Source organism: Polypterus senegalus, chromosome 10 (assembly GCF_016835505.1).
Source record: "Polypterus senegalus isolate Bchr_013 chromosome 10, ASM1683550v1, whole genome shotgun sequence".
In the NCBI taxonomy this organism is placed as follows: domain Eukaryota; kingdom Metazoa; phylum Chordata; class Cladistia; order Polypteriformes; family Polypteridae; genus Polypterus; species Polypterus senegalus.
Genome location: NC_053163.1, coordinates 7,063,015 through 7,185,026, shown reverse-complemented (window position 1 = coordinate 7,185,026; position 122,012 = coordinate 7,063,015). Strand labels below are relative to the sequence as shown.

Sequence of the window (122,012 nt, the reverse complement as noted above, 5' to 3'; positions counted from 1 at the left end):
TAGGCAGGAGCGAGTCCATGTAAAGATTTAAAAACTAGCAACAAGATTTTAAAATCAATTCAAAAACTGCCAGTGCAGTCAGTGCCAGTGTAAAGAAGCTAATATTGGAGAAACAGAGTCAGACTTTCTTGCCCCAACCAGAAAGCGAGTGGCAGCATTCTGGACCAACTGTAACCTGTGAATCGGGGATCTGCTAATCCCAGAATACAGCGAGTTGCACTAATCAAGGCGAGAGAAGATAAAAGCAGGAGTAACTTTCTCAAGATCCCTAGAAGATAAAAAAAGGCTTGATCTTACCTAATAGACGAAGCTGGAAAAAGCAGCTCTGTCTACAGAATTAACTTGTTTCTCAAAAGAGAGGTTACTGTCAAAGATAACACCAAGACTGCAAACTTGAGGTTTGCAAAAGACAGAGAAAGAGCTGAGAAGTCCAAGACCAATTTGAGCTTTAGCTGATGGACCCACTATAAGCACCTCTGTTTTATTTTGATTCAGATCAAGAAAATTATTAGCCATCCAGGATCTTAGTTCAGAAAGACAGTCTGATTCATTGCAGAGTTGTAGACGGGAATATAAACCCGAGTATCATCAGCATAGCAGTGAAAAGAAATGTGAAATTTCCTAAAAATAGCTTGTTTTGTAGTGGGTCCACTGCTCACATCAAAAAGGCCACTTTAAAAATAAATAGTCGCCGCACTCACGGCTTAGCAAGGGGGCGCGGTGTGTAATTGGCCGAGCGGTTCCCGGGGAGTTTGTGATGTGGGCGGTTCTCACTTAAATGCACAGGTGAGGAGTCGTTCCACATCCGTAATTGTTCCTGGGAGCTGCTGATTGCCACAGCTGATCCATGTCCCCATAATAAATAGAAGCGTAAGGCGGCTAGCAAAGGAGATGAAAAAAAAGGAAAATAAAAACGAAGGGGAGGTTAAGGGTGAAGAAGACAGCAGGAAGCAGGAGGGAGAAAGCTGGTACAGGAGAGAAGGAGAATGAGCGAGCGCAGGCTCATGCTGATAACAAGCAGCTGGGAGAGGCGAGCCTGAGTGGGGTTTGGCCAGCACCCAAGGGCTGACAGTAGTAGACGCTCCTGCTGAGCACTTGTTGGGAGCAGGAGCGATCAGGAGAAGGTTGGCTCACCGCAGCAAAGCCAGCGGGAGTCAGAGATATGGAATAGAATGCCCAGCATGAGCGTCCTGGCTGTTGGGAGAAAGACAAGTCTTGGTCTGGTAGGGGCTAAACGAAGCCAGGGATCGGGAGGCCATCAGACCAGTCGAGTAGAGCAAAGAAGGTCAGCTGCAAGTAGGGTGCATAGCCTGGATGGGAGAAGCAGGGGAGTTACCAGTAAAAGAAGGCACCGTGCTTTGTGTTTTTAGAGAGACTGTTTCCTGCCATTGTTTTAACTTTGTTGTTTTTTTTAAAGGATGTGTTGTGATGTGAGATTTTGCATATAGCTTGATAAATGTTTTGTATGTTTTTATTTATAATTTAGGCAAACCAATGTAATTTAGTGTTACTTTGGTGAGAGGCATTTGTGTTTGCCTACCCCCCTTTACGACTGTCTCTGTAATTTTATGACAGGATTTGGAGGGATGTGTCTTAAGTCTTTCAACCCCCCTGCAAGGAAGCCAGGATGTTTAACATATGGTTTTGGGGCAGGAGATAAGATGTTCTATTTCACCCATTGGTCTGAGATATGGCTGTCTGGATTGGCTGGAGGGGTTGGACAGAAAACCTATACATTTGCTTGCTCAACCACATTCTCTCTCTCTTACTAACATCTGAAAAGAAGCATCTCTCTTGCTAACCTGTGATGATGTAGAAGTATCTTTCTCTTTCTAACAACTGAAGAAGACCATCACACCTTGAACTGAAGACAACACAATGAAGAGCACAGCTCGGCTTCAGACATATTGAACAGACATGTGGCTGAAAGCTGAGCACCAATGATGCCTTAACTAGAGACATTTGAAGTAACTACAAGTCTGAGTGCCACCTGAATTACACATCACCATTTTATCAGGTTGTATGGTTGCCAATATTCAAATGTACTTTGCATTTTGTTATTATTTATGAATATTATCAGTAATACATTACTTTATGTGTAACTTAACTCCTGCTTGTCTTTTTACTACATCTAATTGCCTGAGGTTATAGATATAGAAGGGAAGGTGGGGAGAAGTTATATACAGTGGTAAGTTTGTGAGATTAGGTATTCTAAGGCTACATATTAATAATACAATAGGGGAAAGTAGAGCAATACATATATTACTCTACCAAGATAAAACAGGATGTTTTTTTTTCTAATGGATTTTAACCTCCACCCTTTTCACTTGTTTTTATGGATTATTTATTTAAGAATATTTTGATACACTGCACTTATTTATTTGAACATTTGTTTTGTTGGTTGCTGTTTTCAATAAATGCACTTTTTCACTTTTTGCACCATCCCCTTGCTTTGTTGTGCCTCACTGCCAAGCTCATCAGTGACATTACTGATGGTGCCGGGTTCAAGGGCTCTCAGAAGGAAGATGGGAGTGTGGAGCAGAAACCGCATCGTCACATCGCTCCAATAGGGTGAAGGTATATAGAGAATAAAATAGGACCCAAAATGAATCCCAGAGGAACATCACATTTAAGAGGAGCAGTAAACAAAAAAGAGGAATTTAAAGTCACTGAAAAGTGTCTACCAGTTAGATATGACCTGAACCAGTTAAGAGCAGCCCCTTTAAGCCCAACAAGATGTTCAAGCCACAACAGCAATATCTCATAATCAATAGTGTCAAAGAAAGCAGACAGGTCAAGGAGGACAAGGACTGCAGCATCACCTGAGTCAGTAATAATAGAGATGTCGTTGAATACTTTCAGGAGGGCCATCTCAACACCATGATAATGCCTAAAGCCAGATTGGTAGATCTCAAATAAATTATTGGAGTTAAGGTGATCAACCAATTGATTACAAATAATTCTTTCTAATATTTTAGCCAGAAATGGCAATTTGGAAATCAGGCAAAAATTGCCTAAAACTCCAGGATCTAATTCTGCCTTTTTTGATTGGGACACAACACAGCATGTTAAAAAAATGAGGGCATAGCCCCATCACCAATAGAATCATTGATAATGGCTAGTAAAGATGGGCCCAAAACATCAAAGATTTCCACTAAGAGGTGTGGTGGTACAACATCAAGAGGACTGAAAGTGGGTTTAAGGGTGTCAATAATACTTTTTAACTGTGAAAGTGAGACAAGATCAAAAGATTCCAAGGCAATGCCATGATTAACAGCAGGAAGTTCATAGCCAATTGGAACAATACCACATCGGATTGTATCAATTTTACTGACAAAGAATGAAAGAAATTGCTCACATGAAAGAACAGTGCTATTCAATCCCATCACAGAATGAGGATGAATGGCCACATTAATTGAATTAAATAAGACCCTAGAATTCTTAGAATGACAGGATACTAAATCAGCGAAGAAATCATGCTTAGCTTTCTTAACTGCAACCTGGAAGTTGAATAGAGAAGTCCGAAAAATCTGTTTAGTAACAATCAGTCCATCTTTTTTCCAACGCCGTTCGACAGGCACGGGGCAGAGATCGCGTAGTTTCATTTAGCCAGGGAGCAGGTCTTCCCTTATTACAGCGTATCTTGAGCGAAGCAAAGGAGTCTAAAACCGTTTTACAAGAAGAATTAAATTCTAAAACAGAATCATTGATACAATCATATTAGACATGCACATCAAGACTAGAGAATATGGTTTTAAAATCGGATCTAATAGAAGAATTTAGAAAGCGAGAACAGTGTGGAGCACAACTAGTAGTAGGAACATCAACAGAAATATTCAAATCCATCATTACAGAAAAGTGGTCAGTAAAAGAAACATGGCATAAATCAATATTATTAACTGAAATATCACATGTAAAAACAAGATCAAGGGTGTGACCGAAAGAGTGAGTTGGCATATTAATATACTGGATAAAGTCAAATGAGTCCAATAGTGATAAAAAGACATTAACCAAAGGTTTCAATTGACAACAAATGTGAATGTTAAAATCACCAACAATAAATACTTTGTCATGGGAGAGGGTGATATCAGCCAGGTGATCAGAGAATTCAGAAATGAAGATATCATTAATTACAGGAGGTCTATAAACCACAGTAAACAACAAAGAAGGGGAGCTGTACAGTTCAAAAAGTTGCAGTTCAAAGATACTGAACAGACCCTTTGTAAGGCTCCGACACATACTGTACATCCTGGATAATAATCAGTTCATCTACCTGGTGACTCTCTATCTTATTATGTTGATGGGTTTCTGAGCTGATGTTGTCCGGCATGACCATTGGCCCAGCATGTCATCTGCATATGGCAGCACTTCAGGATGAAAAATGTCAGACACAGAGTTTTTATTAGCCTAAATGTAGGCTAGTCTGTCTTCCTTAATGTACTTCTGAGACCAATAGGATCTCGTAGTGCAGGGCTGACTCCCCTGGTTCATTCCTGCCTGTTCCAGCATCGCTCAGCCTCCGTTCCAGCCCATGCTTTCCTGCTTCAGGGGAAAAGGGTGTTTATGTCCATAAAAACCTACCCACTTCTAGAGGCTTACACATTTTACTTGTTCTTTCCATTGAAGGCTTTCTTCCTGGGGAGAGAGATCATAAGAATTTAAAGAGTTCCTGTCTGTCATACTGGAGTTCATAAAAGCTAACACAATGCTTCAGGCGGGTCTACTTAGGGATGTCACATAAACCATTTTTTCAGTACCAAGTCAATACCAAAGTTCTGAAAATGTAATGGTACTTGCTTTATACTTTCTTGTAAACAAAGTATAGGGAAAGTATTATAATCGTTCAAAAATTAGACCTCGAGATTTTGATGATTCTCAATGTTTTAGACCTCCCTGAGTCCAAAAATACCATTTTTGGAATAATGTCTGTGTGTCTGTCTGTGTGTGTGTGTGTGTTCAAACACGATAACTTGAGTACGCTTTCACTTAGCTTAACTAAATGTAGCAGACAAGTATTAGGTACAAAACGCAGCTTTCTATCAACTTTTGTGCTATTTCCGCTAACCAGAAATGGTATTTTTTTTATTCAAACAGCTGCAGAATCCGATTTATTCAACTTTATTTTTATAATAATTGTTGAATATAGTAATACTTTGATTTAATTTGTTGTTGATGGTTCTTTAAAGTACATAATATAAAAATATAATCTTGTCTTGTGGCTTACTCTTCAAACATCCATCCCCATATCTGAATATACGAAAAAGTCGAGGGCAGACGACTCCCAAATTTTTACAGTATCAATAGTAATGAGAAAGTCAGTACAAACACTCATGATAATTAAATGACTGCAAGTAGGCAAATTACTTTGGAAGACACAATAATAAATGAGAAAATCATGAGTAAATCTTCATATTGAAATCGCTCACAGTGGTGATGAGACAGCACTGCATCAAACAGAACAACAACAGAACTGAAATCTGGACTCAAGTTTCAGATCAAGTACTTGGCAGGAGAATATCAGCACGTGACTGCAAGAAATTGTATTTGTGACACACACACTCACGCTTGCATTATTTCCACTTTTCACCCATGTTAACTTTCAGATGAGGTATAATTGTTGAACTTATATTGTCATGCATTTGTAAGAGGAGATGAACAGATAATGAGATTAATCGCTTTTAAATATTGTCCTACACAGTCCCAATACGTGAATGGAGGCTTTGCATTTGTTCACTGTTTGTGTGGAGCAATTCCATTGATAACCATCAGCCCAAATATTCATCCTTTATCAAACTACAGAGTTACAGGGAAGACCTCACACACATCCACATATAGGACTACAGAATGTGAGAGGACTGGCAGCGCTAACAACATTTGTGGCAAAGAAATATCGAGGCCAGAGTCAACCAAAGTGGATTTTTCATTTGTCTACACTGGTGATGATGTGAGCAACTCCATGTGTTAATTCCAAAATAAAATGTATTTAGTGTTTCGGTGCTTCCAAAGACAAGGGATATCTCCATTGTAATGTGACATGAACTGTGTTAACAGAAATGAATAATCATCAAAACACGCAGTTGGCAGGACAAGCACAACAGTATACTGTACTCCATTACTAAACAAAAATCTGCAAACACTGAATTTGTGTCATTCGTTTGGTTTTTGAAGGCAAACTACAAGTATAACCCAAAGCGACAGTGCACATCATATATATAGATGGTACATTGGAGATTGTAATGCTGTTTCACAGTTACACATTTTTAAGTACAGGTAATGTGAGTAATTGTTCATATATCACACAGGTATACAAATAATAAAGTGTGATTACTCACATAAGAAACTTTGTAAACATCAAAACAAGGACCTTTTACATGTGTTCTGAAATAAAGGATTCATGTAAAACTGACATATTTGATTTCACATAAAATGATTTAATGTTGGAAGAAATGTTAAAAAAAAGAGGGGCAGATTTGAGAAATTAAAAACCTGAGAGTTTGTGACACCTTTAAGCTTGAAATAATTTGACTCATTTATTAAGTAATTCTTTTTAGTGATTTTTTTTAACCACTTAATGAAGCAAATATAAATCTTATAGTAGTAAATGTTACAAACTTAACAGAGCCATCCTTTGACAAACCATGTTGTTACAAGTGTAGCTTTGAGGAGTTTGTTTAAATGAAAATATCATGGATTATCTTGGAATTCATTAATTCAACAGTACAGATATAATGTTTAGATTTTTATATTTAGTATAAATTTTAAGGAGTTTCTTTCAGTAATTGGAGAGAAAATGTTACAGAATAAATTTAAAATATGGACATGCTAAGATAAATCAAGTAGTTCATGATATATTGTTCTTTATAAACCCTATGATGAAATTTTAAATTTATAATTTATAATTATAAACTCCCATTTGTTGTTTTACTGGATTGATCAGCATATCTGCCACACATTAAAATTTAAGCATTGAATTGTAGTTTGGTATTTATGAAAACCAATTCTAGTTAACTTAAATTATGCTTGATTGATATAGCAGTATTTTAAAGCTGTTGTTATTATTCATCTTTACATCTTTTATGTTGTATTACAGAAAAAGGCACAATATTGTTCACCTGAATAACTAGTACTTTAATAAAGAGCCATAGAATAGGTTTCTGTTTATGTCATGGTGTTGAAAGGTATCGAGTATCATAAAATGTCACTGGTATTGGCACTGAATACAAACATTTTGATATTGTGACATCCCGAGTGTCCATAAAGGGTTATGACAAAGCAACTTTGTAAAACTGGTTACAAGTCGTTTGACACAAAGCCTTCAGTCCCACAGTCCAGTTTCAGGCACAAACTTCTTCATATCATTTCATCTCGACTGCCTGTATTTCCTCAGGTCAGCAGCCTTGAACTTGTTTTTCCAAAAGGTTTTTCCTAAGACCTTCTTTCAAGTTTGTACTATTGATGAGTATAACAACTGGTTTCTAAAGTTGATTTTTACAGATATTTTTAATCGTAATATGAAACTGCACCATCCTCATAACACCTTTAATTAGGAGAGATGGAATTCACATGCTGGAAATGTATTTACCTGATAAACATAATTTCAAACATCAGTTGCCTTGTAATATGTTTCTCAATAATGAAAGATTTGATCCCTTCTGATTTTTAATGCTTCTTTCCATTGATGCCTAATAAGGTGTTTGCAAGTTAATTTTTAATGGTTGGTTGCTTTGTCAAAACATTAATGAAATACAATCTTTCCCTAAAAGCCTGTGTTGATTGTCCACTAACTCAGTCGAAGGCTTCTTTTCAAAAATAACTTTCATTAATTTATCTTTAGTTAACAGGCAGTGCACAATCATCTCTTTTAAAAAGAAGAACACTGCCATGGGAATATCACTAAATGAGATGATACTGTTGAGTAAATACTGTATGTGATGTTATCTTATTTTATGGTGTAATAGATTATAGTCAAGTTCCACAGAAATATTCTTATAGTAGGTGACATTTGCATCATGTGCATATAAGTGAAGTGTCCTACCCATTTACAACATCATATTTTACACAAACGTCTCAGAAAGAGAGGAAATACCATAAAAACAAATACAACATTACAATTTCCTGTGAAGAGAAATTCCCATTTTTAAAGATCTTTTATTTTCATATTGTTTCATCACTGGACTTCAGGTTTCCAATCAAAGACACTTTGCCTTTTCCACCTTCTTTGACTACAAATTCATTTTAATAGTAAGTGTTAAAGGTGAGGAAGGAATGAATTAGACCCTTCAGTGAAACTAAATAGTTAGTTAGGTGTGGAGTCATTAAGTTTTCTGAATTTGAGAAAGAGCTCGCTATCTGTTTTTATTCAAAAAAGTTTTTGTTGAGTCCCATAAGAGTAAAATCCATAAGGGCACATGAGGAAGTAAAACGTGACTGTCGGGTGGGAAAGTAAAGCAGAAACAAACTGGAATGCACCTGTTTATCAAAATGTATTTTTGTGAGGTCTTTGTTTTTATAGAGACAATAGAAAGATAAAGTCTCTGTATTTTGACAGTTTCTTCTCTTTGTGCCCTCATGCCTTTAGTACCTGCTTTGTTTAAATGTCGTGCATTGCAGTTGGCTTGTTGCTTTGTTCTACTAAATATCTGTAAAGTTACTGAGGGTGTTTTCGATGGAAGGCTGATAACATGTTTTCTGATGTATTTCGAAACTGAAACAATCTACAAGTTGTAATCAACAAGCATGGCTCTCCTGTAAGCTACTGAAGTTTTAAGGGTTACTTGGGGGTAATCACTGCGGTGGGCTGCTATTGCTATGACTCCTATTTTGGCTAAATATGTCCCCTTTTACATCAGTGACTCCCAGGTGACAAGACAGAGCAGCATCAAAACAAGCAGGAGAAATGATTTACATTTAATGCAAGATTCTGAATTGGGCCCAAAACAGAAACAGAGTAATATGAGTGTGACAAAATAATCCCAGTACAACCTAGAAGGATAGCAGCTCATCTTGCCAGGGGTCTAAACATCCACTATGCTGTGCTAGAGTACCAGGAGACTGTTTGTCTTAATGGACTGATTGGTTTTCTGATCTAATATGGTCTCTGAAAAATGGAATAAGAGACAGAGACTCCGGGGCCCTCATGTATAACGCTATGCGTAGAATTCAAACTAAAACATTGCGTATGGACAAAAGAGGAAATGTGTGTACGCACAAAAAAAAAAATCAAATGCACAAAACTGTTCATAAGCCAACTTCCACACACTTCTGCTCCATAAATCCTTGTCAGTGTGAAATGTAACACACGTGCATGTGACTGCCACCCCACACCAACTCCTTCCAGAATTATGCCCCTTTGAATATGCAAATCAATTTAAATAGCCTCTTACATTCTGTATTTTGTGAAAAGACGATGGCAAAAAAAACTACAGTGAATGCGAAATGGAGGTCCTGCTAAGTGAAGTGGAGGCAAGGAAAAATATACTATTTGGTGTCTTTAGCAGTGGAATTAGCAATAAAAGAAAACTGATGGAGTGGCATAGATGCACTGAAAAGTTCAGGGACAGAAGATCGCACTGTGCCTGAAATAAAAAAGAAGTAGTCAGATGTCAAAGTCGTCATGAAAATGTGAGTCGTAGCCCAGTGTCTGAGTGTCATGAGGAAGCATTTTAGGGCACAGAGAAAAGAAAAATAAATAGGGACACAGTGAAGTAAAAAAAGGTGGAAATGTTGACCTTAAAATTCAAATTTCCAGTTTAATCTCAGTTTTACTTTGCCATTAAAACAGAATATTGTAAACTTCATCTTAAAATCGATGTTTAATCTACTAGAGTTTCTTAAATTATATCATAACTAAAGTAGCATGTTAAACGCTTCATATTTTAGGTGGTCTATGTGTATGAATCACTATGTGCTTCTTAAACTGGCTTTCTCTTTCGCAGACAGGAACGCACAGGCACTGATCTCCACACAGAATACATTACGTTCATGATATTACAGCTCTCTGGACAATGCAGTTTCTCAGATCCCATTGTAACTAAAGTAGCACATTAAATGCTTTGTGTTTCTGTGTGTTCTTTGTTCTCTATTTGTGTGAATCACTACTTGCTTCTTAAACGGGTTTTCTCTTACGATGACAAGACACAGAATGCATTACGTTCATGATATTACAGCTCTCTGATCAATTTAAATACTAAGATGTATAAAACATCATGCATAAAGCGTGATTAAGGAACAATCCCTGGACAGGTCGCCAGCTCATCATTATCACTGAGCCACTGTACCGCCACATGTTTAATTATTAACAATATACATTATTTAAATGAAGTTGAATTCATTTCATCATAACAATTACATGAAGTATACATCCTAGTATTCTAACAGCACAGAGCTCTAAATCTAAATCAACTTAGAAGCCAGTCGTCATCACTTGTAAATACACACTCTCTTTATTGTTATTGTATGGTACAATGAGATTCAATATGTAACACCTCTATAAACTTCCATCCATCCATCCATCCATTATCCAACCTGCTATATCCTAACTACAGGGTTACTGGGGTCTGCTGGAGCCAATCCCAGCCAACACAGGGCGCAAGGCCGGAAATAAACCCCAGGCAGGGCACCAGACCACCAGAGGACACACACACACATACACACACAGCACACACACACCAAGCACACACTAGGGAAAATTTAGAATCACCAATGCACCTAACATGCATGTCTTTGGACTGTGGGAGGAAACCCATGCAAACTCCACGCAGGGAGGACCCGGAAACCGAACCTGGGTCTCCTAACTGCAAGGCAGTTGCGCTACCCACTGCACCACCATGCCACCCATTCATAAACTTATTTCCCTATAAAATGTTATATATGTACTGTTATATATATAAAAGCCTAAAAGTTCAATGGTGATGTTTTTATGTCACGTTTGATTGTCACGCTTTAAATCAGGCTTATTTTAAAACCTTGGTTTCATTCTTTTCAGAACTTTAATGTGATGTTGTTAGATTTTCAGATTCTTATTCCATCTTTAAATTATAATCTAAAAAATATCAAGAACTCACATCCCGCAAAACGGGACTTTGTGCCAAAAGATTTAACCATGCCTAGGACTGGAAATAAAAGACAAAGAGTAGGACAGCTGCTGTACAGGCTTTTAAATGTTAGAGGCACTGTGCGAAATGGCGATCATGCGGCACGGCAGCAGCAGCAGTAAGCCAGCAGCTGATCGAGTGAAGTGGAGGTAAAAAAAACTGTATTTGTTTCCCATTGTGTCACCCTTTAAGAGGGAGCTTCGGAGGAGTGACTGCATCTCCTTGGGGTGCGTTCAGCCCCCCCTCTTCACAACGTGAGCGGCAGAGACGCAAAGTGGGTGGCAAGCCAAGTAAGCAGAGGGAACACCCTAGTGATAAAATAAAAATAATAATATGATAAACTACGTGAAAACTATACATTATGAAAGCATAAGTATACATGTACATACTGTATAGTGCAGATGGTTCATAAAGTGGCTCAGGTTTTCCAGTGTTACAGTTGTAGTGCAAGTTTACAGTGAGATAATTGTAATTATAAGTAGAAGCAGTTCTACCAGGAGCACTTGATGGACTGACTGAGTGCGTGTGTAGCTCTTGGGATGAAACTGTTTCTGAACCGGGAGGTCCCTACAGGAAAAGTTCTGAAGCATTTGCCGTATGGATGAAGTCCAAATAGACTGTACATGGCTGAGTGGAATCCATGGAGATGCTGGTGGCTTTCCTGAGGCAGCATGTGCTATAAATGTCCTCCAGGGCTTTCTGATCAGCCGCTGTTTAGCTGTGATTCCACACACACATACAATGGGTTATAATATTCTGAGTGGGGCACTGAGAGTAACAACGCTAAAGCAGCTATGGTAGTTGTTATTGTCTGGCCATTCCGTGCACCATTATATTGTTACAGAGTCATTAAAATCAAGTGAATTAAATTTGTAAATGATATACAATTAATTTTAATATATTTGATAAATCCCACATCATCAATGCACATCTGAAAAAAGGGAGAACACACAGAAACAGTAGGACTGCTTTGATGTTGGGTGCTGCCAGTGTGCAAAAAAACTGCAGAAAAGTGTGTAAGCATTGGGGAGGCCACCATAAAAATGTACGTGGCTTTACACTAAGTTTAGTTTTTATACATCGCGATGTGAGCGTGGAAACAGGCATACTCAACATTTTTGTACATACACACCATTTATACATGAGGCCCCTGGTGTTCCAGACTTTCTCATAACAATATTTTTGCCCCCGTAGACATCCCCATAATCTTCTTCCCAATCCATCTTCTCATAACAACCACTTTGGCTCGAAGGACAGATTCGCCAGCAGGAGGCGAGCATCACTGAATTATCCCTCACGTTGTTTTCACGTCCTAATCCTGAACCATTAAAGAAAAATGGCCTTTTGGTTAATCAATTCTTACAATTAATTTGGGATCAGGAGGACCCACATATGAAAACTGGACTTCGTAATTGATAATTCAATTAATTGTTGCAATGTTTCTGATCCTCTCCAGGCTCCGTCTTCACATTTGGGATCATCTTGAATCCAACACCATCGGTTAGTGTTGGATTCAAGATGCTTATGATCGAATGAGCTAACAGATGGGGACAAATCACACATGGAGTAAAGAGATGGTGTAAAAATAGTTCTGTGCTTTTATTAAAAAGAATTAAAATCAAAACAGTGTCCACAGTGCAGTGCTTCAAAAACGTCCATAAATGAATAAGTTATAAAAACAAGTGGATAGTGGGGAATAAAAACACAATAAATAAATCCATTAAAAGCAGAGGTTAAAAGTGCAGACTCAGCATCCACGATCATCAATTCCCGACCCCCATCTTGGTTGCCTCTTCACAATGCAGCCATACCGTCTGAGGTCGGCTCTCCTTCCGTCATCTTTCACATACCCGCAGTCGTACCTTGGATCCCTAGGGAGGTCATCCACCATGCTCGCCCCACTCCACACCGTTGTCCAGTTGGGCAAACCAGCCCCTAGAGTGCAACAACCTACACTCCCCCGCCTGGCCCCTGTTCATGATTCCTTTCCCCTCTAAGTGGCCAAATCGTCCTCAACAAGACTGCTCTTCATTCTCTTTTTATAACCTCCTTCCATCATTTTTCTCTTATTTTTTCTCCATTTTTCACATTCGCAATTCTTTTCTATGTGGGGACGTGGCAGAGGTGAGTCAATTGACAGCTCCCGGCATCAGTTTACGGACACAAACGATTCCTCACCTGTGCACATAAGTGCAGAAATGCCAGCACCGCATCACGTCTGGGAACCACTCCAGCCACACTACCACACCCTCTCCTTGAGCCGTGATTGCGACGATTATTTATTTAAAAAAGGCAATCAGCTGCAGATCTCACCATACCACAATAGTTACTTGTTGCACTAACATCGAGGCTAAAATAATAGACAACTGTGCCAGTAAGCAGCAGCACGCAGCTTCACTGATAAGGGCCAAGCTGCAGACAGACCTGACACGGTGCATCATACTTGAAAGAAAGAAAAAAGACAAACCTTTAACAATTGACTCTTTTAGGTAACTAATGCATTCTGCTGTACCTTGATTTATTAACATTAGGATATACAAAGAAGCATTGGCATATAAACTTACAGTGGAATGCAAAAGTTTGGGCAACCTTGTTAATAGTCATTATTTTCCTGTGTAAATCGTTGGTTGTTACGATAAAAAATGTCAGTTAAATATATCATATAGGAGACACAGTGATATTTGAGAAGTGAAATGAAGTTTATTGGATTTACAGAAAGTGTGCAATAATTGTTCAAACAAAATCAGGCAGGTGTATAAATTTGGGCACCGTTGTCATTTTATTGATTCCAAAACTTTTAGAACTAATTATTGGAACTCAAATTGGCTTGGTAAGCTCAGTGACCCCTGACCTACATACACAGGTGAATCCGAGTATTTAAGGGGGTCAATTGTAAGTTTCCTCTTCTCCTTTAATTTTCTCTGTAGAGTAGCAATATGGGGGTCACAAAACAACTCTGAAATGACCTGAAGACAAAGATTGTTCACCATCATGGTTTAGGGGAAGGATACAGAAAGCTGTCCCAGAGATTGAAGCTGTCTGTTTCCACAGTTAGGAACATATTGAGGAAATGGAAGACCACAGGCTCAGTTCAAGTTAAGACTCGAAGTGGCAGACCAAGAAAGATTTTGGATAGACAGAAGCGACGAATGGTGAAAACAGTCAGAGTCAACCCACAGACCAGCACCAAAGACCTACAACATCATCTTGCAGCAGATGGAGTCACTGTGCATTGTTCAACCATTCAGCGCACTTTACACAAGGAGATGCTGTATGCGAGAGTGATGCAGAGGAAGCACAAACAGAGCCGCTTGAGGTCTGCTCAAGCACATTTGGACAAGCCAGCTTCATTTTGGAATAAGGTGTTGTGGACTGATGAAACTAAAATGGAGTTATTTGGGCATAACAAGGGGCGTTATGCATGGAGGAAAAAGAACACAGCATTCCAAGAAAAACACCTGCTACCTACAGTAAAATATGGTGGTGGTTCCATCATGCTGTGGGGCTGTGTGGCCAGTGCAGGGACTGGGAATCTTGTCAAAGTTGAGGGACGCATGGATTCCACTCAGTATCAGCAGATTCTGGAGACCAATGTCCAGGAATCAGTGACAAAGCTGAAGCTGCGCCCACCGGGGCTGGATCTTTCAACAAGACAACGACCCGAAACACTGCTCAAAATCCACTAAGGCATTCATGCAGAGGAACAAGTACAACGTTCTGGAATGGCCATCTCAGTCCCCAGACCTGAATATAATTGAAAGTCTGTGGTGTGAGTTAAAGAGAGCTGTCCATGCTCAGAAGCCTTCAAACCTGAATGAACTCGAGATGTTTTGTAAAGTGGAATGGTCCAAAATACCTTCAACCGCAATCCAGACTCTCATGGGAACCTACAGGAAGCGTTTAGAGGCTGGAATTTCTGCAAAAGGTGGATCTACTAAATATTGATTTCATTTCTTTTTTGTGGTGCCCAAATTTATGCACCTGCCTGATTTTGTTTGAACAATTATTGCACACTTTCTGTAAATCCATTAAACTTCATTTCACTTCTCAAATATCACTGTGTCTCCTATATGATATATTTAACTGACATTTTTTATCTTAACAACCAACGATTTATACAGGAAAATAATGACTATTAACAAGGTTGCCCAAACTTTTGCATCCCACTGTAAATGCAAATCTTAAACATATATATGTGTGCTAATATAAAAGCCCACGAACGCAGACAGTGGTGCTGATATGTCTGATAAGCTGATAAGCACTTTGAGCTACTTTTTGTATGAAAATGTGCTACAAATAAATGTTATTGTTGTTGTTTGTATGTCGTAACACGCAGCTACACACTTGTCCGAGAGGGCCAAGCTGCTGCTTACTTCACGAACATCTATATGCAAGGAAGGATCTCTAACCTTTAGTAATCAACTCTTAAGCTCCTATATAGCTCAGACTAGCTTGATATTGTAATGCATTTTATTGTAACTTTATTGCCTAAGGTATTGATGAGCCATAATACTTCTAAATGCCATTTGAGTGCTTTTATGTTTTATGCCATATCTAGACAGCTCGCCCTTTACTCACACGGGCAAAGGCCCTGAATGAAGTTTGTTTCGTCTTCTGTTAGTGAGAAGCTCAGCACTTGCGTTCACAACATAAAATCTGCCTGCTTGCTTCCTCAGAGAACACAGCGACCTTGACTCACAGAAGTTCAAAACAAAGCAAGTGAAAGGCAGGGAATCAATAAATGGTGTCTTTTTAAAGATCTTTCAGGCCTGGGCTTTTCATAGCTAAGATACTAAAACTAATAATGAAGCACATTGATCCTTGATCAAAATTCTCAACACCTTCTTTTAAAGCTGACACCTCTCCGGCGTATCCTATTCGGACCTCACAGCCCAGAGAGACATCGACCCTTCCATTTCTCAAATTCCATATTTCACCAAAGAAACACGATACTTGCTGTGACAGAACTGTGTCTGCTACATGTGAGGTGTCTTGTTAGTTTGGAAAGTTCAGTTGAATGTTTCTATGACAGAGGAAGTCTTTTTACTATTCAATGTCTGAGACACTTTCACTTACAACGATCTTCAAGTACACTCGTTTACTGCATTCAGTCATTCATGTAATGCATTTCCTGGTGGTAAAGGATTCAGTTTGATTTCACCTTTCTGCATTTTCAGATAAACTCTCTAAAATTAGTTACATCTGATCTAAGGAACTACCATAAATCACATACAGTAAATTCAGAGAGGCCTGCAACAAGTTCTGGCTTTGATTTCTATAATCACGTGCCTGAAGACTAAATCCATCTGTTGCACTTGTAATGAATGGCGAGGCCTTCAAAGACGTCTGTGTACTTTCTGTGGTTCTGTAAACTCGGCTCCTAAAGTGTCAAAGCCCAGGACAGATGGCAAAGATTGAAGTGGCTATCAAGTGGCTTTGTCTTGTTCTGGATTTACCTGCTATGCACACTAGGGTGGGCTATATATGGTACTAAACACCCCCACATACACACACCCATTCCTCATAATGAAAACTGGAGTCTGGCAGAGGAAGGAGGTGCACACTAAAGGGCAGAGCAGAGATCCACTCAGATGGGGGACCCCCCACTCTGAATACTTCAATTTAGATTAAAACACTGGAAAATGCAAGGGAGCAAACCCCTCATAATGATATGCATTGAGCAGGGAGGTGCAAGTTAGGCAGCAGAAGTGTGTGCAGGATGGGGGAACAAAGTGACTGGGAGCTGGGGGGATGGATTGGGGGGGGTGCTTGCCTGTTATTTGCTTTGGTATCATTTTAGCACTGCTGCTGGGGTATGAAAGCTAGTATCTGTACTGAAGGCAACATTTTAGTAAAGATTCATCACAAATGGACACAATCAACCTAGAATGATATTCATAAGTTTCTTATTGTTAGCAAAGAGGCAAAGAGGGTGGGGGAAAAAGAAATAAATAATTGCTAAACAAGACAAAAGGAATCAAGAAATATTAGTAAAAAAACTAGATAATCTCAGACAAATAAACATGAAAACTGAAAGAAAGAAAGAAACAAACAAACAAAAAAATACAAACCATAAATGACCTAATACTCAAAAAAATGCCAAAACCTAAACTCCAAAAGTCATTAAAAATACAAGAATGAAAACAATCTAAATTCTAAAATTACAAATAATCCAAAACACTAATTTAAAACAAAATTCAAAAGTAAATGGAAAAATCCAAAAAGCCAAAGGAACAAAATATTAAAGAAAAGTTAAATTTTAATAAGGAGTTTAGAGACGGGCCACTGCATGGTGACAACACAGAATCAGCAGGGGCTGCACACACACCACTATGTTTCAGTTTAGAAAATCCGGCTCTGTTTTCATCCTTAGGGCCACACTACCACAGCACTTTCAACCTGAGAAAATGGAGACTTCTGAAACCTTTCTCCAGAGTTACGTACTTCTGAAAATGCAGCCTCAGTTTTGCAGTATGGATGGGTGAGAACACAGTTTTTCAGAAATGTAGACTCTAATTGTGATGTGATTTGGACAGTATCTTTTGATGATGTTTATTGTGTTACTTATCTGCATGCATCTAAATTGCTTTTTGTACAGTTTCAAAGCTGCATACATGAGCAAAAGGACAATAATTTAGCAATCACTACAGTTTTGTGATAAATCCCATGGCTTTTGGCATTACCATCTCTTTGAGGATCACCGGCAATTCAGCAGGCCAGTGTAGGCAGATGACTATGTAACATGCATTTTCAGTTGTTACATTGTGGATGGAGATACTGCTATAAATGATGTGACAATGCCAGTGTAGATGGCGATCCTTCTTGTTTAAAGATGCAGTTTTTAAATTTAAACACAGTTGTGTGGACGTAGCTGGAGTCCTGCAATCTGACTCTGATCAGCCTCTTTTATCAGATATGAGCTGGATGTTATAATTCACAATCCCGTGTAGAATTTGCAGAAAGTAGAGGCCCCACTCCCACTTAGGCTTAATTCTTAACAAAAAAAATAATCAGCAAGAAAAGAAATTAAAGAAGAAGCATAGTGGGTGAATCAGGCCAAGCTTAATCTTACTTCCAGAAGTTTGCTTTTTATAGTGAGAACAGATTTAGATAGGCATTAGAAATTAAGATTGATAGATCAATGGTGGGCAACTAAATGTATTTATTTTCCATTGGCAAATATCCTCCATTTATTATCCAACCCACTATATCCTAACTATAGGGTCACAGGGGTTTGCTGGAGCCAATCCCAGCCAACACAGGGTGCAAGGCAGCAAACGAACCCCGGGCAGGGTGCCAGCCCACCACAGAGCGCGCACACACACACACACCAAGTACAATTTAGGATCACCAATGCATCTAACCATCATGTCTTTGGACTGTGAGAGGAAACCAGACTACCCAGAGGAAACCCACGCAGACACGGGGAGTACATGCAAACTCCACACAGAGAGGACCCTGGAAGCGAACCCGGGTCTCCTAACTGTGAGGCAGCAGCGCTACCCACTGCACCACCGTGCCACCTCATAGGCAAATAGATTAATCAAAATGAAGCAGCAGGTCAAAACTCAATCTGTTCAACTAAACAGAGCAAAAGTATACTAAATAAGGCAAAGATACCATATTAAATAGATCACTTAAAACTAAATATTATAGTAGTCAACTCAAACCCCAGTGATAACACACGATTAGTATGTGCATGGTGGTCACACTCTCAAACGTCAATATCCACTGCTGACTCATTAGCCTAAATTTCTTTTAGCAGTGAAGTTTGAACCCAGGAGTTAGTAAAGGCTGACATGAAGACATGGGACACTTGACGTTGGTCCTGGATGTTGTCATCTGAACAGCAGATGTTTCCTTGTAAGTTTTGACATACGGCCAGCATTGAGCCAGAACAGCATCTATAAAACTCTGGACCAGGAGCATTCATTCCAAAATGTGCAACATTACAGATAATAGAAGTTACATAAATAATAAAAAGAGGACTAGTGATGTGTTAAGAGTCAATGTTTTTATATGACTACACATTATTTTATTTTGTACTAAATGGCTTTCTCACATGTCTGAAGCTGAATTCCCAGATTTCCTTGCCTTTCTGAATGTAATATTTAGAGAATACGTAAACTGGTGGTATTTGGTGAATTGTTTCCTTTTATCATGTAAATGTACTTTGACTGATGTTACTACCTTGATCAATCTGCTCTGCATTTAGAACAATAATTCCATTCTGTTCTTCACACATTCCCTCAGATCTTCAAGACTGATTTTGTATTTGTTTTCTAGGTCACTCTTCACATCTTCCCAGTTTAGATTAAATGTTCCTATGAACCGAACAGGTGTGGTCTTGTAAAATGTTGCAAATTCCTCCTTACACTTATTGAGAACAAACTGCCAGTAAAGTGAGGTGTCATCTTTGTAAAGTTCACCCCAGTAGTTTATTTCTTTGGTTTGTCGTCTGGCCTGATAATTTTGGCAAACACAGTTCATTTTTCTTTGGTCAAAAACCCACAACAGCCTGTACAATATGTTTCTAATTACTGATTTAGATTTCAGCTGATTTGGTGAAGCATTGCTGACGCCGAATGCCCTGTGGTATCTCGAGTAGTGCTGGTGATTTTCCCCATCGAGCTCACAAGGAGTCCCACAATATGGACATTTCTCTCCACAGCCTTTTAGCAATTCAAACAGCTGCTCATGAGGTGGACTGGACAGATTGTTCAATTTACATTCAGCATCAGAACAAGTTATTTGATTTTTTAGCTCCTTTTCTAATTCATTAATTGCCTCTGACATCTCCAATTCAAACTGCTTAACATTTTTTAAATTAATCACATCCAAGTTTTCTTTAATAATCCATACCTGCCTCTTTTCAATTGCTTTTATAAAATGTGTTAGAAAATCTTCAGCTGTTTTGTTCTCACTTTCTTTTACATCTTTTAACGTTTCCTTCACTTTTCCCATCATGTTGCACATAATTTCCTCCTCCATTGAATGTAATCTCATTTTGCCGTCCACCTCAGTTTTACAATATTCCAGCACCTGTTTGAAGAGCCATCTCTGTGCATAGCCGTCATAATTTCTGATGTACTCCTTGTAGTCTTCAAAGCTCCTCGACTCGTGTAAACTGATGAGCAGAGCTAACTGGAAGTTGGGGATGTTTCTAAGCTTCACAGGGGCCCACGTCTCTCTCATGTCACTGACGATTCTCTGTGATAATTGGCTCTCAATTCCTCTAATGAGCGACATTTTTAAACACAAGTCACAAAACCTCTTTGCTGCCCTTTGGCTCTCATCTCTTTCGTGGTACAGGTCACTGAACATCTCCCAGTAAGTTTGCTTCATCTCCTCCAGTCTACTCAGTGGATCAATTTTACTGATAAATCTGTCATGCATTTCATGGAATGTTTGGACTGCTGAGCCGCAGATGTGAAGTTTGATGTCCACTTGCAGATGATCAATAAACTCCCTTTTCTCATCCCCCAGTGTCTTCATCTGTCTTTCTATTTCTTTGATAACTCTCATGCATAAGCTTGGATCATAATCTGCATCTCTGCTCACAAGTTTATTAATATACTTTACACATGTGCTTATTACCATATCTGCTGTCCTTTGAGTTTCGTTTTCATGAGCTCCTCTTTTAAATACTGATTTGGTGTACTCTATGAAGCCTCCAGCCATTCTTCTTATTCCTTTCATTGGCTTAAATAAATTCCATTGGCATTTAGAATCATTTTCATCTTTTGGAGGTTTATCATGAGCTATAAACTCTTTGTTTCCCCACTCATGAAGACCTCTGTGCCGCAGCTTTTCTTTGATGTCTTTGCTCCTGGTAGGGTCTGACTGCAGGAGGCTCTCTTCCATGTCATGTCTGATGTCCACTTCAATCACAAGTCTCTCCAATGAACCCAAAGTTTCCTTCCACATCTTCTCAAATTCTTTATGAAGTTCTGCCTCCAAAATGTTGCTTTTCCCTTCTTTGCATTCCTTCACGAGATTGTTAACTCTTTCCTTGATCTGTTCTTTATATCTTCTCATTATCATATTGACACTCCTGCAGGTTTTCATTAAAGTTTTGCACCCCATAAGTGCAGTGTTCCTATACTGCTGACAGAGACCCTTGATATTTAACTCAAAGTATTGTTTGTCTCTTTCTATGTATTGTTTGTTTTCCACATCACGTTTATAATAATAAGTCAGTTTTTGAAGGTACAGTTCCTCCTTCGCCTTGGCCAGGTCTCCAGCCTCTTTTGATAATTGTGGCTCTAGAGAGTCTGGCTCTTCACAGCTTTTAATTCTCATCTCTGCTCCTTCTCTCCACTCCATGAAGCTCTTCTGGATTTCCCATTTCCAGTCGTTGCACTGGTTAGCGAGTTTAGCAAATGCTTCCGCTGCCAGGCTGTTCTGAAAACTGAATATGAAGTCTTCTGACTTGACAGCATTGGACAGGTCTTCCATGGACTTGATGTAGTTTGTTATACTCAGTGGACTGTAGGCTACCTTCTTCTCCTTCATACACTGTAGAAGTTCAGCTTTCAACTCATAGAGTTTCTCACTGTAGCCATTACTGACAGCTGCCATCGGTGGGACGCCACGCCATAGTCCAGGTATGTATATACTTATTTTACTCGGATCGTACTGAATCACGTCACTAAATCTTGAGTAGGTTTTTTCTTTATTTTCCTGTTTTGCGGCGGCACATGTGACAATGTCAAGTTGCTCCAGAAGCTTTCTATTGCCAAACATGTTCTGGACACCTGCAGAGACATCAGAGACATTGTTGTGAATAAAATAAATGTTGGGCTTCTTTCCAGTTTCCTTCATTCTTATCTGTGCATGGATGACTATCTGCAGAATGTCCTGCATCTCTGCAATGTTCTCAGAGCTCAGTGTCACCAGTGTGATGTCACTTAATCCAGTGATGAGTGTCGCCATCTCGTTGTCATGCTCATAGATGTCTCTTGAGTTTAGTAACTCTGGGGCCTTCAGCCCCTCTGTGTCAATCACCAAAATGTAATCACATCCCAGTTCTTCTTTAACGTTGTCATCCAAGTGGATGAGCTGCATGAAGGCCCCCCGTGTGCACCTTCCAGCGCCGACTGCGAACTGAAGCCCAAACAGGGTGTTGAGGAGGGTGGATTTCCCTGAGCTTTGCAGCCCCAGTACTGACAGCACATATAAGCGAGTGTCTGGGTGTGTTTTGTTCTGAACTTCCTCTAAAATGTCTGACACCCACCTCAGTGGAATATTGGAGACATTGCCATCAATGAGCTCAATTGGGACACCATCCAGCAGAATCTCAGCAGCCACTCTGGGTAAACTGGACAAGTCTGCTTTCAAGGTGGAGTCACACATGATTACAGCCTCATACATCTGGCCAATTTCACGCAGAAAGTGCTCCAGCCCCACTGAGCTGTTGGAGAACTTGTCTAGCAGTGCCTTCTTTTTGTTTTCATCTTTACATTTCACCAGCTGTGTTTGAATCTCAGGTAACACATCTGCAGAAAGAGAATCCAAATACAGCTTCATCCAATGCAAGAAGAAGAGCCTTTCTTCACTGGTGCTCATCATAAGCGTCTCAATAAATTTCTCAACAGGAACTGAAATGTCCTTTTCCATTTGCTTCTGCCGTATTTTCATCTTTTTCTGATTTAACTCCTTTGTGTATTCGTAGGCCGTTTTCTGACCAATGTTCTTTAACCGCCAACTCTCTTTGTCTATTTCAGAATACTCATGCCAGGATTCACCTTGGAATGGAAATGTTTTCTTTTTAAATTTAGGAATTCCTTCTTGGTTAAATTCACAAGTGTTATCTTCTGCTTTGTCACCTTCAGTTGGGCTCTTTTTCTGTTGGGATTCATCACAGGTTTTCTGTTTTAGGTTTCTAAGAACAACATTTGCTTTTTCCTTCCCAGTCTGGCATGGTGCATAGTCTTCATCGATGTTAAATCCACACCTTTTAGCATCCTCTGCCATTTTTTCCAAAGACATTGTATGCGGTTCTGAAGTCAGGACATTAGATATTGCTGAGCGGACCACTGATATGAATTCACTATCATTTTTCTTGGTACGAATCAAAACCTGATCCTTTGTAATATTCAGGGTGGATTTCAAGTGGCTCAGTCTTCTGCTATTTTCCTGCAGATTGCTGTTTGTTGGATTTACCAGTAGGAACACTTTTCCTTTTGATTTTTGAAGAGCACAGATCAGTTTCTCCTCTTCATCACCGATGTTGTCTACAAAAAGACAAATTACTGAAGAAACGTCAGTAAGAAAAGCAACATGTTTGGAGAATAACTTTGCATCTCCCCGCAGATTTAATATACAACATGGTGTACTGAAAACATCAAGAGTTTCCTTTTCATGTGGCAAGTGCCAAGTGAGCTCAATGAGGCCATTGGAAATTTTCCGTCGAACATCTCCACACTCCATGTCTGAGTGGATGAAAACATTGCTCTGGAACTCAGATGCACCAAGAAGACCATTAAGGAAGGCCGATTTTGAACGCTGAAGATCTCCCAGTCGGATAAATGTGACATGGGCCATTGGATATGTAGCAAGCCTCTTGTCAGTAACACAACTTTCATTCTCTGTGGACTTTCTTTTCCATTTCTTCTTTACAGCACTCAATGCCCAAAGGAGGAAGGTACTAGTTTTATTTGTGGTTGGCAACAGTAATGGGATTGCAAACTGGCACAGAGACATTTTCACCACAAGTTCTTGTTGAACAAAGAGATCTGAGCACATAAACACGGCCACGACTACGTCAAGAGGATTTATGTTGAGCTTGTTGTCATTTGTGTCACCAAACCAGTCTTCATTCTCATTTCCTGTCACCGATTCCTTTTTAGTTACCTCAGGATGTGTTTGTGGTTTTAAACACTTCAGGTTCATGGTGTTTGAATGCAACATCATCAGCCTTCCAATGAAGTACCCGGGTATGTTGACAAGTTCTGGTGGACTGCTATAAAGTATTTCTAAATTGTGGACCTTCTTAATTTGTCTTACATTTTGTTTCACCTTGCAGAATTTATCCAGCCCAAGTAATTCAATAATTTCATTTGTTTTAAATGGCTGGCTCTCCAATTGTTGTAATTGCACTGTGGAGTTGGGACTATTGCATGCCAATTGTTTAATTTTATTAATATTTTTTTGCTGCATTTCTTTGTCTTTAACACATTTGTTTATGATTAAATTCAGTTTGTCTCTCATCTGCTGTAGGTTTAACTTTGGTTCTCCACCTTGTTTCAGAATTTCCTGAAGTGCTGGACATAAATCAGATCCCACTTCATCCTTAATAATGTCTATAAGCTCTGTGGCCTCTTGTTCTTTAGTATTTAGTAATCCTTCTACCTTTTTAAGAGCCATTAAGAACACAGAGGCCTCCCCTTCGTCTTTGTCCATGCTCTTCAGATTATTAATATGGCGCTCTAATTCATTAACTTTATCTATAATCGCTTCCCAGTCAGTTATTTTCAGCCAAACATCACCTTTTCTAATGTATTCGTAGAAGAGGAGAGTCACCAGGCTCTGATGGTATTGTTCTCCTGTTTTTGCTACAATGTCCTTAAGTTTCAGGAGTGAACAGCAAACTTTGTAATTAAATATCTCTTGTGCTGCGTCTGTTAGGGGGTCCTCACGTGTCGCATAAGTTTTCATCTGAGACAAGTGGTCTTTTACACTTTGAATACTTAATATCTCTTCATGTTTTTTAATGGTGGAAAGAAAGCCTTTAAGAGATTCAAGACCCTCCAATTCCCAAATTGCATATTCACCAAGGAAATCTGTTACTTGCTGCAGCAGAACTCTGACCACTGGGTGTGAGGAGTCTGGAGAATTTAGAAAGTTCACCATCTTCACCAGCCATGTCTGAATGTTTCTGTTGTTAAGGAAGAGTTTTTCCCATACAAATTCTGAGGCACTTTGACTTACAAGAATCTTAAAGTGCACTCTTGTACATTCTGTGACATATTTAATGCATGTCATCATCGTAAGGGATTCTGTTTCACTCCAAATTTCTACTTTTTCAGATAAACTCTGCAAGATTTCTTCAGCCTCCAGTAAATTTTGTAATTCATGGCTGGAATCCAGCAAACCACTTTCAGTTTCCCAGTATCTTTTGATCACATTTGCTACTGAGGCACAACTTTGAAAATCTGTTTTATGGTTTAATGTCATTATCTTCCACAATGGTACTAGCTGATGTAAAGCTCCTCGATCAATAACCTTCCATGTGTCTTTTGCCTCCAACAGCCCTCTTCTCCATTTTTCAAATGTGTAACAATCAGCTGGACCTCCAACTGTCTGAATGGAGATTGAGGTGTTTTCTAAGTGACTTTCTCCATACTCACTCTGAAGCAGACTTTTCATTTCTGATATGTCTGTGAATGGGTGAACATCATGTTGGACTTCAGTGATTTTTCTTATCAGCTGCTCTCTTGTTTCTTTGGACCCTTCAGTGAAGTCTGAACTTTCTACTCGAAGCCAGTAAATTCCTCCAAATGTGTTGCTTGTGCTGATATGAGAGCCGTACTTTTCCAGTATTGTCTTACAGTGTTTGTTCTTCTCCTCCTCCTCTGTACCAAGTGACTCCAACTTCTTTAATTCACATATCAGAGCACCTGAAAGATGAAGATCTCGCCATGTGAAGGTGCATGTTTCAAGTGCTACTTCAAATCTCTTCCACAAGCATAAGAAAGACTTGTTTTCTTCTCTTAGATCTCTTCCAGCTGAATAAGGTTCTACCTCTTCATCCACATATATACCACAGTCATCTAAAGTAGCCTTCATAGTCTCCACCATACTCTTGTATATGTGTTCCTTGCTACAGGATTCAAACATTTTCTTAATTTCCCATGTTTTGTTATTTTGATGTGTGAACATTCCATGATCACATATCATTTCTGATCGCTTCTTTTGTAGGTCTGATGTATTATTTGACAGGAGAATTCCATAAAGTGCAGGTCCACAATAACCTACATCTTGTACCTCAGAATCACTGTGACATGACATGGTAGGTTTTTCTTGAAGCCTGTGGACTAAAAAATAAATTACTTTTTAGTATCATTAACAAATGTATGCATTTATTTATTTAATTTAAAATTAAAATCTAAAAATTCCCTGAAATATATTAAAAATGAGATGTAATCTTCCAGCCACAGGGGATGCACAAACCACTGTGTTTCTTCCTGCCGGTCCCAAGCACGGATAAATGGGGAAGGTTATTTCAGGAAGGGCATCCGGTGTAAAATTTTGCCAAATCAAAATGCGGACAACAATACAAATTTCCAAATCAGATCGGTCGAGCCCCGGGATAACAATGACCGCCAACAGTACTGTTAACCAACAGGGTGCTGGCAGAAATTGGTCTACTGTTGGCTGAAGAAGAAGAAGGAGAAGAAGAGGAGGGAGACGTGTCCAGAAGCATGAGGAGAGGAGGAAGGTAAAGAGACTGGAACTGAGGGTAGGAACTTTGAATGTTGGCAATATGACTGGTAAGGGGAGAGAGTTAGCAGATATGATGGAAAGGAGGAAGTCTGATATATTGTGCGTGAAGAGACTAAATGGAAGGGGAGTAAGGCCAGGTGGATCAGAGGTGGATTCAAATTGTTGTATCATGGTGTTGATATAAGGAGAAATGGGGTAGGAGTTATTGTGAAGGAACAGCATGTCAAGAGTGTTTGGAGGTGAAAAGAGTGTCAGACAGAGTGATGATTATGAAGCTGGAAATTGGAGGTTTGATGATGAATGTTGTTAGTGCATATGCACAGTAAGTTGGGTGGGTGATGGATGAGAAAGAAGATTTTTGGAGTGAGTTGGATGAAGTGGTGAACAGTGTACCCAACAACAACAACATTTATTTATTTACCACATTTTCATATAAATGATGTAGCTCAAAGTGCTTTACATGACGAAGAAAGAGAAAAAAGTCAAAGTACGAATTACAATAAGACAAAACTCATTAACATAAAATAAAAGGGACAGAAAGGGGTGATTGGAGTAGATTTAAATGGACATGTTGGTGAAGAGTTACAAAACAGCTGGGAAACTACAGCACATGTAATAAGGGTGACAGCAAGAAGGGTGCTTGGTGTGACATCTGGACAGAGGAAGGAGGAAAAGGAAACCTGGTGATGGAATAAGGAAATACAGGAGAGTATACAGAGGATGGCTTAGAAGAAGTGGGATAGTCAGAGAGATGCAGAAAGTAGCCAAGAGTACAAGGAGATAAGGCGCAAGGTGAAGAGAGAGGTGGCGAAGGCTAAAGAAAAGGGGCCTGATGAATTGTATGAGAGGTTGGACACTAAGGAGGGAGAAAAGGACTGGTGGGCAAGACAGAGGAGCCGATCTGGGAAGGATGTGCTGCAGGTTAGGGTAAAAAAGGATAAAGATGGAAACGTACTCACAAGCGAGGAGAGTGTGTTAAGCAGATGGAAAAAGTACATTGAGAGGCTGATGAATGAAGAGAACGAGAGAGAAGAAGTTGGATGATGTGGAGATAGGGAATCAGGAAGTGAAACGGATTAGCAAGGAGGAAGTAAGGACAGCGATGATGAGGATGAAGAATGGAAAGGCCGTTGGTCCAGATGACATACAGTACCTGTGGAAGCATAGAGGTGTTTAGAAGAGATGGCAGTGGAGTTTTTAACCAGATTGTTTAAAGGGATGTTTGAAAATGAGAGGATGCCTGAGGAGTGGAGAAGAAGTGTACTGGTGCCGATATTCAAGAATAAGAGGGATGTGCAGGACTGCAGTAACTACAGGGGGATAAAATTGATGAGCCACAGCATGAATTTATGGGAAAGAGTAGTGGAAGCTCAGTTAAGAAGTTGTAACGGGTCTACATTGTAATAGTGCATTCGATGTGTGTGCTGAGTGTGTGTTGTTTCCACTGTCCCTTTTACTGTGCGTTATGTGTATGTCAGTGAATGTTGTCCCCGTAAGTGCAGAGGGGACAGATGGGGGACTGCAGCCCCAGGATGGAAAGCACCTGTTTACATTTCAGTTGCATTTGGTTCAGCACTATTTAAATGATCAGGAGGGAAAGAAAAAAGAAGGTGGAAGGAGAGAGACGGAGATTTCATTTAACAATAACAGAACATCATTTCCACCTATTTTTCACATCGAGACTTGTACCTAGTTTGTTTCTCATTCCACCGGATTCAAGACAGCTCAATCATCGCCAGAAACCCCGTGATTGGACATTATTGTCCACCATACACAGAGGAAGCACGGTGAGATTGTTTCATTTTTATTCAGGGATTCAAATGCATCCATTTTTTCTTTATCAGTCATCCGTATTCAGGAAAGTAATTTACTCGCACTCAAGTTCACGTTCATTGACATTCCAGTATTTATTCATTATTGTTATTTGTGTTTTGTGTTTGTTATACGTTGCAGGAGCAAGGGAGGGTTTGTTATTATATATATAGTGTGCACACTTTGATGATTTGGTGGAGGGATATACAGATATATTCTACAGTGGGGTATTTGTATTATTGTTGTCATTGTGTTTCATTTAATATCCATCCATCCATTATCCAACCCGCTATATCCTGACTATAGGGTCACAGGGGTCTGCTGGAGCCAATCCCAGGCACCACAGGGCGCAAGGCAGGAAAGAAACCCCGGGTAGCCATCCCACCACAGGGCGCTCGCACACACTCATACACCAAGCACACACTAGGGACAATTTGGAATTGCCAATGCACCTAACCTGCATGTCTTTGGACTGTGGGAGGAAACCCACGCAGACATGGGGAGAACATGCAAACTCCATGCAGGGAAGACCTGGGAAGCGAACCCGGGACTCCTAACTGCGAAGCAGCAGCGCTACCACTGCGCCACCGTATGTCTTTATTTATAATTTAGGCAAAGCAATGTAATTTAGTGTTACTTTGGTGAGAGACATTCATGGTTGCCCCCCGTTTACGACTGAGTCTCTTTGTAATTTTACGACAGGATTTGGGGATGTGTCTTAAACCAGTTTGGCGAGTATTTCTTTGCTAAAGTCTTTCTCTCATCCCCCACACAAAGACAGGCTAGTTTAACATATGGTCTTGGGGGTTTCAGGTGTTAAGATGTTCTATTTCCCCTCATTGGTCTGAAATATGGCTGTTTGGAATTGGCTTGTCTCAGAGGCCTTTAAGTACCATGATGTCCTATTGGCTGTAGAGGTTGGACAGAAAACCTATACATTTGCTTGCTCAACCACATTCTCTCTCTCTGACTGTGATGATGAAGAAGCATCTCTCTTGTTAACAACTGATGAAGACCATCACACCATGAACTGAAGAACACACAATGAAGAGCACAGCTCAGCAGCCATATTGAACAGACATGTGGCTGAAAGCTGAGCACCAATGATGCCTTAACTAGAGACATTTTAAGTAACTGCAAGTCTGTGTGCCACCTGAATTACACATCACCATTTTATCAGGTTGTATGGTTGCCAATATTCAAATGTACTTTGCATTTTGTTATTATTTATGAATATTATCAGTAATACATTATTTTATGTGTAACTTAACTCCTGCTTGTTTTTTTACTACATCTAATTGCCTGAGGTTATAGATATAGAAGGGAAGGTGGGGATAAGTTAGTATATATATACAGTGGTAAGTCTGTGAGATTAGGCATTCTAAGGCTACATATTAATAATACAATAGGGAAAGTAGAGCAATATATATTACTCTACCAAGATAAAACAATTGGCGTAGTCGGCAGGATTTTGGGGTAACCAAGTTTTGCACCCTGTTTGCAAATACTGTTTTGATGTATGTGTTTGTTTATGTATGTGAATTTTAGGGCACCCAGTGTACAAATGCGGTGGAAGTAAAACATTGTTTGGTTGCTGAATGGAATATAACCAACAAAGTGTAGAGACTTCATGTGTGTCACAAGGACACCCGCATGTTTGTTAGTGCTGGTGGTAATGAGTCCCTAATTAAAGTGCTAGGAGTGGTGAAAGATGCATGCGTCATTCATACGGCATTTAAGTGGTTAAAGTGCTAGGGAGTGATGGGACATGCATTCATTATTCATACGGTACTTATTCGTTTAGAATCTTTGTGTATGTATGTGTATGTTTGCTTACAGGGGCAAAAGTAGGCCAACCCATAACGAATTTGGCAAATTGTATTAGAGAAAATTGTAGACTTAGAAATGCCTAAGTTCATTTTAAAGTCAGCCATCTTCCAGTGGAGTGGCAGAGGCAAGCAGGCTAAAGCTAGGAAACCTGTAGTTCAGGTAGAGAAAGCAGAAGCTGAGCTGAGTGTGCCACAAAATGGAAGGGGGCTGGAAGGATTAAAAGCAAGAAAACAGAGATCAGGTTTAAAGAAGACAGCTGCTGTTATAAGAGGTTTACTAGCTTGTATTATTGGTAATAAGGAAGATCATGATAAGGAAGAAAATAGCAAAATGGATGAAAGTGAAAGTTGTGGAATGTTGAGTGAGAGTTTTGAAAGATGTAACAGTTGGTGTGATAATTGTGAAGTGTTAGCATGTAGAACACCCACTGCTAAAGTAGAAAGCAGTGAAAGAAGTGGAAAAAGAAATGTAAACCCCCATGGTGAAAGTTAGGGCAATAGTAACCAGATCGGACTGGAACCCTAAAACATGGGTGGGTGACTTACATGAGACAGATGTGTGCTCAGATAAAGAGTGGGAATGTGAGTGTGAGGAAAAGGAGAGAGATGAAAGGAAGGGAAAACAGCAAGGGTGTTTTCTTCCTTTATTCTCCACTGCACCACAATCTCCAAGTAATTCTGAGGTCTGTCCAGTATTTAAAGAGCATGCTACACTGATAGATATTTCACCACTGTTAGGAAAGGTAACCAGTGCTGCATTGAAATTTGATTTAGGACAAAGAGATCAGATAGAAGGCAGAGGAGCTGGTGAGTGTGAATGGCAATTGTTGACTAGAGGGCATGAACTGGATATTGGCTTAAGGATACTGAGTAAAGAAAGTGTGGAATTAAACAAAGAACAATGGAAATGAAAGGAATTCAAGTGCTTGTGTGTGAAAGGTCTGAATGTGCTAGTGCAAGAATGGCTGAGTTGGAAAGAAAGTGCACCAGTTTAGGAGTTGGTTTGAATGAGGAGGACAAGCCAAAGAACAAAGGATGGGGATGGTGCAGCAGGAAGTTCAGCTAGCAAGCAAGCCAGGAATGCACAGGGGTGTGAAGGTCCTAACAGCTGTGCTAGGGCCAGCAGTAATTAAAAGCACACACACTTAGGTTCAGTAATTCGAAACCTGACTGACCAGTTGTTCAAAAAGACAGCCTATGAATCTCCATGCAATAAAATGGAGAAAAGTGAGCTGGTCTTTAGTAAAGAACACAGGTCAGTTTTAGCAGAAATGCTGGATTTAGAACTTGGGTTTGGAGAGGTTCAGCCCACACTTTCAGGTAGCAGTTACCATACAATAAAAAGGACACACAGGCAATGAAAAAATAGAAGGGTAGCAGGAAGACAGGAAAGGGAAAATAGTTATTTCTGTTTCAATTTTCTGGCCTTTTGCAATAGTGCTACTTCTATTGTAAGGTTTTTATGGACTTTGGTTTGGTGCAGGTAATAAATAGTGAAGGCAATTAGCAGAGTAAAATCCATGCAGGAGATCGGGTTACCATTGGCACATTGGAGTGGCGTGGCACTAGTGCCAAGCTGTTCCAATGAATGCCTGGAAGCAAAGTTTGAGTTTTGGCACCAGGTCGACAGCCAAGAAAATGAGATGGACAGAAACTGCTTTGTCACCTTCCATTTTGCAGACCTGCCTACATAGCAGAATGAAAAAAAGAAAAGAAAAGACAAAGACAACAAGCAAAGACTAAAGACAAAGACATGAAGAAGAACTGAAGAGACAGCAAGAAAAAGACACTTACTGGGGTTTAAGTGAGTAACAAGTCCACAAGTCATGCAATAATAGGACTAGTCACAATAGCTATAGTTTAAAAGGAAAGGTTTGTTCATTACTGCAGCAAATTTATATTCCAAGGGGTGGAAACTGAACAAACCAGTTAGGAATGCCAAAATAAGGGGATTCATTTTGGGCTCATAAAGTATACATTCTGGGTATTAATTAATTAAGTGGGATAATTAATATAATTAATATATTAAAAAGGTATACTGAGCAAATTGGTGAACTTTTCAGGAAAGCAGGTGCAGCTGGTACATTTGCAAGACATATGGGCTCCGATGTTTAGGTATAGTCTAATTGGGAAAATATGGAAGCCCTGCTGAGATTGTCGGCTGTGGTACAGGCACAGGACCAGTGGGCCAATTCTGAACCGAGGTGTTTAGCACAATGAGTATGCATATGGTGAGCAAACAACTCTAGGGGTGGCCTACGGGGAATGATGAGAGTTGCATAGCTTTGATGTCTCATGGTGGTGATGCCAGCCTATACTGGTAAAGGCTGATGGCAGTCAAGAGTTGCACCATGGGTAGGAAAGCACAAGAGGCAACTAAGTCAACCCCAAATGTGTGTAGAGGGCCACAAATGTTGGTTTGTGAACAGTTTATGCAGTGGCACATGTGCTGTCACTTGGGCAGAAGTGGTTGTACTGGCACCTGTGGCATGTTACCTTTCAAATTTTGATGTTAATTGTACAGCTGCATATGCTTAAACAGATAGTTTGGGACAGGGGTCTAATTAGCAGTTAGACAGAGAACAAGTACAGATTAAAAATTCACACAATAGACTAAATTGTAGTGGGCTAGTTTAGTGGAAGGTGTGGACTTGTCTCATTTTGAACCACCAGATCTGATGACATATGAAGACTGCAGGAAGAGTTGACGCAAGCCGGAGCAGATCCACATTCTTCAGACTGTCTTTGAAATAAAGAAGATATGTAATGGACAAATGGTCACGGTCAACTTTTAACACTGGTGAGAGCAAATACTGCAAATCAATGCACAAGTTATGCATCAGACTCTTGAAACAATTTAAAGACATTGTTTATAAAGACATTGTACAAAACATGGGGTGGAGTGTTGTGATGTAGGATTTTGCATATAACTTGATAAATGTTTTGTATGTCTTTATTTATAATTTAGGCAAACCAATGTAATTTAGTGTACCTTGGTGAGAGGCATTCTGTTTGCCCCCTTTTACTGTCTCTTTGTAATTTTACACAGGATTTGGGGATGTGTCTTAAACCAGTTTGATGAGTTTTCTTTGCTAAAGTCTTTCTCTCATCCCCACAAAAGCCAGGTTAGTGTAATATATGGTCTTGGGGGTTTCAGGTGTTAAGATGTTCTATTTCACCCATTGGTCTGAGGTATGGCTGTTTGGAATTGGCTTGTCTCAGAGGCCTTTAAGTACCATGATGTCCTATTGGTTCTAGGAATTGGAGAGAACATCTATAAATTTACTTGCTCAACCACATTCTCTCTCTCTGACTAACTGTGATGATGAAGAAGCATCTCTCTGTTAACAACTGATGAAGACCTCTCACACCCTGAATGAAGACAACACAATGAAGAGCACAGCTCAGCAGCCATATTGAACAGACATGTGGCTGAAAGCTGAGCACCAATGATGCCTTAACTAGAGACATTTTAAGTAACTGCAAGTCTGTGTGCCACCTGAATTACACATCACCATTTTATCAGGTTGTATGGTTGCCAATATTCAAATGTACTTTGCATTTTGTTATTATTTATGAATATTATCAATAATACATTATTTTATGTGTAACTTAACTCCTGCTTGTCTTTTTACTACATCTAATTGCCTGAGGTTATAGATTTAGAAGGGAAGGTGGGGATAAGTTATATAGAATAATACCTTATAAACAATAGTAAGTCTGTGAGATTAGGCATTCTATGGCTACATATTAATAATACAATAGGGTAAAGTAGAGAAATATATATTATTCTACCAAGATAAAACAAATATATTTATACATTTATTTTACATATCTGCTTTTGTTTGCTTGTGTTTAACCATCGATTGAGGGGAAAATATTATTTGTTAGAGGTACGGCTTGGTATATGTAGGTTCAGTCTCAGTAATTCATCCAGGCCACAGGTCTTGGTAGTGTAGCTGCCGACTAGGTAATGGGTCGGTCGTTACAAAGTGAGGTGATGATTAGTGAGCAGCAGTGTGGTTTCATGCCAAGAAAGAGCACAACAGATGTGATATTTGCTCTGAGGGTGTTGATAGAGAAGTAGAGAGAAAGCCAGAAGGAGTTGCATTGCATCTTTGTGGACCTGGAGAAAGCTTATGACAGGGTGACTGAGAGGATCTGTGGTATTGTATGAGGAAGTCGGGAGTGGCAGAGAAGTACATAAGAGTTGTACAGGATATGAACGAGGGAAATGTGACAGTGGTGAGGTCTGCGGTAGGAGTGACAGAGGTGGGATTACATCAGGGATCGACTCTGAGCCCCTTTTAGTGGAATGGTGAGGATGAGGGGAGTAGAGTGGACAAAGGTAAATGAGTTTAAATACTTGGCATCAACAGTACAGAGTAATGGGGATTGTGGAAGAGAGGTGAAGAAGAGAGTGCAGGCAGGGTGGAGTGGGTGGAGAAGAGTCTCAGGAGTGATTTGTGACAGACAGGTATCAGCAAGAGTGAAAGGGAAGGTCTACAGGACGGTAGTGAGACCAGCTATGTTATATGTACTGGAGACGGTGGCACAGGAGACAGGGCTGGAGGTGGCAAAGTTAAAGATGTTAAGATTTGCATTGGGTGTGACGAGGATTAGAAATGAGGACATTAGAGGGTCAGCTCAGGTTGGACGGTTGGGAGCCAAAGTCAGAGAGGCGAGATTGCTTTGGTTTGGACATGTGCAGAGGAGAGATGCTGGGTATATTGGGAGAAGAATGTTAAGGATAGAGCTGACAGGTAAGAGGAGAAGAGGAAGGCCTAAGTGAAGGTTATGGATCTGGTGAGAGAGGACATGAAGATGATGGGTGTAACAGAACAAGATGCCGAGGACAGAAAGATATGGAAGAAGATGATCCGCTGTGGTAACCCCTAACAGGAGCAGCCGAAAGTAGAAGAAGAAGAACCTTCCAAGAAAAAAACATAAAAACTAGACCAGCATTTTGCAAAGGTCTGAATTCACTGAGTAGGCATCAAATACAAGCAGCCCAGATCCACACTCAAAAGGCATGCAGGCTCCAACATGGGGCAAAGAAATTTAAAGCTCAAAATGTAAAGATTTCCAGGAATGGAGGAGAGGAAAATATTAGGACAAACACTAGAAAGATTATTTGTATTTAAAAAAAATCAATGATTTCAGACAGGCACAGAAAAAAGTAAGGCAAAAACAAAAGGTGCAAAAAAAAAAAAAAAGGTTTTACATTAATTGTCCAGCTTTATCAAATCCAGTGTAGATGCCACATGGGCTGGACGGGCATCCCGGTCAAAAGAGGGTATGATTCCTTAACTGGACGGGAGGCTTCTAGTAGGCAGACAGGCATCCTTGTTGAGGAGGAGAAGTGGATGAAACCCAGAAAGAAGGACCAGAAAGCGTGCAGGAACAGCCCACTGAGAATGAAGATGTCACTGGGGGCTTTTTCCTCCCTTAGAACGCTAGATGGCAGCAGCTACGGATATCGGTCCCCAGTGGGAAGCCAGCAGGACTACATCTCCTGGCATAGTATAACTTGGTGCCACGAGGCAGCACTACAAGGAGACAAGCTCCTTATTGTATTGGGCTTCCATGTGACCCAGAAGTACTTCCATCGGGCAATTGCCCTGGCAACAGAAGAACTCCCGGGTCTGTAATAAAAGGAACCGCACTCCCTTATCCAGGCAAGTCGGAGCTGAGAGGTAGAGAGGCAACACTCCACTGGAGAAGGGCAGTGCAATGGTGAGATCTGTGCTTTGTGTTACTTTTGAGTATAGTGGTGTAATATACACACCTGTATTTGAACCCGTGATTCTGTGTGTGTTCGCGTTGGGATTTTGGGATTTCTGATGCCCCTGGTTACAATAGACCAGTTAAGTCTGGCAGAATGTTTCTGTTCTACTTGCTAGAACTTTGGACAAAATATTAACATTGCTGTTCCAAGAATAAATTTGCATGAGGGAAACACATTTTAGAAAAGGTTTTTATTTTTGAGAACATTAATTAACGCCTGGCATAGTATTTTAGGTACAAAGCTGGATTAGCTTCAATGAACACAGATAGCATTAATTAGTCAAGTTTTACAAGGAGCTTTTTATTTTATTTATATTTTTTTTCTAAATTTCTACTGATTTCATGTGCATTTTCCACTCTGTATCAATCTAACAGCACCCAGGACCTTTAGAACCATAGAGGTCTATCCAGCTTGTCTGTACTTATTATCAGAGGCTGTGGAACTTACGTTAAAACAAATCTCTAGTTATAGTCTCAATTTCTTTACTTTCTGGTGTGTAGAGTATCTTTAGTAGTCCTTATATACTGTATATTACTTGTTTCTATAAGTATAATAAAATAATTTAAGGTGTAATTCTTTGAAATTTTTTTTTATGTATTCGTTACGCTAGAATCTTATTAGCTTTTTTTCTGTGTTTCTAATAAGAAGAATGTGACTTAACTTTCTTGTGGTCTACAGATTGAGTTTAAAAATGTATGCATGGCATGACTTTCAGCTGTGCTTGGTGACTAAGGTTAACTAATGTGAAAGTTTTAACTGACTCATTGTTATAAACAATGATAATAAACATTTATAATATAAAAATTGTTACAAATTTATAGCTGACAAACAACACTGACTCAGCCTAACGGAGGCCAAGGCGATAGCACAAGATCTGACCAGCTGGAAACAAATCATGAAGGATGTCCAAAGCCCATCAGCACCTTCTGTAGCATACTGGCTCTGAGGGCAGCCTCGTCCAGATACACGCTAAAGGATTGACAGTCAGTTTTTATGTTTTTGTTTAGCAAATATTTTTGTCACAATGAGTCATAATTAAAAAGATACAGCAATGATAGAATACAGTTCCATGTGTTAGTACATAGCTTTAAATATGTCCTTTTAACAGCACTTTATAATGGCGTAAAGCAGAGCTCACTGAGACTTTTAGTGGCTCAATAGCATTCATGCACAGGTGCCTGCAATTCAAGAGGTGAAATGGCATTGACTGTTGTGTGTTACTGGTGGAGGGTCTTTGACTATCTTTTGTTCAATATGTTAAACATCATTATTGAAAGTATATATACTAATAAAAGGCAAAGCCCTCACTCACTCACTCACTCACTCACTGACTCACTCACTCACTGACTCATCACTAATTCTCCAACTTCCCGTGTGGGTGGAAGGCTGAAATTTGGCAGGTTCATTCCTTACAGCTTCCTTACAAAAGTTGGGCAGGTTTTATATCGAAATTCTACGCGTAATGGTCATAACTGGAAGCAGTTTTTCTCTATTTACTGTAATGGAGATGAGCTTGAAACCCGTGGGGGAGTTTCGTGTGACATCATCACGCCTTCCGTAATCACGCAGTACATAGAAAACCAGGAAGACCCAAAAGCGCTGAAGAAAACATGCATTATATAATTGAGAAGGCAGCGAAACAATAAGAAGCGGCGAAAGTGACATATACAACCATATTCATGAGTTCTGCTACTTCGGAAACAAAGCACGATGTAAACCTACACTTTAAATTAAGTTCATAGACAGGCTGCCGCTGGCGTTTGTAATTTAGTGCCTGCCCATATAAGGCCGTCCGTCAGCGGCAATCCAATAGCAAACTGCCACGGATAAATATTCACGGGTGAAGGACTGTGCTTATGGAGAGGAAGATGAGATGGTCAGGGTGGTGTTTGACACAAACTCAGCAAAACTGCGAGAGAAAGTTTTAAGTGCCAGGACTAAGGTAACATTAAATACAGCCATGGACATAGCACGAGATGGCACCAGCACAGCTGGGAACCTTCGATGCATGTACACCGAAGGCTCACGTGAACTGATGCAGTGCACAGATAAAAGCAACAGTTCCAAAGAGCTGAACAAAACCGAATTACACAATTGAAAAGGCAGCAAAAATATGAAGCGTCTGATACATACAAGCATATTCATAAATGCAGCAACTGTGGAAACAAAGCACACGGTGGAAAAAGTCAATGTCCCGCTAAAGGAAGACAGTGTAAAAAAACCCGTGCATGCAGTGTGTCAGGTCTCAGATAAAGAAGAAGACGAGCTGTTTATTGATGCAGTAAGAAACGAATCGATGAATGAAACCTGTCATCTTTACAACGATTGACAAACACGGAATGTAACTTGAACACAACACATCCTACAAATACGAACCTGATTGAAAGAAATAATGATAATCAAATCCTTGATGACAGCAACACTCAGTAACACTCACAAAACAAATACTGTATATTGACAGTCATGTTACGTTATTTTTAAAATGTTCCCTTTTCTTTTCTAGCTTTTTAACACACTACTTCTCTGCTGCGATACGCGGGTATATATATATGTATATATATACCCCGATCTACATACTCGAATAATGGATACTTTATTCGCCATCAATGATTGTTTTGGTAAAGCCATACTCAGTGTATTCATTAGATGAACGGTAAAAAAGTAAGAGCGAGGGGAGGATGACTTATTGAGGCATGCAGGCTGTAGTGCGCATCAACTCTATCTGAATTGCGCGATCACATTTGAAAAAATATATCTTTTCAAGTTCTATTTAGTCCATATGTGTCAAACTCAAGGGCCGCGGGCCACATCCGCCCGGCGTAATTATATCCGCCCCCGAGATCATTTTATATACTGTATTATTGTTATTAATGGCCGGTATATGAAGCGCTGGTAACACAATAAACTACAGATCCCATAATGCAGCGCTTCAGCTGCCTTGCCGAACACTTACCGCGTTAATCAAGTCTAGCTTATGATGCTGCAAGTTATTGCGAAGCTAGCTCACACGATGCTGAAGAGAAAAGTTGATTCTGAAAATAGAGCCTTTAAAAACCGATGGGAGGCTGAGTATATGTTTACTGAACCCGTGTGTCTCATTTGTGGAGCTAATGTGGCTGTAATTACAGAATTTAATCTAAGACGGCACTATGAGACAAAACATCAGGGTAACCTGAATGCAATGCAGAAGATACAGAAAGCAGAATAATTAAATAAGAATCTGACACTTCAGCGGACGTTTTAACCCGTGCACAATCACAAAGTGATTTCAAGTGAAGCTGCTTTTATGGGAGACACAAATGCACCAGTGCACCTTGCCCCACTTTCCCTGTTGCCAAGTAATGTTAAACCAAGTCGTCACTACGGTGTTCCCAAATACGCACTTTGCTGATAAACTGAGCGCACTGAGTTTGCACGGCGCTTTGGTGACTTTGAAGAACAAAAAAAGTCCGTCTACATGCGGCTCGAACCTTGTGCATGTTTGGTAGCACATATCTGTGTGAGAAGCTCTTCTCAGTGATAAAGACTAACAAAACAGCACACAGGAGTCGCCTCACTGATGAGCACCTGCAATCCATCCTGAGAATCTCCACAACACAGAACCTCACACCAAACAGAAACGAACCTGTGGCCAAAAAAAGATGCCAGGCGTCCAGCTCTAAAATGACATATGAGCAAAGACAACTGAATGATTTGATTTGTTATTGCTGAAAGGAACACATTTTATTTATATTTCCAGGTTTTGTTATGCAGCATGTTCATATTTGAATTTGTATAATTTTGACAGGATATATTTTTATGGAGAGCAAAATCTTTTGGGATATTTAAAATCTAAGTTTATTTTTTATATAAAATTACATAAGAGTAAAGAAATTTGAATGTTTGTTCTTTTAACGTTTACTTTATTTCTAACTTGTATAATTTAGACAGGATATATTTTTATGGAGAGCAAAATATTATAAGTTGTTTAAGGTTTGAGTTGATTTATTCACGAATAATATTCCTGTCTGTTTTTACCATTCCTACCAAAGATATTTCTGTCGACTAAATAAAAATTCCTTCTATTTAAAATTTAAATAGAACTTGAACAAATACGATAGTTCATAATATCCACGCAGACTTGCACGTAAGAGCGGGAGTCATCCGTTTTAACAAGCAGCGTATTGCACTGATACGAAATAGCTGTGTGTGTATATATGTAGATATGTATGTATATGTATATATATATGTTTATATATGTGTGTGTGTATGTATGTATGTGTGTATATGTAGTGTGAACGCTGGCCCGAACACACACAGACGGACAACATGTTTTCAACCCACACACTGTTTATTTACAATATATACAATATAAAAGTCCAGTGCACACTCACACGACCCCAGTGCCTCTGCACCGATTTCCCCAAAGTCCAGGGCCCACAGTCCTTGTGCCTTCCTGGCCGCCTCCCGTCCTCTCTCTCCAGCTCAGTCCTGCTGCCTCCCGACATCCACGCTGACTGGAGGGAGGCGGCCCCTTTTATGGGGAGCCGGATGGGCTCCAGCTGCTTCCCGGCACTTAACGGTGGCCACACCCCTGTGTGGCGGAAGTGCCGGCTGCGCACCCGGAAGCCGTCCGTGTCTCCCCGGTCGTCTTCCCCCCGGCACTTCCTGGTGTGGCGGAAGTGCCGGGCTCCCGGAATAAACAGGCACTGGGCGCCGCCTGGCAGTGGCCACGGGTCCCTACAGGGCTGGGCTTCCAAGCCCTGTACCGAGGCCCCTGTCTAACCAGGACGGACGCCCCACTCGGTCTGGAGGAGGCATACACCTCCTCCAGTCCTCTAAGCGCCCGCCGGGCTCCATCCCGGCCGAGGGCCACACGGGATGAACCGGCATCGGGGCGCCGCCTGGCGGTAACCACGGGCCCCTACAGGGTAGGGCTTCCATGCCCTCGACCCGTGGCTCCCAATAGAACCAGGACGGACGCCCCCTCGCAGTCTCGCATATGTATATATGTGTATATATATGTGTGTGTATATGTATAGATATGTATATAATATATGTTTATGTGTGTGTGAGTAAATATATATATATATATATATATATATATATATATGACAGCAACACTCATCACTCACAACAGTGACAAAACAATTACATTGACAATCATGTTACGTTATTTTCAAAATGTTTCTTTTTCTGTTTCATTGCTTCTTTAACACACTACTTCTCCGCTGCGAAGCGCGGGTATTTTGCTAGTACCTAATAGAGTAGTGCCCAATAATTAGCAACTGAAAATTTTCTATTAATAAAAAATTACTGCTACTAGTATAAAATCAGCATCAATATTAACATATGAAAGGATTAAAGGAACTGAAATAAATTCTTCTAGTTATTAATATTAATTAAAACAAATTTAATATGTTACAACTATACAAATAAGTAAGAACTTAGAAAGAAAGAATTTATTGTATGATGGAAAAACAAAAAGTGACAGTAATCTTTTTTTTTTTTTTTTACCGTGTCCTGTTCGGCTGTGAAGCAAACAGAATTGATGTCTGAATGCTGGCGACTAGCCTTACAGTTTTTCTCTCAGGTGGAGCGTTACAGCTTCTGCTGACGTCACGCCTGATACCAAAACTTTATTAAAAATATTTTCAGATGTTTTAAGATTCGAACCGGACACGGAGACAAAAGTGAAAGAAAAAGAAGAGAGAGAAGGAAGAGATGGAGGTAAAGGGGGAAGGGGGGGTTTTCGTATAGAAAAGTGACAGTAATCTTAAAGACTGCAATCTTCTGAATATACCAGCTCATGTTGTAATCAGCATTCAGAAAACTGTAATCCTAACCTGTCCTTGCTATTAGTGGAAGGCATAGCACTTGCTGCATTCTCACCTTGGGCCAGTCTGAGTTGTTTCATGCAGACAGATAGACATGAGATATTGCAATAAGAGTTTTGCGCATTATATGCATCTGCATTAAAAAAATGACAGCAATGCCAGTGTTTTTTGAACAGTTCAGTAGTAGCTGATAATCAAATGTTTCTCTCTATCATTTAGTATTTAAGTAATATCTCTAGTGTAAAAATAATAATAATAATAAATCCCTGGACTCATTCTGTGTCACAATATGAAATAGGAAAAGGCAGTTCCTATATAACAGCGAGGGGATGACTTCCTACATAATGAGACTTTTTTGTTGTATGCATAATACAATAATATGCATAATGATGCATTTCAGTGTTTATGGGGAAAACATGCAGTATGTCACAGCCCCCCAAACCCCACCCCTCCCCAAGAGGACATGAACTACCAGCATGAATATTGTTCATGCTATCCGTATGGTATTGAATACTTGCACTATGTAGCTACAATAAAGAATTAAAAAAAAACACCCTAAAACCTTTAAGATCCCCAAAAACCTCTTTTCATTGAACTTTCTTTTCACAATTATTATTATAACTCACCAGCAAAAGGAATTTTGGTGCCAGTCCCATTAAACTGCATATAAATGCAAACTGTGCTATTCCTGTTAAATTAATATTTTGGAGATATCACTGATTAATACTGTTACCCTTCTGATATTTTTGTGGATCATAAGAGATTATTTGTATCATCAAATATGCAGTGAAAGTGGGCTGTGTTTCTAAAATGTCTTATTGCACCCAGAATGGGACACTAATTGTAATTAATGTTACAAAGGATCCCTAGGGGCAAGGATGCACAATGTAATCGGTTGGTGGAAGGACAACAGAGAAAATGGTGAAATAGCTTCCAGCTTTCCCAAGCCAACAGGTATCAGCAGGGTGGTACATGATCTTAAGTCTAGCCACCCATTGCTTATATAGGTGAGGGTTTCAGGGAAGCCTTGGGCTTCCAGTGATGGGGGAAGGGGAGTTGAGAATCTACATAGGTACTGAAGGAAGTGAAATGAATTCTAAAAATATTTTTTGTTAACATGTTTTATTGATTTTAAATAAAAATGGAAATATGCAAATGATGATTGTCACAAAATTTACAAAGACAAAAAAGAGTCCCCAACCCTTATACCAAACTACACCACTACATCAGATATCGAAAAAAGAACCGTCTTCTGATGCAGAAAAAAAAAACAAACTGCTAACATGAAATCACCCAACACATCTCAGATAAAGCCAAACAAATAGGTTTTGTAAGGGCAACTATTTGTTCATGAGCTGACATAAAGAATGAGAGCAGAATAGTAATGTGAGCAGCTGAAAGATTGAACTGCATTCAAAATTATAAGATAAACTAGCAGAATACCCGCGCTTGGCAGCGGAGAAGTAGTGTGTTAAAGAAGGAAAGAGAAAGAAAAGGAAACATTTTGAAAATAACATAACATGATTGTCAAAGTAATTGTTTTGTGTATTTGGTGGCAGCGTCACAAAGTTTTTTTCGTCAGCTGCATCAGAAAATGTACCACGACGTCTGACATGCCTCCTTTTTACTGTTTTCTCACAGCTTGGATTGCTGCTGTCATATATATACAGACACACACACACACACACAAACACACATACATACATACATACATACATATATATATATATATATATATATATACACATATATATACACATACATATCTTCATATCTACATATCTATATACATATCTACATATACATATATATATATATATATATATATATACCTATCTACATCATATATACACACATATATATATACACACACAAATTATATATATGTGTGTATGTATGTATGTATGTATGTGTGTGTGTGTGTGTGTGTGTGTGTGTGTGTGTGTGTGTGTGTGTGTATAGCTTTGGTCACTGAGTGCAAGGGAAAAATAATAAAATATAGTCTATAAGTTATTAAACAGTAAAACATTAACGTTTCAAGAAGTACAGGTACACTGATCACTACTGGAGTGGTTCGGGTAAACTACATTTTAAAGACTGTGTAACACAACAGGTAAGTAACTAACAGCAGCTAAAATATATATGGATCATCTCTCGGTAGTAGATCCCTTTTGAAAGGCGCTACACGACGGCTGTGGTATAGAAATTACATTTTCTATGTGAACGTTCAAATTTGTGCCTCTGGTAATGTGCCTTACCGGCATTTAAAGAAAATCAGTTTTGTGTCCTCTGCAGTGTTAAGAGAGAAAGGCTTTGGTTTGGGATAAAAGGAAATAAGGTGTAAAGAAAGGAAAGTTGCCTTTTTCTTTTATATAGTATAGAGAGATGTGTTCGCTGACGTTATGATCGCCTTTTGGGGACAGTCGCGGTGGGTCTTGTGTAGACTGGTGAGACGTCCCTGCCATTAATCAGCTGTGATGGCACTGTCAGTCCTCCACTCGTGTGCGTGTTTTCATAATCCGAGGTGAGGACCTCATAATCATATACGTGCAAAAGAAAGTGTGAATCGCCTTAATATTATTTTGCCGTGGTGTAGAAAAGGGGTCCGTGTTTGCACTTGTCTGGGCTATAGCGCAGGGGGAGGATGAAAAAAATTAAAAGTGCTCACTTTGACTTAAGGCAGAAGCGCAGTCAGCGTCTCAAAGGCGGCACAGCTATCTTGCGCTGGCTGCTCGACTTTGCTGGGCAGGAGACCCCAGTTTTGCAGACACGTTCATGATATCAAAAGTCTCAGCGCTCTTTGGAGGTCATTCATATATTATATATATAGCAAAATACCCGCGCCTTGCAGCGGAGAAGTAGTGTTAAAGAAGTAATGAAAAGAAAAGGAAACATTTTAATAATAACGTAACATGATTGACATTGTCATGAGTGTTGCTGTCATATATATGCCTGCCTAAATAAGTCACCCTCGCCGCTCTTGTTTTTTACCGTTCATTTAATCATGGCTAGTGGCAGAAAAATTATAAAATGGAAGGAGGATGGCTTTACCAAAACAATTATTGATGGCGAATCGATTATTCATAAAGCTTGAATTGGTGATCTGTTTTTCTGTGTTAACCTCATATTTTTCAGACTTCTTCTCAAACTAAGGTGGTGCGAGGGTAAAATGAATCGGGATGCTGATCAATGTAATCCGTGTACCAGGAAATCATGCATTGACAAAAGCTCCCCTTTGCTTGTAATGCAAAGTGTGATTAAATGCATTATTTTTTAACGCGTTATGGAGCACATACATCGAAGCTTCTCAGCTGTGCTTGTGCTAAGAAAAGGAAGGATTTTAAAAATAACGTAACACGATTGTCAATGTAACCTTTTGTAAGTCGTGCCTGGAGGATTCAGTGTGGAGAAACTCTAGAGGCAGCATGTGTATTAACTTGTGGATTTTTCTGTGAGTATTTGGTGGCAGTGTGACGAAGTTGCTTCGGAAGACGGCGTTAGCAGAGCTCAGCTCAGAGCGAAATGAGAGAATGGGAGGGAGATGATGACGTGACTCCCCCACCCGCCTTAACCGTCAATCCCCCACAAACACAGTCTCGGAATTTGCATAAGCACACCCTTTCACCTACAATTTTAACTTAGTTACAAAGTGATCAAAACTCTCGTTTATATCCTGCGTCCTCTCATTAAACTTGTATCCTGCATTACCTGTGGGCATCTGAAACGCCAGCGGTAGCCTGTCTATGAACTTAATTTAAAGTTTAGGTTTACACCTTGCTTTCTTTCCGAGGTAGCAGCACTCATGAATATGGTAGTATATGTCACTCGCTCGCTTCTTATTGTTTCGCTGCCTTCTCAATTATATAATGCATGTTTTCTTAAGCGCTTTTTGGAGGTCTTCCTGGTTTTCTACGTACTGCGTTGACAGTCAGTTCACGTGATTACGTGGGAGGCGTGATGATGTCACACGAAACTCCGCCCCCCACGTCTTTCCAGCTCAACTCCATTACAGTTAATGGGGAAAAATACCTTCCAGTTATGACCATTAGGCGTAGAATTTCGAAATGAAACCTGCCCAGCTTTTGTAAGTAAGCTGTAAGGAATGAGCCTGCCAAATTTCAGCCTTCTACCTACACGGGAAGTTGGAGAATTAGTGATGAGTGAGTGAGTGAGTGAGTGAGTGAGTGAGTGAGTGAGTGAGTGAGTGAGTGAGTGAGTGAGTGAGTGAGTGAGTGAGTGAGTGAATGAGTGAGTGAGTGAGGGCTTTGCCTTTTATTAGTATAGATTCCTCTAGGTGTGTATTAAATACTGCTATTGATTTTCCCAGCTATGCGTATAAGAAACTCCTCAAACAAATAAGACTGTTTAATTATATTATAAAGACATTGTACAAAACATTTATCAGGGGTGGAGTGTTGTGGTGTGAACTTTTGTGTATAAGTTGATAAATGTTTTATATGCCTTTATTTGTAACTTAGACATCAGTGTTATATCACTGATAAGAAAAGCAATGGTTTGATAGTTAACAACCCTTTTTAGAAGTGAGTCTTTGTGATTTTGTGAAATGGTTGGTGGTAATGCCTAAAGCCAGTATGGCAAGTGATTTTTTGCAGGACTCTCTCAATCAACCACCGCATGGAGGCCAACTACCTGGATGGCAAGCTTAACCTTAACAAATGGTATTGGTGGCAGGTGTGAAACCATTGTGTTGCACCAGACTTCTATTGGACTTAAGTTGCCTGTTTGCTTTAAAATCAGAAGCCATTAAGTACCGTGCCACCCTATTTGCTGTAGGGTTTGGACAGAAAGTCTATAAATTAACTTGCTTTACCCCTCCCTCACCCTCTTACACTATCTGATGAAGGAGCATCTCACACACCATGAACTGAAAAGGCCAACACAGTGAAGAGCACAACTTGGCAGCCATATTGAGACAGGAATGAGGCCTGTTCTGAAGAATGCTGATCATAAATGATACCTTAACTGGAGACATTTAAAGTGATTACAAGTGTGTGTGTGCCGCCTGAAACTACACATCGGCATTCATCAGGTTTTATAGTTGCCAATATTCAAATGCACTTTGCTTATTGTTATTATTTGTGATTATTATCAATAATACATCATTTAAAGTGTAACTTAACTCCTGATTGTCTTTTACTACACCTAATTGCCTGAGGGTATAAATGTAGAAGGGAAGGTAGGGAGAAGTTATATACTACAGTACCTTATAAACAGTGGTACGTGTAAGGGATTTGAGACAAAGGCTACACATTAATAATACAAAAGGGAAAAATGAGGGGGAAAGGAGAGGAATAGAGAACTGTACCAAGACAAAACAGTGTTCTCAAACATTGCTGAAACTTGTCCTTGGAGTTCAGCTTGTATTCCTTTGGATTTTGCTTTTGGTTTGTGTACCATTCTCACCTTCCTTCTGCCTATTCTGGGGTTGATTTTCCTGGTGGGAGGTTGGCTACAGTCCCATGGACCTTAAACTTCTTCATAATATTTGCAGCTGTTGTCACAGGAACATCAGGATGCTTGCAGATGGTCTTCTACATGCTGGTGTATCATTTTCTTTCTAATCTTCTCAGACAACTCTCTCCCTTCCTTTCTCTGGTCCATGTTCTGTATGGAACACACAAAGACAACAAACAGCAGAGTGGCAACATTTTGCCATTTAAATCCTCTGGATGACTGGTTGCATGATTGGTAATACAAATTCAAGAAACAGACACTTTCAAAAATTCCTCAAATGTAATTCTTTTGGATCTCTGCTAGGGACACCAAGATTTAAGTAGATCTTTATAGAAGAAGCAATACTTGATCTCTTGTCACACTCACTCGTGGGTTTATTCGTTATCTGACCTTGAGAAAAGCCCACATTCACTTTCCTTTTTTTTCATAGAGGTGTGTGGAGAGGAGACCGTCCCTCAGAAGTCTGTGGTGATTAGGCCAATACATAACACCTGCTCAGTGGCATAGCACTCTACAGGCTCAGCTCGCACTTTCATCTACTTTGAGAACATTCGAGTGCCATCAGGCTGGTACTGGCGCCAACTCCTCCACCACAATGCTTTTAAAACTCTGTGAAGCGCAGATAACCAGGCACTTCGACCAGTAGCTACTGTAAGTTAATCCAGTAAGCAGTGTACAAGTGAGTTCTTTTGAATGTTTCGCTTTATGGTAGTTTTTGTCATCTGATTAATTACTTTATTTGTGTGTTATCCAATATGGTTTAATTCTTGTAAACTGGCACAGTAAAAAGGCTGAAACACAATGTGGAAAGTAATCAATCACCAGGATACCTCTCAGGTCATACCTAACACACTTTGGTGTAAGATAGTAAAAAAATAGTGTTCAGTTTTACATATTATTAAAAATAAAAAATACTCTGATAAATTCATTTAGTGTGGGTTTTCATTAATAGACGATAAAGAAAATTCTAAACTCAAGGGTGTAGTCAGTCGGGAAGCATTACCCAATGGTAGCATGAAACCTCCATACTATTGATGTATTTACAAACAGAACACACCATCTATAAAAGGGACATTTGGGGACAAAGTTCAAATACGAGTACCTCGCAGCTGTTCCTTGCCTTGGTCTCAGTGAAAGTGTCTGAGTTTGCTGTTACCACCAGTTGTTCTTGTAGCATTGGAATGTGGATTTATCACTGACATGAAGTATTTTTTCCATTCTGTGCTCTTAACTAACTTGCAATGCAGTGCTGTTCAGCGCCAGGGTGGTGATTTGGTTCAAACCATTCAATCATCCAAGTATTCCACATGATGAAATAGCCATTTGTGCATTGCACATAATCTAAGTATAGATATGTTTGTCACGAAAGGGTAGCCACTCTGTTTTATTACGTGTGTATGATGTGATTCGTCTACTGTATTTAAGATATGTAAATCCTAACTTGTAGCACTCTCTATAACTAGTGTGTTGTATATTTCATATTATCTGATTACAATTTCAGAGTTGAGCCAAAACTTTAACACTAACAGGACCCCCTGATTAGCATGCAGTATTTCGCCCACTGGCTACTTGGAGATTTTCCACTTTTTCTCATGTGAAAATGTCTATAATTAATTTCCTTTCCTGTGTCATTTATTTCCCGCTTGCTGTAGTTAACACACCTCACCTCGTCCTTGACGTCTTTATATCTCCAATAGTATGTTTTTCACTAATGTTCTTTTCTGATTAATTTTAAAAATATTGTACTCCCATGCTATTAAAACTTTAGTATCATGTATGGTGATTTTCCACCCTCTAGTGCTCAAACATCTGAGTTTAACTGAATTAATATAGCAAGGTTAAATGTGATTTAATTTATTTTGCAACTTTATGTTCCAAGCAATTTGTGGCACTTGACTTTGGGTAGGATGCAAATATGTAGCATTATGATATGTGACACTAACAAATGCCATTATTTACTGTCCTTCCCAACCTTAACCCACCACTTAAATTCTTAATGGACCCAAACAAAAAATAAAAATCCTAATTGTCATCTCATCCTATGGAATATATGTATTCCTGTACAGATTGGTTTAATGTAGTAGAGGGCATCTCATAAACACATCATTCTCAGGGCTCATTCTACAGCCATTACTGTGTGCTATGCTGCCATGATAAGCGTACAGTATTTGCAAATGTTTGGAGGGGCTCTCAATTATAATTTAAGTGGTTAGTTTTTATAATTATACTTGTGGCTAGCTATTATTTTATTGAGATAGAACTCTATATTACTCTACTTTCCCCTTCTGTACTTTTTATTGTGTAGACTTTATCAGAATGCCTTAAATCCCATTGGCTTGCCAGTGTTATAGGGTGTTGTACTTTATAACTTCTCCTCACCTTCTCTTCTACATCAACATATAACCTTAGGCAATTACATAGAGTAAAAGACAAGAGGGAGTTAATTTACAACTTTAAATAATGTATTATTGATAATATTCATAAATAATAACAATGAACAAAGTACAAGTGAACACTGACAACCATACAACTTGATAAATGCTGATGTGTACTTTCTGGCGGCACACAGACTTGTTAGTTTCTTAAATTCTCTGGTCAATACATCATTTCATCAAGACAGACTGCGTGCCTCTCAATATGGCGGCTGAGCTGTGCTCTTCATTGTGTCCTCCTTCATCGCAATGGTGTAAAAGAGGGAGATGGCGAGGAGTTAAGCGACCACATTCATACTTTCTATGTTCAAATCCTAAGGCCAAGAGGGTGTTATGGTACACAATGACTTCTGATTTAAGACTAATCCCAAACAGTTATAATTGAGACCAATGAGATTCTGGTACAACTCAACTCCCAATTGCTGCCTTATTTTCACACCTGTCCCCAAAAGCATTTGTTGAGTGAAGCTTGCCAGCCAGGCAGTGTGGCCTCCATGCTGTGGTTGTTCCATTGAATGTCCTGTACGGGGAATCACCTGCCAAACCAGTCTGAGGCACTTCCACCAACCCTGCCACAAACTTCACTTTCTGAGTCAGACCTAAAGACTGTTAGACATGAAAGCACTGCTGTTCTCAACAGTGAAATCCTGAAACATCATTGCATTTACTTTGTCAGATTTACAGATAAAGACATACAAACTTATATACAAAATGTCACGCCACAACAGCTGTCATGGCTATTCACTGATGATCTGATTACAACGTAGCTTGTATTTTTAAAACATTTTAAGCTGAGCACTGATTCATGACAGTTTTTGGTCCAGAGAAAAGCAAAGTCTTCTTTGATTTTAATTGTCTCTTTCCTTTACCTCTTATAAGTAAAACAATGTCAGATAAACACAGACACACTCCATCTTGCTTGATAAATTTAGTTTTGCAATACAACCCAAACAGAGCAATCTGTCCATTGTTTTTAAAATGCTGCTCGAGTTCTCCAGCCCTGATTTTAGGAGGTGGTGAGTTGCTACCTGAGCCTGACAAGTAGAGGACGTCTACCAACCCCAGAAAGCTACCATGAGCTAAACCTGCACTCCTCTACTGGCACATATTAGCAATGAAGAAATAATGAAATGAGTGTAAGTCTTGCCTGTTTATGAAAGACAAATTCAAAGAGCCTTCTGCTCTCTAAAAACGGTGTGAATTTAACTGAGGAGTAGATTCATGCAGAATGAAATAACAATATATAGAAAATACTGCAGAAAAACCCCACCACAGTATGTCACACCAAAGCACAACAGACATCACAAAGAGGATATTAAGGGAAATTTCTCCAATATGAATACTGATTTACTGCAAGAAATCAAAGTGTCCTTCAGATCTGATCAATGTATTTTGCTATTTTTTGTTCTCTGTGCTTGCTGTCTCAGCTTGCTGTGAGTTGAGTTCCTCTAAACACTGCGGTACAATTCATAAATACCTTATGACTTTAGAGTAGTGCCTTAGGAATCTTCCTCTTTCTTGTCTTCTACTTTTCTGCCTTCAGTGTTTTCTCCCACTCTTTCTACCTTCCAATCAGTCGAACAAATCAGCAGCTTCTTCAGAGACGCACTCTTTAACTGCTCACTACCAGGACTGTGTCACATTTTGTTATACAGAGCAGGAGAGATAAGGCATTAACTAATTATAAGGAGTCACATTGTCACAACAAAATGAGAAATGATAGTATCTTTCTGTTTTGTAAAATATTTGCTTATGTCATCAAGACTGATCTAATCATTTTTTGGCCTAAAGGAAATTCTTGAAAGGGAAAGTTCATGGGATGTGTGAATGAGGCAACTAAGCAGACACACACACAGGAATTGTTTCAAAGGTTCATATTTATTTGCCAATTATAAAAACACACAACAAGATTTTGATGAATCTCGACATTTTAGACCTCCCTGAGTTCAAAAATACAATATTTGGAAATATGTCTGTGTGTCTGTCTATGTATCTGTTTGTTTGTCGGTCTAAACACGATAACTTGAGTACGCTTTCACTTAGCTTAACCAAATGTAGCACACAAGTATTAGGTACAAAACGTAGCTTTCTATCAATTTTTGTGCTATTTCCGCTAACCAGAAATGGTATTTTTTTTATTCAAACAGCTGGAGAATCCGATTTATTCAACTTTATTTTTATAATAATTGTTCAATATATTAATACTTTGATTTAATTTGTTGTTGATGGTTCTTTAATGTACATAATTTATTAACTAATTAATAAACTAATTAATTCACTAATTAATAAACCAATCAAACCTGCATCTGGCCCAACTACCTCTTCTACTGAAGTCTGTGAGGAATCCCTCCACTTTTTCTGTAACAAAATTAAAGACCTAAATAATTCAACTAACATAAATACATCATCTGTTTATATCTCGCCCTGTTTTCCCACTTCATCCAGCTCCTTCTCTAAGTTCTCACCAGTCACATCTGCGTTTGTTAATGACCTGCTTTGTAAGATGAGACCGACTACTTGTGTACTGGACCCCATCCCCACCACACTACTTAAATCCTGCCTTAATGCCATAATCCCGACTGTTACAACAATAATAAACTCATCCCTTGACACTGACTCTGCATCACTCACTTTTAAAATTGCTTCTCTAACCCCCATGTTAAAAAAGTCTGCTCTTGATGCTGACAATCTTAACAATTTCCAGCCTATTTCCCACTTACCTTTTCTGTCAAAAGTTCCTGAGTGTGTTGTATCCTCCCAACTCACCAACTACTTAACCTCTAATAATTTTGTGGAACCCTTTCAGTCTGCTTTCAGGGCGCAGCACAGCTGTGAAACTGCCCTGCTACGGGTAACCAATGATTTGCTTATGGCAGCAGACTCTGGACAAACCAGCATATTAATTCTGTTAGACCTCAGTGCAGCATTTGACACTCAGGTCAGACATGACATTCTACTGTCCAGAATGGAGAACATGCTGGGTATCTCTGGCACTGCCCTGCACTGGTTCAAGCCCCATCTGACTGATAGGCAAGAGTTTGTTAGTCTTGGCAACAGCAGATCCAGCTCAGCGCCAGTCACACAAGGAGCTCCTCAGGGGTCTGTCCTCAGCCCTCTTCTCTTCTGTATTTATATGCTTTCCCTTGGCCATATTATTCGTAGCTATGGACTGGGCTATCATTTTTATGCAGATGATATTCAACTCTACTTCAATATTAAAAGTGGAACTTCATCAGAGCTTTCTTAGCTCACAACTTGCCTGGATGGAGCAGAACTCTTTAAAATTAAATCGCAGCAAAACTGACCTCCTGCAAATTGGGACTAAAGTGCAACTTAATAAAATGAGCTCCTTCCCAGTCCATCTTGGCGGTGATCTCATCAGACCTGCCTCTACTGCAAAGAATCTTGGTGTCATTTTTGATTCCTCCCTTTCTTATTCCGCTCACAAAAATCACATTAAGAAACTTTCTTACTTTCACCTGCATGACATATCCCGTTTTCACTCCTTCATCTCCTTTTCTAACGCTGAGAAACTTGTCCCTGCTTTTATCACATCCCACATCGATTATTGTAATTCCCTACCGGCAGGTGCCCCTTCTAATCTTATGTCACAGTTCCAGCTTATTAAAAACTCAGCTGCAAGAGTCCTTACTCGAACCAGCAGCAGCGAGCACATAACACTCATCCTGCTCTGTCTTCACTGGCTTCCTGTGTCTTACAGAATCAAATATAAAATTCTACTAATAACCTACAGAGCCTTAAGCGACCTTGCACCAAACTACATCAGTGACCTTCTCGTTTTCCTTTTTGTACATCCGGCGCCGCCGCGAGTGGCAGCCATTCCAGCAGCTCCTTGTATGACTTTATCTTTTTACCTTTTTTCTCTATTATTCTCTATTTCACTGATCACTTCTACCACTTTCTTTTATGTGGAATTGCTCCCTGGACACTTTTTACTACTTTTACTACATGACATGGATTTTTACACGCTGAGACTTGCCTATTCAAGTTGTCAGCTTCAAGCCCTGAGAAGAAATGCCCGTGCCGGTGTGGTTCCCTATTTACCTGACGAGGTAAGACGATGGTATAGGGGAAGCAGAGCCGGCGCTAAGATAAAAGCCAATTGGCTTACGAGGAAGTGGCACTATAAACCTTCGGTGCCGTCTGTGATCCTGGAAAATGTGAGCTCACTACAAAATAAGATCGACGAATTGGATGTGCTGGTGAAAAATGTCAGAACCTACGGAGAATGCAGCTTGCTGTGTTTAAGTGAAACGTGGCTAACAACTACCATCCCAGTTGCTAACGGGAGCTGCCTGAGTTTAGCACAGTTAGAGCGAACAGAGACGCAAATACCAGCAAGAAGAAGAAAGGAGGGGGTGTCGCTCTCTATGTGAATACAAGGTGGTGCAACACTGGACATGTAAACATTAAAATCTCCACTTGCTGCAGGGACATCGAACTGTTGGCCGTAAGTTTGCGTCCCTATTACTTGCCCAGAGAGTTTGGACACGCCATTGTTGTTGTTGTTTACATCCCTCCTTGGGCGAACGCGGAGATAGCGAGTGACATCATCCATTCCGCAGTTGCTAAATTACAAACACAGCACCCCGAGGCGCTTGTGCTAATCGCTGGAGACTTTAACCATGTAACACTGGACAAAACATTACCTGCCTTCTCCCAGTATGTGGGTTGTAACACCCGGGGAAATAGGACTATCGACCTACTGTATGCAAACGTTAAAGACGCATACAGCGCCACCCCGCTGCCTGCGCTTGGGAAAGCAGATCATAACCTGGTTCTGCTTCAGCCTCACTACAAACCAAGAATGAAGGCGCTACCTACAACCACATGATCATTCAGGAAGTGGTCCCCTGAGGGAGAGCAGGCTCTGAGAGACTGCTTTGGAACTACAGACTAGGATATACTGTAAGGGTCACATAGTGAGAACTTTGAAGAGGCTGTTGACTGCACAACTGATTATATCAACTTCTGTATGGACATTGTAGTTCCAGTAAGAACAGTACACTGCTATGCTAACAACAAGCCATGGACATCAAGGGCCTTTTGAAGCAGAGGAAAAGGGCTTTTAAAGGTGGTGATAAGCATGAGCTCAAGTGTGTGCAGAAGGAACTCCGAGTCCAGCTCAGGGCGGCGAAGTAGCAGTACAGGAGAAAGCTGGAGCAGAAGTTGCAGAATAACAGCATGAAGGAAGTGTGGGATGGGATGAAGATCATCACTGGCTGCAGCTCGAAGCGGGGTGTCACCATTGAGAAAGACGTGGAGAGAGCAAACCAAATAAACAAATTCTTTAACAGGTTTGACCACCCTAACCCACTCTCATCTCGGAATACTGCATCCTCCAACCATCCTTCTGCTGATACCAGCATAGGAGAGACATCCCCACCCACAATTACAGCAGCGCAGGTGAGCAGAGAGCGGAGGAGACTTTGTGCCAGCAAAGCAGTGGGTCCAGATGGAGTATCGCCATGACTGCTGAGGGTCTGTGCATTCGAGCTGGGGTGTCCTCTACAGCCTGAGCCTGGAACAGGGCAGAGTCCTGAGGCTTTGGTAAACATCTTACATCACCCCAGTCCCAAAGGTATCACGTCCTAGTGAGCTGAATGACTTCCGGCCTGTTGCTCTAACGTCACATGTGATGAAGTCCATGGAGCAGCTGCTGCTTCACCATCTGAGGCCACAGGTCTGCCACATCCTCGACCCTCTGCAGTTCGCATACCAGGAGAAGGTGGGAGCGGAGGATGCCATCATCTATATGCTGCACCGATCCCTCTCCCACTTGGACAGAGGCAGTGATGCTGTTAGAATTATGTTTCTGGACTTCTCTAGCACCTTCAATTACCAACCAACCTCTGCTCCTTAGGGACAAGCTGACAGAGATGGGAGTAGACTCACACCTGGTGGCATGGATCGTGGACTATCTTACAAACAGACCTCAGTATGTGCGTCTATGGAACTGCAGGTCTGACATTGTGGTCAGCAACACAGGAGCGCCACAGGGGACTGGACTTTCTCCGGTCCTGTTCAGCCAACATACATCAGACTGCCAATACAATTCAGAGTCCTGCCACGTGCAAAAGTTCACTGACGACACTGCTATCGTGGGCTGCATCAGGAGAGGACAGGAGGAGGAGTATAGGAAGCTAATCAAGGACTTTGTGAAATGGTGCGACTCAAACCACTTACACCTGAACACCAGCAAGACCAAGGAGCTGGTGGTGGATTTTAGGAGGCCCAGGCCCCTCATGGACCCCGTGATCATCAGAGGTGACTGTGCAGAGGGTGCAGACCAACTGGGAGTGTAGCTGGATGATAAATTGGACTGGACTGCCAATACTGATGCTCTGTGTAAGAAAGGTCAGAGCCGACTATACTTCCTTTGAAGGCTGGCGTCCTTCAACATCTGCAATAAGATGCTGCAGATGTTTTATCAGACGGTTGTGGCGAGCGCCCTCTTCTACGTGGTGGTGTGCTGGGGAGGCAGCATAAAGAAGAGGGATGCCTCACACCTGGACAAACTTGTTAAGAAGGCAGGCTCTATTGTAGGAATAAAGCTGGACAGTTTAACATCCGTGGCAGAGCGACAGGCGCTGAGCCGGCACCTGTCAATCATGGAGAATCCACTGAACAGGATCATCTCCAGACAGAGGAGCAGCTTCAGCGACAGACTGCTGTCACCATCCTGCTCCACTGACAGACTGAGGAGACCCCACACCATGCGACTCTTCAATTCCACCCAGGGGAGTAAATGCTAACATTACTCAAAGTTATTTTTTGCTTTTACATGCATTTTTATTACTCTTTATTTTAATATTGTTTTTTGTATCAGCATCTGCTGCTGGAGTATGTGAATTTCCCCTTGGGATTAATAAAGTATCTATCTATCTATCTATCTATCTATCTATCTATCTATCTATCTATCTATCTATCTATCTATCTATCTATCTATGTGCCTGTCTGCCCACTAAGGTCCTCTGATTCTGGTAATCTTGTTGTGCCCCACACTAATCTATACCCTACGGGTGACAGCAGGGCCTTCAGCTGTATAGCGAGTGCCCAGACTCTGGAATGACCTATCGAAATTAATCAGGTCAGCTGACTCCATGAATTCTTTTAAAAAACAACTTAAAACCCATCTGTTCAGGAAGGCTTTTAGCTCTGCTGGACTTTACTACCCTTCTCTCAGTTGACCTCCATGTCAAGATGCTCACGTAAGCTGAGTATGTGTTTGCTAGACCATCAGTTTTGTTGTCTGTTAGGCTTTCTCTGAATTTACTGTCTTAGTCTTCTTTATTTATTTATCTGGTTTGTACAATGCTATATACTGTATACCCTGCCGTTCTTTCTTAAACTCTGTGAAGTGCCTTGAGCATGGGAAAGGCGCTATATAAATAAAATGTATTATTATTATTAAAATTTAAAAATATAATCATTGTCTTGTAGTTTACTCCTCAAATATCCATCCCCATATCAGAATATATGAAAAAGTCGAGGGGAGACCACTCCTGATTTTTTACAGTATCAATAGTAATGAGAAAGTCAGTACAAACACTCATGATAATTAAATGACTGCAAGTAGGCAAATTACTTTGGAAGACACAATAATAAATGAGAAAATCATGAGTAAATCTTCATATTGAAATCGCTCACAGTGGTGATGAGACAGCACTGCATCAAACAGAACAACAACAGAACTGAAATCTGGACTCAAGTTTCAAATCAAGTACTGAAAGTCTGAGGCAGGAGAATATCAACACGTGACTGCAAGAAATTGTATTTGTGACACACACACACACACTTGCATTATTTCCTTTAAGGCGTGGTATAATTGTTGAACTTGTATTGTCATGCATTTGTAAGAGGAGATGAACAGGTAATGAGATTAATCGCTTTTAAATATTGTCCTACACAGTCCCAATACGTGAATGGAGGCTTTGCATTTGTTCACTGTTTGTGTGGAGCAATTCCATTGATAACCATCAGCCCAAATATTCATCCTTTATCAAACTACAGAGTTACAGGGAAGACCTCACACACATCCACATATAGGACTACAGAATGTGAGAGGACTGGCAGCGCTAACAACATTTGTGGCAAAGAAATATCGAGGCCAGAGTCAACCAAAGTGGATTTTTCATTTGTCTACACTGGTGATGATGTGAGCAACTCCATGTGTTAATTCCAAAATAAAATGTATTTAGTGTTTCGGTGCTTCCAAAGACAAGGGATATCTCCATTGTAATGTGACATGAACTGTGTTAACAGAAATGAATAATCATCAAAACACGCAGTTGGCAGGACAAGCACAACAGTATACTGTACTCCATTACTAAACAAAAATCTGCAAACACTGAATTTGTGTCATTCGTTTGGTTTTTGAAGGCAAACTACAAGTATAACCCAAAGCGACAGTGCACATCATATATATAAATGGTACATTGGAGATTGTAATGCTGTTTCACAGTTACACATTTTTAAGTACAGGTAATGTGAGTAATTGTTCATATATCACACAGGTATACAAATAATAAAGTGTGATTACTCACATAAGAAACTTTGTAAACATCAAAACAAGGACCATTTACATGTGTTCTGAAATAAAGGATTCATGTAAAACTGACATATTTGATTTCACATAAAATGATTTAATGTTGGAAGAAATGTTAAAAAAAAGAGGGGCAGATTTGAGAAATTAAAAACCTGAGAGTTTGTGACACCTTTAAGCTTGAAATAATTTGACTCATTTATTAAGTAATTCTTTTTAGTGATTTTTTTTAACCACTTAATGAAGCAAATATAAATCTTATAGTAGTAAATGTTACAAACTTAACAGAGCCATCCTTTGACAAACCATGTTGTTACAAGTGTAGCTTTGAGGAGTTTGTTTAAATGAAAATATCATGGATTATCTTGGAATTCATTAATTCAACAGTACAGATATAATGTTTAGATTTTTATATTTAGTATAAATTTTAAGGAGTTTCTTTCAGTAATTGGAGAGAAAATGTTACAGAATAAATTTAAAATATGGACATGCTAAGATAAATCAAGTAGTTCATGATATATTGTTCTTTATAAACCCTATGATGAAATTTTAAATTTATAATTTATAATTATAAACTCCCCATTTGTTGTTTTACTGGATTGATCAGCATATCTGCCACACATTAAAATTTAAGCATTGAATTGTAGTTTGGTATTTATGAAAACCAATTCTAGTTAACTTAAATTATACTTGATTGATATAGCAGTATTTTAAAGCTGTTGTTATTATTCATCTTTACATCTTTTATGTTTTATTACAGAAAAAGGCACAATATTGATCACCTGAATAACAGTAGTACTTTAATAAAGAGCCATAGAATAGGTTTCTGTTTATGTCATGGTGTTGAAAGGTATCGAGTATCATAAAATGTCACTGGTATTGGCACTGAATACAAACATTTTGCTATTGTGACATCCCGAGTGTCCATAAAGGGTTATGACAAAGCAACTTTGTAAAACTGGTTACAAGTCGTTTGACACAAAGCCTTCAGTCCCACAGTCCAGTTTCAGGCACAAACTTCTTCATATCATTTCATCTCGACTGCCTGTATTTCCTCAGGTCAGCAGCCTTGAACTTGTTTTTCCAAAAGGTTTTTCCTAAGACCTTCTTTCAAGTTTGTACTATTGATGAGTATAACAACTGGTTTCTAAAGTTGATTTTTACAGATATTTTTAATCGTAATATGAAACTGCACCATCCTCATAACACCTTTAATTAGGAGAGATGGAATTCACATGCTGGAAATGTATTTACCTGATAAACATAATTTCAAACATCAGTTGCCTTGTAATATGTTTCTCAATAATGAAAGATTTGATTCCTTCTGATTTTTAATGCTTCTTTCCATTGATGCCTAATAAGGTGTTTGCAAGTTAATTTTTAATGGTTGGTTGCTTTGTCAAAACATTAATGAAATACAATCTTTCCCTAAAAGCCTGTGTTGATTGTCCACTAACTCAGTCGAAGGCTTCTTTTCAAAAAATAACTTTCATTAATTTATCTTTAGTTAACAGGCAGTGCACAATCATCTCTTTTAAAAAGAAGAACACTGCCATGGGAATATCACTAAATGAGATGATACTGTTGAGTAAATACTGTATGTGATGTTATCTTATTTTATGGTGTAATAGATTATAGTCAAGTTCCACAGAAATATTCTTATAGTAGGTGACATTTGCATCATGTGGATATAAGTGAAGTGTCCTACCCATTTACAACATCATATTTTACACAAACGTCTCAGAAAGAGAGGAAATACCATAAAAACAAATACAACATTACAATTTCCTGTGAAGAGAAATTCCCATTTTTAAAGATCTTTTATTTTCATATTGTTTCATCACTGGACTTCAGGTTTCCAATCAAAGACACTTTGCCTTTTCCACCTACTTTGACTACAAATTCATTTTAATAGTAAGTGTTAAAGGTGAGGAAGGAATGAATTAGACCCTTCAGTGAAACTAAATAGTTAGTTAGGTGTGGAGTCATTAAGTTTTCTGAATTTGAGAAAGAGCTCGCTATCTGTTTTTATTCAAAAAAGTTTTTGTTGAGTCCCATAAGAGTAAAATCCATAAGGGCACATGAGGAAGTAAAACGTGACTGTCGGGTGGGAAAGTAAAGCAGAAACAAACTGGAATGCACCTGTTTATCAAAATGTATTTTTGTGAGGTCTTTGTTTTTATAGAGACAATAGAAAGATAAAGTCTCTGTATTTTGACAGTTTCTTCTCTTTGTGCCCTTATGCCTTTAGTACCTGCTTTGTTTAAATGTCGTGCATTGCAGTTGGCTTGTTGCTTTGTTCTACTAAATATCTGTAAAGTTACTGAGGGTGTTTTCGATGGAAGGCTGATAACATGTTTTCTGATGTATTTCGAAACTGAAACAATCTACAAGTTGTAATCAACAAGCGTGGCTCTCCTCTAAGATAGTGAAGTTTTACGGGTTACTTTGGGGTTATCAAATAAAACTCTTATTAGCTGTTTCATCATGGTAAGTTCCCAGGGTGACCCCATTTTCCATTTCAGACTTTTTATTACATACACCTGAACATCCATCCATCCATTATCCAACCCACCAAATCCTAACTAGAGGGTCACGGGGTCTGCTGGAGCCAATCCAAGCCAACACAGGGTTCAAGGCAGGAAACAAACCCCCAGGCAGGGCGCCAGCCCACCGCAGGGCACACACACGCACACACACACACCAAGCACACACAAGGGACAATTTAGGATCGTTAATGCACCTAACCTGCATGTCTTTGGACTGTGGGAGGAAACCCACGCAGACACTGGGAGAACCCAGGTCGCCTAACTGCGAGGCAGCAGTGGTACCCACTGCGTCACCGTGCTGCCCTATACCTGAACAGAATGTCCCAAATTCTCACCATAGCGCTTATATTTTTATTCTTGTCAGCCTGTCATAAAGATACAACTGCAATCTGCATCTCCACTCATGATCAAAGTCAGAGTTGACTCCTATTTTGGCTAAATATGTCCCCTTTAACATCAGTGACTCCCAGGTGACAAGACAGAGCAGCACCAAAACAAGCAGGAGAAATGATTTACATTTAATGTAAGATTCTGAATTGGGCCCAAACCAGAAACAAAGTAATATGAGTGTGACAAAATAATCCCAGTACAACCTAGAAGGATAGCAGCTCATCTTGCCAGGGGTCTAAACATCCACTATGCTGTGCTAGAGTACCAGGAGACTGTTTGTCTTAATGGACTGATTGGTTCTCTGATCTAATATGGTCTCTGAAAAATGGAATAAGTGACAGAGACTCCGGGGGCCTCATGTATAATGTTGTGCGTAGAATTCACACTAAAAACATGGCGTATGGACAAAAGTGTAAATGTGTATACGCACAAAAAAATTCAGATGCACAAAACTGTTCATAAGCCAACTTCCACACACTTCTGCTCCATAAATCCCTATCAGTGTGAAATGTAACACACGTGCATGTGACTGCCACCACTCACCAACTTCTTCCAGAATTATGCCCTTTGAATATGCAAATCAATATAAATAGTGTCTTACATTCAGTATTTTGTGAAAAGACAATGGCAAAAAAAACTTCAGTGAATGTGAACTGGAGGTCCTGCTAAGTGAAGTGGAGGCAAGGAAATATATACTATTTGGTGTCTTTGGCAGTGGAATTAGCAATAAAAGAAAACTGATGGAGTGGCATAGATGCACTGAAAAGTTCAGGGTCAGAAGATCGCACTGTGTCTGAAATAAAAATGAAGTGGTCAGATGTCAAAGTCGTCATGAAAATGCGAGTCGTAGCCCAGTGTCTGAGTGTCATAAAGAAGCATTTTAGGGCACAGAGAAAAGAAAAATAAATAGGGACACAGTGAAGAAAAAAAAGGTGGAAATGTTGACCTTAAACTTCAAATTTCCAGTTTAATCTCGTATTTAATTTTTCCATTAAAACAGAATATTGTAAACTTCATCTTAAAATCTGTGTTTAATTTACTAGAGTTTAAGGTGGTCTATGTGTGTGAATCACTATGTGTTTCTTAAACTGGCTTTCTCTTTCGCAGACAGGAACGCACAGACACTGATCTCCACACAGAATACATTACGTTCATGATATTACAGCTCTCTGGGCAATGCAGTTTCTCAGATCTCATTGTAACTAAAGTAGCACATTAAATGCTTTGTGTTTCTGTGTGGTCTATGTACTCAATGTGTGTGAATCACTACTTGCTTCTTAAACAGGTTTACTCTTACACCGACAAAACACAGAATACGTTACATTCATGATATTACAGCTCTCTGATCAATTTAAATACTAAGATGTATAAAACATCATGCATATAGCGTGATTGAGGAACAATCTCTGGACAGGTCACCAGCTCATCACTATCACTGAGCCACTGTACCGCCACATGTTTAATTATTAACAATATACATTATTTAAATGAAGTTTAATTCATTTCATCATAAAAATTGTATGAAGTATACATCCTAGTATTCTAACAGCACAGAGCTCTAAATCTAAATTGACTTAAAAGCCAGTCGTTATTATCTGTAAATACAGTAAATTTATTGTTATTGTATGGTACAATGAGATTCAATATGTAACTCCTCCATAAACTTATTTTCCTATAAAATCTACTGTTATATAGGATATATATATCCTAAACCTAAAAGTGCAATGGTGATGCTTTTATGTCACACTGTAAATCGGGCTTATTTTAAAACCTTGGTTTCATTCTTTTCAGAATTTTATGTTGTTATGTTGATGTTGTTAGATTTTCAGATTCTTATTCCATTTTTAAATTATAATCTAAAAAATATCAAGAACTCATGTCCCACGAGACGGGACTTTGTGCCAAACAGATTTAACCACGCCTGGGGCCGGAAAAAAAGACAAAGAGTAGGACCACCACTGTACAGGCTTTTAAATGTTGGGGGAGCCATGTGAGATGCAGATTACACAGCATGACATGGCAGCAGCAGCAGCAATCCAGCAGGGGATCGAGCAAAGAGGAGGTAAAAAAAATGATTTGTTTCCCATTGTATCACCAATCAAGAGGGGGTTTCGGAGGAGCGACTGCATCTCCTTGGGGTGCATTCAGCCCCACTCTTCACAACGCAACCAGCAAAGACACGAAGTGGGTGGCGAGTGAAGCAAACAGGGGGAACACCCTAGTGATAAAATAATAATAATAATAATATGATAAAATACATGAAAAATACACATTATGAAAGCATAAGTATACATGTACATACTGTATAGTGCAGATGGTTCATAAAGTGGCTCAGGTTTTCCAGTGTTACAGTTGTAGTGCAAGTTTACAGTGAGATAATTGTAATTATAAGTAGAAGCAGTTCTACCAGGAGCACTTGATGGACTGACTGAGTGCGTGCGTAGCTCTTGGGATGAAACTGTTTCTGAACCGCAAGGTCCCTACAGGAAAAGTTCTGAAGCATTTACCGTATGGATGAAGTCCAAATAGACTGTACATGGCTGAGAGGAATCCATGCAGATGCTGGTGGCTTTCCTGAGGCAGCATGTGCTATAAATGTCCTCCAGGGCTTTCTGATCAGCCGCTGTTTAGCTGTGATTCCACACACACATACAATGGGTTATAATATTCTGAGTGGTGCACTGAGAGTAACAATGCTAAAGCAGCTATGGTAGTTGTTATAGTCTGGCCATTCCGTGCACCATTATAATGTTACAGAGTGATTCAAATCAAGTGAATTAAATTTGTAAATGATATACAATTAATTTCAACATATCTGATAAATCCCACATCATTGATGCACATCTGAAAAAAGGGAGAACACACAGAAACAGTAGGACTGATTTGATGTTGGGTGCTGCCAGTGTGCAAAAAAACTGCAGAAAAGTGTGTAAGCATGTGGGAAGGCCACCTTGAAAATGTGCGTGGCTAACGCCAAGTTTAGTTTTTATACATCGCAATGTGAGCGTGGAAACAGGCGCACTCAACATTTTTGTACATACACACCATTTATACATGAGGCCCCTGGTGTTCCAGACTTTCTCATAACAATATCTTTGCCCCCGTAGACATCCCCATAATCTTCTTCCCAATCCATCTTCTCATAACAACCACTTTGGCTCGAAGGATATATTTGCCAGCTGGAGACAAGCATCACCGAATTATCCCTCCCTTTGTTTTCACGTCCTAATCCTGAGCCATTAAATAACAATGGCCTTTTGGTTAATCAATTCTTACAATTAAGTTGGAAGCAGGAGGACCCACATATGAAAACTGGACTTCCTAATTGATAATTCAATTAATTGTTGCAACATTTCTGATCCTCTCCAGGTTCTCTCTTCACATTTGGGAGCCTCTTGAATCCAACAGCGTCGATACTAGGGAAACCATTCCAGGGAATTCGGGAATCCCGGGCTCCCAGGGATGACACAGTGCATGGGCATCTCACTTGTGAATGGTTTAAGAACGACTGACACTTATTTTTAATAAAACTACTGCAATATGTTGACACCAATAAAAGACTAACCTTATCTACAAGCAATTCATGCTGTCATATAAGTACGTGTATCTAGTTAGTTGCGGTAATAAGAACGTAGAAAGCACAACGTGTCCAGCATGTGGTCGTCCAGGCGAGAGCGCACCTTCGTGCAGAGTACGCCAGTTGCTGAGAAAGCACGCTCTACCTCCACTGAAGTAGACATTTCAGCTTTTACTGATGCATCCAGTTTCTTGTCATCATTCTGTAATGGAAAGTTTCTTGGCACAGATAATGCGGATGCAACAGACTGACGCATTGCAATTTTAAGTTTCTTTTCAAAGCTGTTGTCTGAAAGATGTCAATGAAGTCTGCCCCGTCTCGACATTCGTGAGCTGCAGAGTGCAGACTCCTCCCAGTCCACTGTGCTGAGTATTAGTGGGAGCCGGGAGACTGAATGCTGCTGGTCTGTTGTTGACTGAATTAATCGGCAACACACTACACCGTGGGCCAAAAAAAATAACACTTAATTATTTTCAAATATAACTCTGTTATTTCTTGATCGATTTTTGCACTTTTACACACTATATATGCGAGCTTGGCCATTCCCATTTTCCCGGGAATGTGGGAATGAAAAATGTCCGGGAATCCTTGGCTCCTGATTACCCTAGTATCCTGGATTCCCTAGTCGATACTTATGAATGAATGAGCTGACAGATGGGGTCATATCATACATGGAGCAAAGGGATAGTGTAAAAAGTGTTCTGTGCTTTTATTTAAAAGAATCAAGATCAAAACAGTGTCCACAGTGCAGTGCTTCAAAAAAGTTCATAAATGAATAAGCCATAAAAACAAGTGGATAGTGGGGAATAAAACCACAATAAATAAATCCATTAAAAGCAAAGGTTAAAAATTGAGATTCAGCAGCCACGATCATCAACCCCCGACCCCCATCTTGGTTGCCTCCTCACAACGCAGACAGACCGTCCGAGGTCGGCTCTCCTCCCGTCATCCTTCACGTACCTGCAGTCGTACCTTGGATCCCTAGGGAGGTCATCTGCCATGCTCACCCCACTCTACAGCGTTGTCCAATCGGGCACACCAGCCACTGGAGCGCCACAACCACCGCTTCTCAGCAGAGTCCCTGTTCATGCTGCCTTTCCCCTCTAGGTGGCTGAATCATCCTCACCGAGAGAGACTGTTTTTCATACTCTTTTAAACCTCCTTCCATCATTATTCTGCTTATTTTTTTCTCCACTTTTCACACTCGCACTTCTTTTCTATGTGGGGACGTGGCAGAGGTGTGTCGATTGACAGCTCCCAGCATCAATTATGGACACAAATGATTCTTCACCTGTGAACTTAAGTGCGGAAATGCCAGTGCCGCATCACGCCCAGGAACCACTCCAGCCACACTACCACTCTCCCTCCTTGAGCCGCGATCGTGGTGATTATTTATTTAAAAAAGGCAATGAGCTGTGGACCTCACCTTACCACAATGGTTACTTGTTGAACTAACATCAAAGCTTCATCTTCTGTCAGTGAGAAGCTCAGCACTTGAGTTCCCAAAATAAAATCTGTCTGCTTGCTTCCTCAGAGAACACAGAGACCTTGACTCACAGAAGTTCAAAACAAAGCAAGTGAAAGGCAGGCAATCAATAAATGGTGTCTTTTTAAAGATCTTTCAGGCCTGGGCTTTTCATAGCTAAGATACTAAAACGAATAATGAAGCACATTGATCCTTGATCAAAATTCTCAACACTGTCTCAATTCTTAAAACTGACGACTCTCCGGCGTATCCTATTCGGACCTCACAGCCCAGAGAGAAGTCGACCCTTCCATTTCTCAAATTCCATATTCACCAAAGAAACACAAAACTTGCTGCTGCAGAACTGTGTCTGCTACATGTGAGGTGTCTTGTTAGTCTGGAAAGTTCAGTTGAATGTTTCTGTGACAGAGGAAGTCTTTTTGCTATTCAATGTCTGAGACACTTTCACTTACAATGATCTTCAAGTACACTCGTTTACTGCATTCAGTCATTCAGGCAATGCATTTTCTGGTGGTAGAGGATTCTGTTTGATTCCACCTTTCTGCACTTTCAGATAAACTTTCTAAAATCAGTTACATCTGATCTAAGGAACTATCATAAATCACATACTGTAAATTCAGAGAGGCCTGCAACAAGTTCTGTCTTTGATTTCTATAATCACGTTCCTGAAGACTAAATCCATCATGTTGCACTTGTAATGAATGGCGAGGCCTTCAAAGACGTCTGTGTACTTTCTGTGGTTCCGTAAACTCGGCTCCTAAAGTGTCAAAGCCCAGGACAGATGGCAAAGAGTGAAGTGGCTACTGTCAAGTGGCTTTGTCTTGTTCTGGATTTACCTGCAATGCACACTACGGTGGGCTATATATGGTACCAAAACCCCCCTATTCCTCATAATGAAAACTGGAGTCTGGAAGAGGAAGGAGGTGTGCACTAAAGGGCAGAGTAGAGGTCCACACAGATGGGGGACCCCCACTCCAAATACTTCAATTTAGATTAAAACACTGGAAAATTCAAGGGAGCAAACCCCACGTAATGATATGCATTGAGCAGGGAGGTGCAAGTTAGGCAGCAGAAGTGTGTGCAGGATGGGGGAACAAAGCGGCTGGGAGCTGGGGGCGGGATTGGGGGAATGGTTGCCTGTTATTTGCTTTGGTATCATTTTAGCACTGCTGCTAGGGTATGAAAGCTAGCATCTGTACTGAAGGCAACATTTTAGTAAGGATCCATCACAAATGGACACAATCAACCAAGAATGATATTCATAAGTTGATTATTGTAAGCAAAGAGGCAAAGGGGGAGGGAAGTAAGAGAAATAAATAATTCATTGGTAAACAAGAAAAAAGTAATTAATAAATATTAGTAACAAAACAACATGAAAACTGAAAGAAAGAAAGAAAGAAAGAAAGAAAGAAAGAACAACTGTAAATGATGTAAAACTCCAAAAAATCCCAAAACCTAAACTCTTAAAGTCATTAAAAATACAACAATGAAAAAATCTAAATTCTAAAATTACAAATAATCCAAAACACTAATTCAAAACAAAATTCAAAAGTAAATGGAAAAATCCTAAAAGCAAAAGACATAAAACATTAAAAAAAATGTTCAATTCTAATAAAGAGTCTAGAGACGGGCCACTGCATGGTGACAACACAGAATCAGCTGGCGCCGCACCCACACCACCATGTTTCAGTTTAGAAAGTAAATCTCTGCTTTCACCTTTATGACCACACTACCACAGCATTATCAACCCCAGAAAATGGAGACTTCTGAAACATCTCTCCAGAGTTACGTACTTCTGAAAACACAGCCTCAGCTTGGCAGTATGGATGGGTGAGAACAAAATTTTCAGGACGGTAGTGAGACCAGCTATGTTATATGGGCTGGAGACGGTGGCACTGACCAGAAAGCAGGAGACAGAGCTGGAGGTGGCAGACTTAAAGATGCTATGATTTGCATTGGGTGTGACGAGGATGGACAGGATTAGAAATGAGGACATTAGAGGGTCAGCTCAGGTTGGATGTTTGGGAGACAAAGTCAGAGAGGTGAGATTGCGTTGGTTTGGACATGTGCAGAGGAGAGATGCTGGGTATATTGGGAGAAGGATGCTAAGGATAGAGCTGTCAGGGAAGAGGAGAAGAGCCTAAGCGAAGGTTTATGGATGTGGTGAGGGAGAACATGCAGGTGATGGGGGTAAGAGAACAAGATGACGAGGACAGAAAGATATGGAAGAAGATGATCTGCTGTGGCGACTCCTAACAGGAGCAGCCAGAAGAAGAAGAAGAAGACTGTAATTGTGCTCTGATTTGGACAGTATCTTTCGATAATGTTATTGTGTTACTTATCTGCATGCATCTAAATTGCTTTTTGTACAGTTTCAAAGCTGCATACATGAGCAAAAGGACAATAATTTACCGATCACTACAGTTTTGCGATGAATCCTGTGGCTGTTGGCATTAGCATCCCATTGAGGATCATCGGAAATTGGGCAGACGTCTGTACTGCATGATTGTCCAGTGTAGGCAGATTACTACGTCACATGCATTTTCAGTTGTTACATTGTGGATGGAGATACTGCTATAAACGATGTGACAATGCCAGTGTAGATGGCGATCCTTCTTATTTAAAAGCACTGTTTTTTAATTTAAACATAGTAGTGCGGACGTAGCTGGAGTCCTCCAATCTGACTCTGATCAGCCCCTTTTATCAGATCTGAGCTGGATGTTATAATTCACAATCCACTGTAGAATTAGCAGCAAGTACAGGCCCCACTGCCATGTAGGCTTGATTCTTAACAAAAAAACAATCAGCAAGAAAAGAAATTAAAGAAGGAAAAGCATAGTGAGTGAATCAGGCCAAGCTTAATCTTGACATCCAGAACTTAGATTTTTATAGTGAGAACAGATTTAGATAGGCATTAGACATTAAGATTGATAGATCAATGGTGGGTAACTAAATACATTTATTTTCCATATGCAGATAGATTAATCAAAATGAAGCAGCAGGTCAAAACTCAATATGTTCAACTAAACAGAGCAAAAGTATACTAAGAAAGGCAAAGATACAATATTAAATAGATCACTTAAAACCAAATATTATAGTAGAACCAAAGATTGCTTCAAACTCAAACCCCAGTTTCATCTCTCCATTCTTCCATTATATCACTACCACATGATTTGATTTGCCTAGCATCATAAAAGCTGGTCAGGATCATAAACAGGTTAATGATAAGAAAGAATGGACCAGGCAATACCTAAGACATTGGGGAGATTTAAAGACTGGAACCACAGCACCATCAGACTGCGTAACGTGATAAAACATGAGTATGTGCATGGTGGTCACACAATCAAACGTCAATATCTCAAGACTGCTGATTCATTGGCCTAAAGTTCTTTTAGCAGTGAAGTTTAAAACCAGGAGTTAGTAAAGACTGACATGAAGACGTCTTGGAGTGGGACACTTGACGTTGGTCCTGGTCGTTGTCATCTGAACAGCAGATGTTTCCTTCTATTTTAATGTTTTAACATATGGCCAGCATTGAGCCCAGAACAGAATCTATAAAACTCTGGACCAGAAATATTCATTCCAAAATGTACAATATTACAGAAAATAGAAGTTACATAAAGAATTAAAAGAGGACTAGCAATGTGTTAAGAGTCAATGTTTTTATATGACTTTTTTATTTAGTAATAAATGGCTTTCTCATATGTCTGAAGCTGAATTCCCAGATTTCCTTGCCTCTCTGTTTAGAATGTGATATTTAGAGTATACTGTACATAATCTGATGGTATTTGGTGAACAATTTCCTTTTATCATGTAAATGTACTTTGACTGATGTTACTACCTTGATCAATCTGCTCTGCATTTAGAACATTAATTCCATGTTCTTCGCCCGTTCCCTCAGATCTTCAAGACTGATTTTGTATTTGTTTTCTAGGTCACTCTTCACATCTTCCCAGTTTAGATTAAATGTTCCTATGAACCGAACAGGGGTGGTCTTGTAATATGTTGCAAAATCCTCCTTAGACTTATGGAGAACAAACTGCCAGTAAAGTGAGGTGTCATCTTTGTAAAGTTCAGCCCAGTAGTTTATTTCTTTGGTTTGTCGTCTGGCCTGATAATTTTGGCAAACACAGTTCATTCTTCTCAGGTCAATAACCCACCACAGCAGTGTTTCCCAAACTCTGTCCTTGGGACCCCCTGTGGCTGCAGGTTTTTGTTCCAACCAGATTCCTAATCAGTAACAACACCTGATAGCACTGAGCTCATTTAATTAGCTGGTATTTTTTTTTCTTATATTCAACATTCAGAAAAGCACAGCAGCATAATTTTTACATTTATAAGACATTTATAAATATTTCTGCTTTTGCAATTGATTTAAATGCTTAACTCTCTTTTGTTGATTTCATTATACTTTGCCCTTTCTCTGTGCAGTTTTTTCCCCTTCGTTGTATCTTAATAATGACCCAGGCAAACAACACGGAAAATTCAAAGGCTGCAACTACTTTAGCCTCAGACCCACTAATTAATAAATAACACATTAATTAAACAATTAGAACACCTTGAAAAGTAGAATGAAAATCAAGATAAAAATATTGTTAAAAAGAAAAAATACATTATTTATAACTGCTTGGTACATTTTGATATTTTTTTCTTTTTTTTAGCAAACTTAGTTTTCTAATTTCTATATTGTTCCTTAAACACAGTACTTGGGAAATATCAGTTCACTTAATTAGCCCAGGAGTTCAATTAAAAACAAAAGCTGGTTGGGACAAAAACCTGCAGCCACAGGGGGTCCCCAGGACTGAGTTTGGGAAACACTGCACCACAGCATGTACAATATGTTTCTAATTACTGATTTAAATTTCAGCTGATTTGGTGAAGCATTGCTGACACCGAATGCCCAGTGGTATCTCGAGTAGTGCTGGTGATTTTCCCCATCGAGCTCACAAGGAGTCCCACAATATGGACATTTCTGTCCACAGCCTTTTAGCAATTCAAACAGCTGCTCATGAGGTGGACTGGACAGATTCTTCAATTTACATTCAACATCAGAACAAGTTATTTGATTTTTTAGCTCCTTTTCTAATTCATTAATTGCCTCTGACATCTCCAATTCAAACTGCTTAACATTTTTTAAATTAATCACATCCAAGTTTTCTTTAATAATCCATACCTGCCTCTTTTGAATTGCTTTTATAAAATCTTCAGCTGTTTTGTTCTCACTTTCTTTTACATCTTTTAACGTTTCCTTCACTTTTCCCATCATGTTGCACATAATTTCCTCCTCCATTGAATGTAATCTCATCTTGCCGTCCACCTCAGTTTTACAATATTCCACCACCTCTTTGAAGAGCCATCTCTGTGCATAGCCGTCATAATTTCTGATGTACTCCTTGTAGTCTTCAAAGCTCCCCGACTCGTGTAAACTGATGAGCAGAGCTAACTGGAAGTTGGGGATGTTTCTAAGCTTCACAGGGGCCCACGTCTCTCTCATGTCACTGACGATTCTCTGTGATAATTGGCTCTCAATTCCTCTAATGAGTGACACTTTTAAACACAAGTCACAAAACCTCTTTGCTGCCCTTTGGCTCTCATCTCTTTCGTGGTACAGGTCACTGAACATCTCCCAGTAAGTTTGCTTCCTCTCCTCCAGTCTACTCCGTGGATCAATTTTACTGATAAATCTGTCATGCATTTCCTGGAATCTTTGGACTGCTGAGCCGCAGACGTGAAGTTTGATGTCCACTTGCAGATGATCAATAATCTCCCTTTTCTCATCCCCCAGTGTCTTCATCTGTCTTTCTATTTCTTTGATTACTCCCATGCATAAGCTTGGATCATAATCTGCATCTCTGCTCACAAGTTTATTAATATACTTTACACATGTGCTTATTACCATATCTGCTGTCCTTTGAGTTTCGTTTTCATAAGCTCCTCTTTTAAATACTGATTTGGTGTACTCTATGATGCCTCCAGCTATTCTTCTTATTCCTTTCATTGGCTTAAATAAATTCCATTGGCGTTTAGAATCATTTTCATCTTTTGGAGGTTTATCATGAGCTGTAAACTCTTTGTTTCCCCACTCATGAAGTCCTCTGCGCCGCAGCTTTTCTTTGATGTCTTTGCTCCTGGTAGGGTCTGACTGCAGGAGGCTCTCTTCCATATCATGTCTGATGTCCACTTCAATCACAAGTCTCTCCAATGAACCCAAAGTTTCCTTCCACATCTTCTCAAATTCTTTATGAAGTTCTGCCTCCAAAACATTGATTTTCCCTTCTTTGCATTCCTTCACGAGATTGTTAACTCTTTCCTTGATCTGTTCTTTATATCTTCTCATTATCGTATTGACTCTCCTGCAGGTTTTCATTAAAGTTTTACACCCCATAAGTGCAGTGTTCATATACTGCTGACAGAGACCCTTGATATTTACTTCAAAGTATTGTTTGTCTCTTTCTATGTATTGTTTGTTTTCCACATCACGTTTATAATAATAAGTCAGTTTTTGAAGGTACAGTTCCTCCTTCGCCTTGGCCAGGTCTCCAGCCTCTTTTGATAATTGTGGCTCTAGAGAGTCCGGCTCTTCACAGCTTTGAATTCTCATCTCTGCTCCTTCTCTCCACTCCATGAAGCTCTGCTGGATTTCCCATTTCCAGTCGTTGCACTGGTTAGAGAGTTTAGAAAATGCTTCTGCTGCCAGGCTGTTCTGAAAACTGAATATGAAGTCTTCTGACTTGACAGCATTGGACAGGTCTACCATGGACTGGATGTAGTTTGTTATACTCAGTGGACTGTAGGCTACCTTCTTCTCCTTCATACACTCTAGAAGTACAGCTTTCAACTCATAGAGTTTCTCACTGTAGCCATTACTGACAGCTGCCATCAGTGGGATGTCATGCCATAGTCCAGGTATGTATATACTTATTTTACTCGGATCGTACTGAATCACGTCACTAAATCTGGAGTAGATTTTTCCTTTATTTTCCTGTTTTGCAGCGGCTCTTGTGACAATGTCAAGTTGATCCAGAAGCTTTCTGTTACCGGACATGTTCAGGACACTTGCAGAGACATCGGAGGCATTGTTGTGAATAAAATAAATGTTGGGTTTCTTTCCAGTTTCCCTCATTCTTATCTGTGCATGGATGACTATCTTCAGAATGTCCTGCATATCTGCAATGTTCTCAGAGCTCAGTGTCACCAGTGTGATGTCACTTAACCCAATGATGAGTGTTGCCATCTCGTTGTCCTGCTCATAGATGTTTTTTGAGTTTAGTAACTCTTGGGCCCTCAGCCCCTCCGTGTCAATCACCAAAATGTAATCACATCCCAGTTCTTCTTTAACGTTGTCATCCAAGTGGATGAGCTGCATGAAGGCCCCCCGTGTGCACCTTCCGGCGCCGACTGCGAACTGCAGCCCAAACAGGGTGTTGAGGAGGGTGGATTTCCCTGAGCTTTGCACCCCCAGTACTGACAGCACATATATGCGAGTGTCTGGGTGTGTTTTGTTCTGAACTTCAGCTAAAATGTCTGACACCCACCTCAGTGGAATATTGGAGACATTACCATCAATGAGCTCAATTGGAAAATCATCCAGCAGAATCTCCACAACCACACTGGGTAAACTGGACAAGTCTGATTTCAGTTTGGTGTCGGTTGCTACAAAAACCTTGTAAATTTGCCCAATTTTACGCAGAAAGTGCCCCATTCCCACTGAGCTGTTGGGAAACTTCTCTAGCAGTGCCTTATTTTTGTTTTCATCCTCACATTTCATGAGTTGTTTTTGGATCTCAGGTAACACATCTGAAGAAAGAGAATCCAAATACAGCTTCATCCAATGCAAGAAGAAGAATCTTTCTTCACTGGTGCTCATCATAAGTGCCTCAATAAATTTCTCAACAGGAACTGAAATGTCCTTTTCCATTTGCTTCTGCCGTATTTTCTTCTTTTTCTGATTTAACTCCTTTGTGTATTCGTAGGCCGTTTTCTGACCAATGTTCTTTAACTGCCAACTCTCTTTGTCTATTTCAGAATACTCACGCCAGGATTCACCTTGGAATGGAAATGTTTTCTTTTTAAATTTAGGAATTCCTTCTTGGTTAAATTCACAAGTGTTATCTTCTGCTTTGTCACCTTCAATTGGGCTCTTTTTCTGTTGGGATTCATCACAGGTTTTCTGTTTTAGGTTTCTAAGAACAACATTTGCTTTTTCCTTCCCAGTCTGGCATGGTGCATAGTCTTCATCGATGTTAAATCCACACCTTTTAGCATCCTCTGCCATTTTTTCCAAAGACATTGTATACTGTTCTGAAGTCAGGACATTAGATATCGCTGATCGAACCACTGATATGAATTCACTATCATTTTTCTTGGTGCGAATCAAAACCTGATCCTTTGTAATATTCAGGGTGGATTTCAAGTGGCTCAGTCTTCTGCTATTTTCCTGCAGATTGCTGTTTGTTGGATTTACCAGTAGGAACACTTTTCCTTTTGATTTTTGAAGAGCACAGATCAGTTTTTCCTCTTCATCACCGATGTTGTCTACAAAAAGACAAATTACTGAAGAAACTTCAGTAAGAAATGCAACATGTTTGGAGAATAACTTTGCATCTCCCCGCAGATTTAATATACAACATGGTGTACTGAAAACATCAAGGTGTTCCTTCTCATGTGGCAAGTGCCAAGTGAGCTCAATGAGGCCATTGGAAATTTTCCGTGGAACATCTCCACACTCCATGTCTGAGTGGATGAAAACATTACTCTGGAACTCAGAGGCACCAAGAAGACCATTAAGGAAGGTTGACTTTGAACGCTGAAGATCTTCCAGTCGGATAAATGTGACATGGGCCATTGGATATGTTGCAAGCCTCTTGTCAGTAACACAACTTTCCTTCTCTGTGACTTCTTTTCCATTTCTTCTGGACAGCACTCAAAGCCCAAAGGAGGAAGGTACTAGTTTTATTTGTGGTTGGCAACAGTAATGGGATTGCAAACTGTCACAGAGACATTTTCACCACAAGTTCTTGTTGAACAAAGAGATCTGAGCACATAAATGCGGCCACGACTACATCAAGAGGATTTATGTTGAGCTTGTTGTCATTTGTGTCACCAAACCAGTCTTCATTCTCATTTCCTGTCACCGATTCCTTTTTAGTTACCTCAGGATGTGTTTGTGGTTTTAAGCACTTCAGGTTCATGGTGTTTGAATGCAACATCATCAGCCTACCAATGAAGTACCAGGGTACATTGGCAAGTTCTGGTGGACTGCTATGAAGTAATTCTAAATAGTGAACCTTCCTAATTTGTCTTACAGTTTGTTTCACCTTGCAGAATTTATCGAGCCCAAGTAATTCAATAATTTCATTTGTTTTCAATAGCTGGCTCTCCAATTGTTGTAATTGCACTGTGGAGTTGGGACTTTTGCATGCCAATTGCTTAATCTTATTAATATTTGTTTGCTGCATTTCTTTGTCTTTAACACATGTGTTTATAATTGAATTCAGTTTGTCTCTCATCTGGTGTAGGTATAACTTTGGTTCTCCATCTTGTTTCAGAATTTTCTGAAGTGCTGGACATAAATCGGATGCCATTTCTTCCTTAATAATGTCTATAAGCTCTGTGGCCTCTTGTTCGTTAGTATTTAGTAATTCTTCTACCTTTTTAAGAGCCATTAAGAACACAAAGGCCTCCCCTTCGTCTTTGTCCATGCTCTTCAGATTATTAATATGGCGCTCTAATTCATTAACTTTATCTATAATCGCTTCCCAGTCAGTTATTTTCATCCAAACTTCATTTTTTCTAATGTATTCGTAGAAGAGGAGAGTCACCAGGCTCTGATGGTATTGTTCTCCTGTTTTTGCTACAATGTCCTTAAGTTTCAGGAGTGAACAGCGAACTTTGTAATTAAATATCTCTTGTGCTGCTTCTGTTAGGGGGTCCTCACGTGTCACATAAGTTTTCATCTGAGACAAATGGTCTTTTACACTTTGAATACTTAATATCTCTTCATGTTTTTAATGGTGGAAAGAAAGCCTTTAAGAGATTCACGACCTTCCAATTCCCGAATTCCATATTCACCAAGGAAATCTGTTACTTACTGCAGCAGAACTCTGACCACTGGTTGTGAGGTGTCTGGAGAATTTAGAAAGTTCACCATCTTCACCAGCCATGTCTGAATGTTTCTGTTGTTAAGGAAGAGTTTTTCCCATACAAACTCTGAGGCACTTTGACTTACAAGAATCTTAAAGTGCACTCTTGTACATTCTGTGACATATTTAATGCATGTCATCATTGTAAGGGATTCTGTTTGATTCCAATTTTCTACTTTTTCAGATAAACTCTGCAAGATTTCTTCAGCCTCCAGTAAATTTTGTATTTCATGGCTGGAATCCAGCAAACCAGTTTCAGTTTCCCAGTAGCTTTTGATCATATTTGCTACTGAGGCACAACTTTGAAAATCTGCTTCATGGTTTAGAGTCATGATCTTCCACAATGGTACTAGCTGATGTAAAGCTCCTCGATCAATAACCTTCCATGTATCTTTTACCTCCAACAGCCCTCTTCTCCATTTTTCAAATGTGTAACAATCAGCTGGACCTCCAACTGTCTGAATGTACTTTTCCAGTATTGTCTTACAGTGTTTGCTCTTCTCCTCCTCTGTACCAAGTGACTCCAACTTCTTTAATTCACATATCAGAGCACCAGAAACATGAAGATCTCTCCATGTGAAGGTGCATGTTTCAAGTGCTACTTCATATCTCTTCCACAAGCATAAGAAAGGCTTATTGTCTTCTCTTAGATCTCTTCCGGCTGAATAAGGTCCTAGCTCTTCATCCACATATACAGTCATGGCCGAAATTATTGGCACCCCTGGAGTTTTCCCAGAAAATGCACCATTTCTCCCAGAAAATTGTTGCAATTACAAATGTTTTGGTATACACGTTTATTTCCATTATGTGCATTGGAACAACACAAAAAAACAGAGAAAAAAAGTCAAATCTGACATAATTTCTCAGAAAACTCAAAAACCGGGCAGGACAAAATTATTGGCACCCTCAACTTAATATTTGGTTGCACGCCCTTTGGAAAAAATAACTGAAATCAAGCGCTTCCTATAACCATCAACAAGCTTGTTACGCCTCTCTACTGGAATTTCCGACCACTCTTCTTTTGCAAACTGCTCAAGGTCTCTCAGATTTGAAGGGCGCCTTCTCCCAACAGCAATTTTGAGATCTCTCCATAAGCGTTTCATTTGGATTTAGATCCGGACTCATTGCTGGCCACTTCAGAACTCTCCAGCGCTTTGTCTTCCACCTTTTCTGGGTGCTTTTAGAGGTATGTTTGGGGTCATTGTCCTGCTGGAACACCCATGACCTCTGACACAGCCCCAGCTTTCTGACATTGGGCCCTGCATTGCGCCCCAATATCTTTTGGTAGTCTTCAGATTTCATGATGACTTGCACACAGTCAAGGCATCCAGTGCCAGAGGCAACAAAATATTCCCAAAACATCTTAGAAACTCCACCATGTTTGACTGTAGGTATTGTGTTGTTCTTTTCTTCGTAGGCCTCATTCCGTTTTCTGTAAACAGTGGAATGATGAGCTTTACCAAAAAGCTCTACCTTGGTCTCATCTGTCCACAAGATGTTCACCCAGAATGATTTTGGCTTCCTCAAGTACATTTTGGCAAACTCCAGTCTGGCTTTTATATGTTTCTGTGTCAGCAGTGGGCTCCTCCTGGCTCTCTTGCCATAGCGTTTCATTTTGTTCAGATGTCGACGGATAGTTCAAGCTGACACTGTTGCACCCTGAGTCTGCAGAACAGCTTGAATATGTTTTGAAGTTGATTGGGGCTGTTTATCCACCATTCGGACTATCCTTCGTGGCAGTCTTTTATCAATTTTTCTCTTCCGTCCACGTCCAGGGAGATTAGCTGCAGTGCCATGTGTTGTGAATTTCTTGATTATGTTGCTCTCAGTGGACAAAGGAACGTGAAGATCTCTGGAGACGGACTTGTAGCCTGGAGATTGTTGATATTTTTCCACAATTTTTGTTCTCAAGTCCTCAGACAATTCTCTGCTCTTTTTTCTGTTCTCCATGCTTAGTGTGGCACACTCAGACACACAGCAGAAAGGTTGAGTCAACTTTTCTCCATTTTAGCTGGCTTCAGGTGTGATTGCTATATTGCCAGCACCTGTTTCTTACCACAGGTGAGTTCAAACGAGAATCATATGCTTGAAATAAAACGATTAACCCACAATTTGGAAAAGGTGCCAATAATTTTGTCCAGCCCATTTTTGGATGTCAGATTTGGCTTTTTTTCTCTGTTTTTTTGTGTTGTTCCAATGCACATAAAGGAAATAAACATGTGGATACCAAAACATTTGGAATTGCAACAATTTTCTGGGAGAAGTGGTGCGTTTTCTGGGACAATTCCAGGGGTGCCGATTATTTCGATCATGACTGTATACCACAGTCATCTAAAGTAACCTTCATAGTCTCCATCATACTCTTGTATATTTGTTCCTTGCTACAGGGTTCAAACATTTTCTTAATTTCCCATGTTTTGTTATTTTGACGTATGAACATTCCATGATCACATATCATTTCTGATCGCTTCTTTTGCAGGTCTGATGGATTATTTGACAGAAGAATTCCACAAAGTGCAGATCCACAATAACATACGTCTTGTACCTCAGGATCACTGTAGGCCCCAGACTGGGAAATGGACACCATCTGATGTGTGCTCTGTGGTTGGAATGACATGGTAGGTTCTTCTTAAAGTCTGTGTGCTAAAAAATAAATTACTTTTTAGTATCGTTAACAAGTGTATGCATTCATTTTATTTAAAATTGAAATCTATAAATTCCCTGAAATATATCAAAAATGGGATGTAAGCTTCCAAGAAAAAAACATAAAAACTAGACCAGCACTTTGCACAGGTCTGAATTCACTGAGTAGACCTCAACTACAAGCAGCCCAGACCTACACTCAAAAGGCATGCAGGGTCCAACATGGGGCAAAGAAATTTAAAGTTCAAAATGCAAAGATGTCCAGGAATGGAGAAGAGGAAAATATTAGGACAAACAATAGAAAGATTATTTGTACTTAAAAAAAAAAAATCAACGATTTCAGACAGATCCACAGAAAAAATTTAGGCAAGAACAAAAGGAGCAAAAAAAAGGTTTTACTTTAATTGTCAGGCTTTACCAAATCCAGTGTAGATGCTAAATGGGCTGGACAGGCATACCAGCCAGAAGAGGGGATGATTTCTTAACAAGACGGGAGGTTTCTAGTAGGTAGATAGGCATCCCAGTTGGGGAGGAGAAGTGAAAGAAACCCAGAAACAGCTTACTGAGAATGAAGATGCCACTGGGGGCTTTTTCCTTGCCCAGAACGCTAGATGGCAGCAGCTCTGGATATCAGTCCCCAGTGGGAAGCCAGCAAGACTAAATTTCCTGGCATGGGGTCACTGAGTGCCACGAGGCAGCACTACAGGGAGACAAGCTCCTTATTGTAATGGGCTTCCATGTGACCCAGAAGTACTCCCATCAGGCAATTGCCCTGGCACCAGAAGTACTCCCAGGTCCATAATAAAAGGAACCACACTCCCTTATCCAGGCAAGTCGGAGCTGAGAGGTAGAGAGGCAACACTCCACTGGAGAAGGGCAGTGCAATGGTGAGATCTGTGCTTTGTGTTACTTTTGAGTATAGTGGTGTAATATACACACCTGTATTTGAACCCGTGACTCTGTGTGTGTTCGCATTTGGGGATTTTGGCTTGCTGATGTCCCTGATTACATCAGACCAATTTAACCTGGCAGAATGTTTCTGTTCATTGAACAAAATATTAACATTGCTGTTCCAAGAATAAATTTGCATGAGGGAAACACATTTTAGAAAAGGTTTTTATTTTTGAGAACATTAATTAATGCCTGGCATAGTATTTTAGGTACAAAGCTGGTTTAGCTTCAATGAATACAATTAGCATTAATCAGCCTAGTTTTACATGGATCTTTTCATTTTATTTATATATTTTGTTTCTAAATTTCTACAGATTTTTTGTGCATTTTCCATTCTGTATCAATTTAACGGCACCCAGGACCTTTAGAACCATAAAGGTCTATCCAGCTTGTCTGTACTTATTGTCAGAGGCTGTGGAACTTACATTAAAACAAATCTCTTCTTATAGTCTCAATTTCTTTACTTTCTGGTGTGTAGAGTATCTTTAGTAGTCCTTATATACTGTATATTACTTGTTTCTATAAGTACTGTATAATAAAATTTATTTCAGGTGCAACACTTTGAAAATTTTCCTTATGTATTTGTTGCGCTAGAATCTCATTCGCTTTTTCTCTGTGTTCATAATAAGAAGAAGAGTGCGACTTAACTTTCTTGTGGTCTACGGATTGAAGTTAAAAATGTATGCATGGCATGACTTTCAGCTGTGCTTGGTGACTAAGGTTAACTAATGTGAAAGTTTTAACTGACTCATTGTTATAAACAATGATAATAAACATTTATAATATAAAAATTGTTACAAATTTATACCTGACAAACAACACTGACTCAACCTAACGGAGGCCAAGGCGATAGCACAAGATCTGACCAGCTGGAAACGAATCGTGCAGGATTTCCAAAGCCCATCAGCACCTTCTGTAGCATACTGGCTCTGAGGGCAGCCTCGTCCAGATACACGCTAAAGGACTGACAGTCAGTTTTTATGTTTTTGTTTAGTAAATATTTTTGTCACAATGAGTCATAATTAAAAAGATACAGCAATGATAGAATACAGTTCCATGTGTTAGTACATAGCATTAAATATGTCCTTTTAACAGCACTTTATAATGGCGTAAAGCAGAGCTCACTGAGACTTTTAGTGGCTCAATAGCATTCATGCACAGGAGACTGCAATTCAAGTGATGTGAAATGGCATTGATTGATGTGTGTTACTGGTGATCTTTTGTTCAATTTTCTTAAACATCATTTTTGAAAGTATACCTAATAGATTAGTGCCCAATAATTAGCAACTGAAAAATGTCTATTAATAAAAAATGACTGATATTAGTAATAAATCAGAATCTATATTAACCTATGAAAGGAGAAAAGGAACTGAAATACATTCTTCATCTAATTATTAATATTAGTTAAAACACATGTAATATGTTAAAACTATTAAAATAAGAAAGAATTTATTGTATGATGGAAAACAAAAGGTGACAGTACTCTTAAAGATTGCAATCCTAGTGTGAAGATACATGGAAGGAAAAGCATCTTTTCAGGACCAACAGTATTGAGCGCTCAGTCTTTTGTGTAAATACCAGCTCATGTTATAATCAGCATTCAGAAAACTGTAATCCTAACCTGTCCTTGCTATTATCAGAAGGCGTAGTCCTTGTTGCATTCTCAGCTTGGTCGAATCAGAGTTGTGTCATGCAGACAGATAGGCATGAGATATCCCAATAAGTGCTTTGCGCATTATATGCATATACTGTACATTAAAAAATGACTGCAATGCCGGTGTTTTTTGAACAGTTCAGTAGTAGCTGATAATCAAATGTGTCTGTCTATCATTTAGTATTTAAATAATATCTCTAGTGAAAAAAATCCCTGGACTCATTTTCTGTCACATCATGAAATAGGAAAGGCAGTTCCTATATAACAGCGAGGGGATGACTTCCTACATAATGAGATTTCTTTGTTGCATGCATAATACAATAATATGCATAATGATACATTTCAGTGTTTCTTTTTGGGGAAAACATGCAGTAGGTTATGTTGTGGCGAAAAATTCATCTTTAGAAGGCTTTTTACCTAAACATAAAGGCTATTAGGACTCCAGATAGACAGACAGAGTTTTAAGGATTTATTTCAATAAATCAACACAAAAAATAACAAGGACTCAACCCAATACGGCCAAATTAGATTGAGCGACGATCATTTCAGCCATTGAAGCTTTTATAACAATTTCTTATCATTTTGGCTCATTCAATTAGCCGACTCTACATCTGGTTCAACTGTCCATTGTTCCTCTTGGTGTCTGTTTGGCTTATTCTGATTGGTCTAAGACTGGGTGGATGGCTTCCTCTTTCCATCTTTGGGCTTTCCTGATGAAATTTCCTATCTTTTCTGACCTTGCTCTAATGAGCTGGTTTGCTTACCTCTGCTGACTCCCTCTTACTCCCATCCGACCAAATCTTGAGTTTCCATGGGAACCCTTATCATCTCTTTAGACTGGTCTGCTAGTGGAATGTGTTCTCTTTCTATTCTGTTCCCATTTTTTCTAACTGGCCAAGGCTACTAATCCATATATGGGTTTTCCTCTCTTAGGCTTTCCAAACTTTTTACTATAGTGACCGCTTTTTTTTTAAAGCTTAAGCTTTAATTAAAAAGAAGTATAGTATGTGCTTTCATTTGATCATTGCTTGCCATGCTTGATTTGTCTTAATTTCTACACTAAAGTTAATTGCTAATATATTCTTGTAATATTTTTGCTAATGCCTGCATTTGCTAAGATGCATTACAGTGTGGCCTTGCTTGTAGTAAAAGGCCTTTTGTTTCCTTTCTGCTGATTCATCAATCCAGCTGCCTTTAGAGGCCCCTTTTCCATGTTATCTCTTCCTAGCCTTGAATCACAGGTGTCTTCAAACTCTTATCCTGTCCAAAACTGGTTTCGCTGTATCAATTTAGCTGTTCTTTTCTTTACTTTGGAAAATCTGCTGTAAGCCTATAAAATAATGCAATATAACTGATTTTTTAGTTAACCATTTGCTAGACCTATCGTATTTTGCTTTTATATTCTAATTTATGCCTAATCTAATGTTTTAGAAGCTTTTAATTACTTTCTATGGCTCTATATGTTAATTTGCTATTCTCTTATGCTAATAAAAAATTTTCCCGTCTACAGTCACAGCCCCCCATACATGAAGACATGAACTAGTGAACTAGCAGCTTGAATAAAGTTGAATACTTGCACTATGCAGCTACAGAAAAGAACAAAAACCACACAAAAACCTGTAAAATCACCTAAAATCCTCTTTTCATTGAACTTTGCTTTCACAATTGTAAACTCGCCTGCAAAAGGAATTTTGGTGCCAGTCCCATTAAACTGCATATAAATGCAAACTGTGCAGTTCCTGTTTCATAAATATTTTGGAGATATCGCTGATTAATATTGTTGCCCTTCTGATATTTTTGTGGATCACAAGAGATTATTTGTATCTTCAAATATGCCATGAAAGAGGGCTGGGATTCTAAAGTGTCTCATTGCGCCCATAATTAATGTTACGAAGGATCCCTAGTGGCAAGGACGCAGGATGTATTTGGTTGGTGGAAGGACAACATAGAAAATTGTGAAATAGCTTCCAGCTTTCCCAAGCCAACAGGTATCAGCAGGGTAGTACATGATCTTAAGTCTAGCCACCCATTGCTTATGTATCTGAGGGTTTCAGGGAAGCCTTGGGCTTCCAGTGATGGGGGAAGGGGACCTGGGGGTCTACTTAGGTACTGAAGGAAGTGAAATGAATTCTAAAAGTATTTTATTGTGAACATTTTTATTCATTTTAAATAAAAGTGGAAGCATGCAAATGATAATTGTTACAAAATTTAAAAAGATAAAAAAAAGTTCCCAGCCATTATACTGAACTCCGTCAGATATTCAAAAAAGAAAAAAGAACCATCTGCTGATGCAGAACAATAAAACAAACTGCTAACATCACGTCACCCAACACATCTCAGATAAAACCAAACAAATAGTTTTAATAAGGGAAACTATTTTTTCACGAGCTGACATAACAGATGAAAATGGAATATTAATGTGAGCAGCTGAAAGATTGAATTGCATTAAAATTATAAAGTTGATTCCTCTAGGTGTGTATTAAATGCTGCTATTGATTTTCCCAGCTATGTGTACAACAGACGCCTCAAACAAATACGACTGTTTAATTATATTGTAGCGACCTGGGGTCGAGTCTTGAAGTTTTGCGAGCCGATCTCTGCCGTGCACCTCTTCCAGGCTGTCGGCTAGCAGGTTGCCAGCGTTAGGCACGCAGCTGCACCCGGCTCTCTAAGTAACGAGCACTCGTGTCCCATACACCGCACGACTACGAGTGTCTCGGCAGCACGCAGCTGTACCCAGCTTTTTAAGTAACGAGCACTCGTTTCCCATACACCGCACGACTCCGAGTGTCTCGGCATCAATTGCTCAGATAAAATCTTCGCAATGAATAACAGCTCTGTCCTGTTGTATCTCTTTATTCACAGATAGACAGTAAACAAAGCTCGACCCATTTGCACTGCCATGGTCAAGGTCATACACGAAGACACACTACACATAAACGGTACTTTTTTACAAAATAAATAACCCCGGACGGCGATGACCCAAACCCACCCAACAAATTGCACACAAACACAACAATTATTTACAACAGGAAAGACAATTACGAACTTAGTTATTTTTACACCACAATAACGTTCACATAAATTTCCCATAAGTTCCCCACAACTATTTACATAATTTACCCACAAGGCGTCAGTCCGCCAGCGCGGACTGCCGGGTTGCTACACAGCCCCCCCCCCAAGAGGGTTAGTGTCCCCACAACCCTAATTTTCGCAAACAAAGTCTGATAAATGTCCTGGCCGGCGGCGGACACGTTTGGGCCTGCCTGACTCTTTATCACCCGTGCCAGGCTCAGTCCTGAGACTGTCAACGTCTGTCTCGGCACCGAGGGTGGATGTTGGAGAGTTGCTTTGGTCCTCAAGTCTTTCTGGTGCTGGGGCCAATGGGTGGTATGGTGCCAAACGGTCTTTATGCAGCACCACCCGTCCTGCCCGTCCAGGCATTCGGACTGGAAAACCACGTCCGAAATTGCATCCAAAATTTCTCCAGGTCCCTGCCAATGTTGCGTCAGTTTTGGGGACAACCCCCGTTTCCTCTGGGGGCAAAACACCCACACTTTGTCCCCTTGCTTCAGGGTTGGACCATGCGCCCGAGTGTCATATGCCCGCTTCTGGCGGGCTCCAGCTCCCTCTAGGGCCTCTCTGGCCAGTTGGTGTACAGTGTTCAGCCGCTCTTTTAGTCGTCGAAAATAATCCGTCTCTTGACCGCCAGCAAGCTCAGGCTCAGGGGGCGAGCCAAACACCAAGTCCACCGGCGTGCGCATCTCCCTTCCGAACATCAGCCCGCCGGTGTGCACTGACTTGATTCCTGAACAGCCGTCCTATACGCCCACAAGACCAGAGGCAAATGTTGATCCCAGTCTCTCTGGTGTTGACTAGTGAGGATCGCAAGTTGGGCGCCAGGTGCGGTTAAACCGCTCAACCAGTCCATCGCTTTGAGGGTGAAGGGAGTAGTCGGGTCTTCTTCACCCCAGCCGCTGACACACCTCTTTAAACAACCGTCTCTCGAAGTTCCGCCCCTTGTCGCTGTGCAGTTCATTCGGCACCCCGAATCGAGTGAACATTTCGTCCAGCAACTTTTGAGCGGCGGTGGAGGCACTTTGGTCTGGAATGGTGTATGCCTCCGGCCATTTGGTAAAGTAGTCCATCGCCACTAAAACGAAACGATTTCCGGCCTCTGTGGTAGGGAAAGGACCCAGCACATCTACCCCAATCCTCTCCATGGGAGCCCCGACGAGATATTGTTGGAGTGGCGCGTGAGAGCGTTGGCCTGGTCCCTTTCTGCGCCGTACAAACGTCACAGCAGTGGACGTGCATTTCCGCATCTTGTCGACATCCCGGGCCAATAGAATCGCTGCCGCAGCGCGACGACTGTCTTTGCATTTCCAAAGTGCCCAGATCCAGCTGCTCCATGGACCCAATGGAGGACCGTGGTACGTAAAGCCTGGGGAACCAGAAGTTGCAGGCGGTCAGTCCCTCCCCTTGGTGCCTGCCATCTTCTGTAAATTACACCATCGTGTAACTCCAGGCTGCCCCACTGCGAATGTAACAACTTAAGTTCCGGCCCCTGGGAAGATACGGTTTGCCAATCGGGGCATTCCTGCGTCTCCAGCCAACCCTTGACCTTCTCCAGCACTTGGTCGCCTGCTTGTAGTTGCCGTATCTGGTCGATGGTGAATGGTTCCCTGCCCCATCAGTGTCCTCTAGCCCGGCTGCTGCTGACGAGGGTCCCATACCCCTTTCTTCTTGCCGGCTGCAATATCGACAGTCATTGAGGACGCATGGTCGCCTGGAGAGGGCATCAGCATTTGCATGCTGCCGTCCTGGTCGGTGTTGCACCTCAAAATCAAACTCCTGCAGTATTTCTATCCACCTTGCTACCTGGCCCTCAGGTTGCCGAAAGTTTAACAGCCATGTAAGGCTAGCATGGTCAGTTCTAATCGTAAACTTTGTGCCCAAAAGGTAAGGCTTGAAGTGTCGCACTGCCAAGATCACTGCCAATAGTTCCCGCCGGGTAACGCAGTAGTTTCTCTCCGGCCGACTGAGGCTGCAGCTATAGTAGGCCACCACTCTTTCTCCGGTCTCCCCCTTCTGGGAGAGTACTGCGCCAACCCCCACATTACTGGCGTCCGTGTCCAAAATAAAGGGTTGGTTGGGGTCGGGGTAAGCCAGGATCGGTGCACTGGTAAGAGCAGCTTTAATTGTTGAAGGCAGCGGCGCAGTCCTCTGTCCACCGAACTGTTGGCCCTTACTCGTCAGCCGGTGCAAGGGGCTAGCAATAGTGGCAAAGTTTCTCACGAATCTCCGGTAGTATGAGGCTAAGCCCAGAAAGCTCCGCAGCTCGGTAATGTTGGCTGGTGGGGGCCAGTTGCTCACGGCAGTCACCTTTGTTGGGTCGGTAGCCACTCCACTCCCGCTAACCATATGTCCCAGAAACTGAGTCTGTCTAGAGAGGAGGTTACATTTCGCGGGGTTCAACCGTAACCCGGCTCCGAATAGCTGTCAAGACTTCCCGTAAGTTGTGGATAGCCTGATCAAAGTCTCTGGCATGGATTAACAAATCGTCCAGATAGACCACACACCGGGTTCGGGGAATGTCTTTCAGGACCCGCTCCATCAGTCTTTCAAAAGTGGCTGGTGCATTACACAGCCCAAACGGCATCACCTTGAATTGCCACAACCCTTGCCCTATGGTGAATGCGGTTTTATGTCGGTCCTCTGGTGACAGTTCCACTTGCCAATACCCACTGCGCAAGTCCAAGGTGCTGAACCAGCAGGATCCAGCCACATAATCCAAGGCATCATCGATGCGTGGCAGTGGGTATGAGTCTTTTCTAGTGACTTCGTTAACCTCGAAGTCCACACAGGCGCCAACCCCGTTTTCTTCGTACCATAACCATTGGTGCAGCCCAGGGGCTGTCCGAGGGCTCAATAACATCGTTGGCTGCCATCTCACGAATCATTTCCTCGGCAGCTTGACGCTTCGCAAGAGGCAATCGGTGGGGGCGCAAACGAATGGGAGCGGCATGGCCAGTGTCTATGTGGTGTTTTACTAAATTTGTCCTGGTACAGTCCTCCTCCCGAGCCGCAAAAATGTCCACGTAGTCACTCAAAAGTTGTTGAAGTTGCTCCTGCTGTGTCGCGTTCAGATGTTCCCCACTTCGGCGGCCCAATTCCTCTACAGCGGCAACTGTCTCAGCTGATGGGTGGTCGCTTGAGGAAGTCCGTTGGGAAGCACTGGTCTGAGCTGCAACATTCTCCTGAGGATCCCCTTGAGTCTCTGCATCTCCTGAGCAATGGTCGGGAGCCGGTGAACCGTGGTATTCAGGCACATCCAAGCCAGCAGCCCTTCTAGGACGGTTCCAGCCCGATTGCAGCGGCACAGTCTCATTACCTAGGCAGAGGACGGCCCTAGAGACATCAACACATGCCCCCCAGTGGGCCAACAAGTCCAACCCGATGATGCACGGATCTTTAATGTCTGCAAGCCAGAATTCGTGGTTGGTCTGGCTCGTCCCCACCATCACAGACAACAGTTTCCTGCCGGGCATCACTGTCCGTTCACCCGTAACCGTGCGTAGTTCGCTATTTGTGGGGGTCCAGCCCTCAGGAAGAAGACTAGCTGTTTCTGGCAACACTCCTTTTCTCAGCAAACAAATAGTGGACCCGTGTCCACTAAGGCACTGCATGGCCATCCATCAATAGTGCAGTCCAGGTATAGTCCGTTGGAAAATCCACAGCGTCCAACTTTGAAGCAGTCTTTGTTGAGGGGTGCTGAAAAACGGAGCGAGGGCCCCCTCACGGCCTCACCCCGATGTCGTTTCCCTGCGGTGATGCTGTATGAGGTAACGGACTTGGGGCAGGGCAATCCCTGGCAAAGTGCCCTGGCTCTCCGCATCGAAAACAGCAGTCCACTCGTTGTCTCTGTCGGGGGGTGGATGTTGATTGGGCTCGGCTGACCTCCACTACCTCAGACAGGTCCCCTTCCGCCCTTCGTTCAACGGCTCTTGTTAGTCGACTCGGTCGTGGTGTTCGTTTTGTCGGTGACTCCGCCTGTAGTATGTCTTCGACCCGCTCAGCCTCTTTTATTGCCTCGCTCAAATCTCGGGGTGACGATAGACAGACATGCTGGTGAAGACGTTCTGGTGTGAGGCCTCGCAGGAAAGCATGAAGTCCGAGTTCTTCCCTCACTGCTGTCGAAAAAGTAGGGTAACCTTTTCGTGTCAATACCCTGACGTCAGCGGCAAAGGTTCCTATACTCTCATCTTCATGCCGACGTCGGCTAATCAGCTTGTTTCTGCTGCATTCTGCTGAAGTTCTTTGCCCAAAGCGACTGGTGAGAGCAGCGGTGAGAGCCTGAAGATCACGACACTCTTCCGATGACAGATCAATGAGTACCTGAAGTGCGGGACCCTCCAAGGCAAGGGCCAAGTGTGTCGCAGCTTCCTTGCAGTTCCACTCATTGTGTATCGCGGCCAGGTCCACTTGTGCAAGGTAGGGTTCTAAGGACGTCAATCCGTTGTATCGCGGCAGCTTAGCAGGTGACCGAGAGAAGAGGACCGGCCGACTGGTAACCTGGGGTATCGCTGCGGCCGACGGCCTCCTCTGGCCGTGCTCAGAAGATTGCAACACTGTCCGGGGAATACTGGTACCATCAGGCCGGTCTGCCGCTTTTCTCCGCACAGCTCCGCTGATCAGGCGCTCTATCGTAATGCTGTTCTCCAAGATGGCACGCTCCAATTCTTCAAGACTCTGTTCCATGACGGCGTCTTCTAAACAGCCTGGTCTCCCACTTCTGACACCAATGTAGCGACCTGGGGTCGAGTCTTGAAGTTTTGCGAGCCGATCTCTGCCGTGCACCTCTTCCAGGCTGTCGGCTAGCAGGTTGCCAGCGTTAGGCATGCAGCTGCACCCGGCTCTCTAAGTAACGAGCACTCGTGTCCCATACACCGCACGACTACGAGTGTCTCGGCAGCACGCAGCTGTACCCAGCTTTTTAAGTAACGAGCACTCGTTTCCCATACACCGCACGACTCCGAGTGTCTCGGCATCAATTGCTCAGATAAAATCTTCGCAATGAATAACAGCTCTGTCCTGTTGTATCTCTTTATTCACAGATAGACAGTAAACAAAGCTCGACCCATTTGCACTGCCATGGTCAAGGTCATACACGAAGACACACTACACATAAACGGTACTTTTTTACAAAATAAATAACCCCGGACGGCGATGACCCAAACCCACCCAACAAATTGCACACAAACACAACAATTATTTACAACAGGAAAGACAATTACGAACTTAGTTATTTTTACACCACAATAACGTTCACATAAATTTCCCATAAGTTCCCCACAGCTATTTACATAATTTACCCACAAGGCGTCAGTCCGCCAGCGCGGACTGCCGGGTTGCTACAATATTATAAAGACATTGTACAAAACATTTATCAGGGGTGGAGTGTTGTGGTGTGAAATTTTGTATATAAGTTGGTAAATATTAAGTTGATAACTACCTGGCTGGCAAGTTTCACCTTAACAAATGGTATTGGTGGCAGGTGTGAAACCATTGTGTCGCACCAGAATTCTATTGGCTTAAAGTTGCCTGTTTGGTTTTAAATCAGCCATTAGCACTAGAATTAGGCACCAGAGCCTACGAAGAAACTCGCAGTTTCTGCCCATCTTAAATCCATTCGCACCTCTCCGTCAGCGTCTTTTGTCCTGTAAATGTGCCGATAAAGACAAGCAGCCTGCTATTCCATCCCCCCACCGCCACCGAACGCGCACAAAGTTCTCCGAGCTCATGCCTTGATTATCTGGAGTTTTAGAGTGGAAATAATCGATCGTTATTTGGAACATTATTTCATGTGTGTTCCGTTTCTACAATAATCCGTGTAAACACATTGTTAAAAAAGAAAAGTTTTTCATATTGTAGTAGTAAATGACAAAATGTTGCCATAAACTATATAATGTGTGAGGCCTGAAGTCCAAAGATCAAATAAACACTTTCACAAAAGGTTCAAGGACAAGACAACAGCTTCTGTGGCGTAGTGGTAAGATTTGCTGACTTGTAATCAAGAGTCCCTGGTTCGATCCCCTCTGCCTCCTATATTTGCCATTTTCAGTAGTGAGCTGCTTGTATTGTTAATATTATTATACAGTACACACATACACTTGGTTTGCGTCTGTAACAGACGGTCTACATTTACAGGATTTGTAAAAGTTACTGTTTTATTTTTTTCACTTTTATTCTCTCAGCCACGATCACGATACATACTCCTGCCCTAGGGATCTGACGCTGTTAGTTTTTATTTGAAACTGGGAGTAACTGTAGATGTGAGTGGTGTTTTGAGGCAATGGAACTGGACATTCTCTGATCTGGAGGGATAAAAGCTGACACACAAACGCTGGTGAATCTGCCTTCTTCGTATCTCACCATCACTTGATTTTTTTTTATTCAGTTTTATTGAGTGTTCATCTATACTAATAAAAGGCAAAGCCCTCACTCGCTCACTCACTCACTCACTGATCACTAATTCAGCTTACTTACAAAAGTTAAGCAGGTTTCATTTTGAAATGCTACACGTAACGGTCTTAATGGTCGATAACGGTCAACAACGTCTGCCATGTTGAAATTTGGTAGGTGGCTTCCCTGCGCTAACCGAAACCGATGTACGTACTTATTTCGATGGTATGATGCCACTGTCAGCTGCCATATTGAACTTTCCAACGTCACTAATTCTCCAACTTCCCGTGTAGGTAGAAGGCTGAAATTTGGCAGGCTCATTCCTTACAGCTTACTTACAAAAGATAAGCAGGTTTCATTTCGAAATTCTACACGTAACGGTCAACAACTTCCGCCATGTTGAACTTTCTTATTCATGGCCCCATCTTCACGAAATTTGGTAGGCGGCTTCCCTGCGCTAACCAAAATCAATGTACGTACTTATTTCGGTGGTATGACGCCACTTTCAGCCACCATACTGAACTTTCCAACGTCACTAATTCTCCAACTTGCTGAAATTTGGTACTTATTTCGGTGGTATGATGCCACTGTCGGCCGCCATATTGAACTTTTCAACGATCTTTGTTACTTATGGGCCCATCATCAAGAAATTTTGTATGCGGGTTCCCAACGCTAACTGAATCCTACTTACGTACATGTATACGTCCATAGCCTGCAGCTCGGTCACCGTGTGAGGCGGCGTTGGGTCCCCCATGCTGATAACTACAGCCTTTTTATTTAATAGACGGCTTCTCCACTGTTTTATTGGTCGTTTATTACAATTATAGTTATTGTGTAGGTATTTTAGACTTAGTTTACATTGTTCAGGTACCCATGTCCTTTATCGTTCCAACTGTACCCCCATTAACATGTGTAGCGAGGTGATCACCATCAAAGAAGTGATCAAAGAACTGTCACTTACCAAGTGGTTTTCATGCCCGGAGATGGCCTGGAGAGAGTTTTTATTCTTCGCATCACCGCTATACCCTCTGATCTCCCATTTCAATTCAAACGCCTCCAATTTCCAGTTAGGCTCTGCTTCGCAATGACAGTTAATAAGTCTCAGGGACAGACCCTACAAAAGGTTGACATTGATTTGAGGCAAGATTGCTTTTCACATGGCCAACTGTACGTTACATGCTCAAGAGTAAGCTCAGCGCACAGCTTGGTCATATTACAACTGGAGGGCCGAACTGACAACGTGGTATACAAAGAGATCCTTAACAAATAATTATTGGTATATTTTCCCTCAGTTTAAAAAGGTTTACTTTTCTTCTTAATAAAAATTTTAAAGCAGTACTTCGCCGCTAGTATATGATACAGTATTTGGAATTATTCATTTTATGACCTTATAGTACATTTCGGAAATAATTGTGGCACGGATACAACATTATTCATATTATTCATATTCATTCGCATAACATCTTGCGGTTGTAATCAGTGACCACGTTTTTTTTTTTTTTGTTTTCTGATCTTGCCAGTCCACGTTGCTGTATGTTGCTGTTTCTTTTGTACTCCAGGACATGCAGAGGAAAGAATAGTACAGAGAGGTCAGTTCAGCACTATATGCAATCATCAAATTCAAATGTTAACAGTTCACACTCACGCAAGGACCGTCCTTCCTACATTTACGACATGTGTACCTGTTGCAATGTACAGTATGTGTTTACTGTGTAATCTATAATAATAAAAGGCAAAGCCCTCACTGACTGACTCACTGACTGACTCACTAACTGACTCATCACTAATTCTCCAACTTCCCATGTAGGTAGAAAGCTGAAATTTGGCAGGCTTATTCCTTACAGCTTACTTACAAAAGTTAAGCAGGTTTCATTTCGAAATTCTACACGTAACGGTCATAACGGTCAACAACGTCCGCCATGTTGAACTTTCTTATTTATGGCCCCATTTTCACGAAATTTGGTAGGCGGCTTCCCTGCGCTAACCAAAACCGATGTAAGTACTTATTTCGGTGGTATGACGCCATTGTCGGCCGCCATATTGAATTTTCCAACGTTTTTTCAAGCTTCCCGTGTAGGTAGAAGGCTGAAATTTGGCAGGCTCATTCCTTACAGCTTACTTACAACAGTTAAGCAGGTTTCATTTCGAAATTCTACGCGTAATGGTCATAACGGTCAACAACGTCCGCCATGTTGAACTTTCTTATTTATGGCCCCATCTTCTCGAAATTTGGTAGGCGGCTTCCCTGCACTAACCAAAACCAATGTACGTACTTATTTCGGTGGTATGATGCCACTGTCGGCCGCCATATTGAACTTTTCAACAGTCTTTGTTACTTACTTCAAGAAAATTGGTACACGGGATCCCAACACTAACTGAATCCTATTTACGTACATATATACGTCCATAGCCTGCACCTCGGTCACCGTGTGAGGTGGCGTTGGGTCCCCCATCCCAACGCCTCCCACGTTGTTGGCTGGCTGCCTGCCTATATAAGACCGTCTGTCGCTCCGGTCTCTACATTCCCTTCCTTGCTTCGCCATAGGATTCACATCTCCCTACTGATAACTACAGCCTTTTTGTTTAATCCACGGCTTCTCCACTGTTTTATTGTTTGTTTATTACAATTACAGTTATTGTATAGGTATTTTACACTTACTTTACATTGCCCAGGTACCCATTTCCTTTATCATTCCAACCCCCATTACCATGTCTATCGAGATGATCACTATCGATCAAAGAACTGTCACTTACCGAGTGGTTTCCATGCCCGGAGATACCACCTACCTTTTCCATTCTCTTTGTTACATATTGCACGGCCATATCAGGCTCACTCTTGATGTCCGGAGGAACATTCTGTCTTATGTATTGAATGACTGGGACAGGTTCAAGGTGTGGACTGATGACGGTACAGGAGATAATTATACTACACAGGAGTACTATAAGAGTGAAATGCTTAAGCCCTTCACCTATGGTTCTGCATGTGAGTTGATGGCTGCCGCTGAATTGTTCGGTTGTCGCTTTCAAGTGTACCGAAATGGCCAAATATTTTACACCTTTCGACAACCGCCAATGCCTCTCAAACATCTTAGATTCACAGGTGACTGTTTCAGTAGTGGACACTTTGATGTTTCTGAATGTTTAAACTCTCAAAAGCTGGATGTGATTTTATTGATGAAACCGGTTGTGTGCTTACAACGCTTGACAGATCCCAAATGTCACTTCAACACAAGTCCTGCAAATACTGTCGTAATTGAAACAAACCATGAAACTCAAACCGATTATGACAGCAGCAATCCAAGCTGTGAGATTTGAGGCAAGATTACTGTTCACATGGCCAACTGTAAGTTACATGCTCAAGAGTAAGCTCAGCGCACAGCTTGGTCATATTACAACCGGAGGGCTGAACTGACAACATGGTATACAAAGAGATCCTTAACAAATAATTATTGGCATATTTTCCCACATTTTAAAAAGGTTTAATTTTCTTCTTAATAAAAATTTGAATGCAGTACTTCACCGCTGCGAAGCGCGGGTATTTTGCTAGTATTAATAATAAGAGCAGCTCACTACTAAAAACAGCAAATATAGGAGTGAGTCGGGATCAAACCAGGAACTCTTGATTAGAAGTCAGCAAATCTTACCGCTATGCCACAGAAGCTGTTGTCTTATCCTTGAACCTTTTGTGAAAGTGTTTATTTGATCTTTGGACTTCAGGCCTCACACATTATATAGTTTATGGCAACATTTTGTCATTTACTACTAAAATATGAAAAACGTTTCTGTTTTAACAATGTGTTTACACAGATTATTGTAGAAACGGAACACACATGAAATGCATGTGTTCCAAATAACAATGTATTATTTCCACTCTAAAACTCCAGCACTTCACTCCCAGATAATCAAGGCATGAGCGGGGAGAACTCTGTGCACTTTCGGCGGTGGTGGGGGGATGGAATAGCAGGCTGCTTGCTGCTTGTCTTTATCGGCACATTTACAGGACAAAAGATGCTGATGGAGAGGTGCGATGGGATTTAAGGTGGGTAGGATCTACGAGTTTTTTCGTAGGCTCTGGTAAATCTAGTGTTAAGTACCACGCCACCCTATTGGCTGTAGGGTTTGGACAGAGAGTGTATAAATTTGCTTGCTTTACCCCTCCCTCTCCTTCTTACACCATCTGATGAAGGAGCGTCTCACACACCATGAACTGAAAAGGACAACATAATGAAGACCACAACTCGGCAGCCATATTGAAACAGGAATGAGGCCTGTTCTGAAGAATGCTGATCATAAATGATACCTTAACCCGAGATATTTAAAGTAACTACAAGTCTATGTGCCACCTGAAACTACATATCAGCATTTATCAATAATACATTATTTAAAGAGTAACTTAACTCCCACTTGTCTTTTATTACACCTAATTGCCTGAGGTTATAAATGTAGAAGTGAAGGTGAGGAGAAGTTATTTGGTACAATACCTTATAAACAATGGTAAGTCTAAGGGATCTGAGGCATTCTGACAAAGGCTACATTAATAATACAAATGGCGAAAGGAGAGGAATAGAGAACTGTACCAAGACAAAACAGTGTTCTCAAACATTGATGAAACTTGTCCTTGGAGTTCGGCTTGTATCCCTTTGGATTTTGCCCTTGGTTTGTGTACCATTCTCACCTTCCTTCTGCCTATTCTGGGGTTGGTTTTCTTTGTGGGAGGTTGGCTACAGTCCCATGGACCTTAAACTTCTTCATTATATTTGAAGCTGTTGCCACAGGAACATCAGGATGCTTGGAGATGGTCTTCTAGTCTTAACCTTTAACATGCTGGTGTATCATTTTCTTTCAAATCTTCTCAGACAACTCTCTCCCTTCCTTTCCCTGGTCCATGTTCAGTATAGGACACACAAAGACACCAAACAACACAGTGACAACTTTTTGCCATTTAAATCCTCTGGTTGACTGGTTGCATGATTGGTGATACAAATTCAAGAAACCAGCAAGTTTGAAAAATTCCTCATATCCAGTTATTTTGGATCTTTGCTAAGGATACCAAGATTTTAGTAGATCTTTGTAGAAGAAGCAATACTTTATCTCTTGTCACACTCGCCTGGAGGTTAATTCTTTATCTGACCTTGAGAAAAGCCCATGTTCACCTTGCTTTATTATTCATAGAGGTTTGTGGAGTGGAGGCCCTCCCTCAAAAGTCTGTGGTGATTAGGCCAATACATCACACCTGCTCAGTGGCATAACACTCTTCATGCTGAAATCGCACTCTCTTCAACTTTGAGAACATTTGACTGCCATCAGGCTGGCACTGGGGCTGACTCCTCCACCACAATGCTTTTAAAACTCTGTGGAGAGCAGATAAGCAGGCACCTCAACCAGCAGCTCAGTTAATCTTGTAAGCAGTGTATGAGTGAGTTCTTCTGAATGTTTCGCTATATGGTAGTTTTTGTCATCCTATTAAGTACCGTATTTTATTTGTGTATTATCCAATATGGATTAATGCTTGAAAACTGGCACAATAAAAAGGCTGAAACACAATGTGGAAAGTGATCAATCGCCAGGATACCTCTCAGGTCACACCTAACACGCTTTGGTGTAAGACAGTAAAAAACAGTGTTCAGTTTTACATTTTAATAAAAAAAAATATTCTGATGAATTCATGAAGTGTGGGTTTTCATTTATAGACGATAAAGACAATTCTAAACTCCAGGGTGTAGTCTGTGGGGAAGCATTACACAATGGCAGCATGAAACCTCTTTACTGTTGTGGCATTTACAAACAGAACATGCCATCTATACAAGGGACATTTGGGTACAAAGTACAAATAGGAGTCCCTCACAGCTTTTGCCTGCCTTGATCTCAGTGATGCAGAAAGTGTCTGAGTTTGCTGTTGCCACCAGCTGTTGTGGTAGCATTGGAATGTGGATTTATCACTGACACGACCTAATATTTCCCTTGTATGATCTTAACTAAATTGCAATGCAATGCTGTTCTGCACCAGGGTGGTGATTTGGTTCAAACTATGCAATCACCCAACTGTTCAACATCATGAAATAGAATTTGTGCATTGAACATAATCTAAGTACAGATATGTCACGAAAGGGTAGCCATTCTGTGTTATTATGTGTGTATGATGTGATTCGTCTGCTATATTTAAGATATGTAAATCCTAACTTGTAGCACTCTCTATGACTAATGTGTTGTATACTTCATATTATCTGACTACAATTTCAGAGTTGAGGCAAAACTTTAGCACTAACAGGACCCCCTCATTAGCATGCAGTATTTCACCCACTGGCTACTTGGATGTTTTCCACTTTTTTAAAAGTGAAAATTTCTATGATTAATAGCCTTTCCTGTGTCATTTATTTCCCCCTTGCTGTAGTTAACACACCTCACCTCCCTCTTGATGTCTTTATATCTCTAATAGTATGTTTTCACTGATATTCTTTTCCATTTTCCTTTACAAATATTGTACTCCCGTGCTTTCAAAACTTTAGTATCCTGTATGGTGATTTGCTACCCTCTAGTGGCCAAATATTTGAGTTTAACTGAATTTATTTAGCAAAGTTTAATGTGATTTAATTTATTTTGTAACTTTATGTTACAAGCAATTTATGGTACTTGACTTGGGGTGTGATGCAAATATGTAGCATTATGGTTGTGACACTAACAAATGCAATTATTTATTGTGGTTCCCAACCTTAACCCACCACCCAAACGCTCATTTGCCCCAAACAAAAAACAACCAGCCTAAATGTCATCTCCACCTATAGAATATATGCAGTCCTGTACAGATTGGTTTAATGTAGTAGAGGGCATCTCATAAACACATCATTCTCAGGGCTCATTCCACAGCCATTACTGTGTTTCCAGACTGTCTTAAGACTGCTGTAGTTAAACCCCTGCTCAAGAAAAATAATCTTGACCCCTCTGCCTTTGAAAATTTTAGACCCATCTCTAACCTGCCCTTCTTAAGTAAAATTCTAGAGAAGGCAGTCATTATGCAGTTAAATGACCACCTAAATAAACCTGCTATTCTTGATACATTTCAGTCAGGCTTCAGAACAAATCACAGCACAGAAACTGCACTTGTTAAAGTAGTAAATGACTTGCGGGTACATGCAGACAGAGGGCATTTATCTGTTCTCATCCTCTTAGATCTGAGTGCTGCATTTGACACCATTGATCACAATATTCTTAGAAATCGCCTTAGTCAATGGGTGGGCCTCTCTGGCAGGGTCTTAAATTGGTTTGAATCCTACCTGACAGGGAGAAAATTCTTTGTGAGTTGTGGTAATCACATCTCAAAGACACATGATATCCGATATGGTGTTCCACAAGGCTCTATCCTGGGTCCGCTGCTCTTCTCAATCTACATGCTTCCGTTAGGTCAGATTATCTCAGGGCACAACGTGAGCTACCACAGCTATGCTGATGACACACAGCTGTACTGATCAATAGCACCTGATGACCCCGACTCTATTGATTCACTAACACAATGTCTTACTGGTATTTCTGAATGGATGAATAGTAATTTTCTCAAACTAAATAAAGAGAAAACTGAAATTTTAGTAATTGGCAATAATGGATTCAGTGAGGTTATCAGAAATAAACTTGATGCACTAGGATTAAAAGTTAAGACGGAAGTAAAAAAATTAGGGGTAACCGTTGACTGTAATCTGAATTTTAAATCGCATATTCATCAGACCACTAGGGCAGCATTTTTTCACTTAAGAAACATAGCTAAAGTTAGACCTCTTATATCATTGAAAGATGCGGAGAAATTAATTCACGCTTTTGTTTTCAGTCGACTAGATTACTGTAACGCACTCCTCTCAGGACTACCCAAAAAAGACATAAATCACTTGCAACGAGTGCAGAATGCAGCTGCTAGAATCCTAACTGGGAAAAGAAAATCCGAACACATTTCTCCAGTTTTGATGTCACTACACTGGTTACCTGTGTCATTCAGGATTGACTTTAAAATACTGCTTATGGTTTATAAAGCCTTAAATAATCTGCGCCATCTTATATATCGGAATGTCTGACACCTTATATTCCAAATCGTAACCTTAGATCCTCAAATGAGTGTCTCCTTATAATTCCAAAAGCTAAACTTAAAAGAAGTGGTGAGGCGGCCTTCTGCTGTTATGCACCTAAAATCTGGAATAGCCTGCCAATAGGAATTCACCAGGCAAATACAGCGGAGCTCTTTAAAAAACGTATAAAAACACATTACTTTAACATGGCCTTTTTATAACTTCACTTTAACTTAATACTGATACTCTGTATGTTCAATTCATCATAATAACTATTCACAGTGGCTCCAAAATCCATACTGACCCCTACTCTCTCTTCTGTTTCTTTTCCGGTTTCTTTGTGGTGGCGGCCTGCGCCACCACCCTACATAAAGCATCATGATGCACCAACATTGATGGACTGAAAGCCAGAAGTCTACGTGACCATCATCATCAGGTCCTTCCATGAAAACCCTAAATACAAAGAGGACTGTTTGACTTATGTTAGGTAGATTTCCCAGAGGGGACTGGGCGGTCTCGTGGTCTGGAACCCCTACAGATTTTATTTTTTTCTCCAGCCTTTGGAGTTTTTTGTTTTTCTGTCCACCCTGGCCATCGGACCTTACTCTTATTCTATGTTAATTAATGTTGACTTATGTTTATTTTTTATTGTGTCTTCTATTTTTCTATTCATTTTGTAAAGCACTTTGAGCAACATTTTTTTGTATGAATATGTGCTATATAAATAAATGTTGATTGATTGATTGATTGTGCTATTCTATCAGGAGTGGTAATCTAATCAGCCAATGTATGGTGTGAAATATGTGACAGCCAGGGTGAGTTCATCATCCCCATGAATGAAACACAAGCTGCCATGATAAGGGTATTTGTAAAAGTTTGGAGAGAGTATCAATTATAATTGAAGTGGTTAGTTTTTATAAGTAGCAGCTAGCTATTGTTTTATTGAGATAAAACTCTATATTACACTACATTCCCCATTTGTATTCTTTAATGTTGTAGCCTTTGTCAGATGGTCATTGACTTACCACTGTTTATAGGGTGTTGTACTTCATAACTTCTCCTCACTTTCTCTTCTACATCTACATATAGCATAAGGCAATTACACAGAGTAAAAGACAAGACACAGTGAATTTACAACTTTAAATAATGTATTATTGATAATATTCCTAAATAATAGCAATAAGCAAGGTATAAGTGAACACTGGCAACCATACAACCTGATAAATCCTGATGTGTCGTTTCAGGCGGCACACAGGCTTGTTAGTTTCTTAAATTCTCTGGTCAATTCATCATTTCTTCAAGACAGACTGTGTCCCTCTCAATATGGCTGCTGAGCTGTGCTCTTCATTGTGTCCTCCTTCATGGCAATGGTGTAAAAGAGAGATGGTGAGGGGTAAAGAAACCAAATGTATACTTTCTATGTTCAGATCCTAAGGCCAATAGGGTGTCATGATACAGAATGGCTTCTGATCTAAAACTAATCCCAAACAGTTGTATTTTACAGCAGTACAACTCATCCCCCAGTTGCTGGCTTATTTTCATACCTGCACCCAAAATCATTTGTTGAGTGAAGCTTGCCAGCCAGGCAGTGTGGCCCCCCTTCCAGGGGTTGTTCCATTGAATGAGGCACTTCCACCAACCCTGCCATAAACTTCACTTTCTGAATCAGACCTAAAGACAGTTGGTTAGACAAGAAAGCGCTGCTGTTCTCGTCAGTGAAATCCTGAAACACCATTGCATTTGCTTTGTCTGATTTACAGATAAAGACATACAAACTTATATACAAAATGTCACGCCACAGAAGCTGTCATGGCTATTTGCTGATGGTCTGATCACAACATAGCTTGTATTTTTATAACATTTTAAGGTGAGCACTGATTCATGACAGTTTTTGGTCCAGAGAAAAGCAACAAAGTCTTCCTTGATTTTAATTGTCTCTTTATTTACCTCTGATAAGTAAAACAATGTGAAAAAACACAAACACACTCCGAATCTTCCATGACAAATTTGGTTTTGCAATACTAACCCAAACAGAACAAGTAGAGGACGTCTACCAACCCCAGAGAGCAACCATGAGCCCAGCCTGCACTCCTCTACTGGCACATATTAGCAGTGAAGAAAGAATGAAATGAGTGTAACTCTTGCCTGTTTAGGAAAGACGAATGCAAAGAGCCCTTTGCTCTCTAAAAATGGTGTGTGTTTAACTGAGGAGTAGATTAATGCAGAAGTCAATAACAATGTATAGGAAATGCTGCAGAAATAAATCTCACAACAGCGTATCACACCAACATGCAACAGACATCACAAAGGGGATATTAAGGGAAATTTCTCCAAAATTAACACTGATTTACTTCGAGAAATCAAAGTTACAAATATATACAGTAGACTCCCGCGAAGTTGCGGTTCAGGGTTCGCGGACTCAGTCATTCACGGATTTTTCCTTAGAACCTAACTATTAATTTTTAGCAGAAAGCTCAAATATCCTCCACAATTTTTGTGGCTTTTTTCATGGCAATACTGCACTGTAGAGAGAAGGAAGCAACCGCTGAGGGAAATGCAGTTTGGCATGGTGAAAGTAGCCAATCCGAGAACGTTATTCATTTCTCCTTGCTGCTGACTGATTGCTACCCTGTGACACGACTCCAGCTGAGTGTCCTCGTGTTTTCCATTTTGTTATTGTATACATTTTGTTATTCTTAAATGCACACGATGTCGTCAAATCGCCCTGCACTTTCTAAGGCTTCTGGAACTGAGCCTAAGCGCCAGAAGAGGTTTAAAACACTCCAGGAGAAGGCTGAACCACTGGATTTGCTCTGGGAAATAAAAAGTTATGCTACAGTAGCGCACCACTATGACATTAATGAAAGCACCGTACGCTACATAAAGAAGAACAAAGCAGTGATCTGGAGTACCGTATCGGTAAGTTTCTGTGATGGTGCCAAAAAGGTAATGACCATAAGGAATAAAAATATCGTCAGGATGGAATCTGCCTTGGCATTGTGGATCACCGACTGCAGGAAGAACATCCCCTTGGACGGTAACATCATCTGTGAGAAAGCACGGAAATTGTACCAGCAGTTTACTACAGGAGACAATGTAGCAACTTCCCATCACAATATTCCTGAAACCTATAAAGAAAAGCCAGCATGAAACCCCACCAGAAGAAGACCCATCCAGAGATACGACTCCTCCTGAAGCACCTGAAGAAGAGGCGCGACCCGAGAAATTTTAAATCCTCTGCATCGTACTGCACAGCTACTTTATCATCATCATCATCAATATCATTCATCATTGGTGAGTACCCGTACATTTTACTGTATTTTAATCAAATTAAATTATTATGTATTTACTCTTCTTATAACAAAGAAAACTACAGCGCATACCAAAGAAAACGTGCTTGCATAAATTACAGTACATATAGCAGTAACATCGGTATTTTACATTCTAGCACCGCAGGAGACATAACAGTACAGTACTGTACAGTATACGGGTTTACCTTTACATTCTGTTTTTAGGTTATGTATTAATGTATTAGGCTGAGTTTGCAATGAAATTAAAGTGCTTTGGGGGCATACTGTATTTAGGGTTTAAACTATAAAAATAGGAATTTAAAAGGCATTTTTTAACCACATCCAAAAGTTGCAGTTTTTCACAATTTGCGGGTGCTCTAGGAACGTAACCCCCGCAAATTTTGGGGGTGTACTGTATTGCTATTTTTTGTTCTCTGCACTCTCTGTCCCATTCTCAGCTGAGTTGAGTTCGTCTAAATACTGTGGTACAATTCATAAATTCCTTATGTCTGAAGAGTAGTGCCTTAGGAATCTTCCTCTTTCTTGCCTTCTGCTTTGACACACAGGAATCATTTCAAAGTTTCATATTTATTTATCAATTATATAAACGCTAGCTGAAATCAACAAAGTTACTCAAAATTTTCAAAGTAACACCTTCAGTTTTTGGTTTGGCATGGTAAGGTCCCAGGGTGACCCTCTTTTCCCTTCCCTATTATGTTTGCCTAAACAGAATGCTCCAAATCCCATCTATTTAGCCCTTGTCGGTTTACTGCTACAAGCCTGGTCACTGTTGTTGTGATTCTGGCTCCATAATTAGCAAAGAGGTGAGGACTCTAAAAATACCCACAGAACAGATGTCACCCAAGTCAAGCCTGACCCAGGAAAATGGGAGGCTTAAGGCTCAACTAGGCATCAAAAAGGAAATAAACATAAAAAAAACAAGCAAACCTCTTGAAAATGTCTCTCTGGGGCAGAATGTTACTCCAGCTGGAGTCCTACAAGGAATCTTTATAAAAATTAAGAGTTAATCAACAAAAAGGAAAAACAGCAAAATGCTCAAAAGAAGAAAAAGGGAGTTCCCTCTAAAAGATTATCTATGGTAACCAAGTGTCTATATTTAAATCAAAATCCTTAAACAGAGCAAAAAAATCAAATAAACCAGTAAATATGCGGAATTTGCAATGGCAAAAATGGGCGGCTGGCGGGGGTTTGTACACCAGCCAACAGCACATACAATGAACGAACCACAGGGGACTGTGAGTTGGTCCATCTTTATATGGCTGAGGGAAGTCCTTTACAGTGATGGGCATGTGGCTCTGCCTCTTGGTGAACTATCAACAAAACACAAAGAAAATAACAAAGGCATGAAGACAGATACAGAAAAGGTAAAGAATAATAAATGTTATAAACAAAAGCAATATTGACAAATCTGCAGTGGGAAGGCACCCTGCCCAGGATTTGTTCCTGCCTTTCACCCTGTGTTGGCTGGGATTGGATATGAATACATTAAAAATGTAAAACAGACACATAAAACAAGAACTTGAACCCCAGCCATAAGAGGAACCCTGGTTGAAATATAATATCTGTCAGAGTTGACTGTTTTTGTACTTCCGTATGTCTGCCTTTCATTTACATCTGTAACCCCTGGCAGTTAGAGTACCAAAACAGCAAAGAGAGAAAGTCACACATTTATTGATACAAAGACTAAGAGTTCCAGTTGAACTGAAAATATAAGCAATGCAAAAATGAGTGTGCCAATGATACCAATACATCCTGGATAACAATCAGTTCATCTACCTGGTGACTCTCTGTTAGTATATTGATTGGTTTCTGAGCTGATGGTGTCCGGCATGACCATTGGCCCAGCATGCCATCTTCATATGACAACACATCAGGATGAAAAATGTCACAGAGTTTTTGTTAGCTTACATTTAGGCTAGTCTGGCTTCCATGATGTACTTCTCAGACCAATTGGATCTTGTAGAGGATGGCTGACTCCCCTGGTTCATTCCTGCCTGTTTTAGCATCGCTCATTCTCTATTCCAGCCCATAGTTTTCCTGCTTCGGGGGAAAGGGTGCTCATGTCCATAAAAACCTACCCCCTTCTAGAGGCTTACATATTTTACCTATGCTTTCCACTGAAGGCTTTCTTCCTGGGGGAAGAGATCATAAGATTTAAAGAGTTCCTGCCTGTGATACTGGAGCTCATACAAGCTAAAACAATGTTTTTGGTGGGTCTACTTAGGGATGTCACATAAACCATTTTTTCAGTACCAAGTCAATACCAAAGTTCTGAAAATGTAATGGTACTTGCTTTATACTTTCTTGTATACAAAGTATAGGGAACGTATTGTAATCGTCCAAAAATTAGACCTCAAGATTTTGATGAATCTCAACGTTTTAGACCTTCCAGAGTCCAGAAATACCATTTTTGGAATTATGTCTGTGTGTCTGTCTGTGTGCGTGTATGTAAACACAACCTGAGAATGCTTTCACTTAGCTCAACCAAATGTTGCATACAAGTATTTGGTACAAAATGTAGATTTCTATCTACTTTTGAGCTATTTCCGCTTATCAGAGTCCAAGTTATTCAACTTTACTTTTATAATAATTTTTCAATATATTATTAATTTGATTTATTTGTTGTTGATGGTTCTTTAATGTACATAATATAAAAATATAATCATTTTCTTGTGGTTTGCTCGTCAAATATCCATCCCCATATCTGAATATACGAGATGAACAGATAATGAGATTAATCGCTTTTAAATATTGTCCTACACAGTCCCAATATGTGAACGGAGGCTTTGCATTTGTTCACTGTTTGTGTGAGCACTTCCATTGATATCCATCAGCCCAAGTATCCATCCTTTTTCAAACTAGAATATACATTATAGAGTTGAAGGGAAGACCTCACACACGTCCACATATAGGACTACACAACCTGAGAGAACTGGGAGGGCTAACAACATTTGTCGCAAGGAAACATCGAGGCCAGAATCAAACAAAGTGGCTCTTTGACTTGTCTACACTGGTGATGATATGAGCAACTTGATATGTTAATTCCAAAATAAAATTTACTTAGTGTTTCAGTGCTTCAGAAGACAAGGGATATCTCCATTGTAATGTGACGTGAACTGTGTTAACAGAAATGCATAATCATCAAAACACGCAGTTGGCAGGACAAGCACAACAGCATACTGTACTTCATTGTTAAATACAAATCTGCAAACACTGAATTTGTGTCATTAATTTGTTTTTTGATAGCAAACTACCTTGTTTAGTATAACCCAAAGCGAAAGTGCACATCATATATATAGATGGTACATTGGGCAATGTAATGCTGTTTCACGGTTACTTGTTTTTTAAGTACAGGTAATGTGAGTAAATGTTCATATAGCACACAGGTATATGAAATAACAAAATGTGATTACTCACATAAGAAACATTTCAAACATCAAAACAAAGGACCTTTTAAATGGGTTTTGAAATAAAGCATTCATGTAAAACTGACACGTTTGATTTCATGTAGAATGATTTAACATTGGAAGAAGTGTTATAACAAGGAGGGGCAGGTTTGGGAAATTAAAACCCTGAAAATTTGGACATTTTAAGCTTGAAATAATCTGACTAATTTATTAAGTAATTCTTTTTAGTAATCTTTTTTGCACCCACTTAATGAAGCAAATATAAATCATATGTTAGTAAATGTTACAAACTTAACAGAGCGATTTTTTTGACAAGCTATGTTGTTACAAGTAGCTTTGAGAAGTTTTTTTAAATGGAAATATCATGGATTATCTTGGAATTGATTAATTCAACAGTAAAGATATAATGTTTGGATTTTCATATTTAGTATAAATTTTAAGCAGTATTTTTCAGTTACTGGAGAGAAAATTTACAGAATAAATTTAAAATATGGACATGCTAAGATAAATCAGGTAGTTCATAATATATTGTTCTTTATAAACCCTATGATGAAATCCCAAACAAGCACAAACTTGTTCATATCATTTCATCTCGATTGCCTGTATTTCCTCAGGCCAGCAGCCTTGAACTTGTTTTTCCCAAGGCCTTCTTTCATATTTGTACTACTTCTGACCATTGATAAGTATAAGAACTGGTTTCTAAAGTTGATTTTTTCCTACACACATATTTTTAATCGTAATACTAAACTGCACCATCCTCTTAACACCTTCCATTAGGAGAGATGGACTTCACATGCTGGAAATGTATTAACCTGATAAACATAATTTCAAACATCAGTTGCTTTGCAATATGTTTCTCAATAATGAAAGTTTTCATCCCTTCTGATTTTTAATGCTTCTTTCCATGATGCCCAATAAGGTGTTTACAAGTGAATATTTAATGGTTGGTTGCTTTGTCAGAAAATTAATGAAATACAATATTTCCCTAAAAACCTGTGTTGATTGTTCACTTACACAGTAGAAGGCTTCTTTTCAAAAATAACTTTCATTAATTTATCATTAGTTGACAGGCAGTGCGCAATCATCTGTTTTAAAAATAAGAATACTGCCATGGCAATACCGCTAAATGAGATAATGTTGAGTAAATACTGTATGTGATGTTATATTATTTTCTGTTGTAATAAGTAACAGTCAGGTTCCACAGAAATATTCTTATAGTAGGTGACGTTTGCATCTCTACACAGCACACACATGAATCATGTGCATATAAGTGAAGTGTCCTACCCATTTACAACATCATATTTTACAGAAACTTCTCAGAAAGAGAGGAAATACCATAAAAAACGGCACTACAACATCCTGAAGACAAATCCCCATTTTTAAAGATCAGTGTACAAAATCTTTTATTTTCATATTATTTCATCACTGGGCTTCTGGTTTTCAATCAAAGACACTTTGCCTTTTCCACATTCTTTGACTACAAATTCATTGTCACAGAAAATGTTAAAGGCAAGGAAGGAATGAAATGGACCCTTCAGTGAAACTAGATGGTTAATTAGGGGTTCAGTCATTAAGTGATCTGAATTTGAGAAAGAGCTCGCTATCTGTTTTTATTCAAAATAAGTTTTTTTTTGAATGCCCTCAAAGTAAAATCCATAAGGGCAGATAAGTTCAGGGTCAGAAGATCGCACTGTGCCTTAAATAAAAAATAAGTTATCAGATGTCAAAGTCGACATGAAAATGCAAATGGCAGCCCACTGTCTGAGTGTCATAAGGAAGCATTTTAGGGCACAGAGAAAAGAAAAAAAACACACAGCAAAGAAAAAAAAGCATTGAAATGTTGACTTTAATCTCGTAGTTTAATTTGTCTTTAAAGAAGAATGTCATAAACTTCACCTTAAAATTGATGTTTAATTTATTAGAGTTTCTCAAATCCCATCGTAACTAAAGTAGCAGCTTAAATGCTTAGTGTTTTAGGTGTTCTATGTGTGTGAATCACTATGTGCTTCTTAAATTCTCTTTCGCAGGCAGGCAGTTATTACATTCATGATATTACAGCTCTCTGAACATTTTAGAATAGTAAGATGTATACTTGATATCATTTTTGTGATGAAATGCATTAAAGCATACACTCACCTAAAGGATTATTAGGAACACCTGTTCAATTTCTCATTAATGCAATTATCTAATCAACCAATCACATGGCAGTTGCTTCAATGCATTTAAGGGTGTGGTCCTGGTCAAGACAACCTCCTGAACTCCAAACTGAATGTCAGAATGGGAAAGAAAGGTGATTTAAGCAATTTTGAGCGTGGCATGGTTGTTGGTGCCAGACGGGCCGGTCTGAGTATTTCACAAATCTGCTCAGTTACTGGGATTTTCACGCACAACCATTTCTAGAGTTTACAAAAAATGGTGTGAAAAGGGAAAAACATCCAGTATGCGCCAGTCCTGTGGGCAAAAATGCCTTGTTGATGCTAGAGGTCAGAGGAGAATGGGCCGACTGATTCAAGCTGATAGAAGAGCAACTTTGAGTGAAATCACCACTCGTTACAACCGAGGTATGCAGCAAAGCATTTGTGAAGCCACAACACGCACAACCTTGAGGCGGATGGGCTACAACAGCAGAAGACCCCACCGGGTACCACTCATCTCCACTACAAATAGGAAAAAGAGGCTACAATTTGCACGAGTTCACCAAAATTGGACAGTTGAAGACTGTAATAATGTTGCCTGGTTTGATGAGTCTCGATTTCTGTTGAGACATTCAAATGGTAGAGTCAGAATTTGGCGTAAACAGAATGAGAACATGGATCCATCATGCCTTGTTACCACTGTGCAGGCTGGTGGTGGTGGTGTAATGGTGTGGAGGATGTTTTCTTGGCACACTTTAGGCCCCTTAGTGCCAATTGGGCATTGTTTAAATGCCACGGGCTACCTGAGCATTGTTTCTGACCATGTCCATCCCTTCATGACCACCATGTACCTATCCTCTGATGGCTACTTCCAGCAGGATAATGCACCATGTCACAAAGCTCGAATCATTTCAAATTGGTTTCTTGAACATGACAATGAGTTCACTGTACTAAAATGGCCCCCACAGTCACCAGATCTCAACCCAATAGAGCATCTTTGGGATGTGGTGGAACGGGAGCTTCGTGCCCTGGATGTGCATCCCACAAATCTCCATCAACTGCAAGATGCTATCCTATCAATATGGGCCAACATTTCTAAAGAATGCTTTCAGCACCTTGTTGAATCAATGCCACGTAGAATTAAGGCAGTTCTGAAGGCAAAAGGGGGTCAAACACCGTATTAGTATGGTGTTCCTAATAATCCTTTAGGTGAGTGTATATTAAACATGGGGACACATGTGACTAAGCCAGGTTTATTACAGTGAAAAGTTTAAATTGTCTCAGCACTTGAAACAGAAAGTGTAGCAGGCAGGATATCCTAATGCTGGAATAAGAAGAGGATTGAAGTCATTAATCCGTGTGAAGAAGGTGTTAAATGAGAAGTGGGAAAAGCGTAAAATAATTGATGAAAGTTGAAATTCATCTGATGTTACTCTAGATTAAAAATGTCTTGCATATGAACCACAAATGTTCACTTCAGAGTAATTGAGAGTGTCATTCTAAAAGAAAGTAGATGCCATATAATTCAGAAAATGAGATAATACATACAGTATCCTCTTTCTACAATCGGCACAATTTTAACTTACAAGACACAGCTGAATTTTCTAATCTGCTTTTGTGAGAGAGTAATTACATGAAAGTAGGTGCTTTACTAGTGGAGTGCTTAGTACGTACTGATGGACCAAGTGACCTGAGTTTGTTTGATTGTCTGTTTAGTTTGCTCTTTCCCTCCATATTATAGTTTGTCTTTCTCTATGCACTGCAGTCCTAATGATTTGTTACTTTAATGACAACTCTAAAGCAGGTGAGATCAGTCAGATCCACACATGATGGACTCTGCAATGATCCTGATTTGAAGTAAATGGCTTCAGGAATTGGCTGAATGGATGAACAAATGCAAGTTGTTGAATTAATGTCAGTGAGCACAGTAATCACAAATACAGCAGTAGCAAAATATATGATCTCTTGATTAAGAAGGTGAATTCCCTGCACATGCACCATGTTTCATACATTATTGCAAAATAAATCATAAATATATACTTAATGTGGCTTAGTAGACAGGAACCATTTTGAGGAAGAAAATAACTGCCGTTATAACATTTCCAACATGCACAACAAATTCAGTGTATTTATTTTCAACTTCTATAAAAAATGAAATAAAATCAAATAATAAATTACACAGCCTAATTTAGTGCATTGAGTATTTGGCCGCTGCACATGTTAAAGATTAGAGACAATTACAAGTTTTTTTCAATTTTCACACATTTTGTGGATGATTCATATTACATTGGCTCAAATCTACATAAAACTCTTAAACTTACCAACAGGCTGTCTGTCAGGGGCTTAACACTCCATTTCCTTCTGGCAGTAGAGGTTTAGAGAAGGAGGACTTTATAGATGTGCCTACACTTTACTCCTTCCCTACATGTGGTACTGAAATATCAGCACAACGCGTGAGTAAACATGAAACTGAAGATTTTGCACTATAGATTTACCCTTACACTGCAAAAAATAAAATATATGCAAGTGAAACATAAATCTCACTTTCCTCATTGTAACATTTATTGACTTTTCAAGAAGTTAGCTTTGAAGATTACTTTGCTTATCTTAAGAAATCTTGTCAAGTCAATTTTGCTTGCCCCATTGGTTTTTTGCTGAATAAAATAGATAGGAGTGAATGAATTTATAGCAATATACAGAATGTCTACAATACATCAGGGTGCTCAGCTGCGGTCCAGGAGGTCTGCCGTGTCTGTAGCTTTTCACTTTAACCAGATTGTTAATTAGAACTGGTTTATTTACCACTAAAGCAGTATTCAGAAGCCTTAATTGACTATTTTGGTTATAAACAGGTACATTGTTTTCATTACCAGCCATCAATTTACTGTATAATGAGGTGCAAATGATCCCCAGCTCTCCAGCCAACGTGCTTCTATATAAACCTGTGTATGTGCATCATCTGCATTCATAAAATGTTTTGAGATGTTTGAGAAGTAAATGAGAGAAAAGCAAAAGACCATAAGGTACAAATCGAGATAAAGGTCTTAGAAAATGAAAACTCTCCAATGTTGTAAATGATTTGAGATCATTTGTCATCTTAGAAGAATGAAAGCACTAACAAGCCGTATAATTAAACACCAAGCTTCATTATCTGCTAGGCTTGGGTTCTAATCACAAACCTGGTTGGAATCAGACCTCCAGGGCCAGAGCTGAATACCCCTGATGTATGGCATAAAATTTTTACACCAGCTCATTCATTCAATTTAAAGTTTGCAAATGAATGTGTCACACACGTGCGCTTAGGAGGCAGTCAACAAGTCCAGAGGTGAGCGAGATATCATCTGACGTGGGGTTGTATTGTGGTAATAATGCCTCTCTCTCTGATCTTATAGAACCAAAGAAGAAAAATAAACCTCTACCTTCATCAACAAATCCCATCCTGGAAAACGACTCCACAACAAAATCCACTTCCGGTCCATTATTGATGACATCACTTCCATCCCATCTGAATGATGTCACTTTCGATCCCTCAGTGACGATGGCACTTCTGTCCAGCCTGAATGATGTCACTTCCGGTCCCTCCATCATGACGTCACTTCCTGCCACATCACCTTTGGTTGCCATTTTGACCACTGTATAAATACCAGCCAAACTGTAACCATCTTGTCGAATGTATAATTAAAATTTTGAGATCAAATTTGACCAACAATTGCATCCAAGCAAAATATGGGGCAGTTCCCCAACTCTTTAGATTTTGTTTGTGATTTAATTTCATCACAAATTATATTTTAAAAAATGTAAGAAGTGTCGGTTGTAATTCCTTCATCATTATTTAATTGTGCATTTGCGTGAAATGTGTGGGCACATATATGGAGGAATATGATTAATGAATTGATCTCCCATCCATCCATTTCTTGATCACTTCTATTGATTGGTTTGTTTTCTCAGCCCACTTATTCCAAAATTGGGTCACTGGATGTTGGATCCCAGAAGCATCAGGAATGAAGTAGGTGCCTACCCTGCACAGGAGCAGGACACCATTACATTTTCTGGGCACACTCACGCAACTACAGTCATTTATATGGAGCAGTTTTAGAGACATCAGTTTACCAAATGGGCACGTGAGCAGAGCATGACTGTGATGGGATTTGGCCCCAGTTTCCTAGAGCTGTGAGACAGCAGCACTACTACACTACACAGATAAAGTAATATTTGCAGGTGTCATTTAGACTAAAAGAAAGAAAGAAACCGGAGCTTGAACATTAAAATCTGAGGTTTAATGATATTTAGCAGTAAGGTGATGATACAAGTCAGAGCAGGTTTAGATCGGAAGATGGTAAGTTTAAATACTTGTGGAAATTTATAAAACAAGAGGAGGTCTGTGAAGTGAAATCTGTGAAAGAATAGAGACAGCATGGAATGAACAGCTGGAGATGTCGAGGTGCTATGTGATAATAAGATAAAGAGCAAAATCAAGGTAAACCTCTGTTTGCCAGTAATAAAGTTAGTGATGGTGACATACAGCAGAGAGACATGGTCAACAAGAAAAAGGGAGGAAGGGAAACGTGAAAGAACTGAAGTGAGAAAGCTGAGGTGGATTTTCTGTGTCATATGGATGGAAAAAGATTGAAGAATGTGGAGGTTAGGAGAAGGGAAGGAGTGGTGAAGTAAATGAGATAATGACAGAAGTGAGACTGAGTTGAGTAATCATGATATGATGAGAACTGTAATGTTTGTTGCTGCGATGTGCTATTCTTTGTAGCTGCAGATGATAAAAGAAGATATGGACAGATGGGCATCCCGGCTGGGTTGGTTATTGGTACCTTTCCAAGCCGAGAACCCAACATGGTGGGAGAATTGAGGAAGACTACTTATTTGAAGTGTCAAGTGGTGGACTTTGTTTGGGGTGGGTTTTGGCTTAGTGATTGACGTTGTTCATAGTTACAATTTCCAAAGTCTAAATCAGATGATCTCACATCACTCGATTTCGGACTTCGTCCTTCAGTCGTTGTTTTCTTCCTCTTATTATTTTTTTTCTTTCTTGGTCAATCAGACGAGCCCTATTTATGTTCAGATACACACAAGGAGTTTCAGGACATGTGTCATTGCCCACGTTTGATTGGTTATCTCATCCAGATGACAAACAACTCTCATCAAACTGTTTGATCTTTCGAATGCCTCCTCAATCCATTGTTTCTCAAGTTGTAAACTAATTCAGTAATGCCTACTCCTTCAGTGTTCATCCTTTTGCAGGTTATAAACCAATTAAAACATGTTCTGTAGCATATCTGTACTTATTTCCCATTCCCAGGTCCTAAACTAATTAGAAAAGAAACTAGAACAAATACATAAATTACTACTGCAATGTAAAAGGATACTTGCAATGCCTATAATTAAAGTCCTGTAAATTATATATATATATATATAGTCACACACGCGTGTTTAGGAGACAACTAAAGGGCTTGAGTACATGCAATTCCATGCCAGACCAGGGGGTGGCGAAGCGCACTAATTCTCTCTCTTGGTCTCGATACAGACAATTCTAGGGAAATCCTGCCCGGCTCTGGGGCAGCCAACAACGTCACTTCTGGTTCCGGTCCTGTTGACATCATTTCCTCTACTGGCCTTTAAAGCTGCCATCTTGTGTATAATGAATCAGTTCTGTTTTGAACTCAATGGTGTCAACATGTCTATGATTTTGCAATAGTTTTGCAGCCGGGAATAATTATACGGGTGGCTGCCCCAAACCTTCTCAATGTTTTAGGGTGTTTCTTCTTACAATATATATAGATTGTCTTTGTAGACCTTGTCCAGCATGTTCATCTGGCTTTGACATGCCACTACCTCCTACGTCTAACAGCTCCATTTCCCAACTCCTTCTGTTTCCATTATCTCTGATGGAAGTAACTGGTGTGTTGAGCCCTTTCATGTGTGACTTGGTAATAAATTGCAAATCAATAGCTTTGTACCTTTGCATTCTCACAGACAGTAAATGAGCCAACAAAACTGCAACAGATTTCTCTAAATTTAGAAGAGCAGAAGAGAATTGTTAACAAATAACTCTCAGGTGAAATCTGTACTCTGTGCCTTTATTTGTATCAAATATTTTGGAAATTGTGTTTTCCATGTGTTAGTTCAACAAAAGTGAACAGAATTCTGTGGAGTGGATGAGAAATTATACAAGGTTCAGGGAAAGCATTTAAAGTTGTCATAGCTACATCATTGCACTTGCAGTATTTGACTACGTTTGGTAGACATTGCACCTGAACTTGAGAAAAACTGTATTGTTATTTTGGGTTTTGTTTCTTCTGTTTTCTAAATTGTCCAGACCTAGTTTATTTTAAATTATTTGACTTCTGGTAGTTTTCAGCTTACAAAAGATGGTTTATGCTGAGTATTTGGAAACCTGTCTGAAAGTTTATCTGCTATACAGACAGACAGGTGTTTGTCTTCTCTACCTCTAGGCAGCACAATGAACAAAAATAGGAGAGGGGATATGTTGAAATGAGTGTGGGAAGAATTGGACTGTCATTTGGACATGTGTAGAGTGACCTAAAGGGCAAACACTGAGGGTTTGTAAGTAAACATTGTCTCAGTGTAAATCATGTTCTGTATTTGTAAGTTGAAAGCTACCAAAGCAGGTACATTCTTTTTGAAAAATCTTGTTTTATTGTCACATTTCTTCTTTTAGTTCCTTAGTTTTGCCATAGTTTTAGTTAGTTTTGCCATCCATCCATTGTCCACCGCTTATCCGAAGTCGGGTCGCAGGGGCAGTAGCCTAAGCAGGGAAGCCCAGACCTCCCTCTCTCCGGCCACCTCCTCCAGCTCCTCTGGGTGGACCCCGAGGCATTCCTAGTTTTGCCTTTGTTTTATTTTCTGTCTGAGAATAATTTAATTCCTAATTCTTTAATTGTTTTTGGGTTGCACTGAAGTGACACCGCAAATTAGACAATAGGCCCCAGGTTATTATTTTTATGGCACTCACAAGTTCTATCAGCCAGGGCTGAGTCACCCAAATATGAGTTGTCATTACATCACCAGTGGACTATAGAAATGACAAGCCTGCAAAGTTGCATGCTTTTCCAACTAGTGCAGCAAAAGGCGAGCAGTCTTTTTAAGGATAGTGAGCCACCTCAAAGAGCCAAGTAAAGCAGTGCCAACACTACATTGGTTTCAGAAGTGTAAAAAGAAGACCTACAGTCTGACTTAGCAGAGAGCTGGGTGCCTTGGAGACCTAAAATGGACTTACTTGGCTCTTCAGAGAAGTTGCTGTAGATTTTCAAGGCGCACATCCATAATTTGGAGTGTCATTTGCAGCAGCAGTACAAGAAGACAGCTGGAAGACTGCCACCTTTGCAGCTCAACCACTTCTTCTCCATCTGCTAAGGTCCAGTAGCCTGAGTGAACGAACATCAGTGGAGCTTCAGGCTCATGGAGCCAGGGAAAAGTGTGGTAGATTGAGTTGCTGCTGACCCCAAATGAGCTGTGAGAAGCAGGACAGATGGTAAAAATGCACTGGCTAAGGACAAGGTGGTGAGGAGTGTCAAAGCTGAGATCCAGACCTGGAATGAAGTTTGCAGTGCCAGTTCAGTGAAAGAAAACAGCCAAGAGACTGGAAAAAATGCAAATTATTATTATTATTATTATTATTATTATTATTATTATCTACTAAGAACCATGTAAATAGCAGAGAATCCATCAGATTGTGGTGCCAGTACTACAATAGGATTAGGACTCCTCATAAAAGGACCATAAAGGCAGGGCCCCTACCTAAAGAGCCTGCCCAAGGAGACTCACCCCAAATCCAGTTTACCTGAAAACTGCTAACTCCAGGCTCGGCCCCGCCTCCTGGGGCCCCACCCACAAAGCACAAGGAATGGAAGTGTGGTTAAAAGTAACAGTATATAAAGAAATAATAAATGAAACTAACAAGTAATATAAAACATGAAAAATGATAACTGAAAAACAATAGAATATAAAATACACATGAGTTCTGACTGTTACATAACACAGATGCTGTAATTAGTTGTCTCTGCAGTACCTGGCAGACTATATTCAATCTCTGTGGTATCTGCCACTGTGCTGGCATTAGGTTAGCTTCTCATGTACTCCTCCTTTTTGCAATTTTGATATTTGCATTCTGGTCTATTTACAGTTTAGTCCTTTTGTATTTTGATTTTTGCTTTTGTAATTTTAATATCTTCTGTGCTTTTTTGACTTTTTGGAGGTGCTTCTGAATTTTTGTTAACTCCATTTCAATTTTTTTTTTCTTTCATGTATTTACTTAATAATAATTACTTCATTAAAATGTTATTTTGATTAATAAATTGAATTAAATAATTAAAAATGGTGTGCTTTTCTTGAACCAGGGTTTTATAGAAAGTGATCTTGTTAGCAGGACTAACAGCAAAATGTTTTGAAGATATTTCCTACAGTCAGGCTCTGTATTATTTACATAAATTTACACTTTACAATAAAATAACATGAGAAGAATGAATACTCTTTGTTCTAAAAATTATACAACTGTAACTTCTTAAGATTTATATTAATAGGATTGCATTGTGCAGCAGTCAGATGATCCTCAAGAAATGTTTTTTTTACTTGTACCTGCAGCTAATAATCACTAAAGTCTTACATGCACAACCAAACTGGCGACAGAAATGCTCAACACTCAGGCATTGCTAAAAAACATAGAACTTTGAATTTTAAAGCTGGTTTAACTTTACACATATAAGTCATTTTAGAGGCAGGATACACATCATCACCATCATGGCAACTAAATAATGCATCCACTGTTACACAAATGTCCTTGAGCACAGGCCATAGCAATAGCCCAGTGTTGGACTAACTGCCAGTGTGCTCACAGACTGTGCAATTCACCGTGACCTACTGATTATGCCCACAATTGAAGGGGTGGCAGTGCCTTCTAACAGCTGATTATCCGTTTTTCTGTTTTAGACTCCATTGCCTACTTTATCTAGAGTACTTCTTCACTATTAGCATTTTTGATGTTCAATAAGACCTTCTCTGTATCAGTATTGTCGTTACAAGGTTTCCATCTGGTTCAGCAATGCCGGACAGCACAGTTTGTGTTTCAGCTGCATGAAGCTCCAGCTGTAAAGTGTGATTCACTGGACCAACCACTAGAGAGCAGCAAACAAATGAAATGTGTTTAGTGCCAAAGCAGCGAATCAAACACACAAGGTGGATCAAATGGCTTGTCTGAATTGCCTGAGGTCTGGCACAACATGGCTGTTGCTCATGCACTGTTTTTTTTCTCATTTACAATCTGGAATTTGCATTTATTTACTTGAGCTGCTGGTTCAGGATGCTGGTCAAGCCTTGTCATTCTGCTGAGAGGCCGGTTTCTGTTTCTATGCATTTTATGTTTTCGATTCTGCTTGCCAAAAGTAACATGACACTATAACTCTGCTTCTCTTTTTTAGTTCCAGTTTTTGTCTTCAAAACAGACATTTGGTTTGTTTTCATTTTATGCTGGCACTTACAGTTCTTGATGTCTTCTGCTAGGTGCGCCACAATGGTCCTGTCTTTACCGCCTCCACTCCTCTCCTCTGAGCTTCATCTTCTTCCACCTGACTCCAGCTGCCGAATGGAGGGAGGCGGACCCTTTTATCCCCACCTGGACGTGCTCCAGGTGCCTTCTGATGAGCTTCCTGTGGCACTTCCACCACACCAGGAAGTACCCAGAAGCACTCCGGGTGTCCCTGGTATTCCTTTCGCCAGCACCTCCGGGTGTGGCAGAAGTGCTGACGTCTGGGGCTTCACAGGGTGTCTGGGCGCCCCCTGGCAGTGGTCACGGGCTCATATAGGGTTGAGCTTCCATGCTCCGTTCCCATGGCCCCCATACAAACCAGGGCAGCTGCCCTTTCTTGGTCCGGAGGAGGTGTAGTCCCTCTCCTAGTCCTTCCAGGTGTCCCAGCTGGGCACAGCCCCCAGCCGCGCGCCACATGATAAAGATGCCATACTTGGTTTCAGTATAGAGATGCTGCAGTGTGAGGTCTTGGCTAATCCATTTCTTCACCTGTCTCTTCCAGCTTGGTCTGTGGCAGGCCATATCATGAACTTGAGACTGGCTCAGACGTTTTAAATTTACTTTCAAGGTCTCCCAACACTCTTGATTTTCTTAAAAACCTGAAAAAGAAAACATGAAACAACAAATACAAAACACTGAAAAACCTTTTCAGACAGTGACCTGGCTATGATTTGAACCCAGCACAATGGAGTTGTGATGCATAAATAAAAACAATTTTTTCAAAATCATAACCGAATTTAAGATGTTCATGCAGCTGTTTGGACCAGCTGTACAAACCTGGCACACAACAATAATGAGGAGCTACTCATGATCTTATCATATCTGGTTCAGTGCCTGCTCCTTGTATCCCTGTGAGCTTCTTGTAACTACTTGCTGAGTCCATTCCTTCATGTTAATCATCTTCTCGCCATTCTATGCCCTTTCACTTTTAAACATTTGTGTGTGGACAAAAAATGATAAGGCAAATCTGCCTGATACAAGGAAATGTTTTTGAAACCTGATCTCTCTTAAATTGTCAGACAGTAATGTGACTGCTTTCCGCTTGTCACAGGTTAACGCCTTAACTCCCCTACATTATATAACGGCAGCAGTTCTTCTGAATTTCAATAATGGTTTGCCTCTGAAGGAATCGCTTTTCTTGTTCAGTTTGTGTGAAATTACACTGAAGACTGAAAACAGAGAAGCAAGAAAGAGGAAGAAGGCTGAAGATTTGAACAGGACTGAGCGCTGCTTTTCACACGTAAGGTACTGAAGTTGTGAATTATGCTGTAATATTTAGGGGAGTTCAAATCAAAGCATTGTGAGAGTGTAATATGCAGGGTGGAGAATGGATTACAAAAAAAAGGAGAAACCTGGGCAGGTCTAAGGCAGATCTGAAAGAAAGTTTGGTTTCTTTAAGTAAATTAACGTTAATTAAGGAGAAAGTGTTCCTGTTTCCTTACTGCCATGTCAGACGTTTTTTGCATGATATTCTAAAGCAGTGATTATTTGCAGTTTGCTTCTATCCATTCCATTTTACTCTTAACATGTTTTGTGCTGCTTAACGTTTAAAGTGGGCTCATAGCATTCTGAACTCTAGTCTTCCCATTGGACTGCTATTAGCAATAATGTGGTTATTCAGACAGTACTAGTGTGGTGCCATCTTGTCTCATCTGCCACTTTTCCTTTCCCTCTATCACTAGCCTAACATTTTTCTTGCTTTTGAGACCAGAGGTAGCTACGATTTGCATCTTTACCTTGTTTATCCCCTTGCCTTATTTCTTTCTCTTTCCTCTCCCAATGTTCAGCTCACATATTTCTATCTCAATTTTCTCAGTTCTACAGCTATCACGCACATTACACACATTTCCACACTCACATCACGATGTATAAAAACTAAACTTGGTGTAGAGCCACACACATTCTCACACCAGCTCAATCCCGTGAACACACAAATTTTCGGCTCGCTTTTGCAAACTGGCAGCACCCAGCATCAAAGCAGTGCTACTGTTCCTGTGTGGTTTGCCTTTATTTTTTAGATTCAGATCCCTGACGCAGATTTATCAAATACACTGAAATTAACCGCATATTGTTTATTAGTTTATGGCATCTGATAGTAATCAACCTGTAAAAATATAATGGTGCACGAAATAGTAAAACTATTCCATATACCATCGCTGCTTTAGCGTTATCACTCTCAGTGCACCACTCAGGGTATTTTAACCTAACTGTATCTGAGTGTGGAATCACAGCTGTACAGAAGCTGATTGGAAAGAGATTATCGGGGTACAATTTCTAGCACACGCTGCTTCAGCCATGTGCACAGTCTATTTGAACTTCCTCCATTCAGTACGGCAAACGCTTCAGAGCCTTTCCTGTAGAGACCTCGCGATTCAAAAACAGTTTCATCCCAAGAGATATAAATGCACTCAATCAGTCCATCAAGCGTTCCTTGTAGAACTGTTTGTAACAATTACCTCACTGTAAACTTGCACTACATTTGTACATTTGTAATTTACATTGTAAATTTCCCCTTGGGATTAATAAACTATCTATCTATCTATCTATCTATCTATCTATCTATCTATCTATCTATCTATCTATCTATCTATCTATCTACATTTGTAATATTGCACAACCTGAGCCACTTATGCTTATGTTGTATATTTTTCATTGTTTTATCATTATTATTATTATTATTATTATTATTATTATTTCATAGGAAAATAAGTTTATGGAGGATTTGCATATTGAACCTCATTGTACCATACAATAACAATGAAGGAATTCAATTAAATTCATTTACAGTCAATTTAGATTTCCAAGCGCTATCTTCTTGGAGCACTTAATATCATTTTTAAGATGAAATGCAGTAAAGTATGTATATTATATTATACAGATATATTTTAACTTCATTTAAATAATGTGAGGACACGGTGGACAGCAGTAGTGATTAACTGGCACCCCGTTCAGAGATTGTTCCTGCCTCGCGCTGTATGCTTACTGGGATGAATAGATTGATGGAATAATTAAACATGTACTACGAAGATATTTCAATGTTCCTTAAAAGTTTTGAAGAAACTGTGTTCTAAGCATACAGATGGCTTGACATTTATTACAGAGCTGATTGTGTGGCGATTGGAGAAAGAAAAGGAAGGATAGCAATTGGAGGTTAGTACGTTTGGCAGAGACAGTACTGCTGCAATAAATTATTTCATCGATGGTTGCCCATGGTGCAGCAAGCATCTTGGGGAGGCAGGAACAATCTCTGAATGGGGCGCGAGCACATCGCTATCACTGCGCCACCATGCCCCCATGTTTAATACATGCTTTAATGCATTTTATCGTCTTTCGACTGCTCCTGTTAGGGGTTGCCACAGTGAATCATCTTTTCCATATCTTCCTGTCCTCTGCATCTTGCTCTGTTACAACCTACATCTTAGTATTTAAATTGTTCAGAGAGCTGTAACATCATGAATGTAATATATTCTGTGTTCTATTACATAGAATACAAAGCATTTAATGTGCTTCTTTAGTTATGATGGCATTTGGAGACTAGTAAATTCAACAATTTTAAGAATTTTATGATGTTCTACTTTAATGACAAAACAAACTACATGATTAAAGTGGAACTTTTGAGATTACAGTTGATATTTTGAACTGTTTTTTCCACTCTGTCCCTATGTTCTTTCTTTTCTCTGTACCCTAATATGCTTCCATATGATATTCAGACAGTGGGCCACGACTCTCTTTTTCAAGGTGACTTTGATATCTGACCACTTCTTTTTATTTTGGGTAATGTGTGACTTTCTGAACTTGAACTTTCGAGTGTCTCTGCAACTCTGTATCACTTGATTGACTTCCTTTTGTTGTTTATACCACTGTTTAAACCAACAAATAGTACGTTTTTCCTTGCCTCCACTTGGTATTCTCTAAAATTCTTCTATTTTCCCCATGCTTTTGCCATTGTGTTTTCACAGAACACTAATATTAAGGGTCTATTTATATGGATTTGCATATTCAAAGAGGCATAATTCTGGGAGGAGTTAGGGTGTGTCAGCAGGCGCATGCACATGCATTACATTTCACGCTGACCGTAATTTATTTAGCGGAAGTCGGTGTACGCAGATTTATGCATCTGGATATTTTTGTGTGTATGCACATTTCTGTTTTGTCCATACGTCATGTTTTAGTGTCAATTCTATGCATGGCATTATACATGAGGTCCCTGGGCATCACCTCACTCACCCAGGGCTTTACTACTGATTTTGCAGCAGCATGTCTAGAGGGGAATGCCTACCCATTGATAAATCACATCAGTTATAACCAAATAAAATGAATACCTCTTAGAGGGTGCCGGTTCAATAAAATCCATCTGGAGATCATCAAAGGGGCCATCTAGGAAAAGGATGACAAATTGTCCTACCTTCAGTCCTTTCCAATGTTATGTTTCATACACATCAA

General features: G+C 40.0%; 1 protein-coding gene across 2 annotated transcripts; it reads right to left on the bottom strand.

Annotated features, from left to right (window-relative positions):
• Window positions 1-19,092: 19,092 nt before the first annotated feature.
• Window positions 19,093-95,854, bottom strand: LOC120536643 (interferon-induced very large GTPase 1-like). 2 transcript variants are annotated; one of them, XM_039765070.1, is made up of 2 exons: window positions 95,791-95,854; window positions 19,093-26,131 (listed from the first exon to the last, which is right to left on the bottom strand). In XM_039765070.1, the coding sequence occupies exon 2, from the start codon at window positions 26,103-26,105 to the stop codon at window positions 19,305-19,307; it is 6,801 nt and encodes a 2,266-aa protein (XP_039621004.1). In that variant the 5' UTR covers window positions 26,106-26,131; window positions 95,791-95,854; the 3' UTR covers window positions 19,093-19,304. The 2 variants fall into 2 exon arrangements, with proteins under 2 accessions (XP_039621004.1, XP_039621003.1); XM_039765069.1 differs by lacking the exon at window positions 95,791-95,854 and adding an exon at window positions 51,170-51,333.
• Window positions 95,855-122,012: the final 26,158 nt, after the last annotated feature.

Bases quoted from the DNA above. Each gene is read 5' to 3' on its own strand.
- LOC120536643 (XM_039765070.1), bottom strand. From the start codon at position 26,105: ATGTCATGTCACAGTGATTCTGAGGTACAAGATGTAGGTTATTGTGGA.